The sequence below is a fragment of the Anopheles aquasalis genome, chromosome 2 (assembly GCF_943734665.1).
Source record: "Anopheles aquasalis chromosome 2, idAnoAquaMG_Q_19, whole genome shotgun sequence".
NCBI lineage: Eukaryota > Metazoa > Arthropoda > Insecta > Diptera > Culicidae > Anopheles > Anopheles aquasalis.
In genome coordinates, this window is record NC_064877.1 from 51,187,501 (window position 1) to 51,327,500 (window position 140,000).

General features: G+C 38.9%; 9 protein-coding genes across 24 annotated transcripts in view; 5 read left to right on the forward strand and 4 right to left on the reverse strand.

The window, feature by feature from the left end:
• LOC126571539 (aminopeptidase N-like) overlaps nt 1-2,589 on the forward strand; it is a 4,071-nt gene extending 1,482 nt beyond the window's left edge. Inside the window, exons 3-5 of one of the 3 annotated variants that reach the window (XM_050230129.1) lie at nt 1-341; nt 427-1,675; nt 1,743-2,589. The exon at nt 1-341 is cut by the window's left edge and continues 11 nt beyond it. In XM_050230129.1, coding sequence (XP_050086086.1) covers nt 1-341; nt 427-1,675; nt 1,743-2,286 — 2,134 coding nt within the window. In that variant the 3' untranslated portion in view covers nt 2,287-2,589. Of the gene's footprint in view, nt 358-426; nt 1,676-1,742 lie in introns of those variants that run through there. The other 2 variants (XM_050230131.1, XM_050230132.1) reach the window with 2 other exon arrangements.
• Nucleotides 2,590-3,157: 568 nt separating this feature from the next.
• On the reverse strand, nt 3,158-12,018 carry LOC126571543 (PP2C-like domain-containing protein CG9801). 3 transcript variants are annotated; one of them, XM_050230140.1, is made up of 5 exons: nt 11,801-12,018; nt 11,100-11,743; nt 10,918-11,001; nt 4,365-4,580; nt 3,158-4,296 (listed from the first exon to the last, which is right to left on the reverse strand). In XM_050230140.1, exons 1-5 carry the CDS (start codon nt 11,926-11,928, stop codon nt 3,392-3,394), a joined length of 1,977 nt encoding a protein of 658 aa, XP_050086097.1. In that variant the 5' UTR covers nt 11,929-12,018; the 3' UTR covers nt 3,158-3,391. The 3 variants fall into 3 exon arrangements, with proteins under 3 accessions (XP_050086097.1, XP_050086098.1, XP_050086099.1); XM_050230141.1 differs by lacking the exons at nt 3,158-4,296; nt 4,365-4,580 and adding an exon at nt 4,606-6,069; XM_050230142.1 differs by lacking the exons at nt 3,158-4,296; nt 4,365-4,580 and adding an exon at nt 6,078-8,364.
• An 8,969-nt stretch (nt 12,019-20,987) lies between these two features.
• Nucleotides 20,988-26,322, reverse strand: LOC126571551 (uncharacterized). Its single transcript, XM_050230157.1, has 3 exons — nt 26,182-26,322; nt 23,984-24,131; nt 20,988-22,044 (listed from the first exon to the last, which is right to left on the reverse strand). Exons 2-3 carry the CDS (start codon nt 24,129-24,131, stop codon nt 21,482-21,484), a joined length of 711 nt encoding a protein of 236 aa, XP_050086114.1. The 5' UTR covers nt 26,182-26,322; the 3' UTR covers nt 20,988-21,481.
• Nucleotides 26,323-31,843: 5,521 nt separating this feature from the next.
• LOC126571547 (glucoside xylosyltransferase 2) lies at nt 31,844-33,312 on the reverse strand. 2 transcript variants are annotated; one of them, XM_050230152.1, is made up of 3 exons: nt 33,090-33,312; nt 32,711-33,029; nt 31,844-32,641 (listed from the first exon to the last, which is right to left on the reverse strand). In XM_050230152.1, the coding sequence occupies exons 1-3, from the start codon at nt 33,230-33,232 to the stop codon at nt 31,976-31,978; spliced, it is 1,128 nt and encodes a 375-aa protein (XP_050086109.1). In that variant the 5' UTR covers nt 33,233-33,312; the 3' UTR covers nt 31,844-31,975. The 2 variants fall into 2 exon arrangements, with proteins under 2 accessions (XP_050086109.1, XP_050086108.1); XM_050230151.1 differs by having other exon boundaries at nt 32,711-33,032.
• A 7,848-nt stretch (nt 33,313-41,160) lies between these two features.
• LOC126571542 (arf-GAP domain and FG repeat-containing protein 1) lies at nt 41,161-51,985 on the forward strand. Of its 2 annotated transcripts, XM_050230137.1 has the most exons (10): nt 41,161-41,412; nt 41,457-41,701; nt 42,767-44,175; nt 44,302-44,648; nt 47,347-47,535; nt 47,629-48,341; nt 49,039-49,680; nt 51,054-51,269; nt 51,346-51,740; nt 51,820-51,985. In XM_050230137.1, exons 3-10 carry the CDS (start codon nt 44,161-44,163, stop codon nt 51,856-51,858), a joined length of 2,556 nt encoding a protein of 851 aa, XP_050086094.1. In that variant the 5' UTR covers nt 41,161-41,412; nt 41,457-41,701; nt 42,767-44,160; the 3' UTR covers nt 51,859-51,985. The 2 variants fall into 2 exon arrangements, with proteins under 2 accessions (XP_050086094.1, XP_050086095.1); XM_050230138.1 differs by lacking the exons at nt 41,161-41,412; nt 41,457-41,701; nt 42,767-44,175; nt 49,039-49,680 and having other exon boundaries at nt 44,314-44,648.
• Nucleotides 51,986-56,276: 4,291 nt separating this feature from the next.
• LOC126571548 (stress-induced-phosphoprotein 1) lies at nt 56,277-58,043 on the reverse strand. Its single transcript, XM_050230154.1, has 2 exons — nt 56,909-58,043; nt 56,277-56,828 (listed from the first exon to the last, which is right to left on the reverse strand). Exons 1-2 carry the CDS (start codon nt 57,820-57,822, stop codon nt 56,756-56,758), a joined length of 987 nt encoding a protein of 328 aa, XP_050086111.1. The 5' UTR covers nt 57,823-58,043; the 3' UTR covers nt 56,277-56,755.
• A 2,300-nt stretch (nt 58,044-60,343) lies between these two features.
• On the forward strand, nt 60,344-92,448 carry LOC126571537 (hemicentin-1-like). 9 transcript variants are annotated; one of them, XM_050230121.1, is made up of 10 exons: nt 60,344-60,691; nt 61,137-61,623; nt 85,221-85,410; nt 85,495-85,755; nt 85,866-86,062; nt 86,807-88,960; nt 89,032-89,403; nt 89,471-89,851; nt 89,928-90,436; nt 90,525-92,448. In XM_050230121.1, exons 2-9 carry the CDS (start codon nt 61,572-61,574, stop codon nt 90,116-90,118), a joined length of 3,798 nt encoding a protein of 1,265 aa, XP_050086078.1. In that variant the 5' UTR covers nt 60,344-60,691; nt 61,137-61,571; the 3' UTR covers nt 90,119-90,436; nt 90,525-92,448. The 9 variants fall into 9 exon arrangements, with proteins under 9 accessions (XP_050086078.1, XP_050086082.1, XP_050086080.1 ...); XM_050230125.1 differs by having other exon boundaries at nt 61,349-61,623; XM_050230123.1 differs by having other exon boundaries at nt 60,344-60,611.
• A 1,872-nt stretch (nt 92,449-94,320) lies between these two features.
• Nucleotides 94,321-120,151, forward strand: LOC126571536 (uncharacterized). The gene is made up of 9 exons (XM_050230119.1): nt 94,321-94,493; nt 95,224-95,383; nt 102,350-102,560; nt 108,112-108,369; nt 108,490-108,686; nt 115,391-117,547; nt 117,673-118,035; nt 118,199-118,603; nt 118,667-120,151. Exons 2-9 carry the CDS (start codon nt 95,347-95,349, stop codon nt 118,888-118,890), a joined length of 3,852 nt encoding a protein of 1,283 aa, XP_050086076.1. The 5' UTR covers nt 94,321-94,493; nt 95,224-95,346; the 3' UTR covers nt 118,891-120,151.
• A 6,687-nt stretch (nt 120,152-126,838) lies between these two features.
• LOC126571535 (protein cappuccino) lies at nt 126,839-136,990 on the forward strand. 2 transcript variants are annotated; one of them, XM_050230117.1, is made up of 7 exons: nt 126,839-127,294; nt 131,837-132,478; nt 132,882-133,048; nt 133,335-134,613; nt 135,283-136,314; nt 136,383-136,680; nt 136,751-136,990. In XM_050230117.1, the coding sequence occupies exons 1-7, from the start codon at nt 126,976-126,978 to the stop codon at nt 136,866-136,868; spliced, it is 3,855 nt and encodes a 1,284-aa protein (XP_050086074.1). In that variant the 5' UTR covers nt 126,839-126,975; the 3' UTR covers nt 136,869-136,990. The 2 variants fall into 2 exon arrangements, with proteins under 2 accessions (XP_050086074.1, XP_050086075.1); XM_050230118.1 differs by having other exon boundaries at nt 131,855-132,478.
• Nucleotides 136,991-140,000: the final 3,010 nt, after the last annotated feature.

The following is a 140,000-nucleotide window of genomic DNA, read 5'->3' on the forward strand; positions in this document are numbered from 1 at the left end:
GGAAGAAAATTTCTTCTACGACTACAAGACATCACCAATGAAGCAGAAGAAAAGAATTGCTACGATTGTCGGTCACGAAATTGGACACCATTATTTTGGAAATTATGTTTCTCCAGCATGGTGGAGTTATCTGTGGATGAAAGAAGGTTTCGCTAGGTTTCTCGAATACTACGCATCAAATAAGGCCTTTCCCGAACTCGAAATAGAACAAACGTATACAGTAGATAAAACACATAATGTTTTTGAGATCGATTCTCTAGTTGCGGTACGCCCAATGACATACTATGTCAATACTCAAACTGAAATAGCTAACATTTTCGATGATATTGCGTATGACAAAGGCTAGTACCTTCTAATGTAATTTTTTCTTAAGCTCCATTTCAGTATTTTGATATTATATTTAATATTTCTGATATTTTTTGGCAGGTGGGGCCGTGCTGCGTATGTTCCATCACGCTATTGGGAAAGAGGCTTTCCGACAAGCATTAATCAAATTCCTCCAGACAAATGCATTGCAGGCTGCGAGTCCCGAGCACTTTGCGAACGCCATGCAAAATGCAATGGATTTATTACCAATTCCACACATATCAATGCCAATCGCCAAAGAACTTCTTAAGTCCTGGACTGAACAAGCTGGTTATCCCGTGTTACATGTGTCAAGAACTCAAAACTGTTCAATAGTCATTTCACAAAAACGATATCTTCTTAAGAATAATATCGAAAACACAAACATAACATGGATTCTACCATATAATTTTGCCAACGCACTTGATCCAATGTTCGACGTGACAATTCCTTCGGATTGGCTCTCAAACACAGAAAAAGAGTTAATCCCAGATATTAACCATAATTGGACCTGTGACGATTGGTTAGTTTTTAACAAACAGCAAACGGGATATTATCGAATTAATTATGACGACGACTTGTGGAATCTGATAATTATAACCCTTATAAATAATCATACCATTATTCATAATGTAAATCGAGCACAACTAATAGATGATGCATTGAATAATGCCCGTACTGGACGATTGAGCTACGAAATTGCCTTGGAGTTGTTACGTTATCTATCTAAAGAACTAAACTATGTGCCGTGGGCTGCAGTTAACCGTAATTTACGTACTTTAACTGTTCTGCTCAGTGGCTCATCGCGCTACCATCTATGGATTCAGTACTGTCTTGAATTCCTCCATCCTATTTACGAACATATAGGTATTGTGACTCAAGAAGAGGATTCCTTGATGCAACGCATGGTACGAGAAATTGTTGTTACATGGATGTGTAAACTAGGATCGCTTCACTGTTTAAATGAATCAGCGTCCATCGTTGAGAACGTGGTTGAAAACCGTACATCCTACATAGACCAAGATTTAAGGGAAACAATTATTTGTAACGGATTAAGGAACGCTTCATATGATGCTTTTCATTACTTTTGGCAACAAATGCAAGCTTCACAAAACCAAGCATACCGTTCCGAGTTAATTTCGAGCTTGGGATGCACGCAAAATGAAGATTTTCTCGCAAAACTTCTCAATACCACCATAGAAGAAAACGGAGTATACTATTTCCCACAGGAACGAGAAAGAGTTTTACTTTCTGTTTTAAGTAACGGAATGTTAGGTATGGATATTTCCATATCATTCCTGGATCAATATATGGATCAGATCAATATTATGTAAGTTGTATAGCAATAAATTGTCTAAGCATATTTACCGTCTACTACTAATTCTTTTTCTTTTCAGCTACAATAAAGGAAATTTTGGAGGAAGAGCTATAAGTTCCATCACCAAAAATATGGCAAAACAAACTGCTAGCGAAAACATGCATCTACGTCTTCAAAATCTCATGGAAAAGCTTTTAGAAAAAGGATATTTACGCAACTCAGATATGCTGCAAAGTCTGGAACAATCTAGTGAAAATCTCAATTGGATCAGTGACAAGGGTAATGAAATAGAACGGTGGTTGGAGCAACAATATCAACCAACAACGTATCAACCAGCTACAACATCATCTATACTAACCTCTACATCGTTCAATAATTATACTACACTGCAAACTACACTGCAAATCAATTCAGAATTTACGAGTTCTGTAACATTTAATAACTCTTTCATATCGACATCCATCTTTACCACCAAAAACAGTATTACAAGCATGTTAACGCAATCAATAACGTCTGTAGTCTCCACCGAAAATTATGAAAGTACGGAAAAAAATGTTTCAAATAATGTCCATCCGACTATATTAATCATGTGTCTAGTTATTTTTCACATAACAATATATTAAATTATCCACACCATATCGTAGAGGACACTTAATGCCCATATCTAGCAATGCTTCCAACAGCAGATTTTAATGAAGAAATAGGTGGAAAAGCTAATTACTGTACCCATTGAAACTCAATTATAGTGCAGAAACACACAAATACTACTCCATTAAATAAACACATCTTTTTAAATGCATTAAGTTAGTAATAAGGTATTAAAGAGGCGAAATAATTATTAAATTATTAATTATTATTAAAGATATTAATAATTATTAATGATTATGCAAAACAAATAATATGAAAAAACTGTAATGGAAATCATACCACTTTCGTAGTTTCCTTTTTTTATACATTGATCTGCAAATCTTCGTTATGCATTTCTTTTGGTAGAATACGGGAAAAATAATGTTCGGTTGTTAGAGTGTTTCTACACTGCGCGAAAATTTTCGTTTTCGCAGCGCAATTGTCGGCAAAAGTCAAACTTTATATGGAGTTTTTGACGTTTGCCGACAATTGCGCTCTCGCAGCGCAAATTTTGGCTGTGTGTAGAAACACTCTTATAGAAGAACGATTCTTTCAACATAACAGTAAAATTCAGAAGACGTTTAAAGCAAACCCCGCGACCCATATCCCTTGTAAGCTCCATAGTGAGAAGGCCATTTCAGTAAAGTCTATTTACCAACGGGTAGTCAGCATAAGTAAAACACTTAGAAAACATTTTTAGTGCATTTAAAAATTATGATACAAACAGTGAACGACTTCGTGGGCAAGACTCTTCAAAAGTATAAGACTTTTTAAGTAGAAGTAGTAACTCAATCTACGAAGATGAAAAAATTTCATTATTGTTCTGATTCTTTTAAAATACGTTGGAATAAATACACGTACGTTGGATAAACTTTTTGCACACTATGTTTATTCATAGATTCATATTACAGGCAAAGGAACTCATCTTCCTAAACGATTAAATGAATTAAAACAACTAAGGTTTTTCAAATCCTTCGTTCTAATAATTATCATGCATTGGGTTTTGAAAAGCAATGTGTGAACGCGTTTAAGAAACTGGTACTTGTGCCACACGAACTTTTATAGCAAATTAAATATTTGCTATCAACTGATCAGATATAGTTAAGTAATATGGCTTTCGGAATTACGATTTTTCACCTTGTAAGCAACAATTGACGCATGATCCAACTTGCCAGGTAGAAGAGAAAATGTAGTGCCATCTACCAGTCGTTTTCGTATAACTTTATGCTCTTGTAGCGTATTGCGAATCTCTTTACGAGATCCATCAACACTTGTTACCACCTTATAATAGAGCTCACGCTGTTCTAGAAGCGTTCGTTTTGCTGCAGTGATACAAGAAACAAAATCAATAAGCAGTTGGCACAATTGTTTAGCGGTTGAACAAGGTCGTAACGATCCATTGATACCATATACAAGAAGATCAGCCATTCTTAATAAGGTCAACATATGTCTTTGTGCTGCTGTTACTTTCGGTAATACTAAACTGGACCTATTACTAGTCTTATAAGATTGTCGACATGTTCTTGCTGAATCAATAAATGTTTTCGAGCGAGTTACGTATTTGGATTCTATTGTTTTTTCTTTATCGCTTTGTGGTGGCTTTTTTTTATTAGCTCTTTCGCCCTGGCCAGTTAGAGCTTTACGCTCTGGATGATTTTCTAATACTGCTAACGTCGGTGCACTTTTGTTTTGACGTTTAGGTGCTAACACGGGTACAGTTCTTTTTCTTTCGGCTTGGCGAGGGCTCAATTGTTGCTTTAGTGAAGCATTGTTGTCATACGTTACACTACTGTTACCTCCGTAATTCATTGCTGCTTCTGCAAACCGACCGACGACAGGATCGAAATTATCACTAATCCCATCAGAAGTGAGGAATACAATATCGCCTTCTTCGACAACAGTCATAGATAATGTTAGGTTGGCCATTTCCGGTTTGTCGCCATAGACTGGACCAAGTGCACCAAGAGCGTCCCTCATATCACGTATGAGATTAACGTTGTGCGAGGCTAAAAATTGAACAAATAAATCAGTAAATTCCAAATTGTATGTTATTGTTTCACACTCTGTCTCTTACCTTGGGTTATCTCTCGAACAATATTATTTCTTGAAAATATATAACCTAGGGAATCTCCGACATTACAGCAGCAGACTACGCTGTTGTTAGAGTTTTCAACGGGCAGCACTACAGCAACCGTTAACGTGCTCAAAGCTCCGCCGACTTGCAGTATGTAGTTATGTGCCTCCCAGAAGCTTCGTATTAAACTAACAAATACTTCTTTTGTGGTTGAAACTGTAAATCATCAATGATACAATATGCTATAGCTTATATTATTTAATTATGTAATACTCTTAAAATTAGCTAAATACAGAGATTGGCAATTGTTTAGTCGGACCTTAAGGTTCAGCAGTAAAACTGCAATGTATTAATTCATGGTATTTTGTTGGACACATAGTGTTGGTGCAGATGTGACTAGTATACACGTAAAATATGCTTCAGATATGTCGGTGGTTGAGATGTCTGTGATGCGAAATATGAGTAAAAGTAAAGTAAGAAAATTGTAAAGCAAATTGTGAGAAAACTAAGGTGCTCATTCTCCCAGTCTCTACGCCTGTATTTTCTAGGCGTAATTCATTTGGTTCATGTTTGTGTTCATTTTGGTGTTCATCTACGACTACTTTCGTGTGCATTTTTGTGATCGACAGAAGGCGTTTTGTTACGGTTATAACGTCCTGATTATGCATTAATAATAATAGCTAATCGTACACTATTATTAAAAAGTTTAAGTCGTTTTTGATACAGAAAAAATCAAGTTAATTTACACTGTTTTTTTTCAACTGTCATTTTGGATTGTTGACGGCTCTCTAGGCGTAACGACTAGTAAAATAAAATTAGTAATTTCTTGATGATTCGAATGGATAGCGCTGTTATTGGCATGAATTGATCTATAAGGGACCCACCATACCACATCTTAAGTTAAAGCTTGATTTCGTTTGTGAGGGTTTGATGTCGTGTGTATCTTTCTCATCATGCGTAGCTTTCCATTTGTTTAAGTTTAATTCCATGGTTATTATCGAGATGTACGGCATACATTTCATATTGCAATCAAATAAAAGACTTTTGATTTTGAAGAAAGATGTTTGTTTCAAATATGCAGTGGTAGACATTCGTATAGCCGTAGAAAAAATAGCCGCACCTACATGCTTAGGAGTAAAACGGTAATTAATTACGAACGGATGCATTATTTTACGGTATCAAACTTTTATTGCATTAGTACACATGTCACTATTATAATTGTAAAATTTGGTTTAGATGTAACCGTGGGTAACTGTGAGTGCTATGTGGTAAAATGTGAGTAATCGTCAGATTTCAGCTGTTTTAAGCTAGACATTCGAATAGCCGCAGTGAAAGAAAAAAAAATGTTTCGCCAAATTCATTAAAACGTATTTAATGGTTGTATTTTTTGTTCAATAGTAGAACTGTTCTAGATTATTTGAACCTTTAGAATTGCACATTTTGATAACACCCTGGCTTTGATTATTTTTTTTAAATAATTCACCCAGGGCAATTGATACATACAGTTGGGTTAAAAATAATAGCAGTGCCGAGCCACACACACTAAAGGAATGATTATTATTCTAGTATGCGTTTTCTATTTTATCAATAGATCATGTGGGTGTGTAGTGATGGGATCACTGATAAGACAGACATACCACTTGCACCAACAAAATCGCAATTTGTTGATATTTTTGCCAAAAATTGCAGCAACGTCTGCTTTTCACTGTTCAAAATAATAGCAGTGTAAAAAAACAAAAAATGAACGAAAGGCAAGATCTTTTTATTTTTATAGCAGGAAAATGGGACGCAGCAAACATTGTTCTGTAGGGAATCGGAATTTTATTTTAACCCTCGGTTGGGCACCCGGGTACCCGGGTACCCATTTCAAGTTTCAACGAATAAATGAATGCCTTCCCGTCAATATTTTTTTACGAAACTCCGGATCCCCAAAGTACAACTCATTTCAAGCCGAATTGGCGTTGAAATTGTTTTGATAACTCATATTTAAAGGTAATTATGGCCCGATGAAATTAACACCCGCCCAGTGGCACCCGGGTACCCGGGTACCCCATACGTTGGCTATGCACATGGGCTATGTTTATAAACACAAAACAACACTTTTTATCAACATTTATCCATGTTGACGTGTTTATTAATTGTTAATAAGGTAAACTACAACGTTTTGTTGAAAATTTCATTACGTTTGAGCTTTTCAACGAGCAATAGGAGAAAAATAATCAACATATTTTGAAACCTTTTATGTGCAATTTAAATTATGTATTATTTCTCAAAATGATTAAAAATGGTTCGTATAGTGTAATTTTCTTAACATATTTGTAAATTATACACTAATCTTCATCAAAAAGGGTTTAGGCGACATTTTCGTAGATCACAGAGACCAATATACATGGTGCGTTCAGGAAGTGATGAGACTGGATTTTTCCTTACGAAACGGTTTGAGATAAGGTATTGAACTTTTTACGCCAACGTAGAGGAAGGATTTAGCTATTCAACGCACTTTATTTCATTCGGCTATGACAAACTGAAAGAAAATGGGACGATTTTTCGTGAACCATGTTTTTAGTTGATGTAACATCGTAGAACGCCCTCTTTCTATGGAACACTGGTACAGCCCGGATCATCGCGGACCTCTTTCCTGGCACAGAGCACGCAAACAGAAATGTATGAGGACTTGATGAATTACTGGCACCAACGGAATGTTTTTCTGTAGGTCCGGGTGATCCGCGCCAGATCAATGGTCCATAGACAGGGGACATTCTAAGGTGTTACATCAACTAAAAACATGGTTCACGAAAAATCGTCCCATTTTCTTTCAGTTGGTCATAGCCGAACGAAATAAAGTGCGATTGATAGCCAAAACCTTCCTCTACCTTATTGTCAAAAATTAAACACGTTATCTCAAACTGTTTTGTCAGAAAAAACAATTCTCATTACTTTCTGAACGCACCATTTAGCAACTGGTCTGATCTCGTAGCTCAATTGTGCCCAATTAACTCAATTGTTTATGCCTCAAAAGTGCCTTATGACAATTCAAAACTGATTTATTCGAAGAAATCAATAATTTCAGTAACATATTTGCTGGGAAATTCGATCATTTTTTTATCTTATTGCTTGCTTTACGACGTACGCGGTAGAGAATTACCGTACGAAGGGGTATCAATGCGTTGTGTTCATTATTTTTATTGTTTTTATTGGATTTTGTTGTGGTTTTTAAAGAAAAATAGGTTCCGAAGACTCTTAAATTAGTTCTAGAACACCATTTTTATCATAAAACTGACACAAACGATGATACAAGAATATAACAATGCAATGCACATAAGTGGGGTACCCGGGTACCCGGGTGCCCAACGAAGGGGTAAACGCCGGGTGCCCAACCGAGGGTTAAAAAAATGGTAAAATAAGAAAAGTCGTACCAGCAGGTTGAAGAATTACTGGGGTGCTCTGCCAAAATGAGCAATGATTTAAAATGGAAAGCAGAGGCAACAACTAGTGCCTGAAGCGATGCACATCTCAGAAGACTGACCGAAAGATAGTGAACATATCGAGGAGAGATCCAACAATCACTTCCAACAGGATTAGGATTGCATTGGACTTGCCTGCGAGCACAGTAACAGTCAGGCGACGATTAATAGAATCTAATCTGTACGCACGAAGTCCCCGTAAAGTACCCTTGTTGACGAATCGACATGTTGCAAACCGCCTTAAGTTTGTAAAAATCTATATCAACTGGTACAAGAAAAATGGCGCAATGTTTTGTGATCTGACGAATCTAAAATTATGTTGTTTCGATCAAAATACCGTCGTCAGTACGTAAGACGTCCATTTGCCACAGAATACGGACCACAGTATACGGTAAGGACATTAAAACATGCGGGGGCTAATATAATAGCATGGGGATGTTTTTCCTGCTATATTGCTAGGCCATTTTATCGTATATCAGGCATCATAGACCATCATGCATACATCGGAATCCTTGTCTTGGTCATGCTTCCTTATGCTGAAGAAGAAATGCAATTGAAATTATTATTTCAACAGGATAATGATCCTAAATATACTAGTAAACGCGTAAAAGCGTGGTTTCAGCCGAAGAACATCGAGGTTATGGAGTGGCCAGCGCCGTCTCCTGATCTCAAATCCATTGTGCCATGCATTCTTGTTTTTTTTTTCCTTTTTATAACTACAAAAAAGAAATTTCGAATCGGTATGCCTTTTTTCTAATTTGACACTATAACAAATATTTTCATTACGATTAAAATGGCAAGTTCCGTTCTCAAAAAATGCTCTTTGCCGACATCGTTCGTTTTTTGCCTCTATCTCAAATTCGGCGGCCAAATCGAATCAAATTTTTATTGAAGGTTACAGGTAATGGCCAAGGAGCGCTTCCTTTTGTAACAAAATTTGGAAAAATGGATGGGATTTGAAAATATGGTACAGATTGGTGGTTTTTAGGTTAGGCATCCAAAAATTGTCTAAGATATAGTTGAAATGTGTAGCTAACGATTGTCATAACTTTATTATAATATTTTTTTCTCCATTTTTCAAGAAAAACCGTTTTTTACGCAAATCAAAAAGGTAGGTTTCATATGCATACACCTGGTAAAAGAAATCCATCCCTAATTTCGTACGGAAAATATCCAAAAGGGTGGTTAAGCCTCTATCGAAAACGAGGAAAATCCTAAGGGACAAAAAGTCATGTTAAAACTCATGAATCAGCCAGAAATTGGCAATGTTTTGGGTAAATTAAAATATATGGAAATATGGATGGACCACCAATAACCAGAAGTATTTTATACATAACGGAGCATAAACAAATCATAAAACTGGGAGAAAACTCAAAGCAAAGCCAAAGTTGATTAATACCCACAACGACCTCCGGTTCATTTACCATCAATTTGGTAACGTAGTTAAAATAAAAGCAAAATGAAGTACTTTTCAAAGCAAATAACTTTCTTGATAATTTGGATGGATAGAGCCGTTATTGGTATGATTTGAACCATGAGCGACCCCCCATACCACATTTCCAATTAATAGCACACCAATTAATTTTCGCCAACAATCAAATGCATGGTTTGGAGACAAAAACATCCCTTTAACCAAGATTCCGGCATGAATTTTTTATTGCAATTACATAAAAAACTTTTTGGGTTTGTTATTTGGATTGGTTTTTTCCGTTTAACAAACTAGGTGGAATACTAATGTACGAACCTGAGGAAGCCCTTCAGGAACAGTGTGGGACTCACACCCACTAAACTACTAGCTTGGTTTTCCGTTACCACCCTGCCTGCTGTATGCCTCTTTCGAGATGACTCGCAGCGAGGGTGGCAGTGCCGAAGCACTTGCACCGTGAAAACACAGGTCTGAAGCGACTATATTATATTGGATTGGTTTAACCCTCATCCGCAGCCCTATTTTAAAACCTTAATCCGCAGTCCCGGGTCTGGCCAGACCCGTATGCTTTTACATGTGTTTGCATACAAAATGCATACGAGTTTTCGAGCATACAAGCCGAGACGACAAGATATTGCATACGAGTTTATCCTTAAAAAGTCCTTTTTTCGTCCTTTTGCCAACACTTAAATATAATAACTAAATGATAGTTCGATAGAAAATAAAATTCTAGGACGGTACCCGGAAACTCAGGTCTCTATGTTGATTAGAAATGACTTAAAACAACGACCGAAAACGCTCCGGGTCTGGCCAGACCCGGGACTGCGGATGAGGGTTAACCCTATTTAACCTGGCTATACCAATGTCTACCATTGTATACTAAGTGAAATTTTTCTCATATTTTCTTGAAAAAAAATCCTGCTTTCTCCTGTCAATAAATGTGTAAACCAATAACAAAAACTGATGGTTTAAACAAAAATCAATAAAACAAACTGACGGTTTGGGACTGATAAAAAAAAGGATAGCTACACTATGTTTCATTATGATAGCCTCACCCTGTTTTTTCGATCTCGCGCTCGAATAAAGCGCTAATAAAGCGAAATTTGCTACACCGGTAGATATGAATTTACTCCTGTCAGCGATCTTGCAAAAAAACACAATAGGCCATCCGTAGACAGAAATGGTCATGCCAAATGATTGACATAGAGGCATAGTATAATCCATATATTAGAAGGGAGATAAATTATTCTGCGTCAGCGCCATAGATACTTGGACAAATAAAAACAAATGCTAATTTTCATCGATTTTAAAGGTATATATGACAGCATAGCCATACCAACAATTTATGTAGAGCCTTGTACTGCTTAGGTTTAAATCAATAAATGGTCAAATAAATGGTCAAACGTCCTGTCGCTCCGTTGAAATAATCGAGAGCGTTTCTAAAGCGGCGCAGGGTGATCGAGCGCTGCTCAAATGCTTGTAATCCTCAAAAAGAGCATTAGTATAGTAAGGAGCATAGTAGTTCAAAAGTAAAAGAACTAAGAATTGGCTCAAATATTGCACAAAAATAACACAATTAAAATCCTCGATAACGGAATAACGGCCAAGAACGAAAGTACACTTCTATGTGAATCACACCCACTTAGTCGAAAATTTGACATACCTCGATGGAGGCCGAAAATGGCTGAATTTAGATATTCCATTGATCCTTGGATAGCGGACCTCGCAGCAACTCGTGCTCCTTCACCTTCACGAATGAAATGTAATATATGAAGAACAATAGGTATATTTTTCAACAACAAACTATTACATTTTCCAATATACTTAGGACACTCTCAAACTTACCCCAATTAACGCCGTCGGCCATTGCCATAATACAGGAATTCTCTCGAGTGGCAATCCCAAAGCAATCGGCTATTGGATCACCGACGTTTCCCATGGTGTGTAAATCGGGAATTTTCTTTTCGTACAATGAAATAGACATTCCGTAAGCATCTTCATTTGGACGGTCCCAATCAGTTATGCATGCTATGGGTTCAATCTCGGAACGGGTATGGATATCCGAAATTTTAGCGCCATTCTCTTCCTTAATCGGTGTTTTAGATTTGCATGTCATGCTTGAAAATGATTTCTTCCTTTGAGGTTCACTGAGTTTCCCACTGTCAACATTATTGTCGGGCGGAATGATAGAATCGGAATTTGAAACTTGGTCGCGCTGCTCCAATGGTGGTTTCAGGGTTGCAGAATCTCTTGGCGCCTTGTCAACAACAGACTCATTCAGAACATCAATGTAATCAATATCGTCTGCATTTCCAGCGGTAAGATGGGACTTGGCTCGCTTTACGCCTGTCAGGCCCTCTAATGGGCCCGTATACGCCGCATCAGAAATCGAGTGAGCTACTACATACGGAGCGATTGTTATTTCTGGTAATTCTTCCGGGGATTTACCATTGTGTACCACCGGAATGCAATCTGGAGGTTCCCATACGCTATTCGGGAAAGATATGTTTCTATATGAGATATGAAAAAGAGAGATATGAACTTACCCTTCCAAATACTGAGTTATAAAGCTTCCGGATGGTGGTTGTTGTTCTACTTGATGTCGGGAATCACGCTCGGATGCAAAACTTAATTGCCGCAGATAGGTAGTCACTTTTTGGCGAAATGAAGGCATTGTTGCGCTGTTCTTTATTGCGTAGCATTAATTATCAAGATTCCCCAAATGCCTGAACTAGCCCAAAAGGCCCGCATCAAGATGTGTCAATTAAACAGGTGAAGTCATGAATGAAAAATTTTGACATTTGAGTTTGATGTTTTGGTTTGGTTGCTTTCGCTTTGAGAAACACAAAATCCGTGAAGCAAGTGAGAATTTTTCAAGTTTTAAAGTATTCTGATTCTAAAAGTGCAAAATGTAAGTTTTTCAGTCCCTTCACGAGACAACAACGATGGTTTGGGCGCTACCAGCGGATGATGCTCGGTGGATACGGTATCCAAGGTAGCCCCATGGATCCCCGTAAGTGACGTTTGTTGAAAAGAATAAGTATGAATCATTTAAATGAGCAAAAGCGATACTACATCCGACAAAACCATTGAAAATTTCCTGATTTCTTTCGTATCATCAAACACACACTGCCGGGTGATGAATGTAAACAAGGCTTCTAAACTGTCAAAAATCGGAATGGAAAATGGTGGCGCAAACGGAGGTGCTTATTCTGTAACTTGCGATTACGATGGCCTCAGGCGTTCGATGATTCATGCGAATTTCGAACCTTCAACTCGTTGTTTCGAAACGTTTCGAAAACAATAAACAATTCAAAATGACAGTTTGAAGTAAAAAAACTGTTAATTAACTTGATTTTTCTGTATCAAAAACGACTTAACCTTTGTAATAATAGTATACGACTAGCAGAAAGAAATTATTGAAGCACAATCAGGACGCTATAACTGTTTTTCAGATGCTCGATGCTCGATGTAAACAGAACGCCAGCTGTCGACCACAAAAATGCACTCGACATGCAGGCGATCGTGAACACCAAATGAACACAAAATGAACCAAATGAATCGAACGCCTGAGGCCATCGTAATCGAAAGTTACAGAATAAGCACCTAAGCACCGGAAACTTTTTACCCTGTTCCACCTGTTTAGTTGTTGCTCATTCTCCCAGTCGTTACGCCTGCATTTTCTAGGCGTAATCCACTTGGTTCATGTTTGTGTTCATTTTGGTGTTCATCTACGCCTACTGTCGTGTGCATTTTTGTGATCGCCAGCAGGCGTTTTGTTTAGATCGAACATCGAACTGAAGGGATATAGTACCTATTGTGGTTTTCGAACGTTCGACAAAAGTTTACTCGAACGTCATTTTCACAAGTACCCAATCGAGCTCCCGTTCGACAAATCCTTGAGATAGATAGATGAATTCACTCGAACGTTCGAGTACTGATTGCATTATGGTTTTCGAACGGCGATTCGAATTCGAGAAAAAATATTCCGTCAACTTTTACTTGCGGAAAGAGTCACTGAGGTGGCAATCCAATGGAAAATGAGCAGCAGGTGGCAAATCATCTAGGTAGAAAACACTTGCCGATAAACTGAGATATTTCTTATAACTATCACTACTTTCACTTCACTATCAGTAAGCTGTAATACTACCATGATCAAAAATAAACCGGAATTTTGAATTTATTCCGCGCGGGCTTATCAATTTTGAATTCTGTTTTTTTTATTATGTTGACGGCTCTATTAGTGATGTACATGCCAAGTTTCAGCTTTCCAGCTCTTCATTTACGTTTACAGCAGAGATTTGTTTGCATTAAGTTTTTACGTCATGGCGATTTTTAAAATTGATTCAAAACATGAACAACGTTAAAAATTAAATTGAGTGTTCCGACACATTACAAATGATACAAAAGTGTTATGATGACAATACTCTATCAAAAACACAGGTGTACCAGTGGTATGAACGCTTTAAAAGTGGTCGTGAGGCTGTTGAGGACGATTGTCGTCCTGGAAGGTCATTGACATCCAAAACTGACGAAAACGTCGATAAAATCCGAAAATTGTTGATCGAAAAGGGCAAATTAACGATAAGGGAGATAGCTGAGACCACCAACATATCATTTGAATCAATCCGCAAAAACAAATCTGCCTTGGTGGGGTCACAACTCGTGGATTCTCCATGACGATAATGCGCCATCTCATAATGCGTTGATTTTTCGAGAGTTTCTCGTCAAAAACAACACCAATACCATTCAACAACCGGTCAATTAAGGTGGTCTCGTATCATGTGGCTTCTGGCTATTCAATTGACTCAAAAAATCACTACCAGGAACTTGTTTTGAGAGTGTGGAGACAATAAAGCATAAATCGCCGGAGCCACTAATGGTTATACCAAAAACCGAGTTCCAGAAAAGTTTTGAGGAGTGGATCAAACGCTGGCACAAGTGCATTGCATCCGACGGGGACTACTTTGAAGGGGACAATTTGAATTTTGAAGAAAACACAAGTACTTTTCTTTTTATGACCAAATTCCGGTTTATTTTTGATCATGGTAGTATGCCGAAATCTTGTTTTAAAAAAAGGTTGTTTTTCATCCGCTGGCCGAACGCGCTCTCGACCGCTGTTCATTTCCAACAGCATCACCATAACTACCGGCTGCTGTGATGTTGGGCGTTGTTGACGATGTATGCCTCTCGCTCTCGTTCTTTTAAAAAAATAGTGCTGTCTCATTTACTCTCGATTGAGCTACTCGATCGGAAAGCTGCAATGCCAATTTTTGCTCAAATCGGTTCGAGATATTTCAATCGTGTTGTCGAACGTTCGAAAACCACAATAAGTTCTTATAACGTAACTTATAACTTATAATAAAAATCTCGTGTCACAAACTTTGCGTCACAATTGCTCCGAAACGGCTGAACCGATTCTAACCAAACTTGGTGTGTATCTTCTTTTGGTAATGGCAATTGATATAAACTATCCAACATTACCTTTACTTAAGTCGTCTTTTTTTAAATATTCAAAAACCACTTTTCACAATGTTAGTACCGAAACTCCTCCGAAACGGCTGAACCGATTCTCATTAAACTTTGAGTGTATCTTCAGTTGGTATCAAAATCGATTGTAAACTATATTTCATTCACTTTACTTAAGTTATTCAAAAAATAAGAAAATTATTTTTCGTAACTTAATTGTAAGCTGTACAGTGGCATTTTTTATGGATTTTTCATACAAAAAAACGAATGTTCTCAAATTTTTATTGCCCTAGCTCAAACAGTCATTATTTTATGATTTTTTTAAAATCGACTAAACAGCAGAGATTAGCAGTCAGGATGCTGAACAGCGGAAGCGTTGCTAACGAACCCGAAGAACGAAGAAGGCCGGTGTTAGCTCTGTTGTGGACTGTATTCCAAATTAACAGACGAGATTTCTGATTTCTTTGCTATCTAATAGAATACACCTTTATTCTCTCTTCAACACAAAGAACCACGTGAGCGATCGTCTCTCATGAGTGCTCTTACTAATCCCAATCCAATTACTTAATCCCATCCCATAATACGCTCACACTACTCCATACATCGGTGAGCAGTTGACGCAACAGCCGGTTTAAACATTCATCGAACACTTCTTACTTTACACGTTTTATCCTTCTTACTTTTCTTACTTACACTTACTTTTAAAAAGAGATCCAAGTACACTACGCTTAGCAAATCGCTACGAAAAAGGGGAATTAAGCAGTAGCAAAAGTAAAGCAGCAGTGTACAAATGTATATGTATATACGGTGATCTCAAGCTACTACGGAGTTATTGAAAAGTTTGGTTTTTGGGGTGTGTTCGATCTTCTTCTTCTTCTTCACCTTCGTTGAGGATTTACTCCAGTAAGGCTCTTGAATCCAGCTTCCTGGGCCTTCGCAAGCTAGCCTGGAGATCTGTTATTTTTAGAGGACCGGCTACTGTGGCCACATGTCCCAATTTTCTTTGATACTCTCTGCTGTATTTGGGTGTTCTGTTGTTGTTTTCTTCGTTGAGGAACGGGTTTTTCGGTTGTTTATCTTTGACTTCTTCCTTTTCTTTTGTTGTCTTTCATGCTGTCATTTCTGTCATCTTCTGATCTGTGATGTTGTCCGTCCCAAGACTTGAGCGACCTACCGGTTCATTGTTGCGCTTACCGGACTTTTCTTTCCGGAAGCCGGCGATAGAGCCCGAGCCTTATACCGGGCCGTCTCGGTGTGTGTTCGATCTGATCCTTAATATGTCAGCTAAGCGAAAGGGGTTCAATTTGGACCGTCGAGCTAGGGAAACAACAATTCAACGTAGGCGCAGAGAAATACACTCCTTCCAGTTAGTATAGGACCACCTGTGATTTTCGTAGTTTCTCACTACTGATAACAGTAATAATTTCAACCCGTATCATTATTGATTGGTATTGGTGAGATATGTTTACAGTGTAATTTTCATATTTTTACGTGCATACTACACAGATACACGCATTTTGTTGTTTTCGACCTGTCCAGTTAGTATAAGACCATTTCAATTTTTCTTCAAAATCAATTTTATTTTTGATTGTAAAAAATAGTCGCAGTTTGCAAATAGTACAATTAACCCTCGGTTGGGCACCCGGCGTTTACCCCTTCGTTGGGCACCCGGGTACCCGGGTACCCCACTTATGTGCATTGCATTGTTATGTTCTTGCATCATCGTTTGTAGCAGTTTTATGATAAAAATTGTGTTCTAGAACTAATTTAAGAGTCTTCGGAACCTATTTTTCTTAAAAAACCACAACAAAATCCAATAAAAACAATAAAAATAATGAACACAATGCATTGATACCCCTGCGTACGGTCATTCTCTACCGCGTACGTCGTGAAGCAAGCAATAAGATCGTAAAGTGATCGAATTTTCCAGCAAATATGTTATTGAAATCATTGATTTCTTCGAATAAATCAGTTTTGAATTGTCATAAGGCACTTTTGAGTCATAAACAATTGAGTTAATTGGGCACAATTGAGCTACGAGATCAGACCAGTTGCTACATGGTGCGTTCAGAACGTAATGAGAATTGATTTGTCTGACAAAACGGTTTGAGATAACGTGTTTAATTTTTTACGACAAGGTAGAGGAAGGTTTTAGCTATCAAACGCACTTTATTTCGTTCGGCCATGACCAACTGAAAGAAAATGGGACGATTTTTCGTGAACCATGTTTTTAGTTGATGTAACACCTTAGAATGTCCCCTTTCTATGGGCCATTGGTCTGGCGCGGATCATCCGGACCTTCATCCTGGCGCGGATCATCCGGACCTACAGAAAAACATTCCGTTGGTGCCAGTAATTCATCAAGTCCTCATACATTTCTGTTTGCGTGCTCTGTACCAGGAAGAGGTCCGCGATGGGCTGTACCAGTGGTCCATAGAAAGAGGGCGTTCTGCGATGTTACATCAACTAAAAACATGGTTCACGAAAAATCGTCTAATTTTCTTTCAGTTTGTCATAGCCGAATGAAATAAAGTGTGTTGAATAGCTAAATCCTATCTCTACGTTGGCGTAAAAAGTTCAATACCTTATCTCAAAACGTTTCGACAGGAAAAATCCAGTCTCATTACTGACTGAACGCACCATGTATATTGGTCTCTGTGGTCTACGAAAATGCCGCCTAAACCCTTTTTGTTGAAGATTAGTGTATAATTTACTCATATGTTAAGAAAATTACGCTATTAGAACCATTTTTAATCAGTTTGAGAAATAATATATAATTTAAATTGCACATAAAAGGTTTCAAAATAAGTTGATTATTTTTCTCCTATTGCTCGTTTCTCCTATTGCTCGTAAAAGCTCAAACGTAATGAAATTTTCATCAAAATATTGTAGTTTACCTAATTAATAATTAATAAACACGTCAACATGGATAAATGTTGATAAAAAGTATTGTTTTGTGTTTATAAACATAGCACATGTGCATAGCCAACGTATGGGGTACCCGGGTACCCGGGTGCCACTGGGCGGGTGTTAATTTCATCGGGCCATAATTACCTTTAAATATGAGATATCAAAACAATTCAAAAGCGAATTCGGTGTGAAATGAGTTGTTCTTTGGGGATCCGGAGTTTCGTAAAAAAATATTGACGGGAAGGCATTCATTTTTTCGTTGAAACTGGAAATGGGTACCCGGGTACCCGGGTGCCCAACCGAGGGTTAATAAAGAGTTACTTTCCCGCTGCGATTTGCAACCAGGAGAATGCGATTTGGCCTACTTTTCACCCTTTTTTCAGCGCCTACTGCTTTAAGTCTTCCCTTGCCTTAATAATTGCACTTTTGAGCTCATCAACTGAGGAAAACTGCTTTCCTTAGCGTAAATCTTATCTACAAGGATTCCCCAGATGATTTTAAACTTGATTTAAATCTAAAGAACGAGCAGACCAATCGAGCAAATCAATTTTAAGGTCCTTCATCCTCAGTGTCGCGTGTGGATGGCGGCACTATCCGGTTGGAATATATTTCTTTCGACTGGTTGGTGATCAAAGATGGTACTGAATAGCCTTCCTGAACCTTAATACAATCTTTGCACTTCATTGTGAACGACGTGTAAGCCAGCTTGAGCTTTCCAACAGCGTAAAGTCCTAGCCAATACCAATCAATAATGATACGGGTTGAAATTATTACTGTTATCAGTAGTGAGAAACTACGAAAATCACAGGTGGTCCTATACTAACTGGAAGGCGTGTAAGAACTCCGCACCAAATATAACAAGACAGAGAAAATGCGCGTGCGGAGATGTCACAAATCCGTGCCGTCCATCATTCGTGAAATTGAAGCATGTCTAACATCATCTCCACTGTGGCAACATGTAGAAAAACTTACATTAAATGTAAATATGCGCGTTCAAATGCTACGAGACCCTTCAGCTGATAAATTTGCTAAGCAATTGCTAGCCATCTGTGATGGAAAAGTTAAGATTAATCAATAGTGGCTGCATTGAGTTGCCTTCGGATTTCTGCATCATCGTTGATTCTCAAAAGGTTCTTATTGATAGTGTATTCTGCGATCTAACCACTAACTACTTGAATCATGCATGGCTAGCAGAAAGGGTAATTTTGGCAGCCAAAAATATAGACGTTGATGATTTAAACTTTTCCATACAAGAGGCATTGCCCGGAAATGTGGTACAGCACTGTACAGCAGGAGTTGGACGGGACATGAGGACGGGAAATGTTTTGTTCACACCCACTTTCTGGATCAACTTGCTTAATAAATATTAGTATTATCCTCACTGATCAAACCATACAATTAAAAAAAACTGGCTCAAAACCGTCTTTGCCGAGTATGGTTCACAAATATTCATTGATCACTCCACGAAAAAGTGTACTTTGCACTGTACTGCGGTGCCTGAAAATTAGCATATCACTTGAAGGTTTGAATGTAATCTAATGTTAATCCCTTTGCAAATATGAACAATAGTCGTCATGAACAAAATAGAAACTCAAAGAAAGAGAAAATTTCAGATAACACCTGTCTTCCACCCGTAGCGACGCACGCGGGGTCAAGCTAGTAACTTATAACGTTCTGATTGTACCATCAATAATTTCTTCCTGCTAATCGTATAATATTATGAGAAAGCGTAAGTCCTATGTGATACAGATAAAATAAAGTTAATTTACAGTGTTTTTCTTAAGGTTTGGACAATGCCAAACAAAAAAACAAACCAACGGCAATTTCTGCTGCTTATTGATCTGACGAGTCGGGTAGTTTTTGGGCTAGTCGACTCGTCGATGCAAAGTTCTGCATCACAGAATACGAGCGCGAAACGAGCCAGCTCGCTGCTGTCGAGGACCCGAAGGTCCTCGTCCGAACTGTCAAAGTGGACGAGTTTGTTTTGATTTGAAGCAGGCCAAAAGTTTAATCCAGGCCAAAAGTTTAATTTAAAGTGGAGCCAGTAAAAAATTAATCCACTATTTTCGCTTATGATAATCAGTAATTTGTTACAGCACATCTAGACGGCCCGAGAGAATGGCCCGAGCCTGGCCCGAGAATGGGTTTGCTGTCAAAATAACAGGCAATGACAAATAGTTTGACAGCTTGCTCAGCTGAGCCTCACAGCGCATCTAGACGGTGCTAGAATTTCCCGAGAATGAGAGGAGAATGAGAATTGAGACTGTCAAATCCATACAAATCCGAACCGAGTATGCTTTCGCCCGTGTAGAAACTGAGAAAACAGCGAGCCTGAGGCCCAGCTGAGCTACCTATCAAACTATCTGTCATTGCCTGTTATTTTGACAGCAAACCGATTCTTGGGCCATTCTCGGGCCATTCTCAGCAAAATAGAGCAAACGACTGATTTCTTATGTGCTTATTCTGTACCAGGCGATTTCGATGGCCTCAGGCGTTCGATGATTCATGCGAATTTCGAAACTTCAACTCGTTGTTTCGAAACGTTTCGAAAACAATAAACAATTCAAAATGACAGTTTGAAGTAAAAAAACTGTGAATTAACTTGATTTTTCTGTATCAAAAATGACTTAACCTTTGTAATAATAGTATACGATTAGCAGAAAAAAATTATTGATGCACAATCAGGACGCTATAACTGTTTTTCAGATGCTCGATGTAAACAGAACGCCAGCTGTCGACCACAAAAATGCACTCGACATGCAGGCGATCGTGAACACCAAAATGAACACAAAATGAACCAAATGAATCATCGCCTAGAGGCCATCGTAATCGCAAGTTACAGAATAAGCACCTTATTTATTACCCCTCCTCCCCCCTTCTTAATACCTTAATTTTTAAGCCGAGGATACATGAAGCGTAAACTCAAGCGTAAATATAAAATTAATTTACACTTGAACATGTTTACATGACCGGGTTGAGACGCGTAATCCGAATTACACTGAACTTTTATCGACTTTTGTGGGGAAAATAGGATCTTTTTTCCGAAAAAAAAGATTAAAAACGCTAGTAATGATCACTCACTATTAATGCAAACCACAAACAGGAAATATAGTGGGGCAAATCGCTTGCAAACAGCGTTTACACTAGGATTTATGCTCCGTGGACCTATAATCTTTTTTACACCGTGTAAACGGCAAATGTAAACTTTTTGGAATTACATTCTAAGTTTACGCTAGAGTTTACGCTTCATGTATCCCCGGCTTTAAAGTTTTGGCCCTGTGCCAAAAATCACGCATTCAGTGAGAGGGGTGCTAATAGTGGGTTTTTACCGTAAGAGTGTAAGTACTGATGAAATATTTCTTAAAAAGTCTATTTATTCAATAAATATACATTTTGAAAACATTGACAATGCAATGTAGAGTGTTATTTGCTGTAGTTGCCTTCGTTATGAGCTGTATGACTGGAATTAGAGTATCATGCACCGTGGCACAGAATTGCTATTTCGTCATCTAAATCAACCAATGGACAGATGCCTCAAATGCGATACTAATGAATGAGTCAAATGTTGCATTCTAAACTTGAAATCGAATCATGATTTCTATCTCATTCTTTTTGATTTTCAAATGATAAACTCAAACACATTATTTTTTATGTTGTTACAGAAGACCGTGGTAGCAGAGCACTACTGCTCTGAATGAGGAAAGAGAACATTATTCACGATTAGCAGTATTGGTAGCGGGAGGAATTCATATAAACGTATGTAGCGATGATCATTTCTCTTGCGAGCGAAACTATCGAAATATTCCGGCCAGTATTCTCAAGGCAGTGGTGTTGCAGTGACAATTGCTTCACAAAACGATACCGGGGTTAGTAGCAGCAACATAGTTCAATAGTTCCTCAGAATCTTCGCAAACGACTGGTTTTTCGTGATAGCAGGCAACATCATGCCAACCAATTCCATCGTTGTATACATTGTTCAAGATTGACAAACAGGATTCAGTCGTCTGATTGATATCAAACTCGGCATTGTCTGGCTGTGGAATCTTCTTATGACCCGATTTACTCCATGGGTTGTAACCCCATCCATTCGGGATCTGGTTAGTAGCGTGGATCTTCTCGCGGTTATTCGACCAGAACCAACCGTAAATATTTTTCGGCTCCAGATCCGGGCGTCCTTCGCAACCCTTAAAATCACACAGGCGACCGGCGGTCCAGATATAAGGCACATCGTTTTGTTGTATCAACCGGAAGATGAGATTATTCTCCTCCTGCGTTTCTAATGAAACTAGATCCATACAGTACTCGCGGCAAATGTTACGACCGTCCAACCAATCAACCCGCTTGTCTTTCAGTGCAGGCACGTGTGCGCTGTAGAAGTAGTTATGACCACGATAGTTGAATTCTTTTGGACCTATTGAGAATGTCAAGTAAATAATTGAACAAAAAGGAAAAAGAAAGTAAAAAACAAACAATAAAATCAAACGTAATAGGAACAAGAAATCGACAATCATAGATCATTAGGAATTTTTTTTAAAAAATCCATAAAAAAGGCTAAAGATCACCCAAACCCGTAATATTACGTGTCGCTGTTTTAAATGTCAGCATTGCTGCCACCAGCCACCATTCGTCGCGGCTTGTTGTTTCCTAAAAGCCAATCTTTGTAATCGTCGTGCACGCATGTTCCGCAAGTCACATGTTGCTATACCAAATCTTGTTTATGATACGGCGTTTTTCTTTCTTCTCCTAACCGATAGTAATCCTTGCAATCACTCTCACTCCGATGTTTTTCGAGCGAAGATGCAAAGTTCAAGAGCTTCATTAATTATTAATGAAGCACCATTTCCAGTTTTGCTCTTTGTCAAAAGTTGTTGGGCATCCTTATGTCCTACAGGTTTGGTGGCTTGTGGTTTAGATTTGATGTTTGCTGTTCCAACATCACGGGTGAAGCAACCTTCTCCGGATATCCGCTTCTAACACTTGCCACAATCGTCATATTCATATTCTTCAATAAAGGCCTACATAAAAACGCATGAAATGCTAAATGATCCTTTCCTTTTGTTCGGTTTTGTTGCTGATAAAGTCTTCCGGCTGCAACCAGGTTAAATTTTTAGTATTTAACTAATCACAATTGAAACATACAGCACACCCGCGCTTATTTACAAAAAAATCTTGTTAATTTTCCTCCGTTAGCAGCTTCCTCGTATGTTGATCTCTCTTGTTTGCAATCATAAGCCTTACCTACATTCAAATAATATTATGAGCACTTTCCATTTTCTTCGACAAAACTAGTCTCTGGCGTAATAAATAGGCCACCGATGAAACTTGATGCAATAATGGACACTTTTTCGGTGCCATTATCATCGTTCCCGGTACATATATTTGGTGCAATAAAAACGTACTGTGCCAGATGTAAATGTAGTTCACACAGCTAGGAATTGCCACACCATCGTCAATTATTAGTGCTGGGCACAGTCGGGATGGCGAAACATGGCAAATGTGGCCAAAGCGGGTTCAATATGGGGTCGCAAGTTCCTTTCCAGCGACAGCATTGAGAAATCGTGCTTATTAACACCGATATATAAAGGTCGAAAGGTACCACTGACGCGTGGACAAGTGTGCAATCTGCTGTGAGATCGAAGAAATCCACCAACGGTTGGACAGTTGTTTTCTCTGCTGCACAAATACTTTGAATTTACAGAATGACGATTGATTACACATACAAAATCAAAGGCCAAACTAGTCTGGTCTACGTTTGGCAGAGCTACTGACAAAGCAGATGAACATTTGTAACGAATTTCTTCCCTTGTACAGCGATAATGTATTAATAATTTCATTAATTTCAACTCAAACATGAGATGCCGATGCCTGTTAAATATCTAAAACCACATTTCAGCGTATCACAATTGGTTACAACTACATCAATTTTGGTTTTGGGTTTCTTATTAAATTCGCATCTGCGTACTGTTCTCTGTTCGCTCAAGGTTCTTTCGTTCATGCTCATGCACCAGTACAGAAGAGTGTAAAATTTATGCGTGACTGAAGTTTAAATTTTCCGAATTTACGGGTAACGGGTTTTTCTTCACTTGGCCTAAGTCGATCTAAAGATGCTCTTTAACCTGTGCCACAAAATAACTTCTATGCCTAAGTGAGCTGGTCGATTTAAGCGACGAACCCGAATGATTTAGGCGAGGAACATTACTTTTGCCTTTTAATTTAATATTTTTGGATTTCAGTCACTAATGTTAAATTGTTATTGAAAGAAGGTCTAGATTTGGCTATCAATAATTTAAAATGTTGACATGTAACAGCCTCTCAAAATATACTACTCTCTTTATACTCTTTATACTTACGTGATGCACATTTTTCCGGTACTGGTAGAGACAGAAATCGACCGGGTTTTTGAAGTGGTTGGTTCGACTTTACTTCATTGATGGCAGGTTTTGGTTCGGCAAAACATACGGCGATCAAAGATGCCATCAAAAGTAGCAGGATTTTCATCTAAATAAAAAAGAAGATTATTATCATCCATACCAAGTCATACATCGCCGTAAACATGGTAGAGTTATCATGATTAATTTTATAGGTCTGTGCAACGCAGCTCTTATAGGGCATCTTCAGTACTTGTCGCTGATGGAAACTATTTGAAGGCCGGAATTATATGAAACTTCTTATCCGGTGGTCTACGATAAGTATTGATGTATCAACACTTCATCTCTTTAACCTTTTTAAATGGTAGCCTTTGCGAACAATGAGAATTTATAAAACCATCTTAAAATAAAATAATGTAAAAGGTAAAACATATTTCTACTTATAAAGTACGCCAGTCTTAAACAATCTATGGAGTAAAATTATCAGGATTATCGGTTCATCATAAACATGAGCCATTGTTTCAGCAAATGTTAACTTGATTAACAAGTTAATTAATTAAAATTAATTATTTTAAATTTCGAGCGATCAAATGCAGTGATGCAATGCAGCGATCACGCAGTGTGCACCATTACAATAGACTGTGTGTAGTACAAGCTACAGCTAAAATGGTTAAGAAAAAAAAGGTACAATTCACACAAATTCAAATGGTAAAATTAAATGAATTACATATACAACAACCAGCTATTTTGATGGAAAGACATACTCAAAGTGTTTGTTAAGCTATCAATATCGAGACCCATGGATAACTTTTACTGTGCGCCGTCAAACGCAAAATTGCGAAAATATTCACAGGTGTTAAATCCATCCACCGGATCTCTTGGGAACGTTTCGTGTATCAAATCACAATGTGTATGGAGGGTTACCATACATTCCGAATCTCGTTTTGCATTACATCACTCCACTCCGTTACCACCATCGATCAGTGGTTGGGTTGCATCTATTCCTTTGTCATGCAAACTGTTCAGTAACGTAATTGTATGCTGTTGTCGCAGTATTGTTCTTTGCTGTTGTTTCAACAGATGTACGATCTTCTTTGTAAAGATAGGGATACAACCACATACATGATTGGAGGTGTGCACATCGCTATGAACCTGTAAACCGCACCAAGATCACTTGATGGCTATATCTTTGAAGAATCAATTTGAAACATTTTAAATTTTGCTTAACTTTTACGATCGATGTTACCCAAACAACATTAAGACACCATAGAGTCTAACAATGGTTGTAGTTCCATTATTTTTGCGACCATAAGGAACAATAGCAATTTCTGAAACGACACTGAACTAACAGTGCATCAAGCAGCACAAATAATGGAATAACGATTACATTCAAACATACGGCTCGTCCGTCCTTATATATGTAAAAAAAAAAAAAAAAAAAAACGATTACATTCGAGCGAAGAACCAACCAACAATGTGCGAGTTTACTTCCTAGTTCACCTAAAGTGCTATTGCAAACAGTGATCAGATATTGGGAAGAATGAATGTAAAAATTATAATTAAAAAATCATTAACTGTTGCGATAGATGTCCTCTTTTATGTGTGAAAATTGCTGATTTATACAAGATGATGTCAACATCAATCGAGAATAGAAGTCGAGATTTTTGATATTTTCATATTTCGACGAAATTTGAAACGGGTATCAAGAGACTCAAGTGTAACAAGCATAAGCATACCGCACTAATCCGACAAATCGGTCTTTTTCTTTTCAGGATTATTAAACAGATTATAAAATAATTTTCACATGCTGGCAAGCTTAAATTATGTGTAGCTATTTACGCATATCATATCCATTGTGGCGAAATATCGAAAGATGGACGCTTTATTTATTAGACAGTATAACACATCCTAGTGTCTGGCACACATTGTCCATAGAGAGCCATCGCCAAATTCCATCTCAACCGTTAACACACACTTTCAGTACACAATCGTACAGTAAACCATCCATTGTTGGAATACAGATGAAGCACACAAAATAGCTTTTATCATATTAACCAATTGAACCAGAGCCAATAACGATCACTTTAACTGCACTAAACATAAAGTACAAACTGTTGCTATATCAAACCGAACACTTTCTTTTGCTTGGCGACCAATACGTAACACTTATGCATCCTTACCTTTAACGCACTGCTTCTCTATTCGCTTTGATGTTTGGCTGAAGATGCTCCAAGGCTGTCGACGCGGCGACCAGTTGACTCTTTTTATCTAGATCGCTGAAGCCCCGAACGAAAACAAAAGTTAAGTCCACAGATTGTTGAGATTTTATAGCTGAAAGGCTCATGCGACCGATAAACCAACACTCTATCACGAGTTCGAAACTACACATACGAGCGTAAAGGGTTAATGTTAACGGGTTTAAAGGGGGTTATAGGGGGTTCAGAAGGAGGACGAGAGGGGGGGGGGGGGGTTAAGGGGTGAATTGCTAACCGGTGCTCCAACCGGATGAAAAAGTCGCCATAGTAGTAGTAGTGTAGAGCCATAGTTTGAGCCCGATTTGGGAACCACTTGAGAGTGTGCGAAAAAGGGGGGACTTCGAATCTTACGCACGGTAGATCCGTCATCTTAGCGGCTTCAAAAGCAGTTGGATTTCGACGTGTCTGGAGACCATTCACCCGACCTTACCCCTTCCCTTATATTATGCTTGTTTCAGCGTGTTTGTAACATGCGACATGATCTACCACGTGTGCATAGCTCCCGCTTGTTCACCTTAAAAACAATGTTCCTGTTCGTTGAAGATGAGCATGATCTACTGTAAGGCCGCAAGCCTCTACTGCTTTTCAAAAGCGTTGGTTTGTGCATACTAAGGTGTGCTTTTGTGAAGTTTGTGAATCTTCGCCAACTTATTCGATGATAGCTTCTGGTGCGTTTGAAATTCATCCACGACCCTGCGATGTTTCAGAGAGAAAAAAATTAAGGGCCAACCTGCCGACAGTATGAAAGGACGTTAGAAAATGTTGCGCTTGACAACATGATCCTATCATGAGAACAAAAATTGAGCCCGGGAAATTTGCAACCGGATATGTGTACCGGATGATGAATGAAGTTGCTTTCTGAAATGTAAAGCAATCAAATATTATCTTGTTTCTCGTGCCAGCATCGCGAAGTTTCTCCGTATCGTGTTAATTCACAATTAGCATGCAAAACGCATCACGGACAATTGATAGAAGACGCATGCTCCGGTTCGATAGTGACACATGAAAACCAATCTCATGCACACACCTCACGATTCAGTATTGTTTGCCATTATTATAAGCATTCATTACGTAGCAAGTCGAATGGTTCCAATTCCATACGGAGTTACAGATATAAATTCTTCGATTCGGCATCACTCTGAAATTGATTGAGAACTTCACATTAATCTGACAATTGTAAGGTCCTCTTACTATAATCAATAATTAACACACATTTTAAGCAATTTTTCAGCAATTATTGCTATTCATAATGTCATTTAACTATAATTAGATACACTTAAAATCTCCATTCGACGATTATCGATTGATATTAACCCATCCATGACACTGTTCCAGTCCGCACTATAAAACATCCAAATCCAACGATCATGAAATGGTCTTCACAATGAGCGAAGCACGTTCGATGCGAACAAAGTTATTCATTAGACAGCAAATGACGGTTGTGTGAGTGCGATTCATGGTGCACTCAAAATGGTGTCATCACTACGGTATGCTTTTTGTCGATTAGCTGTTCCTCATTTGTACCGATCGATTTGTTTTTAATTAACGGCGGCCACACTATACGACTGCTTGGAATTCATCACGTGTTCTAAACCAAACCACGATTCTCAAATGCATTACGATGGAAGCGAACACCGCAGTCACGACCTGCATCTATCATAAATTATCACATTTCTAGTAAACTTGGTTTCGGAAGGTAATATTTTGCACAGAAGCATTAACGTTAAAGAGTATTAATATTTTTCATCTTGAATGGGAGCGTATACAAGAAAAGTGATATTGAAGTGATCTTACTTTAACACATTTGTGCTTGGCTGCTGGGTCAGTTGCTAAAATATTAGAAACTAGTGAATCGCCAAACTGGTGTGAAAAGGAAAACAAGCGAAATGAAAGGTTTGTGATATAAGCTAAAAGCGACGATAAAAAGTGGTGACGATCGAGTGGTGACACGGGGTAGCTGTTACCTATCCGATGGTATTGAAGATCCAATGTCATACAGCGACATTTTGCGTAAATGATGCGTCATCCAGTCATGAGAACTGTTTGTATAGAACCGTGTGTTTTTACAACCATCCAATGACTCAATCTGACTGTAAGTCGAAGCCGGTATCATTCTTAATACCAAACCCGTTTGATTGTCAGCTGGCGCGAGGAAAGTGATTCCTTCACTACAAATTCAGTTACAGGCGAAAGGACATTAGCAATTGTCTATAGTCCAATCACTGATTGTAATCTTGAACGCATCTTCCATTTTTTTCCAACATTTAGTAAAATCGTTAATCTAACTTTAACCTTGTGCTACCGAGCAAAATATTACTTATCCATTAAAGGTTAGTAGTGAAACAAGACGAGGACGACCTTAAACATCTTGGCAGACTGTACCCAAAGTTCGTGCGTAATTGCAGTAACATGTCATCAATTATCGGTGAGGTCAATGTTAAAACATGCTAGTGAGAAGAAGGATCTTACTACGAGCGCGTCAAAAGCATGAGCAACATGCTTGTTTATGCTTTTAATAACATGCCGATTCTTCATGCCTCCTGGAAACACTCATTGCTGTTTTCCTCAGGCATCTTCTCTTCTCACATGCAAGCGTTTTATGCTATCCTTTGCAGAGTACGGGATTAAATATCTTTATTTTCTTCTTAATTTGAAACTCTACCCTTCATTCATATGCATACAAAACAAGATACTTTGTGCAGATTATTGTGCGACAGAAAAGGTCAGAAGAATCTTAAATTATGCCGGGTTCAACACTAATCTGATAAAAAAATAAGGAATCGACAAAAAACATACAATAAGATAATCTTCTATTACATTTCCAGAGAACATGTCTAACCGGATTTCACGGCGTGAGATCCTTGTCACTTCTCGCTTGCTGGAGAAACGAACACCTGTCCATGGCATGGTACATGGCAAATAGAATATACGCAGAATGTTTAAAATTTCCATTTTTAATAGCAATGGCGAATTAATATGAAGCTATCCCACATTAGTGAATTGTGAACTAGCATCTACCAGAGGTAAAAGACACAATTATATTAGTGTACACTGATTACTTTTCAAGATTGTTTCTATAGATGGCATACCACAAATGAAAGAGATCATATCAAATTATTATATGATATTAATTTACTATCATTATTTTGTTATTAACAGATTATGTTTTTCTAATAAAGCTTTAACTGTGACCAAGAGCAACAATAGAGGGAAATAGCAGCCAAGGCATGCAAAGATATGAAGCCAAGTTGGTGTTTATTAAATCATCATGATTTATTCGTCGGTAGTTATAAAAAACTTTTTATGGCAGCAATTCGACCACGACGACAAGTGATTGCGTATTTCTACACTCAATAAGCACATGCGCAAGTGTTTCAACCTATGGTGATATGATTTATAATAGGAACCACAAATGCACCCAGACGAACTCACCCACCTTACTATACTGATCCTAAAACGGTGGTGTACCAATCAATCAATCAATAAAGACTTGAGATGTTTGCTGTTAGCCGTGCCTGCCTCTTCTGTACTGGTAATTCTACAAACAACTATTACGCAACCAAAAATACCTGCGTCTCTTGATCGACGCCTAGACGAAAGAGCATGCATATCCGAGGTTCCTTCGCCCTACGCGCAAGCATTTTTAGAGTGTATGAGCACTACGGAAGATCCGTAAACTTGATCCAAGGAGATGCCGTCTGTGTTGAAAGAAGTTGTTGGTATTTGCTTCAACAATAGCATTGGTCACGTTAATCGTGAGATTGAGAGAGTTGACACAATCGGAGAGTGAGGGAACAATTAACGGAACTTTAATTCTCCTAATCAAATTTGGCGAAAGTGAAAAGAGTTCCATAGTATTGTCGCCAATGTTACACGCACTAATTCCACAGGAATGCCAACAAACGTGTACTGAAGAGTTAAAAGACTATGAAACACTTTCAATTTTTGCAATCAAGGCATTTTTAAAAATTGCAGTACTTTTTATATTTTGATGAGAATTGAAATTATAAAAAAGTAGTAAGTTGCGTTAGGGGGAACATTCTTTAGGATGGCCCTGTGATCAATCTTTCCTTTTTGAATATCTTAACCATTTTTATCACATAAAAGACAAATCTTTAATCACTCCAGGAATCGAAATGCCATCGCACGGAAAATCATGAACACAACCTTTGTTGGTCAATAATTTAACCATAAAAAACGTTCCGTGTAGATAAAGGTAGCCATAAAAAAGATAGGCGTCCTAAATGCCGATCGCTCCAAACTTACATTGAAATATGTTTAAACTGGTCAGCACCACACAAATATAAAGGATCGATATCTTTCTTCGCAGCCGACTATACCTTTACCTCAAATGGGGAGGAGTTTGGCGGAGAAGGGTGGCCTAAACTAACCTTGACTCATTTTCGGAACAATCGTCGCTGTGGGCTTCTCTTACGTCGCTTCTCTTACGTTACGATCAATGCGGAGATCCGGAGCCAGATGAGTTGCTGCAGAACCTGTATAACACGGACGCAGACACCAATCGCTAGTTACCATTGCGAGATGAGAGCCATCCTAAGGCTAACAAAGCCCCCCAAAATTGGGATGCCCACCTCGATTTTTTGGAGCTGTTCGACTACGAATTCATTTTCTTATCGGCAGCATTAACCTGCAAGCCGGTTCAACTATGTTAGTGATCAAGCATAATCATGCCATAACCGTATTTATGTTTTTGAAATCGTAATGTTAGCCTATCTTAGGCAAGCCGAGCGTATATAGTAGATAATTGTTTAATCTAAGGTAGGATAGACCTAAACAAAAAAATGTGTATGGAGATAGTATATGTTGTAATGGTGGATGATTTCGTTCAAATCGTTCTACAAAAAGTGTTAAAATATTGTATGCGCTCGGTAACAGCATAAAGTTACTCCCTTACCTCTATCATTAACTGTGTTTCATAAGTCATAATTGGCACTAATCTTGTTTCTTACTTACTTTTGCCATAAATTTACAAAACAAAGACAAATACGACTTAAAAAAAAGTTCGAAGTGGTCGTTCATGGGTCTCTCTTGAAATTGCTACTAATGAAAACGACCGCCAAGTGCAACTTTGCGAAAGCCGTAACTCCATCTTCATTCCTGCCAAAGTGGCGACCTTTACAAAAACGACAACTATTACCCAGTAACTTTAGGAAACCGCACTCTACCCGTCAGATTGAACTTTCCTCTCTTGCCCTTTCCATTTCCCGAACATCTCTTCAAACAGGTTATCGTAACCTCTGGAACGATTTCAGAACAACCAGCCTAACAAGGCGCAGCGTGGGGAATGAGGCGTTGCTGATCACAAGTGGAAAGCATAAATGATGCCTTGTCTGTAGACGATGATCAGCAAGCACGATGCCACAAAAAGTTCAACAAAAAAAAAGTTCATGAAGTTCATTACCATCACCGTATAACTATTTTGGGGATTTCAATGTCAAAATTTTTCAACAATGAAAAATGCTTTAAGAGTTCTCATTTTTCTCATTTCGTTTTCGTGAGGGCTCATATAGTAACTAAAAAAAACATATTTGTGTAACTTTTGAAATAATTTCGTAACTACCATCAATATATCTAACAATGAAACGTTTTACCGATTTATTTACACAAAAGTGTTATGTATGTACAATGTAAAAAAATCACTCAAGGTCTTGAAATAATGTATACATGGTAGGTTTGTCAGCTTCTTCATCGGCTTCCTCTACGTCATCCCGTCGGTTTGCTTCTTCTTGAAGTGTTTTCGTGGGTCGTACAGGAATTTATCCAATAACTTATCACAGTTCGAGTGACTCGGTAGCATTAAAGATTCTTCGATGGTTCGTATAACATTCGAATATACATCAGTCCCGAAATTATATTCTTCGATCGTGGTGTAGATGAGATTAAAGATTGGCTGAGCTTGCTTGTGAAAATATCCACGGTTACCGTGAATTATTTTTACTCCATCGGGCGCATCACATACACTCATATACATGCAATGATCAGCGCGGTAGTTCCATTCGCACGGAAACACGTACAATCGGTCTGGGTGATAGTGGAACAGCACGTTCAATATGTCCTGATCTCCCCAGACTAGCCGGAGACGATACTCGCGATAAATCGGTAGGATATGGTCCTGCCAGTTAAACTGGCGCATCCTCGTGAGATTCATCAACATCACACCAGAATTTACACCCAGATCACCATAGTAGGGATGGCGAGCGAATCGATTGTACCACCCCGCATTCTTATCCTCATGCTCAGGTGCCATACCGGCGAATTGAGTTGCGTTGAATTCCTGAAAAAGACCCCATATCTCTTGTACCGACGACAGGAAGATGGTGTCAGAATCTATGTATATAACTGCATCCAAGTGCAATAATAGAGACTAAAAGAGAAAATGTTACCGAAATTCAACATATAAAAAGCAACTACGACAGACGCCTGCTCTACTTACCGGTAGAAAAAGTCGCTGAGCGGCGCAAGGTTTAAACAGTTTTCTCCATTCATTTTTGTTTGGGCTAGGGAATGTTAAGGAATGGATCTCGTAACTGAATAGCCGGCCGGTAAGCTGCTGCCAATCGTTTAGTTTTTCCATGAAATTGAGTTTCAATTTATCCTCCGCTATCACAACAAACCGCAAAGGTGTTCGATTGTGGTTAAACATTATAGCTGACTTAAACACATTGAGAGCTTCGTTGACACGTTGACGCTCGTTACACGCAACAACAACCAGAGTAATTTCAGTGCTGGTTCCCATCAGGTTTTGTAAAGGTCTACTACAATGATACAAAATTACAGCTCATACACTTTGAAAGCAGATCTGCTTGTCGTACCTGTCGTTGTCTTTGAATTTGTTAACTCCCAGCTGCAAACGATCAGCAGTATCCGGCTCGCCAAAACCCAGCTGGTTTATGTAGTACCAGATTAACAAAAACGATGTTCCCGCAAGTAACAAAAAGAATCCGTGCGTCCTCATGTTTCCTTCCTACGCAAATTCCACTGTGCTACGAACAATAAACATTTTACATTTCACAGAATCCGAGCGAAGCCCTTCAATCTTGCGGCCGGCAAATTAGAGATTGACAGATACGAACCCTATACCCAGTTGACCATAATTCGAGCAAATCAGGGGAAAAAAAATCGATCAAATTGCGAGCCGACCCGTCTGACCAGGCTCCATAGTGAGAAGACGGCTAATGAGCTTGCCGCTATAGTGAGAAGGAAGAAAAACGTCAAACACGAGATTCTCAGTATGGAGCTTGCTGCTGCCCAGTTCGCAGTGAGAAGGTTTTCTCACTATAGAAAAGTTGTTTCTGAGATGGGACTTGGTTGGTTCTGGCATATAAGCGAGTCAATACAAATCGTCTTCCCCAGTCCCAACCGAGAAACAAGGGGCCAAGGCACCCAAGAACCAACTTTCGTGAAACCCGAACGCAGCCCACCTTCGTGTGCTCTCGTGTGCCCCCCCCCCCCCCCCCCCTAATGAACCAAATGAACTACGCTGCGATTGGTCGATGAGCTACCGCCCAATGGCGGTGGCGTTTATTTTTCTATTTCTTTTTGCTGACGTCACACGTATATGACGTCGTCATTTTGTGACGTCATTTTTCTGCGTTGCTGTTGGTGGTGGTGGCGTCGTACTCTTCACTGCTTGAAGGCGTCGTTGTGGTGGCGTGATCCAAGCTGCGATCGAGAACTTTCCTGCTCGGCCTGATGTTGGGTGCGCGTACGCTGATCACAATGCTCGGGTACATGCAGAAAAGGAAGAGAAAAATCCAAAAGTGTTTAACCCTTTTGCAGTGCACCTTACAACGCCAGCTTGGCTTACCTTGCGTGTGGATTATCGTCAACACCTTGGTAACACTTTTCTGCACTTGCACTTTGCCGCCAGCGTAGAGCGTGCGTCCCGGGACTTAGAAAATTTCCGACTGCCCGCGATCGGGACTTAGTCGAATTTTGCTCGAGGTTGCTCCCTCTCTTTTTTTCTATTCCTTTTCCTTTCGCGCTGCCGTACGCATCGCCCTTCTGCCCTTGCCGCCCTTCCCCTTCCGCGTAATTGAAACCCACAAGCTCGCGTTCGTTTTCGTTCGCCCTTCTTCTCTTCCCATTCCGCCCTTCCTCCGCCGCAGCCGCGCTCCACAAGCTCGCGCACGAAACCTTCTCCCCCCGCGGTTTCTTCCGCTCTTTCCCCCGCTGCCTACGAGCGGTTTCATAGTGAGCGTCGCGCTCGCCTCTTCCTCAACCGCGTCACAGGCAGAGGGGGCTTCTTTCTCAGCCGCCGCAGCCTTCATCCCGCTACGTCGCAGGCAGAGGGGTAAGCCGAGCGCTTCAAATTGCTAACTGGGTGGCGGCCTTTCTCTCTGTGTGAGGCCGTTCGCTCCCGCAAAGAACGGTCCTCTCTCAGTATGGAGCTTCGCTGTTTAGCGAAATTCTCAGGGTGTGTGAGTCGCATGCCGCCGTTGATTCCCTGTGTGCCTACGAGCGAGTGTGTGCGCCACTCGCGGCGAACAGCTGTATGCTCTCGTATGGCGTGTATGATCGAGCGAGAGAGGGATATCGCTTGCCTTTTCTCGCATGGGACCGCGGCTTCGGAGACCTTTTCAAACTACTTTAGTTTTTATATGTTTTTCTCTAATAAAAAAAGGAATTTGAATGTAAAATTGTAGCTATTTAAATTGTTAATGATTTAGGTGTGATTTGGTACCAGATAATCGTTGGTTTGGCCTGTAAAAATGCCGCATAAAGCTGCAGAAGTCGACTCAAAATCGTTTTCCAAAGTTCCTTTTTCATACATTTAGGCAAGAATTGTTGAGCCGAATGTTGATTGTTTAGTATTTCTTAATCTTATTTAAACCTGTCCTATGTATGAGAAGAATTGTAGGACAATTTCTTCCTCAATCATATGTTTGCCGTGAAGTGGTTTGTAACTCTTTTACCCTCGTTCCGCAAGCTGATAGTAAAGATCTATACTTCTTGTACGAACGATGAAACAAAGGATAATAAAGCACTCCGATTCTACAAAAGTGTAACTCTTTTTTCTAAATTTGCGGAACTGAATGTCGCAGATTAAAATGCTTTGTTAAGGGGTTTTGTTTCCAAGCAAAAGTAATTGGGAAAGAACGATTCTATAGAGTGCACTACAGAACAACGATGGTGCAAACCCGGTAATAATTTCGGCAATTTTTTTAGCACATTTCTCGAATCAAAACGTTACATTCAATTTTCCCAAATCAACGCACTCTTCACTCTTGGCTTTGCCTTTGAGACCAGCCGGGCTGAAACAAAGGTTGCTTTACAGAATCAAAGAGGAATACGCAAGAGGAACAATAGAGACAACGTAATGCAATATTAGTAGTCTAACGAAACATCGATAGATGTACCTTAGCGGATAGAAACGGCTCATGAAATACTTCGGAACCAGCGCTGTTAGCCTTTCGATTGCGCTCGGTTGTCTCTCCGTCTGGAGTAACATGCATTAAACGGTTTATAATGCATTTGTAATTAATTACAAACACATTTACTTCCAAAGAATCCCAAAGACGAAAGGTTCTATCATGTAGAAGCGTCCGTTTGAATTTGTTCTCGCTTTTTAATAGTGGTATTTGTGTTTTATATCCTGCCTGCTTGCAGACGATCGTACGTAAAACAGTCGGCAACTGCACTTTGTGCGTACCGTTTTGGGGTTGATAGAAACTATTAGATGATATTTCAGAAGGCCAAGGCCAAGACCGCTCGTCGGTTGTATCACCTGATAAGAATATCGTCACCACTGAGACAAACTTGTGCGGCCCTCGTTGATACAGCGGAATATGTCTTTTTCAGAAATCGAGGTTTGTTGAAGCCAGGATTGAATGAACGCCAATAAGTAAGATAACCTTTTACACCACAGACAACTACGTGAGCCACTTAATAACATGGCTGCATCTGGATACTCTTAGCAAAACTGCAAGTGTTTCTTTGCATACCTTGGTTGCCTTTAGAACTAGCAAAATTTAAAACAATTCTGTGACTTGGCGCCGCTATTATGCAATTTGGCACGGACCATTCTTAGTTGAGAAATGCTTTTCACGAGTGCAGAGACTGTTACCAGAAGTAGATAATGTTAGTGCAAAGCAAACTGTTGTTGCAAACATTATTCTAAATAGCTCTGCTAAAGTAAACGTGCCGCCTATGAAGGTTTAAGCACAGCTCGGCGATGAATCGTTTGCTAAACGATCCTATTTCACAAACAGATTCAGACCGTATAACGCTGGATAGATTTGTGCAAGACACTTGATGCGCAATTTTAGGAGACCGAGACAGGAATTTTTACTATAATCATTTGAGTATCATTTGAGTATTTTTACTATAATCAGTTTGAGTGTAACAACGTTTTCCTGCATCCCTAATGGTACTTCTAGTTCTGGCAGCCACCCACGTTTCCGTTGATTATGAGCTACAATCGTTACATGTAATCTTTCAGTGGCCAAGGCGTGCAGCGTGCCTTGCCGTGGTTGAGCCTTGCTGGTGGAGATCGTGCTTTTGATTGATATCATTTACGGTCCTTGAAATGCCATCCATTTGTTTTCAATGCAAGGTGTGACTGCCTTAGCAAAAATGCACTTCAGCTAGTGCACACTTTGCAGTAACAAGGGCAACTTTATGTGCCTCGATTTGCATCCGATCGCGGCTCCGTCTCGGCTACTAAATGCCAGCCTTTCCGCAGCTTTTCCCACTGCCAATTACGCTACTGCTGCGAATAGCAATCGTACCTGATCAGCACGCAGTATCGTTTAACCTTATCATCCTTAGAGCTCGCGCTAAACGGTCCATCCCAACGCGATGGGAAGCATGAAAAACCCCATCTCTATGCGGTGGACACCGTGGAGCGCGAGTTGATGATCGAACAAACATTTGGGAAAAGAGCACAAAGAGCAAAACTATTCATACTGTGTGCACAGCACTCTCCGTTTCGCATATTCTTATTGATATGCATACTTATTGATTTCAAGTTGGTAAAATTGTGCGCCGTGTTATTGTGCGTTTAAAGTGCTCCGCCACAAAGTTTGGTTCCGATCGCATCGACGAAATACAACCACATCGGCAGGTAAGTATGGTTCTCTCAATAAATAATCGCCATGCATTAATCGTTCTCTCGAATAATTCCAGCCGCGAAACACCGATCACGACTACCATCACACAGACACCGACCCACGGCCCCACAGCCATGACCGAAGACGAAGTCGTTCCCTCTACAGAATAACAGCTGTAGCACAGAGCGAGGGAAAAAGGAGAAAGGAACACAGAGAGAAAAGAGAAGCGGGAAGAGAGAGAACCGGCCCGGCGGCGGCCGACCATTCTCTTTTTTTTGCTCTCAACCGCAGCCACGAGCCACCACGAGGCTGCTTCCTTTCTTCGAGCAGCTTCAGAAAAAGGTCGCAAGTTGGTAACAAAAACCTCCAGCCCCTTTGGTGAGAACGGGAATTGCGACCCACTTGCGACCTTTTTCCAAAGCACGTGCTCGGCTCGAATTTTGCTCGATTTTTTTTCCCCTGATTTGCTCGAATTATGGTCGATTGGGGAGCAGTGCTTCGGAAAAAGGTCACACGTTGGTCACATTTCCCGTTCTCACCAAAGGGGCTGGAGGTTTGTGTGACCAACGTGTGACCTTTTTCCGAAGCTGCTCGCAGAAACGAAGCAGCTTCGTGGTGGCTCGTGGCTGCGGTTGAGAGCAAAAAAAAAGAAAATGGTCGGCCGCCGCCGGGCCGGTTCTCTCTCTTCCCGCTTCTCTTTTCTCTCTGTGTTCCTTTCTCCTTTTTCCCTCGCTCTGTGCTACAGCTGTTATTCTGTAGAGGGAACGACTTCGTCTTCGGTCATGGCTGTGGGGCCGTGGGTCGGTTGTCCGTGTGATGGTAGTCGTGATCGGTGTTTCGCGGCTGGAATTATGAACTGGAAGGAACCATACTTATACTTACTTACCTGCCGATGTGGTTGTATTTCGTCGATGCGACCGGAACCAAACTTTATGGCGGAGCACTTTAAACGCACAATAACACGGTGCACAATTTTACCAACTTGAAATCAATAAGTATGCATATCAATAAGAATATGCGAAACGGAGAGTGCTGTGCACACATAATGAATGGTTTTGCACTTTGTGTTCCTTTCGCGAATGTTTGTTCGATCATCAACTCGCACTCTACGGTGATCCCTCATGTAAAGAGATGCGGTTTGCTATGCTTCCCGTTGCGGTGGGATTAGGTTTTACGGTACTGCGTGCTAGTCAGGCACGATATCTAGCCGCAACTGTAGCGTAATTGGCGGTGGGAAAAGCAGAAGAAATACGTCGGCATTTTGGAACCGCGCAGGTGTGCTGCAGCCACAATCAGGATCAAATTGAGGCGCATAAAGATGTCCTTTTTCCTGCAAAGAGACGCAATGTCTGCTTGCTCAATCAGTCACAGTTTACATTGAAATCAAATGCATGCCATGTCAAGGATCGTACATGGCATCAATCAAAACCACGATCTTCACCAGCAAAGCTTGGCCACGCAAGGTACACTGTACGCCTTGGCCTCTGAAATACTACATGGAACGATTGTAACACATAATCAATGGGAACGTGGGTGGCTGCCAGAACTAGAAGTACCATTAGGGATGCAGGAAAACCTTGTTACGCTCAAACTGTTAGCGGCAGCGCAAGTACGATTTATTGGCAGAGAAAAAATATCTGTTCTTCCTTTCCATATCATCATCAGTGTCCGTTTCGGGGTGATTCTTGATGATTATAGTAAAAATTCCTGTCTCGGTTTCCTAAAAATGCGCATCAAGTGTCTTGCACAAATCTATCCAGCTTTATACGGTCTGAATCTGTTTGTGAAATAGGATCGTTTAGCAAACGATTCATCGCCGAGCTGTGCTTAATCCTTCATAGGCGGCACGTTTTCTTTGGCAGAGCTATTTAGAATAATGTTTGCAACAACAGTTTGCTTTGCACTAACGTTATCTACTTCTGGTAACAGTCTCTGCACTCGTAAAAAGCATTTCTCAACTAAGAATGGTCCGTGCCAAATTGCATAATAGCGGCGCCAAGTCACAGAATTGTTTTAAATTTCGCTAGTTCTAAAGGCAACCAAGGTATGCAAAGAAACACTTGCAGTTTTGCTTAGAGTACCCAGATGCAGCCATGTTATTAGGTGGCTCACGTAGTTGTCTGTGGTGTAAAAGGTTATCTTACTTATTGGCGTTCATTCAATCAATTCAAGGGGCTTCAACAAACCTCGATTTCTGAAAAAGACATATTCCGCTGCATCAACGAGGGCCGCACAAGTTTGTCTCAGTGGTGACGATATTCTTATCAGGCGTTACAACCAACGAGCGGTCGTGGTCTTGGAGTCCTCAAATATCATCTAATAGTTTATATCAACCCCCACACTGTTCGTAAAAAGTGTATCTGCCGACTGTTTTACGTACGATCGTCGGCAAACAGGCAGGATATAAAACACAAATACCACTATTAAAAAGCAAGAACAAATTCAAACGAACGCTTCTACATGATAGAACCTTTCGTCTTTGGGATTCTTTGGAAGTAAATGTGTTTGTAATTGATTACAAATGCATTATAAACCGTTTAATGCATGTTACTCCTAGACGGAGACACAACCGAGCGCAATCGAAAGGCTAACAGCGCTGGTTCCGAAGTATTTCATGAGCCGTTTCTATCCGCTAAGGTACATCTATCGACCTTTCGTTAGACTACTAATATTGCATTACGTTGTCTCTATTGTTCCTCTTGCGTATTCCTCTTTGATTCTGTAAAACAACCTTTGTTTCAGCCCGGCTGGTCTCAAAGGAAAAGCCAAGAGTGAAGAGTGCGTTGATTAGGGAAAATTGAATGTACCGTTTTGATTCGAGAAATGTGCTAAAAGAATTGCCGAGATTATTACCGGGTTTGCACCATCGTTGTTCTGTAGTGCACTCGATAGTATCGTTCTTTCCCAATTACTTTTGCTTGCAAACAAAACCCCTTAACAAAGCATTTTAATCTGCGACTGAATGTTCAGCAAATTTAGAAAAAAGAGTTACACTTTTGTAGAATCGGAGTGCTTTATTATCTTTGTTTCATCGTTCGTACAAGAAGTATAGATCTTTACTATCATCTTGCGGAACGAGGGTAAAAGAGTTACAAACCACTTCACGGCCAACATGTGATTGAGGAAGGAATTGTTCCACAATTTTTCTCATACATAGGACAGGTTTAGATAAGATTAAGAAATACTAAACAATCAACATCCGGCTCAACAATTCTTGCCTAAATGTATGAAAAAGGAACATTGGAAAACGATTTTGAGTCGACTTCTTCCAACGATTATCTGGTACCAAATCACACCTAAATCATTAACAATTTAAATAGCTACAATTTTACATTCAAATTCCTTTTTTTATTAGAGAAAAACATATAAAAACTAAAGTAGTTTGAAACGGTCTCCGAAGCCGCGGTCCCATGCGAGAAAAGGCAAGCGATATCCCTCTCTCGCTCGATCATACACGCCATACGAGAGCATACAGCTGTTCGCCGCGAGTGGCGCACACACTCGCTCGCAGGCACACAGGGAATCACCCAGTTAGCAATTTGAAGCGCTCGGCTTACCCCTCTGCCTGCGACGTAGCGGGATGAAGGCTGCGGCGGCTGAGAAAGAAGCCCCCTCTGCCTGCGACGCGGTCGAGGAAGAGGCGAGCGCGACGCTCACTATGAAACCGCTCGTAGGCAGCGGGGAAAAGAGCGGAAGAAACCGCGGGGGGAGGAGATTTCGGGCGCGAGCTTGTGGAGCGCGACTGCGGCGGAGGAAGGGAGGAGTGTGAAGAGAAGAAGGGCGAACGGAAACGAACGCAAGCTTGTTGGTTTCAATTACGCGGAGAGGGAAGGGCGGCAAGGGTAGAAGGGCGATGCGAACGCGAGCGTGTTCAAGACGGACGGCAGCGCGAATGGAAGAGGAATAACAAAAAGAGACGGAGCAACCTCGCGCAAAATTCGGCTAAGTCCCGATCGCGGGCAGTCGGAAATTTTCTAAGTCCCAGGACGCACGCTTTTCGCGGGTGCAGTGCGGTCAAGTGTTTGGTGTATAGTTTTGTGGAAGCTGATAACCATCTTTGTGGCATCATCAGTGTACATACAAGGTAAGATAGATCATTTGCGATGCATTGTAATGTTGCTCTAACAGTTTCGATTCCTCTCCGATTTCATTCTCTTTCTCTCGGACATGTGCCCGAGCATTCTGCATCGAAGGAAAAAACCGTGCCAACGATCGATGCACGCGCATCCAACATCAGCCCGGGGTGATGACGAAGCTAACTGGACATTTGATGAAGCCAGCCACGGCGGATCACGCACGCATCACGGATCACGTGAATGAAAAACGCAGTAAAGTGTCGTGAAAGTGTTAGTGTGCAGAAAACAAAGAATAAGGTGCTTATTCTGTAACTTGCGATTACGATGGCCTCAGGCGTTCGATGATTCATGCGAATTTCGAAACGTTTCGAAAACAATAACAATTCAAAATGACAGTTTGAAGTAAAAAAACTGTTAATTAACTTGTTGTTTTCGGTATAAAAACGACTTAACCTTTGTAACAATAGTATACGATTAGCAGAAAGAAATTATTGATGCACAATCAGGGCGCTATAACTGTTTTTCAGATGCTCGATGCTCGATGTAAACAGAACGCCAGCTGTCGATCACAAAAATGCACTCAACAGTAGGCGATCGTGAACACCAAAATGAACACAAAATGAACCAAATGACTCATCGCCTAGAGGCCATCGTAATCGCAAGTTACAGAATAAGCACCTAAATGCCACCGTATGGGTGGTGTGGCTAACTGAAACGCACACAAATGTTGATTTGAAATGAATGAATGAATGAATTGAAATGAAATTTAATTCGCCATTATGGCGACGGGAGAATAGAAAGAAAAGGGGTGGGGCTTACTGGCACACGAGAGCACACGAATGGGGGTTGCTTTCGGGTTCGCGTTCGGGTTCGCGTTCGGGTTCGGGTTTCACGAAAGTTGATTCTAAGTTGTATGGGCCCTTTGATTCTAACTTCATACTGAATGGCCGATTGCATGGATCTCGCCGTATGCCGAATCAAAAAGAATCAAGTTAGAATCAACTTCGAATCAACTTTTCCATAGTGAGAAAACCTTCTCACTGCGAACTGGGGCTCATTAGCCGTCTTCTCACTATGGAGCCTTGTCAGACGGGAAAACTGTGAATTAACTTGATTTTTCTGTATCAAAAACGACTTAACCTTTGTAATAATAGTATACGATTAGCAGAAAGAAATTATTGATGCACAATCAGGGCGCTATAACTGTTTTTCAGATGCTCGATGCTCGATGTAAACAGAACGCCAGCTGTCGATCACAAAAATGCACTCGACAGTAGGCGATCGTGAACACCAAAATGAACACAAAATGAACCAAATGACTTATCGCCTAGAGGCCATCGTAATCGCAAGTTACAGAATAAGCACCTACATTCGGAGTTTACGCTTAATGTATCCCCGGCTATACACTTTGCTCGGTAGCTATTTATTTACACACCAAGTGAATCCAAGTACCTTCGGTTGTCAAAATTATTCTTTTTATTGTTAGCAAGATGTGTCAATTAACAAGGTGAAGTCATCCCGAACAAAATCGCTGGCGAAGATTAGAAAAATGAATGAAAAAATCTGACAGGTCGTGTAGTCTTCTGAAAGATTGTTTTGGTTGAAATCAGAGATGCTGTTTTCGATTTGAGGAGTAAGAAACCTGTTTCAAAGGTTCAAGTTTTCCAAGTTTTTAAGAATTCTGATTCTAAAAGTGTAAAAGGTCAAGTTTGCTATCCCTTCGCGAGACAGCACTGATGATTTGGGCGCTACCGGCGGATGATGCTCGCTGGAAGCGGTGCCCCACGGATCCGCGGCCAACAGCCCCACGGATCCCCGAAAGTGATCGATCAGTCGCTCGTTTGTTGAAAACAATGAGTATGAATCATTTAAACGAGCAAAAGAGATACTATATCTGACAAAATCATTGAAAATTTCCGGATATCCTTCGTATCACCAAACGCTTTTTGTCGATTTGGTAAACATGTATTTGACAGCTGCTGAAGTTCAATATGGCGGCGAGTGAAGTGCTATGACTTCACCTCTTATAGTTAAAACACTTTGCTCCATACTGAGAATCTCGTGTTTGACGTTTTTCTTCGTTCTCACTATAGCGGCAAGCTCATAAGCCGTCTTCTCACTATAGAGGCTGGTCAGCGGGGCTTCTTTGCAAATATTGCACTTGGATACATCCATGGACCCCTCGATGCAGCACGTTGACAACGCACACCACTGCGATGCCCGTGTCACCAATTTACGAAGTGGAATATGGTGAAGAGTGCGTCTAAAAGGTAAAACAAAAATCCACAATTCACAAGAATTGCGGAAACAGCAAAACAGTAGCGAAATCTGCTGTGTTGTACAGTGGGTGCATTGTGTGATAGCGCGGTGGTCCTTCATAAATCGTCTGATTCAACAACACAATGCTAAATTGAGTGTTGTTTTCGTGTGGAGTTCGCCTTGCCTTGCTCGTACATCCTTCACGGGAATACCATTTCTGTAAATCAATTACTTGGCGCTGTGAAAATAAATGTAATCGTTTATAGAAACACTAGCTACAAGCGTAACGTCTCCGTCCTTTTGGAATCTTTTGAGGATTCAGTTGTTTGTGTTTTTTTCTTGTTGTATTGCGGATTGCTGTGTTTTTAGAAACTGAGCGAAGTTTTCGAGAGAGCAGAGTGAAAAAGAGAAATTCCGGAGTGTTGCCCACACAATAGCGCTCTCTTCTTCTACTGTGTCCTCTTTTTCGCAAGGTTCACAAAAGAAACCAATAGGTGATGTGTTTTAAAGTGGTTAGTTTGATGGGTGATGTGTATGGTTTTGTGATGAGGCAAACATGGATAACATATTAGTTGATAATAGTTGTGCAATCTTAATTAAACAGCCATAGAAAGTGTGTAATTTCAAACTATTTGTAGGTTCAAAGTGTGCGAAGACAAATACTATATACTCAAGACCGACCTAAATTGAATAGGAATATTCCGACAGCTGGAAGCAACACTATCGTTTCTACCCCTTCTAAGCAACCAAGGATCGGAATCGTCTATCGGAAGTGGTCAAGTTGTCGAAACTCCAAGGAATCGAAGAAAAGTGGCAACACGATGGCCCTAGGACGAAAGAAACTCGATGACAAAATATTGAAAACACTGCGGGAGCTGGTCAGCATTGGCGGCAATAAAGAATGCTTCGATTGTGGCCAGAAAGGCCCAACCTACATCAACATGACCATTGGATCTTTTGTATGTACCAGCTGCTCTGGAATACTGTAAGTTTTTGTAAACAGAATATTTTTCTACATCCTATCTGGTACAATCTTCTGTGTGCTTCGCGTTTAGGAAATTTTTCGTTCAATCAACAACGTCTTTTTATATTTTTTAAAATTTCGCAAAGAATGTGTTAAGCCGGCGATACATGAAGCGTAAACTCAAGCGTAAATATAAAATTAATTTACACTTGAACATGTTTACATGACCGGGTTGAGACGTGTAATCCGAATTACACTGACCTTTAATCGACTTTTGTGAGAAAAATAGGATCTTTCTTCCGAAGAAAAAGATTAAAAACGCTAGTAATGATCACTCACTATTAATGCAAACCACGAACAGGAAATGTAGTGGGGCAAATCGCTTGCAAACAGCGTTTACGCTAGGATTTATGCTCCGTGGACCTATAACCTTTTTTACACCGTGTAAACGGCAAATGTAAACTTTTTGGCATTACATTCTGAGTTTATACGAGAGTTTACGCTTCGTGTATTCCGGCCTTTAGTCTGAGATATAGAATAGAATTATCATTTTAGATGTGGCATTTAACTTCTGCAGCAACTCTGAGGAAAAATGTGTTAATTAGCCAAGCGTTGCATCATGAAGAGGCTAGTGTTTAAGGTCGATCGTCTAATGTATTTTTTAAAACATTACAGACATCAGGCTGAAAACGTTCACAAGTATGATTATTGCTACGAACATAATGTGTTCCCGTTGGATTGATTTTTTTACTTAAGTTGGCTGTTAACTCAAAGCGAATTCTTTTTTTAGGGATACCGCTTTTACCTCTTATCAGGTAACTGTAGAATGTCTTACAACTTTAAAAAAAAGTTGATCTTTAATGACGACACGGTCTCTCGATACCTATCTTTCACTCGATACCTCTGCTATGTCAATCCAGCGTTTTACTTCAACGCAAGAAGCTTTTAGTCAGTTGGTATTTTTGTAATCGGATCCAATAATTGCTAATAACTATTATTGTATTTTAACACGATCGTTATCAAGGCAGAGCAATGGGTGCTACCAAAATTAAAATCGTAGTTGTGTGGCGAGATAATCAAAAAGGGTTTCTTTTTTACGCCGTGTTAGATCGAATTTATTTATGATCGATCTTCGTCAATACGGAAACTTTATCGATTTTAGAATTGACAAAAATTAAGCAACTAACAAAGTTATATCGCATGCGAAATTTCTGGTGCGTAGTAGTTTATGGGCTTGCGAGATTGCTAAATCTATCAAGTTTTGTGAAAGTTTATTATGCTTTTTACTTTTGAACTCATGAGGCATAATGGATTAGATTCTAAACTCTCACCGACTGTATACAGTGTATTTTTGTATTGTTCGAAGATGTTTGAATTGTTGTTTTTTAGTATCTCGAATGTCAAATGTTTCGTCGCAGTCATAAAATTTTTAAAAATAACATGAGTGCTAAGCAAAACTATCACGAACTCCACCTACTTACGCAATGGCGAATATAACTTTCTAATTCTGTATTTGGAAAATGGTTGAAAAATGCGCAAACTCCAAAAAGCGGCAGTATAAATATCCTTCCATTTTCAGTAGAGCTCTAGGCCAATGTTTTTTGTATCATTATTTATCACATATATTATAGAAAAAGGATCGGGTTTAAATCCGATGGAGAATGTTTGGCGGATGTTAGTGATGTTTATGGAAATGGTAGGCAATTTGACCGCATAGATCAGGTGGAAGTAGCTAATAAGAGTGCATGGCGATCTTTGTGCACTGCAACATTTTTCATGCTCGGTGTAAGCATGCCAACCCGCATTTCCAGGCAATTAATAGTAACGTAGAGCCGGCGATACATGAAGCGTAAACTCAAGCGTAAATATAAAATTAATTTACACTTGAACATGTTTACATGACCGGGTTGAGACGCGTAATCCGAATTACACTGAACTTTAATCGACTTTTGTGAGAAAAATAGAATCTTTTTTCCAAAGAAAAAGATTAAAAACGCTAGTAATGAACACTCACTATTAATGCAAACCACGAACAGGAAATGTAGTGGGGCAAATCGCTTGCAAACAGCGTTTACGCTAGGATTTATGCTCCGTGGACTTATAATCTCTTTTACATCGTGTAAACGGCAAATGTAAACTTTTTGGCATTACATTCTGAGTTTATACGAGAGTTTACGCTTCATGTATCGCCGGCTTAGGAATTACTGATTGTAAATAAAATAATGTTGATAGCCTAATGAACTGTTATTCATCTCAATTTTATTTTTTGTAGCGTGAGGCTATCATTATGAAACACCTCATTTTTGGATTTTTGGCTTCCAAATACACAATTTTTAATATTTTTTCAAAATTCAAACGGCATACGTCTGTTAACGATGAAAGGAACATTTACAGTATTTTTAATTATTTTTGCGACGTTTTATTCGAGCGCAAGATAGAAAAAACAGTGTGAGGGTATCATTATGAAACATAGTGTAGATGCTTAACGTTCAAATTGAATTTCTCATAGTTTTACAGAACTGTGTTGTTATTTTCAAACTCAAACCACCGCGAAGGATCGCCATCATTTTGCGAGCGTTTACATAAGGAATTTTCTTATGTTTATTATTAGACAATCGAATGTTCTGTTAATGGAGTTCGTTTGAATTATAAAATAATTGGCTGTGGGAACATCAAGTTAGAAGTGTACAGCTGTTCTTCCTGGTTGAATTAATTACAGAAGAGGACTTACGCCACCTCATCGAGTAAAATCAATATCAATGGCCACGTTTACGCAGGAAGAGATAGAATTTTTAAAACGTAATGGCAACGAAAACTGCAGTCGAACTTGGCTTGGCTTGTGGGATGCAAAGCGAACAATCAAACAGGAGCATCGAGACTTCATGATTGATAAATACGAAAGAAAGCGGTAAGCAACAATTAACGAGCTTACTGCATAGCTCGTCATGCCTTAGTTAACACATCATATTCGTTCAATAATATTGTAAATATACCTTTGTAGATACTATTTGGAACCTGCTAGTCCACTTAAATCCTTGCAAACCAACACATCGAGCTCTTTATCGTCATTAACAATGAAGAATGTCAATGAAAACATGGTTCCTCTCAAGACCCCAACACTGACGCCTCCGACAACTTTACGATTGCATCGCAGCAATTCCAGTTCTTGTAATGGTTTGAACAATGCAATTTCATCATCCATGTCAACTGGTTCCGGACATGGGAATGGTCCTGCAGCACAGTTCCAACAGCAGTTCACACCAGATGATAGTGACTTCTTCGGCGTGGGATCACCCAAGATTCTACCTCCTACTCCGAAAAAGCTCTCGAATCTGCATCGTAAAAATGGCATAAAAATTAAAAAACCTGTTATCGATCTACCGCCAACTTTTGAGCGCAATCAGAAAAATGGATTGCTAAACACCTCGATTTCATCCAATGGCAATAGTGCCGGAGAATACTCAGGCAGCACTGGTGACATTAATGCGAACAAGTTTACACCGAATAGTGATTTTGTGGCTGATTTCGGAAGCGCAAGCATCGTTAATAATATTATAAATGACCGAAATCACTATGGAAGTATCAACAGTTTGAAGGACAGCGGAACGGCAGGCGTGGAAAATGCGATCGGACATCCTCATCAGGGAAAATCATCAGATGGTGATGTGGAAAATTTTGCTGATTTCGATCATAATCCAATTTTCAACTCTGCAGGTAAGGACTTACTGGTATGGAATATTTTACAATACAGCAGGAACATTTTTGTATTAAGTTTAGTTAAAAAACATTATATGACTTACCATATTTCAATATATGGTAAAAACCCACTATTAGCACCGCTCTCACTGAGTGCCTGATTTTTTGCGCAGGGCCAAAACTTTGGAACACAAATTAAGATATGAGGAAGGAAGAGGTACGGCGGATAGTGCGAGGGGGGGGGGGGCGTTTGAAAATACTAGAAACAGTATAATTTAAAGTCTAGATCAGAAAAAAACCCCTGCGCTTCCCAAATACCTTTATTTACCAGATTAAAAATTTTAGATCTGTGGAAAAGACAACATAAACCAAGCACTCACATGAGAGGGATGCAAGTAGTGGGTTTTTACCAAATATATAATTAAAAAGCGTCATATGACTTATCACAGCCATAACGGCAAAATTTTGCTTGCGATATCGAATGTTGCGATTTTGCGACATTTATTAACGTTTTTTTAACAATTGCGATTTTTTCGTTTGAATACATTTGTACATTTATACGTTTCATTGCGATATGAAAATTTCGATATCCCAATTAAAATTATCTGTGTATGTGAAAACACCATAAACATGTGAAAATTCCACTTTGACACGTTTCGTGACCTTCTCTGTAATTTCCTTTTTTCCTTTATGCTTACCGGGAAAACCAACGAAGCAGAAAATATGAAATCATACTCCAGCTTCAATAGTATTGATAGCAGCACTACGACAAACAGTATTAGCAGTATGGCTAGTATGCAAAGTTTGTCTGCGCCAAATCCATTTGTCAGCTTCTATTCATTGGACCAGGCAGAGTTCAGTAGAGACAGTTATGCGGCTAAGTACACATGCATGTCGCCAATGGATGACAGTATACAATCGTCTAGAGAAACGATCTATAAATTTGGACAAAAATATAACTTCAATGACGGCTACAATAGTCTACACAGCTACATCAACGATCAAACAGATGGCAAATACCGGGTTATGAACTCTGGCACCAATACCAACAAATTTCACAAGAATAAGAATGATAACAATAATAGTAATAGTGATAATAATAATAATAATAATAATAATAATAATAATAATAATAGTAATAATAATAATAATCATAATCATAATAATAGTGCTGCCACATTCGATAACATCCAATGGAGTATTTGGCAACATTTTCAAAGTAACAGTTCATCGGGATGCAATCGACAAGAAGAGGAGCAGCAGCAACATAATGTGAACAATAATGTTATGACTCAGACGATAACTACGCAACACACCAACAGTCAAATTAACTTTTGTTCAGATCAAAATCGATGGAGTAAGTTTAGTGGAAGTCATGCACATTTGGTTGTTTCTACATTTTCAAGATCAAAGTCTGCAGATATTGCTTCTTCTGTTTTTTGAAACTTAGCAAGGGTTATCTATTAGTCTGTGCATCTCTAATTAGAGTTGGATGATGGATGATTTTACTTGGATATTAGAGATGTTTGCATGGTAAAAAACCAATATCAACATCTCTACCAAATTGCATAATTTGAGGAGTTTTCTCAATAATACTTACGTGGCTAAATAAGCGACTAAATTTGCTAGAAACTTTAAAATATCTTGAAAAGAAAGGAGTTATTACGTAACAAGTACAAGTCTATTAAAAAAATTTAACTTAAAATAGTGTAATTTTATAATGAAAGTCCTATTGAATGTGAATGGGCAATTCCTTTCTGAAACGAACTTTTTCGACAATATCTGTAAATCGTATTATCCTAGTAACTGAAGCGGTTCTCTTTCCCCGTTCTCTCTCAATCTCTCTCTCATTCTTTGCTTTTTGGATCATATTTGGCTCCAATTACCGTAAAAGAATTTAAAACCAAGTGGTTGATTTAATATTACCATCTACCTGCTTTGAATAGGGAGGCATGGAGGAGAGTGGAGGGTGAAAGAATGGAGTAAATTCCGCTTCGATGTAACCAATCAATTTAGAGACCCCAAAAACATTGGAAATGACACCCAGATTGCCCTAGAACTGATTTAAAAAAAACAGAGGTGTATGGAGGCCCCCCTCTCCGTTGTCTGGCAGGCACCAAATATTTTCACATGGTATCTAAAGCAACCAACAACAATTGTGTGAGTTTTGGAGAAATTTGCTTGAAAACTTGTAGAGTTATGCATTTTCCTAATACATTGGTATTGGAGCCGGGTATAAAAGAGGTGATTTCTGGGAAAAGGACCCCCGATGTGATCATCTGGGGTGATAAGCTATCTTTGCGCCAAGTTTGGTGAAGATCGGCCCGGTAGATTTTGCGTGATGCGCGCCTAAGATAGTGTCACATAGTTTGGTTCTTCTAGAGCTTAAATGACGAATTTCATCTCGCTGTTTTGTAATCAGCCTCTAGGTGGTCTTATTTAGGTGTCCATTAGTGCATATAGGTTTCGTGTTTAAGACAATTCCTTCGCGGGAAACATCGATTTTTTTAATGCGCTAGAAGCTCAGTAGGCCCCTTCAATATGCAGGCTTTTAGTTTGTTATCATTTCATCAGTTATTTATTAAACATACGGCTCGTCCGTCCTTATATATGTAAAAAAAATCAGTTATTTATTAGGAAATTACATTACTATAATATAGGATAACAATGGGTTTATGATTGGAACTTACTAATATTTAATAATCTAGAACCACATTCATGCCATTACAGGTCTGCCCGTCCCTGCGCTGTACAACACTAGTTCATCCAGAAGCAATAACAATACTTCGGTTAGCTCCGCACCATCTGTTGATCGATATGCAGCGTTAAAAGATCTTGATGAACAATTCCGGGAGTTTAAGCTTGATGCAGATTCTAGTAACATGGGCACTTTAGCGTCAAATGGATTAAAGAATTTGGACGGCAAAAGCGATCATCATACTCAATGTGTGTTTATTTTACATATACGTGTCTTTTTTATAGCAATCCATACTCAAGTACAACTTTGTCCTTTTCGCCACAGTCAACCCCTTCAAACCGGTCAATCCCTTCCAGCAGCAGGAACAACAGGAGCATCGACAAGGGATGAATTGGCCTATAGCCACTGCTAACGGAACAACAACAGACTTACGTTATCCGTCTACAGCTTCCAGTGAAAACGGATTTTACGCAACTTCGCCGTTTATAGGTCTTGCGCAAGGTGGCGACGTAAACACGTACAACGGGAACATCACAACGGGTGTTACTGGTGTCATACCTGTCGATTACCATACTCTAGCTGCTTATCACAGGAATGGAAATGGCTACTCCGTGGCTATATCTAACGGTACAATGATGAACAGTCCAAATAACGTCAATTCAAGTATGCAGCAGTTTGTGAGCAGTATGCCAGCTCAAACTTTTGGAAATCCTTTCATGGTATGCATTGATTTACAAGTGCAATTGTTCTTTTATAATAATAGCATTTTAAATTGGTTTTCTTTATATTTATTTACAGGTTACTGGTACAGGCAATTCGAACAACCCTTTTTTATGAGTAGTTTCGAATAGTGTAAATAGATAGTAAGTTATCTTGTTTAGTTTAGGGTGGTTTGTCTTAATCCATGTTACATTCAATTTAACGATACGTTTTATATAAAAGGAAACGTTGCTTCTGAATGATATTCAAATGGGTTCCACTAGTATAACCTATGAGATGTATATACATTTTAATATAGGGATAGGGAGTTTTTCATTCAGCACAAAACTGCAGTTTTGTTTTAATAGCTAAATAATTCGATGCCAAACGATTGTCATCTTTTCATTCTTAAGCCGGGGATAGACGAAGCGTAAACTCTAGCGTAAACTCAGAATGTAATGCCAAAAAGATTACGCTTCGTGTGGCAGACATAATCGCATAAAAGTTTATGCCGAAATGGCAACTGCAATTACTTTCGGGCACCTGCAATTACATCATGCAATTTTATTCAATTACATGTGTTTTTAGCCAGAAAAACATAAATCGACGAGATAAGTTTATTTCTGAACATATTTTTATATGTTTTAAAATTTTGTTGCTGTATATTCTTACTGCAACTCTTCATATCGCTACGCATCATGTTGGTGCTAGGTTTACGCTTGCTTTTACGCTCGGTTTTACGCTCCGCGAACCTATAATCTTTTTGACATAAGCATAATCTTTTTGGCATTATACTCTGAGTTTATACTAGAGTTTACGCTTCATGTATCCCCGGCTTTACACCGGAATTGCGATTTTATAACAATAGCACACAAAAAGAACGTTGGTTCAATTCAAACGATGTTGGAAATGATTGATTCAAACGAAATGTAATTACAGCTTTAAATACACAAGAAACTATCTTCCGGGAGGTTTCATCTCAATGGTTAACTCAAAACCCTATTAACTTGAGTATATCAGTGCTACCAATAATTGATAAACATGAAAAGCTTATAATCAAATCTCGACACTAAGAGTACCGGTTTTGAGTCACATTCAAAACCGGATATTCACACGAAAGAAAATGTAACGTGCGTAATTTGGCAATGTTGGGCATGTTGGCCAAGTCGTATTGCCCTGAACAAATCCTAATCACACCAAGCTTTGTATGCTTAGCAAAGAGACGTGGTGCAGAGCCTTTATTTTGGATTAAATGAGGAATTCCGGTTTACAGTATATTCATAAGATCCTGCTGTAAAATGCGTGATAATGGCAATGATAAACTAAAACAAAAATCGCTCAATATGTTGCATCTATGAAAAATCAACATATTTCAGGATTACTCTCATTATTGTCCATGCTTTGTAAAGCTCAGGGCTACGATCAAATCGAAGGCGCTCACAATAATCTATATTTTTGATTAAAAAATTAATCGCCGGTAATTAAAACATCGATGCCTAAATACCGTTTTATTATTAAAATAATCGCAAATAAAACTCAATGAATGTATGGTCGATTCAAATGACGTAGGGCCATATATGGAATAGAAGTATGTGGCGAAAATCAGTAAGCTGCTTTATTATGCGGAACATAAAATTTCCCGTTGCAAAGTTTTCATTCTAGGCACAGCATTTCAGGATATCTAGGCGATGCATAAGAATTGCTTAACAATTGAAAATCTTAAGAGACGTCTGGAAAAATTTTAAGACCTTCAATTACATAGAATAGGGTTCTGTTTTATTAGAGCGAGTATCTTAATCCAAGCTGCCGGAATATCGCCAGTTTTCAAGTAAAATATACTCAATCGGAAAATCATGACCTTTCAAACCATCGTGTATTTTGTTAGTACATCCCCGGGAATACATTATCCCGCATTTTCCGAGATTTTCATAACGATTGCTAGAAAGGAAACGCTTATGTGGCCTTATACCGAACGTGAATTAAATTAAAAAGGTTATAATCAGAAACTTTCAATAAAAACCTGATAGTTATTGCAAAGGAAATAACACCAAACGAAATTCAATGCAGGACTTCAATGTAATTGTTTGTTCAGTAATTGCTCCATCGGGCGTGTTCGAAACTAGAAAACATTCAAAAGAATAATTCAATCGAACTTAACATATTCTAGCAACAGTAGAAAAAGAACTATGTAAAACAAACACTCAAAGATGACTATAAAACCACGTTAAGAACGGCTGTTGTTGCCTTCCTGTAGCTTTGTTAGAAAGTTAGGAAAACGGATGGCCTCGTCTTCCGTTTTCTTTGGAAAAGCCTTGTAAAACCGTACTACTAATTTGATAGTCAAAAAATAGTTAATTGGAACAAAATCGAAGCTCCTTCCGGTATTGTCTGTAACAGAGTGAGCATTTTTATAAGTTTGGTAACACGTTGTACAGCTTATAACACATCGTCCAATAGGTCCCCGATCTGATTTATAGAGAATGCCTCCGACACAAAAAAGCAGTTCAGTGCTGGATAGAACAGACTTCTTTAAGTGTACAGTAATTGTGTTGAGTGAAAAACCGCTGATGGTTGGACAAACATTATGAATCATCTACCCCAAAAAACTACAATTTTCGACTGGTACACTGAGCATACGATAATGGCCTGAAAGACTTTTAAAATTGACATTACACCTAAAAGAGTATGTTCTATCGAATCACGAATGATTTTTATATTAGAGGCTCTTTATAAAACAGACCGGGATTTTTTTACCCGACTTGTTAGCTTGACAGATTATTATATGAATCATTTTGTCAGTTGGCGGTCTAGTGTTTGTTTTACGCACAGTGTGTTTAATTGACATGCGTTACGCCAGTCCGAAATTAGTGAGCAGTATGAAATGCAGACTACCTAGCAGCAGCGTGCAAAATATAGTTCTTTGATAGAACGTCATTAGAAGTAGAGGAAATACACATGCTCGCGCTTAGGTGATTGCGCACTGCACCTATTTTGTGCCTTAATATCCGGAAAATATCTCCGGCACTAATGAACTGGTTGTGTTCCGATCTCTAACCAAAACATTGCTTACTAGTCGCATTCCCGCTAACTCGCAGAACTTTAATACGTTGAAGAATGATCTTTCTAGACAACCAGCTTCCAAGTTTAAAAATACTTTAGTTTACCCTCAGGTTGGTTTAAGTTTCCATTTATATTTCCCTTCCCACTGCTATTTGTCTGTTTGTTTCATCGGAATCTCAAACCAGGAAAGATGCATTGAAATAACACGACTACAAAACTATAAAATAGAAGAGAAAATACAAAAACGCGAGATAAATCGTATACGCTCAACACAATATAAAATTTACACTGAATGTTGTAAAGCATATATTAGAACGCCAGCGTACAGAAGTAGAAAAATGAAATATATGGTGCTTATTCTGTAACTTTCGATTACGATGGCCTCAGGCGTTCGATTCATTTGGTTCATTTTGTGTTCATTTGGTGTTCACGATCGCCTGCATGTCGAGTGCATTTTTGTGGTCGACAGCTGGCGTTCTGTTTACATCGAGCATCGAGCATCTGAAAAACAGTTATAGCGTCCTGATTGTGCATCAATAATTTCTTTCTGCTAATCGTATACTATTATTACAAAGGTTAAGTCGTTTTTATACCGAAAAAAACAAGTTAATTAACAGTTTTTTTACTTCAAACTGTCATTTTGAATTGTTTATTGTTTTCGAAACGTTTCGAAATTCGCATGAATCATCGAACGCCTGAGGCCATCGTAATCGAAAGTTACAGAATAAGCACCTATATGAATCAAACTACATAGGGCATGTTTTCAGTATCAATAGGTAATGTTATACAGTTATAAAACGATTACTACACCTACAAATTCGAGTTTCATGATCGAAAATAAAGAAAATTCATATTTAAAATTAACCAATGGACATTTCATTTATGAAGATCCTTTTATTCTATCCGATTTATCGACAACAATATGATACAGGCAGCTCATATAACAAGTCAACAGAGCTGCTCTCCCGCAAACCTCCAGCAATCTGACCATCATACAAAACGGTGATGGCAGGAGAATTTCGAATTGCAAAACGTCCGCGGGGAGCTTCATCAAATCGCTCGTTCAAATGATCTGGGCAGAGGACAGATTCAGCAGTTCGTTCCTTTCCCTTTTTCTCTAAATCGGTCATCAGAATGTCGTCGTAATGTAGAGCTCAACCATGTTTCAAGTTGAAAAGGAACAACTCCACATGATTATGGTGAGCGCCATCGCGGAAGACCTATGATTCGTCAATGCTCATGTAATTACCAACGTGCGAAGCTAATAATTTACATGATTTTAGAAAAGGACGTGAGACTGGAAGATATAAACCAAGGGATATGCGACATCTAGCAGGTAATGGATGCAGTGAAGAAACGGGTAGGACTTTTCACGCTACGCTAGCTATAGAAAACTATTTCTATAGTTTAGGTTAGTTAGCGCTATAGAAAATGGTTAATCATAAGAAACTTTTCGTTCGATGCATCCAAAATACAAACTGAACAACCGTGCTCTGTAAGTGGTACAAATAGTTTATTTTCGCCGATTTGATCCCTATTCTACTGGCGCTTTCGACTCCATGCTGATCCTTTTTTTAATGCTTTAATTCAGAACTACTTAGTACTCCTTATGTTTTGCTAGATTATCGTTTTCTTAACCAAAATTGTTGTTAGGCAATGACAAGGTGTGTAAGTAGTGCACGCACTGTTTTAAGCGGCGGGGTAGCCGATCTTTCCGTTCAAGTCGAACAACTGACACGCTAATCCTACTATAACAGTCGTAAGCGTGGACAAAAAAAAGTAAAAATGAAGAATAATGAAAATATTTCTGCGCGAACCAAATTGCTCAGCACTTAAATACCGACAAACGCTATCGGCGTAACGAATCCAGCCATTGTTAGAGTGCATTCGTAGTAACTTCGTAGCGGTATAAGATGATCGACAATGGAAACGTTCCGTCTCTTTATCGCACTGATGTGGTAGATAGCGAGCAAGCTTAATAGATCTGGATGATTCCAGATTCTAGAAGTTTTTGAATTTTAGAAGCGACTTGCGGATTCTTCAGATGCCTGTAAATGAAGAGCAAAGATACGATTAGGAATCTCAAAAGATTCAAAAGATACTTAAATATGCAATAATTGACACTTACTCTTGCACAGCTTTTGGATCGTTCTGCATCTGTTCGAGAATAACACGCATTGCAGGGTCCTTGAGGATCTGTTGGACTTCTGGGTCGTTCATTGCCTTTTTCCAAACTTCCTTAGGGTCAGCATGTACAGCCATCGTACATGCCCTGTATCCCTCAAGTGCTTCCGCATTGTTTGGATCGATTTCCAGTGCCTTTTGATAGGCGGTCAGGGCTTCCGAAGATTTTTGCATTACCTGCAGAATTTTCCCTTTGCGGATCCAACCCTTGATAAATCCTTCGTCCAGCCGGCAACAAGCTTCGCAATCCTTAAGCCCGAGATCGAAGGCAGCCAGTTTCGTATAACAGGCCGCACGATTGCTGTATAGTTTTGCGTCATCCGGGTTGCGCTTGATGGCCTCTGAATAATGTTTAACAGCCGTGCTGTAATCACCCTGTTTGAAGAATTCGTTCCCCTTTTCTTTCTCTTCTTCGGCCTTTGCTGGATCGATATATTCTAAGCGTTCAATTTCCTTGATCTTCTTCTCGGTATCGCTTAGCAGGGATTTAACCTCTGGCGTACGGTGCTCGGATAATGATTTTTCAAAATATGTTTTGGCGGATTTGTAGTCCTCCAACCGCCTGTATGCATTCCCCGTACGCGTGAACGCCTTGGCAATGAGCTTATAGTCGGCCCGATTCTCCCGACCAACCTCAACGGCTTTTTCACATTCTTCAATACATTTTCGGAACTCTTTCTGTTCAAAGTAGACCGCAGCGATGTTATTGTGGAATGTTATATCCGTCGGATCGAGCGTCACCGCACTGCGGTAGTGCTGGAGAGCTGTTTCGAAATCTTTTAGTTTGTACGCAGCATTGCCCAGATCTTTTTCTTTCAGCGCCTCCTGCTTATTTTGCGATAAATCTTGAGTTGCCATTTTTGGATACTAACGCAGCCTTCACTGGCACCAACTGTGAACCTTACACAAAGACTTCTCAACGGCACGATACTTCGTAGGGTTTGCACGATCTTTCCTAGTTTCCTTGTGCTATTTGCGGTAAGCTGTGCAGCTGCGGCTTTTCGGTTTGCCTTAATAAAAAGTGTGGAACAATCGAGAATAAAAACATGCGCGAGTTCTTCGGATGACAGTCGTTGTCATTTCTGGAATATTCAAGAATTCCCTCTCTTCAGCAGGGGCTACACAAAGCGTCAAGGGTTTCACATCAAGAGCGTTTTTAGCCGCAAAATCGCGCGGAGCTGTCAAATTCCGTTTGTAGCACATCAAGGTATATGCAAGTGTTCACAGATAAGAGTGTTTCTACATTACGAAAAAACTTTTAATGCCAAGCCCAAAGTGTCTATCGGAAACAGGTGAAGTCATCCCGAACAAAATCGCTCGCGACGATTAGAAAAATGAATGAGAAAAACTGACAGTTCGTGCCTTTGTTTTGGTAGCGTTGGAGACGCTGTATTCGTTTTGAGAAGTAAGAAATGTGTAAAGAAAGTTCAAGGAACTGCTCGTTTGATCTAAAATTAAGAAATGTATTATTTAAACAGGCAAAAGTATATAATATGCCTGATAAAACCATTGAACTTTTCCGGAATCAGACGCACGCTGGTTGGTGATGAAGGTAAACAGCTGTCAGTTATTTGACGTTTGGTGCTTTATGTCAAATTGCTATGACTTCACCAGTTTCCTATAGACACTTTGATCTAGCGTACACACTGCCAAAGTCCCCTCGGGATTTTTGCAAGTTCGAATATTTTCATTCAATGGGCATCATAAGAAAATGATAGACATGAAATATTATGCATAACGTCCCAAATTGGGCTGTTTTGTCGTCTAACGTGTGGCAATAGACTGATCAAGGCCAAATTTACCAATTAGTGAGTTACAGCGCCTCTAGATGGTGCGAGAATTTCCCGAGAATGAGAAGAGACTGAGAATTGAGACTGTCAAATCCATACAAATCCGAACCGAGAATGCTTTCGCCCGTGTAGAAACTTAGAATACAGCGAGCCTGAGGCTCAGCTGAGCTACCTGTCAAACTATCTGTCATTGCATGTTATTTTGACAGCAAACCCATTCATTCTCGGGCCATTCTCAGCAAATTTGAGCAAATTCTTGAACCTGAGAATCGTTTCACCGTCTAGAGGTGCTGTTAGATTTCTCGACGAGCACAGCTGCTGGAGTGATGTTGCAATACTTAGGTTGCTTCCAGACGGTAAACGAATGCATCGCGAAAGATTTTGCTCAGACTGAGCAAAAACTTTCGCGAAAGCGTGTGTTCTTCGACAGACCTCCGCCAGAGGGCTTTTTTTATATGAAATGACAGCTTTGACAGCAGTGTTCGTTCGTTCGCGATGCATTCGCTCCCTACACGGGCATCCATGCTATCGCGATAAAACTTTCGCGCACTTGTATGGGGATGACGTTTATTCGTTTCGTCGTCGCGATACTTTCGCGATTCTTTCGTGCTCGTTTAGACGCAATCTTATATGATGCACCAGTGATTCACAAGGGTTGATAGCCTAATATAAGATATGCTTCTACTGGGCTATGCAAATGCCGAAGAAATAAACAAAAACATAGAAACGGGAGATATTTCGCCTGCCCATCTTAGAATCAAGCCAATACTAGGATTACGAACAAATCCATCGGGCGTAGTCGCAGTATGGCAAAGGCTTCTGGAACCAGTATTCAGCCAACAACGGCAAAACAAAAGCGGAAATGGCTAGGAAAACGGTTGCCAGCCAGATCTTGCACAAAAACCTCTTCTGTGTAATTAACGATTGGCTTTCTCCTTGGAGTTCCCTATCAACCATGAATTCCTTCATTTCAGCAACTGTTGAGCATGGGAAAGATGCTAATGTGGCAAGTAGCGCTTTTAATTTGAAAGATATGCATTGCCGGAGAAAGAAACATGCATTGCCACGGGTGCATTTTTCTGCCCTTATGCTCGTTATATGCATCGAAAACAGCATTTACCTGGCCAAGACACAGCAGGATGGAGTGCTTGCAAATCCTGTTTCATAGCGTTGTGCTATGTGCGTTGTGTTGTGCTGCATATGAACTCTCATGCATTTTTCCATTAGACGCTGCCAAAGATGTAGAAACATTATTTCACTTGCTATGTTGGAACGTTTTTTTCATAACGATTTTCCATGTTTCCTAAATTGGGTCTATAAATTATAAAGCTCTTGCAATACATTGGAAAATAATATATTATTTTCTCCACATTGCATCATTGCACATGGTCGATAGGTAATTTTTATTGAAGAATTTATTCGATTTGGTAAAGAAACAGCCCCGATCTGAATAGTCAAAGACATTTTCTATTCGCAACCTTTCATTTTTCCGTTTCTTAGGCGTACCATTCGAACGCGATGTTGCCGCATTTCGTGAATTATCTGTTGGTGTAGTGGTGTTGCATGCGTAATCGAGTATGCGGACCCACTAGCACCTGCGCATGTCACGTGTAGCTACACGACAAACGATGGGTGTGCGTGCAAAGTAGCTTGCGCCGTTCAGGTTCCGAGAAGTTCCGTTTTTTTCGAACGGGAGAAGGACGGAGCGTTTCGTGAAGTCAAAGCGTTTGGCGTATGGCTTCGCCATTTGTTTCGATATTTCATTCAATGTTTCATTAACAAGTGATATAAAGTGATATTGTGGTTATTCTAATAATCTTTTTTGACGATTAACTGCATGCATTTGGACAAACAACGGTATGAGAAAACGAACCCTGGTGCGAGGACGTGCTCTGCGCTTATGAATTAGAACGGAATCTGTATTCCACAAGTTGCAGGTGAACGCGAAGTGAAACGGTTTTAATTACTAGTTACGGTTTTGATTACGAAGCAAGAAGCGAGTGAGTTCCTAAAATCAAAGCGCAGAATTGACGGTTAGGTTTAGGCCAAAAAAATTTGTGTGAGTTTTGTTTTGTGTTGCGCTTACCTGTTGTTGCAGAGCAGTATTAATCGGGAATAGTTTCACCACCTCGTATATCCATTTCCACCACTGGAGTGTTGAAGGGGAAAGTCGAAGTTAGTCGCGTGTGTTAATATGCCTGTAAGTGGTTTTAAATGTTAAATTGTGGAACGCACAACAGCTTTGCTTCTAGTTAGCAAATTTTAGATAGTAGGTGAAGCAGCGAAATGGTCATTGACAAATGTTTATACCTTCGTCGTCATCACACGACATACCAAACGACATAGAGAAATATCTAATCAAACCTTCATGGATTAATTTAGTAAAAGCGCCAAGCGCGTTTGTTTAGGTGGATATATCAGCTTGGTTTGTATGTGCGTGCGACTTAATGAATATTACTGCAAAATGTGCCTTGTTTCATAGAGGAAAAGGAAAACCTTGAATAAGTGTTCCAGTACGATCAACAAGTTTACAACAATACCTTCATGCTGATGTAGTTAAAATCCCATTCTCCCTACACACGGTGAATCACAAGACAAGTGGCTGTACTGATCATTTGCGCGACTGTGTGAGAAGCAAAAACTAAATCGACTTGCAATAGGTATTCTCACTGCTTTGTGCTGCGCAGAGGATTGTATGTTGATAGAGAGTGGAAACTATTTGGTCTCTTGAAGTAACTGGAATTGGAAGTTATAGCAAGAGCCAAGAGCAAAGGAGAAACGAATCAAATGTTCTGAAATCGGAAAACACGAAACAAAATGAAATCATCACGAGCCAAACAAACGATGTATCTTTACAGGACTCTAATAGGTAAGTAAAGATAAAATTTAAACCAGATAAACTCATAACACGTATGCTGCCCGGCTACGATAGCAGCTTTCACAATATGAAACTTCCATTGGCTCCATTGGCGACTTGCTAAACTGTATTTCAGACGCTCGCCCACGATAGCAGTTCTGTTTTGCAACTCTGAAACACATACCAACGGTACAATCTAACTCTCGAGCCTATAAGGACCGTATTGTGTTGCGCTGGATAAGACCAGTTGGGATATGAAAGAAATACAGGGCTAATATGAAATAAATGAACTGGGCATGGAATTTTGTTGAATGCCGTGACGCAAGCAGAACCTACATATTCGAGCATTGACGGGAAAAATGGGCCATGAATGATGTGGTGGGTTACCATCAACTGAACCATCATGTGCCCCATGTAAAATGAAATTAGTAACAAAGAAAGTTACAGTACGAATTTGTTTTTTACATATAATAAGGACGGACGAGCCGCACAGCACGAATTGATTGGAAAAAAATTTGGTAGTTAGGGATTTTTGGAGTCAATAAGTGCTATATGCTTAGTTAAAATCCTCACCTAAAATGGGAAAGGAAAAAAGGCTCCTTACAAATCCCTTCCACCTTCCAATGCAATGCACACCTATTTTAATGTAATCGGGGATCGCGGGACAAACCATATTTTACCATCATTTGTGCATTACTGGTATGAAATGAAGAAAAATTACAGCTCAAAGTATTGGTTTTTAGATCGTATTTGTTTCTAACAGAACTTTTAATCGTTTTTAATTTATTTTTCTATATTAAACACATCAATTGTGCAATGATCGCTATGTTCATTGATCATCTTATGAATAAAAAGAAATTTGTATGTTTGTTTGTGCGCGCATCACTCCAAATCTACCGGGCCGATCTCCACTAAACTTGAGAGAGAGAGAAACCATCCCGTGCACTCGTGTGAAATCGGGTATATCAGCTAGTTCGTAATACAATCGTAATAATCACGTAAAATATCATGAACATATCAGGATAAAATTATGATACTAAACACAAACACATGACTGAAAACGCAGCGGCTTGAAACGTCGGAATCTCTCTCGACCATCACAAACAATAATTAACTTCCCGTGATCGGTGTTAGTATGTTCCCTTTTTTCAATCACATTGTCACCGTGAAACAGCTCGAAACTTTATGAAAAACCGTTGATCAAATAACAGATACCAAGAGAATAACATGTTTGTCGCACAGGGAGATATGTAGACGTTACTTATGATTATTGTGGTGCATTGAAGTTTTCCAAGTAAACGTCTTGATGGTGTCGCATTCCCACGATTGATGCCTTGCTTTGTGGCGAAACTCCCGAATCCCTTAATTTTCTTGCGAGTAGGCAAGCGTACTATGACACAGCATGATTTGTTTACTCTTGCGCCTGATAATGGAACAAAAGTTCTAAGCTGCTTTACTAAAGAGTGTAACCTATACAACAATATACATAAACATGATTTTCTAGTTGTTTATAATTTTTTGATACGTTAATTTACATATAGTGTACTACACTTAACATGGGGGTGTGGGTCGGTTTTCAGCACGATTCAGCACGGTCGGATTTGGGAAAATTGAAGAGAGGCGCAAATTTGGGAGAGGTGTCTTGGACGACTCATTTTGGCCGATTCCACGTGAGCTAAAAGTTTTGTTTGCGGTGTGGAAATTTTCACTGGTGTGTGTGTAAAGCGACGAGCGTTTCCACGAGAGTAAATTTCCACATAGTGTTCGAAAAATTGAATGAAGAATTATTTTCTCAACATTCTGATGCGGCCGCGGACTGGTTGTAAAGTATCAACTGCGGCTCGCTGACTGGCTGTTATTTTCTTCTGCGAGGCCCGCATGCTATTACAGTCTTACAAATTTCTATAGCTGCACCCACTGTTTTCATGTATCATCTAACCCGTTTTATTAATTCAACTTCTGGTTTTGGGACATTTTAGTGTTGAAAAAATATGAATAAAACCGTTCAGTTGCCTAAGGGGTATAGCTTTTCAGTAATGTCCGATTTATGGACTGTCAAGTTTCTATAGTCACACTTACAAAATAAGTCAATATGTGACTAATTTGTTTAGCTTCTTGAAAATTTTTAAGAGAAAACGTTTAGTTTGCTTTCAAGAACCCTCAGTGACTTGAAAAATCCTTTTAGTTTTTAATTTAGGTGTGTTTTTTCATACATTTTAGGTCCATATCTTTCCACTCATCTAAATCTGATTCCTTATGCTAAATTATGCTACTGCATTGTTTTTATTGGCATAAATCCATCTAATTAAGGTTCCTCAAATGATTTCATTGGATTTAAATTGCGATGGGTTGGACGACCAAGATCGGATCGTCTGAACCGCCCTTAACCCGCCCTCATCGGTTCTTTGTATGCGCGCGCATACAATTTGGTCCGAAAACTTCAAGTTATTCAAAAACGGTTCGATAGAATGGTCTGAATTTCTCCAAAATAGATTTATTTTGATCATAGAATAGAACTATATCACTAAAAAAAAAATAAAAATGTGTAGTATCGCCTGAGCAGAAATAGTTACGAATCGGTTCATGTGGATGCGTACGCATCTGCAATATTCAGAGCAACGACGCCGTTGTAAAACTTCAAGCGATTTCCTGGTTTCATTCGATATGATGATCGAGATAAATTCTGGCCGATCAGATTTTTTTTCTGTCATTTGCAATAATAATTTGAAGACTACCTTCAAACCAGGAAAAAATGTAACAGTCGATGAACAGTCGGTTCCATTTCGTAGGTGATTTCCGTTCCGCAAATATATTGCATCAAAATCTGCCAAATATGGCATGGTAATTTTGATTTATGCGATTCAAAAGATGATATGCATACAATACACAAAATTTATAATGGTCTAGATCGATACACCATTCCCAAAAGCAACATAGGCCGGTTTATTTTTTTGGATTTGACAGAAAAGAATATTCGACCAAAATGTAACATATGATAATTTTTTTGCTCCATATGATTTGGCTGAAGAATTGAATAAAAATCGTATGGCTTTGGGCACGATTACTGGAAATAGAAAAGCAATTCTTATGCCATCAATGGCATTTGATAGCAAATCAAAGGCATTTGATTGATATGTGCACAAAGCTAATATATTCTACCGAAGATGTATGTGACCACAAATTACATGCCATTATGTTGCCGTCACTTGCAATATGTTACTTTGTCGAGCATGTACTACACTCCTTCCAGTTAGTATAAGACCACCTGCGATTTTAGTAGTTTCTCTCTACTGGTAACTGTAATAATTTCAACCCGTATCATTATTGATTGGTATTGGTGAGATATGTTTACAGTGTAATTTTCATATTTTTACGTGCATATACTACACAGATACACGCATTTTGTTATTTTCGACCTGAAGACCATTTCAATTTTTCTTCAAAATCAATTTTATTTTTGATTGTAAAAAATAGTCGCAGTTTGCAAATAGTACAATTAATAAAGAGTTACTTTCCCGCTGCGATTTTAAAGCTGGAGAATGCAATTTGGCCTACTTTTCTCCCTTTTTTTCAGCGCCTACTGCTTTAAGTCTTCCCTTGCCTTAATAATTGCACTTTTGCTTAAATCGCAGCGGGAAAGTAACTCTTTATTAATTGTACTATTTGCAAACTGCGACTATTTTTTACAATCAAAAATAAAATTGATTTTGAAGAAAAATTGAAATGGTCTTATACTAACTGGACAGGTCGAAAACAACAAAATGCGTGTATCTGTGTAGTATGCACGTAAAAATATGAAAATTACACTGTAAACATATCTCACCAATACCAATCAATAATGATACGGGTTGAAATTATTACAGTTACCAGTAGAGAGAAATTACTAAAATCGCAGGTGGTCTTATACTAACTGGAAGGAGTGTAAACTGCTGTGAGTATCAGCAACAATGAAAAAAAGAAAAACCCAAACATATTTGAGAACTTCTAAGAAGACTAAAGGAGGGATTGACACCATGGATCAAATGGAAACCATTACTTGCAAAGGAAAAATATATCGTTGGCAAATGGCTCTGTAGTATGTAATATTCGTCGTCGGTTGTTTATCGAAGCATTGGGAATGCATCTTGTTGATCTACACATAGTAAGACGCAAAACAAGACCGACTGATAGTGATGCTGCTAATGTTTGTCCCATTCGCCATTTGACACCAACAACCAAAATCGGCCATTACCACGTCTGCTCTAACAAAACTAATCAAAATAATTTTGCTGCACGTTGTGAAAGTGTGCCATATATGGTTGTGCTGACTATCTATATGATATTTGCAAGAGATGTGCCAAAAAAATGAAGAAAAACTTGAAAAATGTACTTTTTCACGTTTGTTTGTATTTTTCTAAAAAACCATGATTGCCGGTTTTAAACACAATTTTTAGAACTTTTGACACGTAGTATTTTTTTTCAATAAAGAACATTCCAATGAATAAATAAAAAATGTCAGAAGTGGTTTTTGTTTTGGATTTTTTGGCACAGGTTGGAAAATTTGTGTGTATGCGCGCGCATACTCAAGAATCGATTCGATGCAATTCTGGAGGGACCGATGAAGGTTAAGAAGAATAAATTCGAAAAGCTCTTTGATGCAACCTATCGTTCGCGTTCACTGCATTGAACTCTTGCTACCAATATTTTTGGGAAGATAAATCGTGAACAAGATTTTAATTTGAATAAATTTATATTTTTGTACGATTTTTTTTACAATCAGGAAAAGTATTTAAATAATCAATTAAAGACTTGTTTACACATTGTTGTTTGAAATCTTGAGTTCAAAAACACAAGCCTGATACACAAACTATCGAACCAGGCAACAAATCAATATATTTACACTTAAGCACCATAAGCCCGGTGCAATAATATGCGTCGCAAGCAATATACAGGTTGTACCATAAAAAATGAGAAAGTCCTTTATCGAAGTTAAAACCATTTTTGTAGGTTTTCTACTGTTTTAAAATATCTAAATTGGCTCTATATTTCGTTGTTTATCAAAAACAAACAAAATTAGTGGATTTGTTGGCCTGGTTTCTCAATTAATTTCTCCAAGCGGTTAAGAATTCGAGAACACCCTCGGTAACATAGGTGTCCAACTTAGAAGACCAGGGTTTGGTGATAAACGATTTCAGCGAGCCAACCGCATGGTGTAACGATTCAAAGGCCTTTGCCTGAACAGACGCCCATATAAATAGCCCAACCGATTTAATTCTGGGCCGCTTGGAGGGCGTAAATCTTTCGACCAAAGATTCATGTTCTCCTTCGATCATGTTTGAGTCCGTTTAGACGTATATTAGAGGCCTCCATTTTGCTGAAACTCAACAACTATCGAAGATTGTTTTAATCCATGGTAAAACGTGTTCCTGCAAAAAATTGATATACACATTTTAATATGGGATTTTATGAAAGCTGGAGGTATTTTCAAACCATTAAAGACAACTGCTCTTTATTCCAGCCGGGATCTCGAAAGTCGACTTGAATTTTATGTTCTCTGGACCATCCTTAGTCTTTAGAGACGAAATGAGCATATTCGCGCAGGAATACATGCGGTATCCAAACATCGAGCTTTTTTTTTTGTAGCCACCCTTTTTTAAATGGTTCAAAACAGTTTTATGGTGAAGGTTTAGTTCCTTAGCGATGTAACGTCTGCTTATGTGACGATCCTGGTGTATCCTTTCAATCATTTCATCGACTTTAGCAACGATAGGTCGACCAGAGCAAGGTGCATCTTTCACATCAAAATTTTCAGAACGGAAGCGAGCGAACCATCGTTATGCTACACGAACTGATTCAGCATCGTCCCCGTAAACTTCGCAAATTTCATTCGTGGCTTGCGTGGCATTTTTCCCTTTTTTTTGTAGAAAATTTTCAAAATATAGCGAATTTCTTCATTATTTTCACACATCTTTGAACAGCTATAACTTTTTGTCCACTTCTCCCAATTCTGTTTTGTTTTGATTAAAATATACAATAAATGTCCCTTAACACAACGTGGTATGATATGAGATAATGTGATTAATAACGTTGGAGATAGACGACTCCAAAGCCATCTATTGCCAAAATACGAAAAGACTTAGTCGACTACCTAATATTATGTTGGCCAATAAGTCTTTCCGTATTTTACCAATAGATGGCTTTGGAGTCGTCTATCTACACCGTTATCAATCACATTATCTCATATCATATCACGTTGTTTTAAGGGACATTTGATGTATCATTTAATAAAAACAAAACAGAATTTAGAGCAGTGGGCAAAAAGTTATAGCTGTTCAAAGATGTGTGAAAATAATGAAGAAATTTGCTATATTTTGATTTTTTTCTAAAAAAAAAAGGGAAAAATGCAACGCAAGCCTCCAACTAAATTTGTGATGTTTAGGGGGACGATGCTGAATCAGTTCGTGTAGCATAACGATGGTTCGCTCGCTTCCGTTCTGAAAATTTTGATGTAAAAGATGCACCTTGCTCTGGTCGACCTATCGTTGCTAAAGTCGATGAAATGATTGAAAGCATAGACCAGGATCGTCAAATAAGCAGCCGTGACATCGCTAAGGAACTAAACCTTCACTATAAAACGTTCTTGAACCATTTAAAAAAGGATGGCTGCAAAAAAAGCTCGATGTTTGGATACCGCATGAATTGTCTGTGAAAAATTTAATTCACCGAATTAACATCTGCGATTCTTTGCTGAAACGAAATGAAATCGAACCGTTTCTGAAGCAAATGGTAACAGGAGATGAAAAGTGGATCAAATACGACAATAACGTGCGAAAAAGATCATGGTGCAAGAATGCAGAAGCTACACAAACAGTCCCAAAGCCAGGATTGACGCTGCGGAAGGTTATGTTGTGCGTTTGGTGGGATTGGAGAGGAATCATTCATTATGAGCTACTTCAGCCTGGTCAAACTATTGATTCTAGACTTTACTGTGACCAATTGATGATATTGAAGCAAGCAATCGTAGAAAAACGACCAGAATTGGTCAATAGAAAGGGCATCGGCTTCCACCATGACAACGCTAGACCACACACATCTTTGATGGCTCGGCAAAAACTGGAAGAGCTTGGCTGGTATGTTTTGATGTATCCTTGATGTAGCCCAGACCTTGCACCATCGGATTACCACTTGTTTGGTTCTATGCAAAACTTCCTTAGTGGAGTACGGCTGGCTTCAAGAGAAGCATGTGAAAACATCGTGTCCCAGTTTTTTAACGATAAACCACAGCCGAAAAATGGCAAAAGGTGGTTAACAAAAATGAATAATATTTGGTTGAATAAAGTTGCTTAAAACTAAAAATATATCCCTTTGAAGTTTTACCAAAAATACGAAAAGACTTATTCGACTACCTAATATATTAAGTTGTTTCATACGTAGCTGCGTTTCTTGTAATCAAAAGTAAGTACCGTTTTTGAAATACTTAGATCGAAGATTAAGTTTGGTAAAAAAAGGTTTATATTTCTTTTTGTTCTATGAGTTTTTCATTTCTTTCTGGCATCTTTTGAATTGGCCGGTCATATATCTTTCTCGATTCTATATTCAAAGTCCTGAGTGTTAGATTCCATATTGGTTTCCTCCTCAACTGTTTTACCATACAAGGAGTTCCGCAAAAATCGTAACCAACGGCAGTCACAGCAAGAACTGAATACCTTAAAATTTTCAGTAAGGTGCTTTCAACTTTTGGTTCCTTCAAAGTTACTCAAAAGCTACCTAATCCTTCACTCGGACGCTTTGAACGTTGGTCTACTTTGAGCGAATCAACTCCAGAACGGAATTTTTTCAATCAATTTTGGCACAAACTGTCTTTTAAAGCATTCCCTATCATACTCGTTTATATGTTTTTCTAAGCCGTTTTTTTTAAGGTTCTTTTTGCTCGCTTTTAACCCGCTATTTATGCTATTTTTGAAAGAAACGATCATTTCCAACTGAATAAAAGAAATGCAGTTACATTGTTTTATATGTACTTAATAGTTACTATAACACGTACATATGTTAATATAGTGCCATTAAGCTGGTAGGTTAGGTTGGTATAAGTTAGATAGTAGGTTTAGGTGCAGATTTAAGATTATAGTAATGCTAGTGCTTAACCCAAAATGAATAAAATCAGTTTGAATTAAACGCTACTGAAAGTTAGATATAAAAAATATATGTACCTTCATGTTCTTGTTATGTTATTTTGAATCACATGCATGAGTTGGTAATTATGTAGTAGAAAAATGAGTTGGTCAAAAAACAGCAAAAAAGCGTCAGCTGACGATGGAAAATCGTACACCTGATGGTCCGTAGCGGTCTGGCCAGCAAAATGCTAATGTCCCGAAAGTGTTCGTGAGGTCTTCTTGCCTTGCACCGCAGATGATTTTACCGTACCCTTTGTTGCGACAATCAATACAGAATTGTTAACACCATAAGGCAATGATACAAAAAAAAATCTTTGTATGGCAGTGCCTCAATTAAATTCAAACCTGGTATTGAGGTACGTAAAGGCAAAGAGATCTTTGGATATGAATCAAATATATTTTGTAAGGAATATGAATGGAATTACAAAAAAGGTATGGTTAGTTATTTCCAACTATCTTGAATATGCATTGAATATTTGACGCTTTTTAAAACATATCCAAAACCATGCAATGCTTGCACTTTTTTGGTGTACAAGGGTGCAGAAGTAGCTCGTCGGTCTTATTATATTAACCTGTAAGGAATAAAAGTAATCGAACGAAATTGCAAAGTTTGGAGTGTTTGAAAACCCAGAACAGAAGTTGTTGACTTTCGGTTGGTTTATGAATTATGAAAACGAAATTGTTCACGATAATCATCATTTGATGTCTTGCAAAACATTGTTTATTTGTTTCAGCCGCCCGGCCACAATAGCAACACTGTTTTGCTACTCTGAAAACAATACCAACACGCACCAAATCAAGGGCATGGGTGAAGGGCGCATTTGGACAGTTCTTTACAGCGAATTACCAATCAAGCTGGAAAAGAGTAGCTTCGACCGTTAAGAAAGTTTCTTTCCTATCCTTGCCATGCTCAGTTACAATGACCACTTTATTTCATTTTCTTTTTGACAGTTCTTAACGCAAAGTTTGTATTGTAGTCATGCACCTTTACACTGTCCAATTTGAGCAAACCAAACGCACCAGCATGGACCATGTACGATGCGAGCGGTGAAACGTGAATCTTTAAAACCAGTCATTTGGCGGCCATCTTGGTCAGTCTAGAATACAAAAAAATCATCCCAGGTGGAGCCTCTTCTCGTTTCGTACGATCGGTGTGTTGAAAAGGGACGCAACAGGTCAAAACAAAAACCGGTTTGCAATGGGCTTCTTTATGCTTTGCAGCCTACTATCCGCTTGCTACCGTGGCCTCGCCGGCCGGAGACCATCGGCGAAAGGGTATTCAATAGGTAAAACCGGTTTGTGGGATGTGAGCGTTGAGACGCATAAATGAAATGTTGGCTTGAAGAAAGAAAAGAAGTTATACCTAGGGACAAAAGTGCCGGACCGTTGAGAGCTCTCTTGAAACGAACTTTAGAAATCTTCATTTTGCAGACGAGGTATTAAAGCAGATGACATCGTGATGCTTGGAGATCTAATACAGAGCTCGGTCGTTTAGTTCCAGGATTATTGAATATCTATAGAACAATCTCTTTTTAACTTTTGCACTAGCCTGTTCATGGTCGTGTGATTGCAATTATTAATTTGCTTTATTGTGGGCAATCGCATTGCTCTTCACTGAAGCTAAACCTACAAACCTGGATAAAGCACAGGGTGAGGTCAAACAAAGTCTAACTCACATACATATATCAACAAGCTAATGGGAAAGTTGCATGAATATACCATTTTTGGAAACAGTTGTTTCGTCTGTATAAACTCCCAAAACGATGAACCTCAGGAAAGGAACTTAAAAAGAGGTGGTAATATGAAACAGTGGAATAGATGCAAGGAAGATCCATTCTATTTGATGTTTACTGGTTTTCTATTTTTCTGATTCACGACTCTGCGCACGAATTCAGGGTTCAATATCGTACATCTTTCATGGTTTGTATGAAGCAGTGTTGCACTTTTTATCATTTGTGCGGAAATGTGAGAAAGAGTTCCGTATTTTAACTGTTAAGACTAAGAAATCCATTGGAAATAAAAGAACAGACTAGGACGTAAAAGTACTGACTGAATGTCTTTGAAATGCGCAATTAATGCGCGATGTACCATTCAATCAAAAATATTCACATTAAGGTGACGCCATCAGAAATGTCCCCACTGAAAAAGTCCGCCTTTTTTTGTTACTTTGCGACAGAGTACTATTTTTTATTTTTTTTCTTTTTTAAAAGGTTGACCCGTATTAAAGGAAATACGGCGGATAACGATGCAGAGCAGCATCACAAAGGGACATTCGTTATTCGTTTCATTCGTTAATTTATTATGCAGTGTTGTGTTAAAAAGAAACTATTTCTATTTCTAAAATAGGCCCGAGCGATTGACACACATATAGTGGTAGACATTCGTTTAGCCAAACTAAGTTTTTTCGAGATTTTTCTCAAACTAGCCAAACGAGAAGGATGATTTTTTTAAAAAATATTAGGAAAATATGAAAATTTCACATAGACATTCGTTTAGCCGAACTGCTTGAAAATCACATTTTTTCAATAGGTTTTTTGAAACAATGTGCAAGATGGTATTTTTTATTACAGCCTGCATTTCTAACAAATCCAAAACTATAATTTGCCATGGGTTCCGATTAGATTTAATGGGTTTCCTATTTAATTTCAGTCTAACAGTCGTCAATGGCTCGACATGATCTCGAAATATTTTGAATTTGCCGATCTTTTGCAAAAATCAATCTAAATAACAAACATAAAAGGATTTTTATGTGATTGCAGTAACAAATTCATGCCAAACTTATGCAAAAAGAGACGTTTTTGTCTTCAAACCATGCATTCAATTGTTGGCGAAAATGAATTCATTTGGTCTTACACATCGTTATTTTCAATGAGATAAACTAAAAAGCCTTTTACAAGCTCCTTTTACAAGCTTTTCCACAACTGGGAAACTACGCATGATGAGCAACTCACTTACGACATCAAACCCTTTGTAACGAGATTTAGCTTGGAACTTGCGGTGTTGTTTTCACTTGGTCCCTTATGACTGAAATCATACCAATAACGGTTTTATTCTTCCAAATCGTCAAAAGAATACTTATTTGCTTTGAAAAATATTACATTTTGCCATTCTTTAACTAAATTCATTGTAAAACAGCCGATTGTCTTTATGGGCCACAATAAACTATGGCTTTGCTTCGAATTTTCCACCATTTTCATTATTTTCTGTGGTCCACATCGTATGAAATGTGTCTAATTATTACTGGTTTAACCATATTTCTTGTAATAAGTCCAAATTATCCAAATAGCTGATTGTTCGTTATTTTATGTAAAACCCGATTTTTTACCGTTAGGACACTATTTTGTTCATATTTAATGTAGGTATAGCTTCACCATTTGATATTTTTCATTAGAAATAATATATGTATCTCTTATCTGTGAATATTTGAACCAATGGAACGATTAGAGTAGCAGTAAACCATGCAGAATTTGATTATTTGTGGGATTAAGTCCGTGTGGGATTAAGACCTTCCGTAAGTCACTTAGCTCAAACCCATTTTTTAAAGAAATATTTAAAGATCAGGGTGTTATGAAAATTAGTATGTCTAAAGCTTAAAATAATCTAGATTAGCTCTAGTATTAAGCTTCAAACATAAAAATTGCATTTGTTCCAAAACGATGCGAAATATTATGTTTTTCGTGCACTTCGGCTAAACGAATGTCTAGCTAAACAACCGATGAAATATGACATTTGCTCACATTTTGCCTTACAGAGATCTCAAATACCCACATATCTGAATCATATTTTACGTGTGTACTAGTCACACTATATACCAACACAATAATAGGTTGATACCTTGAATTTATACATCCGTACGAAAGTAATTGCCGATTTACTTCTGAACCTCTAGGTTCGGCTAAACGAATCTCTACCACTGTATTCTCGGTGGAAATTTTAAAAGTAATCATTGATAATCGACTTGGCAGAAGTAAGTGACAGAGTCTAAACGATCGGTTTCCAGTTTGCCGTAAAGTCGAGTATAAAAATATTTTTGCCTCAGTCGGATCTCCTTTATGGATCGTTCAGTATTTGAGGAGGCTAATGATGTTGGCTATCGTTGGAAAGAGAGACCACGAAGAAAATCGTTCACCCTGTTGTGTAAAGTGGTGACGTTGTACCGTCGGATATATTGGCAACAAGGCAGTTGGCACGTACGACTTGCATTTTGTATCCAACCATTGACAACAGTGGACAGCGCGTGAACGCGAGGAGGCGAAGGAAAGAAAAGCAAAGAAGGAAAGAAGCAAATAAGTAAGACAAGCAAGTCGCACGAAATGAGCAGGAAGACAGGAGGATCATAATTTATCGTCATGGATGGCTATTCTTTGTACTATCGTTAGGGAAAGATCCGATAACCGGTTCGGAAAGGGGTTTCTCTTTTAAGTCATGTGGAATTTGCTGCATCGACAAGGGTTTTCTTTAAGAGCATTCAACAAGGTGTGGCACCAGGTGTGGGTTAATGGTAGACACACACGGAGTTTGCATGCAGATCTGTATCAATCTTTTAATTTTTAATTTTTTTCGTCGAAAAAGATTATCGTGTGCCACTTTGTGAGTGTCGGATATGGCCGTTTCATTATCTGTAAGATCTTGGCACTATTGCCCAACAATAAAAGCATCACACACACAGCATGACAACACTGACCGACAAAAAGCTCCAAAGGATGCTGATGACCGAGACCGAGGGAAAAGTGGCTATATCGCTGCGTGCGATTCGCCGTGAGGTCGGTGCGATGGTCCAAATAATTAAGGAGTATCTGGAGGACATGGGCATGCATGTCAGAAAGCGGAAATCCCGGCCACTCATCTCAGAGCAGCAAGTAATGTCACAGCGACAGTGCTTGACCAAGATCGGCATGTTCAATTTTTCGGCGCATCGCGACGTGGCGGTGGTGAATGAACGGGATACCTAAATCATCCTGGATAACAAATTATTAAAGGCCACTTCATATTTTACTTCCCGCACGAAGAAAGAGAGCTCTAAAGTAAAATTCACTCACACACCAAGTTCCTCAAGAAAGCCCTGCTGTGGCTAACAATCAGCTGCACTTTTTAACTCCGAACTGGCCGTGATCGGAAAAGTTTTTATGCAAAGTGGCTGCAGAAGATTGCGTCATTCATCAAGGAACACTAATAGTATGAATACCGGGGAATCTGATCAGAAACGATACTCGAAGCGATCCTTAGACGAAATGGAGCGGTTGAGTACCAATGCGATACCGAAGATTGCGAACCCGCTCAACGTTCCCCAGTTGCTGCCAATCGTTCATTTCTGGGTTAACTTTAAACATAGGATCTATTGTAACATTTTTTGGCAAAAACGGAGGAGGAATTGATTGAAAAGGGGCAGAAATAGTTGAAAAACATGTACACAAACATGTTTTCGACTGTCATGTCAAAATTAACGGCTAACATCCAGAAAAGGAATGACGCCAAATTTTTTTTGCCAATAAACTGATAAACTCTCTTTCTACATCAAATTTACAGAACTCAATTATCTGCTATAGTTTATTTTTTATAACCATTTAAATTTTGTCTCTTTTTTTTAATGCATACGTTAACAGTCCGTAGTATATGCTCTTGACACACTCAACACCATGAGCCTGAAACATATATTATTATATTAGGTAATCGAATAAGTCTTTTCGTATTTTGGCAATAGATGGCTTTGGAGTCGTCTATCTGCACCGTTATCAATCACATTATGTCATATCATACCTCGTTGTTTTAAGGGACATTTGATGTATCTTTTAATCAAAACTAAACACAATTTGGAGAAGTGGGCAAAAAGTTATAGCTGTTCAAAGATGTGTGAAAATAATGAAGAAATTCGCTATATTTTGATTTTTTTTCTATAAAAAAGGCAAAACTGCCACGCAAGCCACCAATGAAATTTGTGAAGTTTATGGGGAAGAGGCTGAATAAGTTCGTGTAGCATAACAATGGTTCGCTCGCTTCCGTTCTGAAAATTTTGATGTGAAAGATGCACCTTGCTCTGGTCGACCTATCGTTGCTAAAGTCGCTGAAATGATTGAAAGCATAGACCAGGATCGTCAAATAAGCAGCCGTGACATCGCTAAGGAACTAAACCTTCACTATAAAACGGTCTTGAACCATTTAAAAAAGGGTGGCTGCAAAAAAAAGCTCGATGTTTGGATACCGCATGAATTGTCTGTGAAAAATTTAATTCACCGAATTAACATCTGCGATTCTTTGCTGAAACGAAATGAAATCGAACCGTTTCTGAAGCAAATGGTAACAGGAGATGAAAAGTGAATCAAATACGACAATAACGTGCGAAAAAGATCATGGTGCAAGAATGCAGAAGCTACACAAACAGTCCCAAAGCCAGGATTGACGCCGCCGTGCGTCCGTTATGCCGTGCGTTTGGTTTAATTGGAGTGGAATCATTCATTATGAGCTACTTCAGCCTGGTCAAACTATTGATTGTAGACTTTACTGTGACCAATTGATGAGATTGAAGCAAGCAATCGTAGAAAAACGACCAGAATTGGTCAATAGAAAGGGCATCGGCTTCCACCATGACAACGCTAGACCACACACATCTTTGATGGCTCGGCAAAAACTGGGAGAGCTTGGCTGGGATGTTTTGATGTATCCTCCATATAGCCCAGACCTTGCACCATCGGATTACCACTTGTTTGGTTCTATGCAAAACTTCCTTAGTGGAGTACCGCTGGCTTCAAGAGAAGCATGTGAAAACATCGTGTCCCAGTTTTTTAACGATAAACCACAGCCGAAAAATGGCAAAAGGTGGTTAACATAAATGAATAATATTTGGTTGAATAAAGTTGCTCAAAACTAAAAATATATCCCTTTGAAGTTTAACTAAAAATACGAAAAGACTTATTCGATTACTTAATATATAACTTGAACCATATATTCTTTTAAACATATATAATGACGGACGTTGAAACATATATCATATAATGGTTTATATATTGATTTAAATTCGGCAAACCGATCATCTAGTTGAGTTCAACAAGTTCATGGTAGCACTGACTCAAAACTCTGACTGTTATGGGACATTCACAATCTGAGAAACAATAAACAAATTTGTCGAAAGTAATAATTTGAGTTGGTCTTCACCCATTGACGTATCGTATCTCTGTTAATTAAAAAAAAAAAAAAACTCTCCACCGATTTCTCCATATTTCTCTGGTTTTCTGGCTGCTATCGACTGTATTCGGTTGAATATTCTCTTCAAGAGTCCAACCATAATTGTATCTTATGTCTCCATCTCTCTGCACGATAAATTCCTTCCATTTCCTGAACGGACCATTTGAACCATTTTTGTTGGCGTTGCGGTTGGTACAATCAGAAAAATAACGGTACTTTATCAGTGACAAGAGAGATGATTTGGAACGAACGATGAATTAGGGAATACCAGGTGTACCAATATGAAATGAGCCGTTTTGGGTGAACATGAAAACAATTTTTTTAATGGAACGGTAAATCATATTTGATTCAAAGTACTGTCCATTGTTGGAGACACATTTCATCTATTTTTCATGTAGTTTGTGGCGAGGTAGTCAAAAAATTGTTGATCTGGTGGCCAAAACCAGTCAGAGACCCAAACTTTTAGCTTCTCGTAGGACTTGAAGTGCTGCTCAGTCAATGCGTGTGCAATCGATGAAAATAAATGATATTTGGAAAGTTCCAAATCTTGTGAATACTGCGGGGAGGATAGCAGCTCCCAACCAAGTTCCTTTACGATATCCTGAATTTTTTGCTCAATGTACTGGTGCATTGTTAAGTTGCAAAATTATGCTCGGGCGATACTACACATGCCTAATTTCTATTCTATGATCAAAATAAATCTATTTTGGAGAAATTCAGACCATTTCATCCTGCCGTTTTTGAATGATTTGATATTTTCCAACCCAATTCTATGCGCGCGCATGCAAAGAACCGATGAGGGTTAAGTAGGCAAGAGTCTCCGTGGCGGTGTTATCTTACTGAAAACATATTTTTTCACGATGGTTGAAATATAGGCTTGAAATATGGCTCTTCCAGCAAGCGAGTTGATTTAGATAAACTGATTTAAATTTCGGTTATGTTGGGGGTCTGATTTTAGTAACCATGAAACAATTACGTGCCTACACTATGTTTCATAATGAAATCCACAATTTTTAATATTTTTTCAAAATTCAAACGGCATACGTCTTTTAACGATGAAAGGAACATTTACAGTATTTTTAATTTTTTTTGGGGAGCTCTATTCGAGCGCGAAATCGAAAAAACAAGGTGAGGCTATCATTATGAAACATAGTGTATGTTATAAAAAAAGATGTTGGATAGCGAGCGTCCAAGTCCTATTTTCAAAACCTTTAAACATCTTGGAATCAAGCGTGATTTTGTATATCGAGCCATTAGAAGATAGCTTAAGACTTCCTCGTTTTATTACAAAAAAAGATCGGGACGAAAGCGGTCGGCTGGTTCTGAAAAAGTGATTAAGACCGTTCGGGAACGTATCCGACGTTATCCTCAACGTTCGATATGAAAAATGGCTACAGATTTGAAAGTTTTGATATCAACTACGTATAACTTTTGTAAATAGGAGCTAGAATGTAATACTTATGGAAAATTGAACGTTCACGTAATTTGGGAAGCTAACCAACAAAAAAAAAAAAAGAAACAGCAACTCTTCGTGAATCGCGGCACGCTGGGCACGACTTGTGTTCTCTGGTGAAAAGCTATATGCTATAGAGCAAATTTGTGACATCCAAAACGATAGATTGTGGTCCAAAAACATTGAGGATGTAACAGATAACCAAAAAAACATCCCCAGGTTTTCAAAATGCGACTAGTGTGATCGTTTAGGGGGTATTTGCCCGCACGCCAAATTTCACCTATTTTTTTATTGGAAAAGGTGGAAAAAATTACTCAACGTATTATAAAAGATATCTTATGAAGAATATGGTGAAATCTAGCATGGAAAGATTATACGGGATCGAAAATTATATGTTCCAGCATGATGGAGCGCTCTTGGAGGAGCATTTTTTGTTTCAAAACTGGTGCAGGGACAATTCAGCAAGATTTTTAAAGAAGAATGAATGGCCTCCCAGTTCACCAGATCTTAACCCATTGGACTTTATCGTTTGTTCATACAATTATTGAACCTTAACAAACTAAAATTGTCTAATTTTATTCAGTTTGAAGCAACGATCCCAAAAAAATGGGAGGAAATGTCTATGAAAGTCGTCCGTGCCACGTGCGTTGGACTTTACAAGCAATTGAAGCTCGTAAACAAGGGTGGGAGGAGGGTAATTCCGAAACATATTTTTTAATTGATTAGTAAAAGTTTTTCTTTAAAAAACTCTGATGATAGACAATGGTCCACCCGTTAAGAAAATATAAATGATTGAATTTGTATGAGAATATATTGGACACGGTGTAAATGCCCCTATTTTTTATGTCAATCAAATCGATCGATCATCGTTCAAAAATCATTTGAATAATATTCTGTGGTTTGGGATTTTTTATGAATGAATTTAAAAATTATCGGCGATAAAAAACGCAATATTATTAATCGATTATGTTATATTTTGTTTCTAAAGTTAATGTAATGATCAATTGAGTGAAAGTGTTAAGCATGGCGGTTAACCATATTTATGCATTTTCACTTCGTTGCAGATGGTCATATCATCTGAACGATTGCTCGGATGTTAATAAGAACGATAACAAGACCTGAAAAATGACTAGGACCGGAAAGAACATTTCGAGATGCCAAATGGCGAAAGATGGTTTAGTGGAAGTGGAATAAGCATCACAACTTGTTCAATCTCATTCGGTGGAAGACAGTTAGTACAGTAATGGAAAATTAATTTTATCCCCGCGGTATACTGGACGAAAACTACTTGTCGACTTGCTATAGTAGCTAATCTGCGCTATTCAATCGAGCACTCCGAGCACCCGGAGCCAAGCGTCTATTGTTTCGCTGTTCGCATACTCAATCCAACGGCATAACCGCCCTCCCCCATCTCCACTCTACACTCCACCCATTCCCATGTTTCGAAAGCATTGGGTTTTAAAACTTTTCGGACAAGAAAGCAAAAGCGTATAAGGGAAAGACAAGGACGGCCTAAATTATTCCCCTAAGACAAAGGATTAATTCAATGTGGTGAGAAACTGTCTGAGAAGTTTTAAGAAGTCTGCTGGATATTGAAGAGTAACAAAAAAAAAACTAAATCCCAGACGTGACTGTAGGGGAGTGCTCTCTGAAACGCACTTGTGAGAGCGTCTGGGAAATGAGTGCGGAAAATTCTCACGCTCAGCAAACAAATCGTTTGCGTTAAAGTAAAAATTAACATTTTCATTTTATTTCTTACGCTTTTGCACCCACGACCATTGCCTTTGTACGCTGTTCAGGGTCAGTAAGCAAGCGCGAGACTTTCTGACGGTTCAGAGCAGTGGGTTCTTGGCTGGGGTCTTCTTAGGCTGGAGAATAAAAAGCTGCACAGTTTTATACATGCATGTTTAAATGTGTATGTGAGTAGGCCCTCATACTTATCTTTCTCTTCTCTTACAATGATAATCTAAAGATTCAGATGTCAGTATACCCGGCGGGCGAAATCATACAGCAGAATAATGCCACTATTCTGCTATGACCTTGTATGAGTATTCCGCTACGATTTGTATGTAATTTTGCTGTAACGTCTGTAAAGTTGCGTCTAAACGAGAGCGAATGCATCGCGAATGCATCGCGAATGGTTCGCGACGAAGTTTATTTTTACGTCATCCCCATACAAGTGCGCGAAAACTTCATCGCGAACACATGAATGCTCGTGTAAGGAGCGAAAGCATCGCGAACGAACAAACACTGCTGTCAAAGCTGTCATTTCATATAAAAGTGTCACTGTTGTAGGCCTTTGAAGTGACTGTTGTAGAGCTCTGAAGAAGAACACAAGTCTTCGCGAAGACTTTTGCTCAGAGTGAAGTTGCTTCCACACGACAAACGAATGCATCGCGACGATTTTTGTTCACTCTGAACAAAAGTCTTCGCGAAGACTCGAGAGACCCGCTACACACGCAGCTTTCGGATGAAGACCAACTGAAACGAAGAATTGGAGAAGATTTAAATAAAGATTGTAAGATGTGGGAAACGAACCTGAGACATCTCGGCGGCGATATGGCAACGAGCAAACGGGACCATCAGACCTTGTTAATTAGAGCGTGTCTAAATGCTTGAAGAATTAGCTCAATTTTACCATGCCCGGCCTGAGTTAGAAACTCGGAAAAGCAACTTTTTTTTTTAATAAGAATATTATTCTGATTTGATAATTTTAAATTACGATTGCATTTGCAGCATTAAATTGGAAAAACCGGCTTAAACCGGAGCGCCGCTTGCGAAGAAAAGGACGCCAAACTTTGGTGAAAATGTAGTGACCCCCGGCGTTCTATATTTAGACGTCACGTTCCCCTCGTTACTCCATTCCGCTCTCCGCGAGTCCATCAACCGGCGCAACTCGATTGCGACGGAATCGGACCTCTCATTCTGTATCATGCTCGCTCTCTTTCACGCGTACATGAAGGATTGGAGGATTGCGTCGTTTTTTCCCTTCTCCCAACTTTTCGCCCGAAAGTCATGAAACAATGCTAAACGAGTTGTCGTGTAGAAGCAACTTTACAGCGTTCGTCGTTCTAGACGGTGAAGCAATTCTCAGTTGCTTAGGTGCTTATTCTGTACCATGCGATTTCGATGGCCTCAGGCGTTCGATGATTCATGCGAATTTCGAAACTTCAACTCGTTGTTTCGAAACGTTTCGAAAACAATAAACAATTCAAAATGACAGTTTGAAGTAAAAAAACTGTGAATTAACTTGTTTTTTTTCGGTATAAAAACGACTTAACCTTTGTAATAATAGTATACGATTAGCAGGAAGAAATTATTAACGCATAATCAGGACGTTATAATCGATTTTCAGATGCTCGATGCTCGATGTAAACAAAACGCCAGCTGTCGATCACAAAAATGCACTCGACAGTAGGCGATCGTGAACACAAAAATGAACACAAAATGAACCAAATGAATCATCGCCTAGAGGCCATCGTAATCGTAAGTTACAGAATAAGCACCTTATTCTGTACCAGGCGATTTCGATGGCCTCTAGGCGATGATTCATTTGGTTCATTTTGTGTTCATTTTTGTGTTCGCGATCGCCTACTGTCGAGTGCATTTTTGTGATCGACAGCTGGCGTTTTGTTTACATCGAGCATCGATCTGAACGGTTGGATCTGAAAAACAGTTATAGCGTCCTGATTGTGCATCAATAATTTCTTTCTGCTAATCGTATACTGTTATTACAAAGGTTAAAGCGGCCCATAGACCGACAACTTTATTTGTCAATGTTTCGGATGCAAGAATTGCGTCGAACTGTCATTTTATTTTTATTGCTCATATGTGGGCATAAATTGGCCTAGTCCTTAATGTTTCATCAATCAGGGCCACAGACGCATCGTGTTCGTTAATGTGACCCACAGACGACGCCATTATTCAGCCTCATCAATATATTTTCAGCTGGCTGAAAATCTTCAACTTTTTTTGACACAAGCTTCAAATAGCCCACACACGATAAATATATTGATGTCAATCGACTTGCATGCAAGAGTTGACAAATAAAGTTGATCGTCTATGGGCCGCTTAAGTCGTTTTTATACCGAAAAAAACAAGTTAATTAACAGTTTTTTTACTTCAAACTGTCATTTTGAATTGTTTATTGTTTTCGAAACGTTTCGAAACAACGAGTTGAAGTTTCGAAATTCGCATGAATCATCGAACGCTTAGAGGCTATCGAAATCGCCTGGTACATAGTAAGCACCTCAGTCTCAAGAATTTGCTCAATTTAGCTGAGAATGGCCCGAGACTCGTTCGAGAATCGCTGTGCTGTCTAAACAACAGGCAATGATAGATACCCCGTTGACAAACCACATTTTCTCTCTCCTGTTAATGGCTTAACAGGAGCGCGCGCCATACAAAGGGGACTATTCCCAGCGTCAGTCTTTTTTCTGAGACAACCGTCAGTCTGGTGTTGGCATTCCTAGCGCTTCATGAGACACCAAATCCAGTCTTTGTTAACAGACTCGCTGTCTGTGACCAAAAGGTACCAGACAGCGAGTCTGTTCCACGAGACTGCTTTGTTTCAAATCCATCGCAGTTAACGTTGCTCATTTGTTGCAGTTCTTAATTAAAGTATTGTTTCTGCAAATATTTGTAATAATCGTAGAATTTAACAGTATTTCTGTTTTTTTGAACCCCCAAATATGTGTAAAATTTAGGTTTGCACTCCGATTGTTTACAAACAAACAAGAGTTTTGACAGCCAAATGAACGGTTGTTCGTGCGAGTGTTCATGAGACTCTGGGAATACGGATTTTAACCAACTGAGACTGGACGGCTTGAGACAGACAGACAGACTGAACCTCAGTCTGTCAAAAAAGACGAACGCTGGGAATACGCCCCAAATTCTCCTCTGTTAGACATTAACAGGAAGGAATTCGAGTCGAGTTCCAGAAGCTCGAATTCGCTTCTGTTAATGTCTAACAGAGGGGAATTTGTATGGCGCGCGCTCCTGTTAAGCCTTAACAGGAGCCTTAACAGGAGAAGATGTGGTTTGTCAACGGGGTAGTTTGATAGCTTGCTCAGCTGAATCTCAGTTTTCGCTTTATTCTCTGTTTCTACACGAGCGAAAGCATTCTCGATTCGGATTTGTATGGATTTGACATTCTCAATTCTCAATTTCTTCTCATTCTCGGCAATTCCCGCTCGTGTGGAGGCGCTGTGAGCAGAATAGTTATACAAAGTCATAGCAGAATAGTGACGCTATTCTGCTGTATGATTTCGCCCGCGGGGTATTTTCATCGCGGTTCGCAACAGTGACTTTGTGTATACGTCCCCAGGCGTATTCTAATTGATTTATGTAAAGAAACATGTGTAAATGGTTACACAAACCGTCAAATCTTTTGTACGCTTTCCTTTGGAAACTTAGCTGAAATCCACTAAGTGTTTCGGGAACTAATAAAAAATAAGTATGTGGATTGAGGGAGTGGTTACAGCTTTCTTGCAAGCGCATGCTTGTGCGATTTTCGCATTGCTCGCTACAGTCCCAGTACCCTGCATAGTAACTGTTTACTGTTTAAATGACCGTTTTACCGCCTGAATTTTCCCGATGATTTTTGGGGCCTCGAATTCCATACTTTGTGAAATGAATTTAGAATACTACAAAATGCCGAGATGAATTGAATGCAACCGAACTGAAACCAACCAACCGGAATCGAAAAACGATCTGTGTTGTTGTTTATTATTAGGTGACCAATTTTTGGTTGGTTTCATAAATCGACCAATTTTAATAGCGTGATATCTTCAAAAATGGAGAAATTAGTTCCAATCGATAGCCAGCTTTAAATAAAATGGCGATCACCATCCCGTAAAAGTAAAAGTATTACTTTCACAAAATTACTAATTTCATACCGTTACACTGGTAACATTTCGAACAATCGTAAAATGACTAATCTTGGGATTTCAAGAACGAAATCTGAAATGAGACAACATGGATAATGTTAGAGTAGCATGGACGAGCATGTTTGTATGTTAGTTGAAAAAGAGAAGAAAAAAAAATAGTAGTTGGCGAATGACTATTCTTGTGTTATGCACTTTATACCTTTCCTTGGAAATGTAAGCAACACAGTTTTTAATCTCCTCGTCGTGAGCTCCAAAGCAGCCTCCATTCCTCAGCATAAAATGGAGTATACAAGAAATGTATGAGCAATGCAACAAAATGTAATTAAACGTAGCATCTCTGTACATATTTTGTACATTATGAACAAATGAGTAGCGCAGAAACGAAAGAAGAGCAAGCCTTTAGTCTCCGGCATTTCATTAGAAAATGAGACGACAAAAAGGACTTTACGATGGTCGATTAACAACTCCATAGAATGGAACAATGAGATATGCAATAGCTAAATGCCCCGCGGGCAGACCATATATTGAATTTGCCCTTTCAGTGTGGTGTTTGCCGAGGTAGTGTTCTATCAAAGCGTTAAAGTATAGGTGTCTATTCCAGTATGGCGGTAACGATCGCCTTGAGACGATTACATACTTTTTGACGATTATTTAAGTCTTATTACATCGTCAATGTGAAGCGATAAGAGCGTCAAAATGAAGAAAAGGGCAGAAGGCATTAGCTATCGCCTCTCCGTAATAAGCGCCTAAATCTTGTTGATGGTAAATCTTGTCGAAATCTTGTACAATTACCTCATACAATCATTATCGTCGTCCAGAAAATTTACTCCTTAATAACAGTATGAAAATAGTTATGAAATCACTTCCAATCCAGCTACTTAACATGAATAACATTTCAATATTCGTCATTTTCTGGTTTTATTATCTCCTTAACAGCTACACTGGTGATCGGATTGGCGATGGCAAATAAAACAATGGACACGCGGGAAGGCGAAGATGTTACACTCAAGTGTCGCTTCAATGAACATTACTCGGACCGTGAATATTCGTATTACTGGGCCCAACAGTCTCCAAATAAGTACGATAATGTCGCAATAAAGGGTGATACTTTCAACCCAAACTACAAGTAAGTTTAATGCATGTGTTAGACTTGAAACTGTGAGTATCATTTTTTTCCGAGTTCATTTTTTTGGTATTATTAACTTTCCAGAATCGATTACCGTCCCAATCAGGGCGTCTACGATCTTCAAATATTTAATGTGTCCTATGTTCGCGATAACGGACGTTTCGAGTGTCGCATCAAACAAATCGGCAGTGATAATGCAATTTACGAAGATTATTATAACCTGACTGTTCTGACGCCTCCTCAGCCTCCCTTAATCTTTCCGGGCAGTGAAACTACTGCTACAGAAGACCAAAAGCTAGAGCTCACTTGCAGCAGTGTTGGTGGGTCACCAGATCCAACAATTTCGTAAGTAGAATTCACATTTCCATAATAATGGTTATTATTTCAAGTACATTCATCATTTCACATTACGTGCGCATAGATTGGATATAACATACACATTTGTCTTACCGTAGTTGGTATCGCGAAGGAAGCACAACACCTTTGGTGGCAAATCAGATCTATGGTGGATCACGAGACATGCAGACGACCAGCACACTGATGATTATTCCACGCCGAGAGGATGATGGGGCGAAATTTATCTGCGTTGTATGGAATCGTGCGCTGCCAGAAGGACAACGATTGGAGACGGTCACGACATTATCAGTAAATTGTGAGTAATGGAATTTTTTTATTGAACTTTTGAGGCGCTACAACCGATGAGAATTCTTGGCACGTGCAACCGTAAATTTGATCTTTGCACTGTTGTAGTTCCAGTTCCAGGCTGCCATACTATCTTCAGCATGGAGTGTAGGCTTGTCATACACCCGATTCAATTACGGTTGATTAGAAGAGGATAGTCATAGATGTCTCAGCTTCAGAGTCGCAAATGACATTCTCTAAATATGCGAATTGAAAAAAATGATCATTTTCATAAGCCAGGGACAGATGAAGCGTAAACTCAGAATTTAATGCCAAAAAGTTTGAGCTTCGTGTGGAAGGCATAAACGCGTAAAAGTTTATACCGAAACGCCAACTGCAATTACATTCGTGTTTTTGGTCGCAAGAAAACATAAATCGGCGAGATAAGCTGATTTCTGAATATCTTTTTTATATTTTACGATGTTGTTGCTGTATTAGCGATTGTAGAACTTCGCGCTGCTCGACTTCGGATGTGTAACACGACTTTTTATCGTATTGAAATAAATGCCATCTACTAAACTATGTTGAATTACTTTTTCGTCAGTCTTATACAAAAAAATTAAAATCGTCAAAAAGCTATTCATTTTTAAACCTTTCGAGATTCTCACTAAAAACTCAGATAAAAAGTATTCATATCTTGAAGCTATATTGATAAAATTGTGTCTGCAATTATGAGGTTATTTTATCGTTTTTCCTTATTTTAAAAAAATTATAGATTATCCACGAGTAGAAATAGGACCTGAAAATCCACTCAGTGTAGAACGAGATCAAACAGCAAAAGTTGAGTGCAATGTGGACGCCAAACCTAAACCCGAAACAATCAAGTGGACTCGGAATGGACGCTTTATTTCATCACATCCTACGCATACGATTCACCGGGTGTCACTGCAAGATGCTGGTCGCTACACTTGTACGGCCGACAATGGATTGGATAAAACAGGCGAGCAGGAGATCACACTGAATGTGTTGTATTCACCAATCGTACAAATCGAAACAAAAGCCAAAACTGCTGAAGAGAAGGAAACAGTGCATATTAAGTGTAACGTTACATCAAACCCACCCCCAGTGACGATCGAATGGCTAAAAGAAGGAGACATTGATTTCAGGCGCAGCGGTGATACCCTAGTATTGCGCGATGTACAAGCAGATAATGCCGGAACGTATGTTTGCCGGGGTATCAACATGATGAAACCGTATGGTGGCAAAACGCTCGAGCGTGAAGGTAATGCATCGGTGGCACTGCTGGTACGTCACCGTCCTGGTCGATCCATAATTACACCGGAAAACCCTGTTGTACACGTCGGCAATAGTGTCAGCTTGATGTGTAAAGCAGATCCGCCGGGCTATCCCGATCCTCAGTACCGTTGGTATCGCGATGAAGGTGGCGAGATCTCGACTACGGTTTTAGCGCAGGGTTCTCAGTACCTGATACCAAAGGCAGGGCTTTCGAGTGAGGGCAAGTATCATTGCCATGCTAGCAATGAACTCGGTAATGGCGGCATGGCAAGTGCGACACTTGAGATTCATCAACCGCCGCAGTTTCTAGCCAAACTTCAATCGAACATGATAAAACGCGCGGGGGAAACAGATTTTTTCGTAACGTGCAGTGCGAAGGGAAAGCCAGAACCTGCGATAATCTGGTTTAAGGACGATGTGGAACTCACTCCCGAGCTACTTCGTTACGAGGTCAAAACAAATGTCGACCGTGGACCTAATGGTATGGTGACAGTTCAGAGTATGCTTAAGTTTGCTGGAAACGCACGTCCTAATAAAAACGATCTGACATCTACTGATCGTGGACAATATACATGTCTGTACGAAAATGAGGTCAATAAGGCCAACTCCACAATGCATCTTAAGATTGAACACGAGCCGATAGTGTTACATCAGTACAACAAAGTAGCAAACGATATCAAAGAGACCGCGGAGGTGCTTTGTAAAGTGCAATCATATCCGAAGCCAGAATTCCTGTGGCAGTTTGGTACGAATTTACTCAGCGCTGGTGGAGCAGGCCATTATGAGATCATTACTACAGCGGACGGCAATGATGTATACACAAGTGTATTGAAAATTGGGAATTTGCGACATCAAGACTACGGCGAGTACCACTGCCGGGTGTCGAACCCGCTCAATAGCATCCAGGTGCCGATACGCTTGCAACCCAAGGGACCACCGGAGAAACCGACAACGTTGAAAGCAGTCGAGCTAGGATCAAACTTTGTTATCCTATCATGGAGTCCTGGATTTGATGGAGGATTATCCAATACAAAGTATTTTGTTTCATACCGTAAAATTGTCATTCCGAACGAAAACCCTATGACGGAAGAGTGCTCGGCTGTAGCGGCAAGTGGTGCCGAATGGATGGAATTTGATTGTCAAAGGGAGATTCCGTGCACTATCAGTCCACTGGATCGCCACCAAAGCTACGTTTTCAAGGTCAAGGCGCTCAACACGAAAGGAGTGTCTGAACACTCTAACGAGGTGACAGCAACGACTAAAGTGGAAAAGGTTCCGATTCCACTGAACGCTGCTTTTGATCCAGAAACTAAGGTCCTAGCATTGAATATCGCGGCCACATGCCTGTCAATGGTAGCTATAGTTGAATCAGTATTGTACGGAGACACACCGATGGCTGCCTGGCACATTATCGAAAAGATCGATCTGTTGGTGGACGGACATGAGCCAACGTATCGCGAAACCGAAATAAAACACTTTGTAGCCAATCGGCGTAGTAATGCACGCTCTCTTGGTATTAACTCCATTGAGGACATTCCGTTACCAATCGAGGATGAATTGAATCCGCGTGTACGCGTCAAATTGTGTCTAAGAATCAACCATGAATATTGCGGTGACTACCTTGAAGCACATAGTAAGTACACAGTCACCGTCAAGCGCAAACTAGTAAGATAATTCAACTTATGTTACTTACACTTTTTACAGTTGGACCATCACATGTTCAAGAAGCATCGTTTGTAGAGGTGCCAACCTTAATTGCTATAATTGTTACGTCTATTGTAGCTGCTTTGTGTGCGGTTTTGTTGGTAATGTTCTGCCGTTGTAAACGGCGCAACCAAATGAAAGAGTCGAGCGCAAAATCGAAGGAATACGACATAGATTCGATACATCCGTCGATTGTAGCCCAACAAAACCAAGCACCTCCTCCCTACTACTCTGCTAGTAGTTTAGAAAATAAGGCTTTGGAACACTCTATGGATCTAGCCATGGATTCTAACACGGCGCTGTACGCCAGTCAACAAACATACGGATATCATCAGCAAAATACAATAGTTCCTCAAATGCCGCAAAATGATTGTAAGTATTGCTATAATATGTTTTCCGAAACAGATTTTATTACAATACCATGTTTCTCGCACCGTAGGGTCTAACATGGGTTACGTTGAGAATTCTTATTCAAATTCAAACAATGGTGGTAGCGTCAACTCTCAGGACTCAATCTGGCAGCTAAAAATGTCAGCCGCTGCTTCCAATTCGGCCAACCTTATTCCTCAGCACAACTATTTGGAGCAGCAGATGCAACCAAATTATGGATACGATCCGATGACGCATGGTGGATATGGTGCTGTCGACGATTATGCCCCTTACCCGCACCTGATGACCACTGCAGGCAATAGCAGCCAACATGGTGGTGACGACTATCATCACAATCTTCGGAATAGCCAAAATCCGTCTCGTCAAGATTATTGCAGCGATCCGTACGCCTCTGTTCACAAACCGAAAAAACGCTTGGATCAACATATGGGTACGCATCGTTGCTAATGACACATGCTTTGTATTGTCCTTTATTGTAATACAATTTGAAATTTTCACTTTACTAGACTATGTTGCCGAATCTCCATATCATGATGTAAGTGGGCTGCCGGATCCGTATATGGAACAGGATGAAGCTAAGTCACCTGTTCAGAATCAGCATCTGTCTCTGAGCTATGATGATGCGCTTGCTATGGAAAGCGGTTACTCTACTCCTAATTCGCGCAACCGACGAGTTATACACGAGATTGTTGTGTAGAGTTGTTATAACTCACACAATACATCAGAGTGAAATATATGAATATGAGCCACGACCACGAATTTTTTATCGAAATGCGATGAAAATAACATACCGGCAACGGAACTGAAATCGTATATACTTATTGTATGACAAATACCGATCTAACACCACGAGGAAAGAGAGGAACCTGCAACAACACACAACCCATCGTACTTAGCGTTTTATATTAAATTGTTAATTTTCAAATTGTCAGACTATCTGGTACCTAGCCATATTTTACAAAGGGATGCACGGAGATGAAGGATGATCTCATAGCCCAAGTCCTTTCTACAAGTGGTAAGTATAATAGCTTTGAGATTCATTCTAATACAAATAAGGAAAACCGTTTTAACCACCCGTAATTGCTTTGCTTTTGGATTTCCAGGCAGACAGAATGTTAATCGATGAGTGAAACAACTGTAAACTGTGATTGTACATATAGTGTTCATACTAATGAAAACAGCAAGCAGAAAAAAAATATAGATTGTCCAAATTTTGCGAGGAACTGATGAATTAGCACAAGCCATCCTGCAAACTGATATCGTCCAATTTGAAGTAAGATATTTAACGCTAGGTTGGACTGGTGTAAAACGCAACGAAATGCACGTTAATGGTACGTTTTCAAAGGTACAACGAAATAACTGAGCAGAATCATAAATGTTGAAGCGAATGGAGAATTAAGTGTTAAATGTGCCATTAGCATGTAGTAGAGAGAGTGAAAGATCCAGAGCGAATGTAATTAAATCCTGCCAATAGTTTTTGATCAGCGTCGTTTCAGTGGGACATCACCCATTATTACATCCTGCAAACCACTGTAGATTGAAACGATTATTTAGCATTAAAAGGTACTATTTGCATCCATGACTTCTAATATATAGGAGGTTAAAGAATTGCGCTATGATTCTACACATTAATCCAGTATTGCAGATTCGAGCAGGTGTATTGAAAAGTTGATGTCTGGCAGTGCCATGTTTCGTTTCGTGCCAATTCTTCCATATTCACAGCAGCTGCCCAAGAAACATTCCCAATTTTTATGTTCTCTCACGGGAGAGTTAAAATTAATTAACATTATCTCTAACACGTTGTTCCTTTGCGAAACATAAAGTGTATGAGGCAATACAGCTACGTATGGTACCATTTTCACAATGTCGTAGAATGTTATTTTTTCGTCTATTTAATGCTATGCTTCAGTATATTGATGTATCCAGAGAAGATAAAATTCTATCATAACTGTATGTTTTTAAATGCAAAGTCTAGATGTACATAATGTTATTTGACCCCAATAATGATTGCCTTTGGTTTTGAAAAGAAAATACTAAGTACCCTTTTTAGACTGTATTGCTATGTGAGATTTTTTTAATATTAAGGGAAACGATCCACTAAACATAAAATCATATTTCATTTATGCGGCACTACTATTGGAGGAATTGTCCTTCATTGGCGTGGGTAAAACGCATGCTTTGCTAAAAATTAAAGTAAAATCAAGAATAATCGAATATAATAAGGTATCGTTATATAAACGTTGTTAATTTAAGTAAGTTTAATGCAAATTGATTGATTTTTTTATCCTAGGAATTATAAAACTATGAAACGCTCTTGTATTGCAATAGTGTAATTTAATGTAATAGTTCCCAACGAATCCTCTAACCTCTATAATTTATGAGGAGCTCGTGTTAGTGGCACAGTATGAGATTATCTGACCAAATGTATGGAGAGCATTCGTGTTTACTGGCGGTTATCTGGCCAATGGTGAAGTGTTGAAGAAGAAAATAATCTTTGCAAAACTTTTCAAAGATTTTTGAGCTCAGGGCAGTGAGACGGTATAGGCGGCATTTGATATGACATAATATAAATGCCATATAAGCAATAGCAAGGGAAAATCGAGCGAAATGCCAATTCTCTTTAGGCCTCCTATTCTGGAACTCCATAAATCGCATATTGTAGACGCTAAAATGATACAGAAACTGGTCCAGATAATCTCATAGTGTGGACAAGTTTTGAAATAGTTGAAAAGAGAGCGAACCAATAGTATACTTCAGGTATCAAAGAAATGCAATGAAGGAATAATGCCTATCTCACCGTTCATTGCCACGAAAAATCTTTGAAGTACTTTGCACACTTTTTCCGTCCACCGAAACAGGAAGATGTATATAACGACTGAGTAATAATTTTAGTGCCTGGACAAGAAAATCTTTTATATTTTTTCCTTATTATTTCTAGAGCCACATTCAAAATAGTTATGTTCATAGTTAATTATGATAAGGCTACTTTCTGGTGAAAAATAAATAAATGATTTTTTTTATTTAGAATCCTTGGTTTCGTGTTCCCTGTGTTCCATACAAATCAGCATGTGTGTTCCATACAAAAAAACGCGAGAGATTCTCTAACCGCTCCTCCAGACGACAGCGCAAGTCGCGAGAGCTGCGTTTTGATAGATTGAGATATGAGTGAATTGTTTGTCCCGTCGGCGCAGATCTCTCGCGTCTATCAAAACGCAGGTCCCTCACGACTTGTACTGTCGTGTGGAAGAGCGGTAAGATAGCTTAAATACTTATCACCTTAACCCTCGGTTGGGCCTTCCCGTCAATATTTTTTTACGAAACTCCGGATCCCCAAAGTACAACTCATTTCACACCGAATTCGCTTTTGAATTGTTTTGATATCTCATATTTAAAGGTAATTATGGGCAGATGAAATTAACACCCGCCCAGTGGCACCCGGGTACCCGGGTACCCCATACGTTGGCTATGCACATGGGCTATGTTTATAAACACAAAACAACACTTTTTTATCAACATTTATCCATGTTGATGTGTTTATTAATCGTTAATTAGGTAAACTACAATATTTTGATGAAAAATTAATAACTTTTGAGTTTTTCCCTGAGCAATAGTAGTAAAGTATCTTACTATCTAACCATTGATGTGTACTTTTAGTTATACTCAAAGTGATTAAAAATGGTTCGTACAATGTAATGTTCATAACGTATTAGAAAAAGATACAGTAATCTTCGCCAAAAAGGCTTAAGGAGATGTTTTTTCGTTGAGCACAGAGACAAATTTAGCAAATGATCTTATCTCCTAGCTCAATCGATCGCTGCTAGAAGTGGATAATAGCACCGTGCTATTTCAGATTAATACCTTCAAATAGTATTCGGGAATATTATTTTACCAAAAATGTTTTAATTGTTAAACTTTTTTAGAAGAGAGTTTCTCAATTTGTGCAATATCCATGCGAATTTCAACGAGACAACTACAAAGCGCTTTGACCCATTGCGGATAACGTTTTGGTCGAACGTGATACTTTTGCACAGCTCTCATGTTGTTTTCTAAAAATTATCAGAATGTGACGAAACAATTGCAGTGCAAGTAGGGAAACCATAACTGCTTAAAAACAATCTGTATCGTCATCCTTGCATTTTCACATCTACATCAATTCGTACGTATGAAATGGTATTATATTGCCAAAATGTTTGCTTTGCAGGTCCCTATGGTCACTATCACTAGTTAAAACTGCGTGGGTAGTGCAAGGGATAGCGTGGGTGGATTTTGTTGTGATTTTGAAACAAAAACACGTTATCAATACTTTTAAATTAGTTCTAGTACACTATTTTTGGTATAAAACTGATAAAAACAGCGGAACAATAACTGAACTATGCAATACACATAAGTGGGGTACCCGGGTACCCGAGTGCCCAACCGAGGGTTAAATTGGTTTTTTACTTAATTTACACTTCGTGCATGTTGCTGCATGTTCGTTTGTTTTAAATTCGAATGTTCAAAACCAATTCGCCCTTTTTAGCAGCGTTGCCAAAGCGGAGCGGAGCGTTGATTTTTTTTCGAGCAAATTTGGCGGCAAAGTTCGAGCCCAATTACCGTTTTAACCCTCAACCCACCGTTCAGGTCAATTTTCCAAATTTCCAATTCCAGTTTGTTTTAATTGTTCTACGTCGGCTTAACATCTGCTCGTCTGAACTGGGAAAATTTTCGTTAGTAATCTACGGAACGATTTATTCTGAACTTGAATAAAAATTGCCACGATTTTAATTTAAACAACGAAAGTTGAGTGAAACGGTGCTGTTGCGATATTCGGGTTTGAGTTTCCTTATATATATTATATAAGGTTATAAGATTAGTTTTGGCCAGGAGACAACTAAAAAATCACATACCAACAGCATACAATCGGTTTGCTGATGTAAGAATACATGGCTTTCGCGTGAAAAGTGATTTCCATTTGCTGAACCGTAATCAGCGCAGCGATTGAACGCGGATTCCGTGAATGCCACCAACGTCCCACAAGAAGGATTAAAATGTTTAAAGTGTAAAGGGAAACACCGAAAGAAAACTTCCAGCATGTAATGCGAAACCTGATAGCTTAGTGATGCTAAAGCGTTCATGAAATATGGGAGCCATACAACATAAAAGTCGGTCCCGTGCAATGAAATTGCTGTATCTGTGAAAGCGTTCGGTGTCGTTGGCGGTAAAATGTATTTAAGTAATATTGTGCCGGCTATACGATATTATTCGGTGCACAGTTGGAATGGATTGCATAAAATCTTTTTGATACGCAATGTGGCAAAGTGAAGCGATAATTATATTGATCGTATAAAAACAATGATTATCGCCGCTTGTCCAGGATCGGAAGTAGTATTTCTTTTATATGCACTAAATTGAGCGGCTTGCATTGTGCATCAATAGCTTATGCAATTTGATGTTCGACATAGCATTTCGGTTTATTGTTGATAAATACATACTTTCCGGTGTTCTGCTAAAGTGAAACGATAGTGAGCAGTGGTCTTTTTTAGTAAACAGTCCCGTTCTTTTTAGTGTATGTGGTTATTTGGCGGAACTGTTTAGGAATTCGATTGTTTATATTATGATAGAAATTCATATGCAAAAAAGTTAAGTTAGTTTATGAGTGGTCATGAATATAGTGTGGGAGAGTATTTCTGAGCTAATATGTATTTCTGGTTGATTGCCGCTTTTTGTGGAATATAATTCGCCATTTGTTGCGTAAATAGTTATAAAGGGGCAATGACAATTTTATACAACATTTATGATATCACTAGTTTTTATTCAAAAAAGGCAACAATACCGCGGAAGTATCTTGTCCAGTTTTGGAAGACGTGATTGGCAGTAGTGCAACAGTGAATAGCAATAGCGAAATTTTTTCGTTCATGATACTATTCCATCCCTTCAAATTTAACAATGAAAAGGCGTTTCTGGAATATTGCGATAGTAAAAGGTGAGTTTTTTTCTGTATAGCTAAATCTTCATTTTTAATTATTGTGTATTCTCATGGTGCATGCTGAAAATTCAATTGGATTCAATCATTCGATCATGTGTCGCGTCTTTTTAAGTGAAAATTGGCATGCAGAATGCTTGACTTGAACGCTTGGGAGTAATACGATGCATCGATTCGGTCTATTATTCTTGGAACTCTAACTTATTAATTACATAGAAGTATCGCGATTAACGCTGTTGAAATCATGCAGATCTGTCTATCGTTTTTTGTCCATGGAAACCTGAACTATCCGAAACAGAAAGTTTACCAAATATCATTTTCCTGGTATTAAGTTATAGTAGAGGTACCATAGATGATTAGATCGTATTGGTTTTCATTCAATTCTGCAGAATTATGTTGATTTACATTTTAAATCCTTAGTCAGTCGATCATTTTGAAACATATTCTAACTTTCTTATTTTTCGGTTTGACTCTCTACGGCAAAACAGTTTTCATTTAAGCGAATCTAATAGTTTTTCTCTTAATAGTTAATAGTTTTTCTCTTGCAAAATTGTTCTTGCTAAATGTATGGTGATTTATGTAAAGTTTATGGTATTTTCGGGCCAAAAAAAGGCCCGTTTTTAACGATTTTTTGTGACGTAACCATTAAACTGTATTTTTGCAAGTAAATGACATAACAGTCTACAACTTTTGAAGAATATTTGATATAGTTTATAGCAACATTCATGAACAAACTATTCCATGGCATCAAATTGTGGTAGGCGTGTCGACGAAAAGTTACTTTTTACGGTGTCCATCGTAGCGACATGACGGATCATCTGAAACATACAAATCGATATTCGTTAGAAAGGTTATAAGTTTATCTAGGTAACCTCGGAGAGTTTTTGGTGATATTTTAATTTTTCGATTTTTGGCAGATTTTTTAAGTTGAAAAAGTGATGCTTTTTGCGATTCTGCCATAAAAAAACGAACTTTACAGAATTGTTTAAAAAAAGGTATAAACAATTTTAACAATCTCTCGACGAGGCTACCTGGCAAAAAGTGTGCAAATTATGTGTTAAAAATTTCAAATCGATCGGCCTAGTAGTTTTTACGGTACGATGGACACCGATTTTGAAAACGTTGGTTTTGGGAAACGCTCTTCAAAGTAGCGTGCTGCATGGAGCCTTGTATGAAACGCGGATTGTCAAAAATCTGTATCTTTGTCAGTTTTTCCTCGATTGATCCAAAACTTTTACACAATACTCTTGAAAGGAGCAGCTTTCAGGGAAAAATGTTAAAAACATGTGTCATAAATAAAAATTAAATACCGAAGTCCCCGCTTGAACCTCATCCTGAAATAACGAGTAAAGTAAACGAAAGGAGTTAGAAATAAATGTAATAACCCCGTAATAACCGCTCGATCCACGTACGGCAAACATTTGTAGTTTTGCATTTCTGCTGTGAAATGTAAGGGAAAACTAGAGAAATGCAGTTTCTTTCTGGCGCTCACATTGTGGAACTCCAGATAACGCATAGTGTCGACTCTAGCTTCCAGATAGCGACATAAAACTTTCTTACCTCTTACACTCTTCCTTTATATGGTCATAGGTCATAGTCTTGAAATAGCAACCGTTTTATTCGCGCAGGCAGAATGGAAATAGCATATTATTCTGTATGAACTGTTTACTGAAAATTATAGTATGGTAATCAATATTCAAACATTGTATATCATGTCTTTGTGTACTCTCATAAAACTTAATTTGTTTCTTGTATTGTACTCCTCATGTAGTATGGTCTGATTTCTGAGTTCGTACCATTATACAGGGTGATTCAATTTGGGTGCACGATGTTAATTGCCAACCATTCGAAAACCGTGGGACTTAGAAACGATTTGTTTGTACATTTTACTAGTTGAATGTTTGACAAATCATAGAGCAACATTTGGCGGAACAGTAAGTTTAAGTGGTGGAAATCTTTTTTGAAAATGGACGTTCAAATGTTCCCTACTATGAGTGGTGTTCGCTATCGTGAGATGCTAAAACACTTCTTATGGCCTGAAATCGATGGTATGAACCTGTATGATATGTGGTTTCAACAAAATGGCGCCACTTTCCACACAAGCCATGAAACCATTGCCCTTTGACGCGAAAAATTTGAAGGCCGGGTAATCTCACGTTTTGGCGACGTGAACTGACCGCCTCGATCGTGCGATTAACGCCATTCGATTTTTTTCTTTGGGGTTACATTAAAGAGAGAGTTTATGCGAACAAACCGCGAATGATTAACGAACTGAAAAATGAAATTATTCGACAGATCCGGGACATGGACCCAATACTATGTCGTCGAGCTATTGAAAATATGGAGCAAAGAATTGCGATGTGCCACAAAAGTTGTGGAGAACATATGGGTGATATATTGTTCCATACATAATTGTAAGACGTGTACGTGTTTCTTCTAATAAAAAAAATCTACAACGGTATTGTCCAAAAACTTTGTTTTTTTATAAGCAATCATCATCGTGCACCCAAATTGAATCACCCTGTGGAAACCATTAGCGTGTTGATAACTAAGGGAAAAATAATATTATATCTCCTAGCTTATTCGACGTGAGTGTTAGGTTTACCGCTAGCGTTTCAAGGATGGACGAGGATGTCCAAACCAGACATCTCACTTGACAATCCTAACGCTTAAGGATCATATTGCTATGTCTTGTCTATAACTGCCACAATGTAGCATATTAAAGAACATGTGCGAACCATCTGGTTACAAACATGTGCGAACCAAACGTACACATATGTGTTACTTTTCAGGGACAGTTACGGAATCAGCCCATAGATTCTATAACTTGATATCCAACAGATTCTATAACTTGATTGGTCAACAAAATTGGAATCTTGTGTGATTTTCGCGTTCTGGATGTGTCTCTCAGTTTAGTAATATGTGTGTTTCACTTTTATATCAATATGTATCAGATTTGGTTAGGAAATAAGTTTCTTCCAGAAAGGCGCCTGCAAAGTACGCAAGGTCACCAACCATGGAATTGCTATTCTTTGTATCAGCAGTAAGATCTTTGGCTTCTTCGTTCTCTAGTAAAATGTTCTGTAGTTTCATTTTCTCGATCTTCCTCAGGCCGCTGGGGCTGATTAGATTCAGGCGTGTAATTCTCTTAATTCTCCGTTCAATCACAATCTCCACCGTTATCATTCACATTATGTCATATCATACCTCGTTGTTTTAAGGGACATTTGATCTATCATTTAATCGAAACAAAACAGAATTTGGAGAAGTAGACAAAAAAGTTATAACTGTTCAAAGATGTGTGAAAATAGTGAAGAAATTTGCTATATTTTGAAAATTTTCTAAAAAAAAGAGAAAAATGCCACACAAGCCACCAATGAAATTTGTGAAGTTTTCGGGGACGATGCTGTATCAGTTCGTGTGGCACAACGATGGTTCGCTCGCTTCCGTTCTGGAAATTTTGATGTGAAAGATGCACCTTGCTCTGGTCGACCTATCGTTGCTAAAGTCGATGAAATGATTGAAAGGATAGACCACATGGATCATCATATAAGCAGCCGTGACATCGCTAAGGAACTAAACCTTCACCATAAAACCGTTTTGAACCATTTAAAAAAGGGTGGCTACAAAAAAAGCTTGGATGCCGCATGTCTGTGAAAAATTCGTTGGACCGAATTAACATCTGCGATTCCTTGCTGAAACGAAATGAAATCGAACTGTTTCTGAACAACAGTCTCAAAGCCAGAATTGACGCTGCGGAAGGTTATGTTGTGCGTTTGGTGGGATTGGAGAGGAATCATTCATTATGAACTAATCCAACCTGGTCAAACTATTGATTCTACAATTGACTGTGACCAATTGATGAGATTGAAGCAAGCAATCGAGGAAAAACGGCCAGAATTGGTCAACAGAAAGGGCATCGGCTTCCACCATGACAACGCTAGACCACACACATCTTTGATGGCTCGGCAAAAACTGGGAGAGCTTGGCTGGGAAGTTTTGATGTATCCTCCATATAGCCCAGACCTTGCATCATCGGATTACCACTTGTTTGGTTCTATGCAAAACTTCCTTAGTGGAGTACCGCTGGCTTCAAGAGAAGCATGTGAAAACATCGTGTCACAGTTTTTTAACGATAAACCACGGAGTTTTTACACTAAAGGAATTATGTCTTCAGCTGAAAAATGGCAAAAGGTGGTTAACCAAAATGAACCATATTTGGTTGAATAAAATTGCTCGAAACAAAAAATATATCCCTTTGAAGTTTAAATAAAAATACGAAAAGACTTATTTGATTACCTAATATGATTCCATTTTTTCAGTGACTATGATAGCTATTCTATGCTCTGTATAACCTTTTTAAAACTAACCGTGCGGGGTGCACGTGAAGATTGCAAACACGAAAAGATATTTTTACACACCTTTTAAAATTCAGGAAAAAGTCACTTTTCCGGCACATATACTCGCAAACAATGACTTTAATCAACAATCAACCATTTTTACAATTAATAACACAAGAAAATTCAACAGCATAATAAGCGAGAAGTAGATCAATTGATAAATAACAATTTAAGAACTGATTTTGGTCTGGTGGTGGCTAAACTGGTCATTCAAACTTAAAATTCAATTAACTGATTTATGCTGCATGCAAATTAAAAAAAAACATATGACGAAATAAGCTACAGGTTTTATTCTACAAGATAAAAATATACACATAATTTTTACATGCGGAAACATAACCGTTTCGGAGCAATGTAGATGATCGTCGTGAGTGGATTTTTATTTGTGGCGGGCACTGTAACACTTTTGAGTAAACTATCACCAAGAGGGCTGATAAATTACGTAAACTAATGTATGTAAGTACAGTTTAAGGATGGTGAACATTGCGGGTGCAGTTTTTAGAGTAGCTCAAATTATACCAGGTTCACACAATTGCCTATTTTATTGACCACCAGTGTATATGGGGCTGCAAACTTTAAAAAAATATCACAATCGTTTATCAGAATTTGATAAATAAACTTATAATCTCAAATGTTAAAAGGCCTAGCTAAAACATTTATTTTTACGATTTTTTGTCTACTAAATGTACTAAATCATCCAGTTTTGCAGTCGGAATTAGTTGCGGAAATGACCAGAGCGAAAATTAACTTAATTGATGAAAATTTTATTGAAGAACTTATCAGGTGTACCAATATGAAATGAGCCGTTTTGGGTGAACATGAAAACAATTTTTTTTAATGGAACGGTAAATCATATTTGATTCAAAGTACTGTCCATTGTTGGAGACACATTTCATCTATTTTTCATGTAGTTTGTGGCGAGGTAGTCAAAAAAATGTTGATCTGGTGGCCAAAACCAGTGAGAGACCCAAACTTTTAGCTTCTCGTAGGACTTGAGGTGCTGCTCAGCCATCGCGTGTGCAATGGATGAAAATAAATGATAATCGAAAAGTTCCAAATCTAGTGAATGCTGCGAGGGGGATAGCAGCTCCCAACCAAGTTCCTTTGCGAATCATGGCTTTGGGACTATTTGTGTAGCTTCTCTATTCTTGCACCATGATATTTTTCGCACGTTATTGTCGTATTTGATCCACTTTTCATCTCCTGCTACCATTAGCTTCAGAAACGGTTCGATTTCATTTTGTTTCAGCAAAAAATCGCAGATGTTAATTCGGTCCAATAATTTTTTCGCAGACAATTCATGCGGTATCCAAAAATCAAGCTTTTTTTTGTAGTCACACTTTTTTAAATGGTTCAAACCCGTTTTATGGTGAAGGTTTAGTTCCTTAGCGATGTCACGGCTGCTTATGTGACGATCCTGGTGTATCCTTTCAATAATTTAATCGACTTTCGAACAGAGCGAGGTGCATCTTTAACATCAAAATTTCCAGAACGGAAGCGAGCGAACCATTGTTGTGCCACACGAACTGATACAGCATCGTCCCCGTAAACATCAAAAATTTCATTGGCATTGGCAAAAAATTCTTGCGTGGCATTCTTCCCTTTCTAATAGAAACATTTCAAAATATAGCGAATTTCTTCATTATTTTCACACATCTTTGAACAGCTATAACCTTTTGTCCACTTCTCCAAATTCTGTTTGGTTTTGATTAAATGATACATCAAATGTCACTTCAAACAACGTGGTATGACAATACTTATTGGTCAACCTAATATTTCTGACTGCCTGTTTCTTTGTACTGAATGTTCTGCAATTCCGAATCAGCTGCACGTGCACGTGCATGTGATAATTGCTGTACATTTTATTCCATCAAATTTATTTTATTCCATTTTTTCATGAATGCCGAGACTTTCAAGAGTATTTTGTATTTTTTTGGATAGCAATAAGTTGAACGGTTTATTGAAAAAGAAAATCGGTAAAAACCTAGTGTTAATTCGAGTAAAAAAATTGGCTAATATTTGATTTTTTGGTGAAAACACAATACATACACCTCTATCGAATTGCATACATTCCAGCGGTTAAATATTTTTATTGTCTGGGAGGGGGAGGGGGTAGAAGGGATGTATTTGGTTATTTGGGCTTTGGGATTTGGTTTGGGCTTCTTTTCCTTCCCCCTTCCCCTCCTCGAGATATTTATAAGTTTCTGGCACGTCTCATTGGTTATTTAGCCATTTAAATTTCTGCTACAAAACGCCGAAAATATGCAATTCGATAGAGGTGTATGTATTGTGTTTTCACCAAAAAATCAAATATTAGCCAATTTTTTTACTCGAATTAACGCTAGGTCCCTCAAGGGACGGGCATTTCTGCTGACACTTCCATTTTGGGTCAACCTGTTCAAGTATTAACATCTTCTTAAGTGCTGATGATAATTTAGTTATTCACCACGTTATTAAAAAAATAAGGATAAAAAGCATGGTTTGAGCAAATAGCAACCAGAAGTATTTACATTAAAATATGTATTGTTATATAACCGTTTTATATGTTATTTTTGACTCTTTGAAGTGCTACCATGGCCTCTGACGTTTATTACGCTCTTCGTTTTATCTGCTGGGGACGAGATTCGTGATACTCGGGAAGGTGAAACAGTGACGCTCAAGTGCCGATTCGGCGCGCAATCTGCATCGGGTGATTTTTCCTACTACTGGGCGCAATCTACTGGTAACAAATTTGACAATGTTGCCATCAAAGGTGTACAGCTTAACATGAACTACAGGTATGTACAGCGGTCCATATAAATTAATTAATATATTAAATTATGAATAAACATTTCAATATACTAAACGGCCCGATTACAGAGCCATGCACTAAAGTACTACTGTGTCACGAAAGTAAGATGAATGAGTTCCCTATGTAGCGAGTGAGCGAATATTTAATTCTCTTATTTTTTGTAGGTTGTTTTTTGTGGTTTAAATGACACATTTCCTAATTTTAGATCAAACGAGCAGCCACTTGAACTTTCTTTACGGATTTCTTACTTCTCAAAGCGAATACAGCGTCTCCAGTAAACCAAAATATTCGACACAGCTGTCAGTTTCTTTCATTCATTTTTCTAATCGTCGCGGGCGATTTTGTTCGGGATGATATCACCTGTTTCCTTAATACACTTTGGTCAGTACTTTGATCGACATTCATGCCAAGTTTCATGTCAAAATAATGGGACCTATTCCCAGCGTCTGTCTTTTTTCTGAGACAATCGTCACAGCGCATGTAGACGACAGCGAGAATTGCCCGAGAATGAGCCAAGAATTGAGAATTATGTCAAATTAAGGTGCTTATTCTGTAACTTGCGTTTACGATGGCCTATAGGCGATGATTCATTTGGGTCATTTTGTGTTCATTTGGCGTTCACGATCGCCTGCATGTCGAGTGCATTTTTGTGGTCGACAGCATGCGTTCTTTTTACATCGAGCATCGAGCATCTGAAAAACAGTTATAGCGTCCTGATTGTGCATCAATAATTTCTTTCTGCTAATCGTATACTATTATTACAAAGGTTAAGTCGTTTTTATACCGAAAAAAACAAGTTAATTAACAGTTTTTTTACTTCAAACTGTCATTTTGAATTGTTTATTGTTTTCGAAACGTTTCGAAATTCGCATGAATCATTGAACGCCTGAGGCCATCGTAATCGCAAGTTACAGAATAAGCACCTAAATGTCAAATCCATACAAATTTTGACATTTGTCATTCTCATTCTCTATTCTCGGGAAATTTTCGCTGTCGTCCAGATGCGCTATAACTCTGCGTACACAAAGTCCAGAATCTGGAGATAATGTATGTACTTACTTTACTTACTTATCCGGCGCTATAACCGACGAGCGGTCTCGGCCTGCCACAGAAGATTCCTCCACCGCTCGCGATCGAGTGCCGTCGTCCTCCATGCCGGTAGTCCAGCTATTCTGGCGTCAATGTCGATACCGTCGCTCCACCTCGATTTGGGTCTACCACGCTTTCTCTGTCCATCCGGAAGGCCTAAGAAGACTTTACGGGCTGGGTCGTCGTCTGCCATTCTCATGGCATGCCCAGTCCACCGAAGTCTCACGCGCTGCGAGTTTCATGCGCTGCGCGACATTGAGATCGCCATACAACGCATACAACTGTTTTCTCAGGCTGAAGTATGACCGGTTGGCTGCTAACACCCTAGCGCGAATCTCTTGGTTTATGTCATTGTCGGTGCTAACTCTTGACCCTAAGTAGGTGAAGTTCTCGACGACTTCGAACTTTTTGTCACCTATTAGTACATTACCCCCAAGCATATTGAACTCAATAGCTTGTCGGGCCGCTGATGGTGCCACCATAAACTTGGTCTTGGCTTTGTTGACCTGCAATCCGAGGTCTTTTGCCGCCTGCTCTAATTTGATCATCGTCGTCTACTGTGAGACTTTCTACAGTGATCACAAAATCAGTTTTTAAATTTTTACTTCCATCAGACCAAAGAGCGAGGGTTTTGAGCAAACCAACGATGATTCGTCAAGTGATTTAAGTTTGGTGATTATTGTGGTTTGAATAAAAACTACGGCGAGTACATCCAGAACAATTTATGGTAAAAACAAAATTATCTGATTGTAGTTGAGTCATTTCAAGACAGATAAAAATGCCTTCAGTCAAAAGATCAAGTAAGAGGTGCTCAGTCGAAATTCAAAAGGACTTGCACTAATCCGTAGAAACCAGACCTCTGAGCATCGGGAGCATGTTTTCAGCTCAATTGCGTATGTCTGAAAGTCGAAATCAAGATCTCAAGAACAACGAGAAAGGATTAATGATAGCGAAAGACGAAGGCAACAATAAAATCAGGATCAGGGTCGTATATGTGGAACAAATGCGAATCCTCCCGTGGTTCATTTACATCGTGCCGCATTGGTATATGGTTCTACGATCCCCTAAAAATGGTTGTTCGATTATTTTGGAGTAAAAACTGTATAACACCATACAATAAAATACATGAGGGTGGATAAACTTTTTTTGCGTGCTTTTCGTACCTTGCTCCACTGTTTCTGTAATATCTTTGTTTCTCGGAGGTATTTTTCAGATCTGTAAAAAGCAAAGTAAAGAAGAATAGAAAACAAAACTATTGATATGTGATACGCATTTTTAGGCTGAGGGTTTTCATGAAAAATCAGTCAAAATGTAAATTGTTTGCAAGGGGTGGATAAACTTTTTTTGCATACTGTATCTACAGGGTAACTGACATGAAGTGTTACCGATTCAAAACACTACAACTTTTTTGTTTGAAATGATTTTGTATTGATTTCAAGGACAAAATTGTTTTAAAATAATCAAATTTTCAGAAACTATTCGCTTTAGCTCAATGTGACCACATTTGACTCGACTATAGCCTTCTAACGGCCCGAAAAAAATTGATGCTGCACGAATGTGATCTTGCGGTATTTTGGCTCGTACAATTATCGTACAATCGATTTCATTGTCGCATCCATACTGGCTTATTTTTTAGTCCTTACCTTGCTCCCTAACTTGGACCAGATGGAATGGTCCATCGGATTTGCATCTGGCGAAATCGAAATCCAATGTGTGGACGAAATGAAGTGTGGAACATGATTTTTTAACCATTCTTGGTTCGCACGAGCTTTATGAGACGATTCCGAGTCTTGTAGGAACGTCCATGGTCTGCGACTGAAATGATTACGTGTCCACGGCTCTAAAGCACCTTCTGAAACATATTATCAATAACGTGTTGCTTTTTTTTTGACTCCAGGATCGATAAAAACAGTTGAAGAGCGCCCATCAGCGGTCACAACGGTCCAAAACATTTATTGCGATGGGAAATTGCTACGAGTGGCCGTACTTAGGCTCAAATTCAAGTGTGAACCATCGATCAAGTAATCACGATCCTTTTTAAAGGTTATGGATAGATTAATTTGATTTTTTTTTCATCGGAGAACACAATGTTTGAAAATTCGCCACGTTCGTGCAAGCGCAAAAACTCCTTTGCTCGTTCGCACCGAATTGATGTTTGCTGCGGTGTAAGATTGTGTCCTTTTTTGAAGTTGTAAGGCTTATCCTTGAGATCATTTTTCATTATGTGTTGCATAGGATCGAGCGAAATTTTAATATCTTTTGCGAGGTTTTTATGGACTGCGACGCGGATTTCGTGGAATTCTGGCCTTCACTTTCCGAATCATTTCTGGCGATGTTGCGGTTTGTTTTGGTCCACTTCCATAGCGTTTGGTAATTCTATAAGTACCATTGTATCGATTTATGGAGCGATACACAAACATTTTGATCATTTTAAGGTGACTGAGCTCACGAATTATAGCTTTTTTTTAACATATATGAGGACGGACGAGCCGTATGTTTAAATGCCAGGATCTGGGTTGACTTGAAGAAGATAGTCCCGGAGGTCTCCACTTCAGAGTCGCGAATGACCCTCTCTAGCGTCAAGACGAAGAGCAGGCAAGCCACCCCATCCCCCGACGCAGTCCCTTGTTGGTAGCGAAGGGGCTTGAGAGTTTTCCATTCACCTTCACTTGGCATGTAACGTTGGTCATGGTCATTCTTACTAGCCTGATTAGTTTCGACGGTATCTCAATGGCTCTCATGGCATCGTACAATTTTACCTTGGCTATGCTATCATAGGCAGCCTAGAAATCGATGAAGAGATGCTGTGTACTTCTCTTAAACTCAATCAACTTTTCTAGGACTTGCCTGATGATGAATATCTGATCAGCGGTGGAACTCCCTCGGCGGAATCCTCTCATACCAACTATCTCGGCGTATGGGTCAAGTCGGTCCTGAAGGACAAGGGAGAATATCTTGTAGGCAGTATTCAACACCGTAATACCCCTGTAGTAATTGCGTTCTAACTCATCTCCCTTCTTGAATATGGGATAGATTACGCATGTACACCACTCCTCCGGCATAACCTCGCTATCCCAAACCCCAGCGATCACTTGATGAATCTCCTTTTCTAGGGCTGCACCTCTATATTTGACCAGCCCGGCCTCTATTCCGTCCGTTCCGGGTGCCTTATTATTTTTCAGAACAGAATCTGGAGAACATGTATTAGGTCTATGCGTTGAAATCCGCGGTGTTTGTACCAAATTTAATCGGTCATTTCTCAATAAATCTTAACAATCTGCTTATTAAACATATTGACTTTCGCTAGCCACTACTTTTTACTATATTTTAGGCAAATTTCGAATTTCATGTCGAAAGAACTGCTCATCTTTTGAAGCAGTTTAGGCAACTGCCCTCTTTTCAATACTTTCATAAAGTATGAGGTGCTGTGCTTCAAACAATTTTTTAATCAACCAAACAAGAAGTATTTAGAAAGAACAATGTCTGGGGAATACTGCGGGGAGGGTAACATTTGGTCTTCGAAATTTTCAAAAAAGTTTTCATCGGTTTTGCAGCATGCGGCCTAGCGCTAGCATGTTTAAAAAAAAGTTTATTACGTCATTTTTCCCATTTTTACCGTTTTTTAAGTCAGAGCTTGCTTCAAATGGATCAATTATTGTTGATAACGTTCTCTATCAATAATTTCATGAGTTTCCGATAGTTCTTAGTGCAAGACACATGTGAAAACTGGATTTTCTCATTATTTTGGTGTACCCGAACCTTCTGTGTCTTTAAAGACAAAATATCCGCTTCTAAACCTTTGAAGCTAGCTTTCACTTTTTTTTTGTATCGTAACATGTTCAACATAAGCTTAAACCAACACATGATAATTTTCAGCAGCTGTTTTCTTGAAGTGAAAAAAGGTTTTTAAATCTCCCCGCAAAATGGACTTTTCAGGCACCAAACTTGACATTTTCAACTGGAGAAAAAACTATGTTGTAGTCAATATTATGAACGGTGCCTTATAGCGTTTTAAAGGTATTTAGTTATACTTTAAAACGACATAACAAATGAGGATGTAAACCATCCCCAAACAAAATGGCGCCATGTATTAGCAAAACCACGGATTTCAATACATACACCTAATATGTAGCCCCAGAAAATTTCTGGGCGGAAATATTTGTCATATTCGACTTGAGGTTCTAATCGGGTTCAGACCGGTTCTGTCAAACTGTCTGTTGATGTATGCGAATTGACAGATGAATCTTTCTTCGCGTAGATTTTATACAGTGCACGCTAGGCAAATAAAAGAACCGGTAGATTCTACGCGTAGATTCTACGCTATTTTGAATTAATTTATTTAATTAATTTATTTGAATTTTTTTAAATTAATTTATTTGGAGGAATTTGACTGAATAATTTGAATTCTATTAAGTAATAGTTGTTTTGCTTTCCACATGCATTTCTAGAATCGACTTTCGGCCTGAACAAGGCATATACGATCTTAGGATATTGAATACCACCTATAGCCAAGATAATGGTCGCTTTGAGTGTCGCGTGAAGGCTAGTGGAACAGGTGCTGACGTACACCAGGAATACTACAATCTAACCGTACTGACTCCACCTCAGCCTCCAATTGTTGAACCACTCGATCTTAATACCACCGAGGATGAAAAGTTTGATCTAACATGTAGCAGTGTTGGAGGATCGCCAGATCCAAGCATAATGTAAGTTTTTGTGCACTAAAATATTTTCCAAGACTTTGGAATCGAAAAATTTAGATGTGAAATAAAACGATCCTCTATAATCTGTGCTTTTTGTTTTAATCGTGTTTGTGTCACGCAAAGGTGGTATCGGATGGGTTCTGAAGAGCCTCTTGAAGCGACTATTACAAAGACAGGGTCAAAGGAATTTCGTACTTCCATCACACTGGAAATAGTGCCGCGACGCGAGGACGATGGAGCAAAGTACCGTTGCGTCGTTTGGAATCGTGCCATGTCGGAGATAGATGTCTTGGAAACGACAGTCACTCTTTCCGTAAACTGTAAGTACTTCATTGGCAAATATCAATATTATTAACTTCACCAATAAGTGGTTTAATCCTCCGAAAGATCGGCTCATGTAACGATCTGTCATTAGCCCTCGTGTTGATTGGATTCCAATGTAGAGGTCGAGGGGCGCACTCGACACTCTAATTTAAAGCCAGTCAGGAATGGCGTCCTTAAACGATTATTTTTAAACTGTGCGCAGGAATTATATTCATTAAAAGTTTTTGAGCTAAGACTATAACCACCTCTTAGCTTAACGTGATCTAACACAGTGGTCTGAAACTCGCGGCCCGCCAAACTATTTTATGCGGCCCGCGGCCTCATCCTCGGAACATATGTATTTTAAGTTGGATCATTAATTGTATGTTCTTTGTAATTTTATTCTATGCATATGTTAGAATTGAAGATTGTTGATATATTTGCAATGACAATAGCGTTAAAAAATTGAAGGAAGAAACATTTTTTCAACATTTCAACATTCAACACATAGAGTAAAGTGGGGCAAGAGTGCGCACCAGCCATTTCTAGAAAACGGTAGCTCTGAAACTAACAACAATATACTTGTTTGAAAGGTCATGTAGTGGCTTGTTCATACGTGTTTTTTTCTTTTTGATTGGATAAATAACAACAAAGAAATGTAGCAAGTTGTAGTTTTCGCCATTTGCATATTATTTAATGTTTTTTTGAAAACACTCTCATTTCGTTTACATTTTCTCATGCTAGGCTACATAAGTCACAAAGACTCCTTAATTAATGTAGAGTCAAATGGTGAAAACTTCATTCCGGAATACGGACTGATATTTTGGTATTTTACCATTTTTCTTAAAACGGCACTATGGGGCAAGAGTGCGCAGTGCGCAAGAGTGTTGTGGTTGTTCTTTTGCCTAAAAAATGCCGAGAATGCTTTCAAAGTGTGCTGAATTTGCCCCACCATTGGGGCAAGAGTGCGCATTTTTTATGTTTGCTTAATATGCATTTATAACAAGATGTATGAGTACGATCAAAAAATTTTGTTCCTCAATTTTAAGCTATAGACCCATACTTTGTGTGTAGCTAACAGGACGAACACTTCATTCCTTAGAGAAATACAGCGAGTTAAAAGTTAAGTGCGCACTCTTACCCTACTTTACTCTACTATATACGCTGCAAAACAATCCCAGCTTCATCCTTCTCGACACGTTTTCGAGTGGGTTAGTTTCCTCAGGCTAATATGGCTGGTTGATAACTGTTCTGTGTGAACCGTGAAGATAGCGATGACTTTAAACTTATCCTGCAATTACTAAATCGGTTATACATATGGTCTTGGTCTCCTTGTCCTTAAAATTATAGATTATTGGCATACTTTTATGGTTACGTTTATGAAAATGAAAGCTGTTTTTAAAGGTTTAGAAGCGGAGCGTTTAAAGCGAAGCAGACATACAGTTTTGCATTTTAAGTGTGCTTTGGCTAGAAAACGACAAAAAACGGGATAACCGATTTGATAAAGTGATTTTTCAACATGATAACATTCGACCACGTGTTGCAAAATTGATCAGAAACAATTTTCAAAATTTGGTATGGGAAGTGACACGATTGCCGTTGTATACACCAGGCATTGTTCTTTCTGAATCCTACTTGTTTGGTTGCAAAAAAATTTTTTGGCAGGACAGCACCTCACTCTTTATGACCGTAGCGTAAAATGGACCGTTGCCTGAATTGCCTCAAAAGATACGTTCTTTCGACACGGAATTTGAAAATGGCCTAAAAGATGGTAAAAAATAATAACTAGCAATGGGTAATATTTTGATTGATGTAATTGTTCTTTTAGTGTTGAAAATAAATGGTTTTTGCCATGCCAAAAAATCGAAATAACTAAGCTATAGACAATGTGAGGAGTCGTTACTTATCTGCCGTGCATCCGTTTATCATCACGGTTTATCCAACTTACAACAGCACCGTGCCATACTCTAAAAAAGAGCCGTGTTCTTATAAGCACAAACTGGTTCTACATCATGTGATCAGTTTTGAAGAAATTGCCCAACACGCATCGTCATGTTCCTAACGAACAATTGAGAACGACAAAAATAAATCGAACCCTTTCTAAAAATGGAAAAAAATCCTTTGCGCAGAAGCGAGTTATTTAAACGGTATTTCCGTCGATGGCATTTAAATTGATCGCAAAGGCCGAGGAATGCTACCTACTATGTATCTTAGTTTCTAGATCTCATACTCATATACACGGTTCCATTCCGTAAACAAAACCGAAGAGCTGTAACCGAAAAGATTTAATATGGTGGGGTTAGTACGTGCGGTGACCCGGATAAACTCACTAGCAACCCGATGTAAGTCTAATTTGTTCTTGCATTCCCGTAAGGTGTTGAAGTAAAGGCACGAAACCTGGATGATTATTTACGCTACAATTCGTGTTTGAAAAGCTGTTTACGTTCACTCGCTGCAGTCGCAAACAGCTTCTCGTGCGTTGTCTATGATTATTTTTCATTCTCATTCATTCTCAACTCGTGACCCAACCGGATATTAAATCTAGTTCACTGTTGGCCTACGGTAGTCCGAGTTTCTTGGACGTGCATGTGTCATGTGAAAATAGCCTTTGAGAGACTCGAAAGATGCTAACGAAAAAACCTATAAATTACAATCTCAAGTAAACCATCACACAATCTGATGCAGGAACAACGGTAGAAGAAGCAACCGTGCCGCTTCTCGAACAATACACGCCACATTGACAAGATCCGTGGAAACAGTGATGTAGAGTAGATTCAAGGGATCAATACAGAATGGATTGATTTTTTCACCGCCCCATTCCTTTCATATGCCGATTAAAGTAATATATCACAATCATATCGTTCTGGTACGTATCTATTCACATTTTTAATCTTCCTTCAACCATTTAACTTTTAGGAATCTTCCGCATCCCAGTTAGATTCATCCCACAGTAATAGATGGTGGGATTTTCTGTGTGGTACTTCTGGGTTTTTCGATAAGTGAACGACATTTGTTGTATCATTATGAAAAGCTACCGACTTACAGTGCCCGGCACTAATAAAAATCCACTATCGACTATGACTTATATTCGAAACGGTTATGTTTCCGCATATAACAATTATGTGTATATTTTTATCTTGTAGAAGAAAGCCTGTAGTTTATTTTGGCATATGATTTTATGAATTTGCATTCAGCATAAATCAGTAAATTGAATTTCAAGTTAGAATCTCCAGTTTAGGGTATGACACAAAAAAAAACCACATCATGGTTTTAATGCATAGCTTAAAGAAAAGTTATTGTAATAAGACATTTGTTAGTTATATGCCCTCCTCTCTCCTTGAATAGTGATTGGAGACATTTTAGGATGCTTACTATCGTTTTTCTTGGGTAATGTGAACCCAAACTGTACCATACATCATTAACCGCATCATATGAAATTATTGCTTGTAGGTTACACTCAATATTTACAGCTGAACGTCTAACATAGTTCAGATGCATTGTAGAGTATGAAATGAGGCTCTGGTCAGGCCATTTCATTAGTCTAAATTGGTTCTCTGTGTGGTGTTCTAATGTGGCTCAATTTCAACACTTATTCTTCCAAAAGCGATCCAAAAACATCAAAATACTCATCTGTGATCGTAGTTCTTTTAATTTTAGTATACTACCATGATCAAAAATAAACCGGAATTTTGAATTTATTCCGCGCGGGCTTATCAATTTTGAATTCTGTTTTTTTTATTACGTTGACGGCTCTATTAGTGATGTACATGCCAAGTTTCAGCTTGCCAGCTCTTCATTTACGTTTACAGCAGAGAATTGTTTGCATTAAGTTTTTACGTCATGGCGATTTTTAAAATTGATTCAAAACATGAACAAACTTTAAAAATTAAATTAAGTGTTCCGACACATTAAAAATGATACAAAAGTGTTATGGTGACAATACTCTATCAAAAACACAGGTGTACCAGTGGTATGAACGCTTTAAAAGTGGTCGTGAGGCTGTTGAGGACGATTGTCGTCCTGGAAGGCCATTGACATCCAAAACTGACGAAAATGTCGATGAAATCCGAAAATTGTTGATCGAAAAGCGCAAATTGACGATAAGGGAGATAGCTGAGACCACCAACATATCATTTGAATCAATCCGCAAAAACAAATCTGCCTTGGTGGGGTTACAACTCGTGGATTCTCCATGAAGATAATGCGCCATCTCATAATGCGTTGATTTTTCGAGAGTTTCTCGTCAAAAACAATACCAATACCATTCAACAACCGGTCAATTCAACTGATTTCGTATTATGTGACATTTTCCTATTAAATTTATTCAAAAAACCACTACGAGGAACTCGTTTTGAGAGTGTGGAGGCAATAAAGCTAAAATCGCCGGTGGCACTAATGATTATACTAAAAATCGACTCCAGAAAAGTTTTGAGGAGTGGATCTAACGCTGGCACAAGTGCATTGCATCCGACGGGGACTACTTTGAAGGGGACAATTTGAATTTTGAAGAAAAAACAAGTACTTTTCTTTTTATGACCAAATTCCGGTTTATTTTTTATCATGGTAGTATATGCAAAGCATGACATTTCCATTTTTGCATGGTTGTGCGTAGCGTAGCCTCACCGCTTTCAAGCACTGTTTTTAGCCGTTAGTTTTGGCCCAACTCCTCAAATATCTATCTATATATATAAATTACAAACTCGTACTTTCGAACGCACATCACTTGAGAACGGATGGGCCGATTTCACTCTTTCTTCGTTCTCCGTTCTCATTAAAAAACTACGGTGAGTACATCAAGAACTATTTGTGGCAAAAAGAAAATTATCTGATTTTAGTTGAGTCATTTCAAGACATATAGAAATACCTTCAATCAAAAGATCATGTAAAGGAGTGCGCAGTCGAAATTCAAAAAGACTGGCACTAATCCGTAGAAACCAGACCTCTGAGCAATGGAATCAAGCATGTTATCAGCTTCAATTGCATATGTCTGAAAATCGAAATCAAGATCGCAAGAACAACGAGAAAGCATTAATGATAGCGAAAGACGAAGGCAGTAATGCAATCAAGATCAGGATCTTATATGTGGAACTATTGCAAATCCTCCCGTAGCTCATTTACTTCGTGCCGCATTGCTATATGGTTCTACGATCCCCTACAATGAAATGTTGTGTGTTGAAAAGGGGAAGATGGATGAGGAGTGTTAACATTGCCCAAACATATCGTTTCGAAACTCCCCGATTGTGATGGCAATTATTGGATGTTGGTCATCAGTATCATTAGAAGCATCAGTACAGTCTAAAACGTTTCCATTTTTATGTTGCATTAAAAACTATACATCTAACATCTTAAATATAAGCCTCAAGAATTGAATGGTAGAACGAAGTTTGCCGGGAACACTAGTAGATTAATAAAACCAAACAATTCATTTCTAAACGAGAAGCAACTTGAAAGATTTTGTTTCCGTGAAGTTTGTCTCGTTTTTCTGTTCTGCTTGGTAGATAAGGTTTTTTTTCTTAGTGATATAGTTTGTAACCCATGGTTAGAAATGCCACAATTTTTTTTTACGGTTAGAAATCGATACTTATAGCATTTCTTGAAGAAGGCACCTTGCACCTTCTAGCACTTCTTGAAGAAGGCACCAGGTGAAGGGTGTTTTCATTTTTCATAGATACCATGAGTGAATGTGGTTGCCGCTTGGCTCCTCTACCACATCCATTACCACCACTTCCAAAATTTAAACAATTTTATACAATTCTCAGTAAGACTTATCGACTATTCCCATGCTTTATAGCTATTCTATACTCTGTATAACCTTTTTAAAACTAACCGTGCGGGGTGCACGTGAAGATTGCAAACACGAAAAGATATTTTTACACTCCTTTTAAGATTCAGAAAAAAAAGTCACTTTTCCGGCACATATACTCGCAAACAATGACTTCAATCAACAATCAACCATTTTTACAATTAATAACACAGGAAAACTCAACAGCATAATAAGCGAGAAGTAGATCAATTGATAAATAACAATTTAAGAACTGATTTTGGTCTGATGGTTGCTAAACTGGTCATTCAAACTTAAAATTCAATTTACTGATTTATGCTGCATGCAAATTAAAAAAAAGATATGACGAAATAAGCTACAGGTTTTATTCTACAAGATAAAAATATACACATAATTTTTACATACGGAAACTTAACCGTTTAGGAGCAATGTAGATGATCGTCTTGAGTGCATTTTTATTTGTGCCGGGCACTGTATGGACATTTCTTATGAAGACTTCAAATAACATACTAATGTTTATAACCATAACTTCATTGAACGTTCTGGTTTACAGGCACAACCCATGCGTTTTTTGGGTCACACAATAACTCACTGTAAGTGGTGGGGGCTTATAATTTGTTTTTACCCTTTATTTTTACCCTTGAATCAAAATAAAATTCGACATTCTTCGGCAGATTTGAGGAACTTTACATCGCGCATTTTGTTAAGAATGTTTGTCTTTTAGTATAAAATGAAAGGGGGCGCTTCATTCAGTAACGACAGCAATCTCATTCGTATATTTCGAAGAGAGAAAAAATCGAATAGAGCGAAAAAATTAACAAATGCACAGTACAATATATTTCACTATATGAAGTAATGTAAAATGCCGAGTAGGTGCTGAACTTTTTAATTAATGTTACGTGTTTTTGTTTATTTGCTCATTCAATTTCTCCAATTTAGACTACCCAAGAGTAAAGGTTGGCCCAGAAAATCCGTTGCGAGTGGAACATGATAGTACGGTTGTATTAGAATGTGCTGTTGATTCGAAACCCAAAGTTGCGAATGTCAGGTGGACGCGTAATGGAAGACTTATAGGCACATTGCTGTCGCATACGATACAGCGTGTATCAGTGCAGGATGCAGGCAGCTACTCCTGTTCAGCAGATAATGGGCTTGGTAAAATGGGCGAACAAACCATCACACTGGACGTTCTATATGCTCCGATTGTAGTGATCGAGTCAAAAATCTGGGAGGCGGAGGAGCGATCGATTGTATCAATACGTTGCAATGTGACGTCCAATCCACCGCCTGTCACCATCGAATGGTTGAAGGAAGGTAATCCCGATTTTCGGTATACTGGTGATATGCTGCAACTGCAGAATGTTAATGCAGAACACGCTGGACGTTACATTTGCCGCGCAGTCAATATGATGAAACCATATAATGGAAATATCGTGGAACGTATAGGTCATTCAACGGTGGCTTTGTTGGTGCGTCATCGTCCTGGTCAGGCGTTCATCAATCCAAACAATCCAATTGTACATGTCGGCGCGATGCTGACGCTGAGATGTTCCGTGAACCCTCCCGGCTGGCCAGTACCTAAATTCCGGTGGTTTAAGGATGCTGCTGGCGAAGTATCCAATAGCAAAACGATCCTTGCGCAAGGGCCGCAATACGTGATACCACGTGCGCATCTTGGTAGTGAGGGAAGCTATCATTGCCATGCCGTGAACGAGTTAGGCCATGGTCCAATGGCTACAATCAGGCTGGAGGTTCATCAACCTCCTCAATTCATCGGGAAAATGCAACAACACGTGACGAAGCGCGTTGGTGATATGGACTTCTCAGCTACTTGTAATGTAAAGAGTAAGCCACGGCCGATAGTAAAATGGTTTAAAGATGCTCGAGACATCACGTCGGATGCCAATATGTATCGCATCAGTACAAACAACAACGATGGTTTAATTGGTATAGTCAATGTCCAGAGCACTCTACTATTCCAAGGTAAGGCTCGAACGCTCAAGAACCAGCTCCTTCCCAGTGATAGGGGTACGTACACGTGTCTGTTTGAGAACGACGTCAGTGCTACGAATGCTAGTATGAACCTGCGCATTGAACACGGACCAATTGTTCTACATCAGTATAATAAGGTTGCCTATGAGATCAACGAGAAGGCGGCCATCTTGTGTCGCGTGCAGGCGTATCCAAAACCTGAGTTCCAATGGCTACTCGGTAGCAACACTTCTGTGTTGTCGTCCGATGGGCGCTACGCAATAAATACTACTATTGACAACAATGATATCTACACAAGTGTTTTGCATATTAACCGTGTTAAACATGAAGATTACGGAGACTATAACTGTCGCGTAGGGAACGCCATCGAAACGATTCGAGCACCGGTACGTCTAGAGCCGAAAGGCCCCCCGGAAAAACCAACAAATCTCGCTGTAGCCGACGTTGGCTCAAATTATGTATCGTTAATATGGAATCCTGGCTTTGACGGAGGCATCATAAATACGAAATTCTTTGTGTCTTTCCGAAAGGTGGCCATTTCGCAGCACAACCAAGTAAGAGATGATTGTACAATTATGCAGCAGGTGAGCTCAGAATGGATTGAATACGACTGCCAACGGGATGAGCCATGCAGCGTGACACCACTCGATCAGTATCAGAGCTACGTATTCAAGGTGAAAGCCGTTAACGGAAAAGGGATCTCGGAACCTTCCAACGAGGTAGCAACGACGACCAAAATCAGTAAAATACCCACTCCACTACATGTTGGTTTTGACCCAGATACCAAACGGATAGGCATAAGAGTTGGAGCCACCTGTTTACCACTGATAGCGGTCGTCGAGACAATTGGAAGTCAGAAAAGTCTGATAGCGTCTTGGCAGGTTGTGCAATCTATCCCTCTTACCGTGTCTGGTAATGGTCCAATGTTTATGGAACAAGTCCTCGCGACCATGTACTCTGAACGCCATTCAAGCAGCGATCGTTCAATGACTAACGATGACGAATTTCCTATGTCACTCGAGGAGGAAATTGGCTGCAAAATTCGTGTCAAGCTATGTCTCAATCCGAGCCACGAATACTGCGGTGCTTACATGGATGCTGAAAGTAAGTACCTTCAAATCCTAATAACTATTCATTTTAATTTCGTAATTCTGAGTTTACGCTAGAGTTTACGCCTCGTGTATCCCTGGCTTATTATCTGTTCATAATGTTCTTCCTATTTGCTGCAGTTGGTCCAGCATTGGTACAAGACTCTGGGATCATTCCCATGCCAACGCAAATCGCAATTGCCGTCTTGTGCGCAGTGTTTGCGTTGTTTTTCGGACTCATGTTATTTTTTTTGCGGTGTAAACGAAGCCAAATGAAAACATCGAATCAATCAAAGGACTATGAAATGGATACCGTGCGACCATCGAACCTGACACAACCAAGTCAAGCACCTCCTCCTTACTGTCGCATAACGCCAGGTTTGGGCAATAAGGCGCTAGAACACTCAATAGATCTTGCATCGATATACGCTTCTCACAATGGATATGGATATAATACTGGAACTAGCAGGCAGGTAGTTAATTGCCCCCTGTCACCGAACCAATGTGAGTATATTGAATAGCCCGTGTAACTTCAAGTCATGAAGGTCTAGTTCTTCATTGCATGCGCGGCAGTGACAGCATGTCTCAATGTAGGATAATATTTAATAATTTACGATGCAATTAACATTAACATTGTTCTTTTTTATGCAATATTCATCGATTCAAGGGGTCACGTTAGGCTACATAGAAAACAGTTGCACACACTCGTACAATGATGGGAGTGTCAACTCGCAGGATTTCATTTTGCAACTCCAACACAGTTCGGCTTATGCTCCCCTGACAGTCCCTGTAGCGAGTATACCCAGTACAACCTATGCATGTCAACCACTAGCTTCAAACTCGGGCGGGTTTGGTGGAGCTAGATTAGCAGATGAGTACATTCAATATCCAAACCAGACAACTCCCAGTCAAATGGCCAGTGAAGACGATTACTTACATCATCACCAACAGCAAGAGTATCATGCGATAACTTCGCACCAAAGCGAAAATCTCTCTCGTCAGGAATACTACAATGATTCTTATGCATCTACGCATAAGACAAAAAAGCTGTTTGAGCGTTCTTCCCAATTAAGTAAGCCATGATATCACATCCTCGAGAATTATTTCATAACCGCTCTTTATCAATTTACTTCAGATTCATCATGTCATGACGTCAACGGTTTACCAGATCCCATCAAATTGACCAAGAGGCATCAGATTGACCAAGAGGAGAGCAAATCGCTACAGCTAAATTTTTCACAAGACCATAAAAACTCACAGCAACAAAAATCGCAGCCGATGTACGATGAAAGCCAGGGAAGCGGATACTCGACACCAAATTCACGAAATCGTCGCGTCATTCGAGAGATAATTGTTTGAAAGCAACCCAGGATACGATTTGTGGATGGCAAACAACCTACCGCGCTAGATCACATCACTTGGTAGTCGTACGTGCCTTTGGATTTCTTCCTGCAGTAGTTATCTGATGATTTACCTTAACGCAAGAGGTTTAATAATCAAATCGACGACTTTTCTCGTCGCCTGTAGCCACTAAATATTTAAATATTTATTTCAAAGCGAAAAACACGAGAGGCATGATTTTGTAGCAAAGTAGCGAAATTTCAAATGTATCTCCTCTTTGATCGTTATCGAGCTATGAGAAAACTATGAAGGTGGCAATCATGTAACGACATTGGAAGCTAAAATTAAAAACTCCGGACAAAAGAGAAACGTCTAAGTCTGATCTATTTGATACCTCGATGATGAAATTTTATAAGCAGTTTGTAAAAGCAGTTTTATGCGAATACTATTAACAGATCTAGTTGATGTAGCCTTGTTGGTTGTTAGTCCATCTTCAGCATTTGATATACCAATGATAAGAATTAAATAATTATTATGTAAACTTTTCATTGCCAACTCGACATGCCATTGCTCAAATTACTTTCTCGATTGGAAAAATGAAAACTCAAAAAATATGCATTACGGAAGAATCATTAGGACAGGGTACCTCTGCGAAAAGCATTGAATATAAGGTACCTTTTACACGTTTTTACACGTAATAGGATACCTTGTTTTTAACCTCGTCTTTGTGAAGGTAATTTATTATGTACAGCGGGTAGAAAATCTCATTGCGCGTAGACATCGTATAGTACGTAAAAAATATCCTTGACGAATCGAATTTGTAGATTTGATTTAAGACGAAAAGTGAATCAAAGTCATTCTTGGACACCAGAACAATGCAAACAAAAAGCCATTTTTTTTCTATTTACATAATCTTTATCCGCATATCATTTATTCGAAATTTAATTATTTCGCAATCTTAAGATAAAATTCTAAGAATATTCTGTTTAAGATCTAATATCACTGCATCACAACTAGGCTAATGTTCTACTATTTTCAGTGACAATAAAAAAGCGCATCAGAAAAACTGCCACAGCAAACGACGAAGGTGTGGCAGTTATATGTTGTGTAATGATAATCACGAATTTATCAGCGTAATCGAGACCTATTGAACTTGTTGAGCGTTGTTGCCAAATGTATGTCTTTTTATATACAAACTATTTGCGAGTTTTATTGTCGAAAAGACAGTGCAAGAAGGGAAAGCAGATACTTTTTTTAAATAAAAATTATGTAATGAAAAGAAGGAAAACTTTTACCTTCAATCTGTCGTGAGACTTTCCGTATTATAGTTGAATTACAAACAAAAATCCACATCTTTGAGTAATGGATGTATTAAAGTTGTATCCTAAGTTCAACAACCTTTAGAAATCCATGAAACTGCAAGTACGAGTAAAAATACATTCACATAAATCATATAAAGAGAGACATTATATCACAATGCTGTTAGAATGGTACAAACCTAATATGACTTATGATGAAGTGTATTAATAGAATCATGTAAATAGCGACTTACGCTATAGTATGCAAACTGTACATATTTATTAACAATAAACGATCACAAAAGAAAAAAAGAAGAACGGATTAGACAATCATGTAATATTGTATAATTATACGTCTGGTTCCAAATGGTTTAAATTAATAAAATAATGTAAAAATTACGAATATACAATTATTGATAATTGATTTTGTATACGAGTTACGAATATACAAAATAATTAATTGATATTGCTGAGTTATGATGAAACAGCAGTCAGTCCACGGTTGATTCGCAACAAATCCCCCCATTTGGGCAATACGCTAGTAATGAATGTAATCTTCGTTAAAAATAACTATGAAATGGTCACGCTGGATTCGATATCATGTGTTATATACCGATGCCAATTGAATTCTTGTTGCTAACTGGAAAGCTATGCTCTCCACTTCTAAACTCAGCATTGCCGAAAACACAAATGGTACTCGATTTTTTTCCTCGATATGTAAAATGGTATTTATATTTTGTAAAATGGTATTATTATATTTTGAGTATCTCTAAACTTTAAAATTCATGGTTCATTCCGTGGAGAACGACCAACTTGGACTGCAAAACCAAATAGATCCAAAATGGAAATGCTGTGACTGGATTCCGAAAGGTATGGAGTACCATCAGCTCCTAAACCAACCCGAAACCCTTAATGAACTTCTCTCTTCCCATAACAATTGATCAGTTTGAACCATGAATTGACCAAAAATGGTCAAGATTTGCCAGGAAACACAATAAACAAAGCTTGTTAAATTAAAATGCTCCAACATAAAAAAAACAAAACCGGCACAGGACTCAGGTAGAGCACAATTAATCAAAAACGCTTATTTCATTGCGGTACAGCTGGTACAACGGAAACATTTTGAGCAAACGTAAAACTGTTGATCTCGGGATTTAAGGACAGAAATCAGAAAGTACAGAAAATTTATGGAATATATTGAAATACAGCTTAAACTCGAGTTGTAATATTCTTAAGATCATTCGCTTTAAATATTTTTTAAAAGAAAAAAGTGTAATTTCATAATGAAAATCCTATTTAAGGGGGGACTTCGGTCTTTTCGGGCCAAAAAAGGCCCGTTTTTAACGATTTTTTGTGACGCAACAATTCAACTGTATTTTTTCAAGTAAATGACATAACAGTCTACAACTTTTGAAGAATATTTGATATAGTTTTGAGCAACATTCATGAACAAACTATTCCATGGCATCAAATTTTAGTAGGCGTGTCGACGAAAAGTTACTTTTTACTGTGTCCAGCGTAGCGACATGACGGATCATCTGAAACATACAAATCGATATTCGTTAGAAAGGTTATAAGTTTATCTAGGTAACCCCGGAGAGTTTTTTTGATATTTAAATGTTTCGATTTTTGGCACATTTTTTAAGTTGAAAAAATGATGCTTTTTGCGATTCTTCCAACAAAATCGAGATTTACAGAATTGTTTAAAAAAAGGTATAAACAATTTTAACGATCTCTCGACGAGGCTACCTGGCAAAAAGTGTATAGATTATGTGTTAAAAATTTCAAATCGATCGGCCCAGTAGTTTTTACGGTACAATGGACACCGACTTTGAAAACGTTGGTTTTGGGAAACGCTCTTCAAAGTAGCGAGGTGCATGGAGCCTTGTATGAAACGCGGATTGTCAAAAATCTGTATCTTTGTCAGTTTTTCCTCGATTGATCCAAAACTTTTACACAATACTCTTGAAAGGAGCAGCTTTCAGGGAAAAATGTTAAAAACATGTGTCACAAATAAAAATTAAATACCGAAGTCCCCCCTTAATGTGAATGGGCAATTCCTTTCTGAAATGAACTTTTTCGACAATATCTCTAAATCGTATTATCTTAGCAACTGAAGCGGTTCTGAAATAAAAAAAAACGCGCGAGAGCAGAGCGTGCTGTGGTGGAGAGCGAATGGCTCAAGCAGCTTGGTTTTTCAAAAACGTGCGCGAGAAATGGAAAAGCAAAAAAATGCATCCAATCATTATTTTATCGATATATTGCCGATCGATATCGATATGTTGCCACTGGCCTGTAAGGCCTAATGGAACAAGCAAACAATCAAGAGACTCGGTGTATGCGCCAGAATGGAATCGCGGTAGAAATGGTTTACTGTCCTTTCCTTATGCTCGATTGCTGATTGATCAGATTTATCAGCATTTAGGGATCGATCTATTTCGATGCACGTGACTCGAGAGATTTGGGGAAACAATGCAAATGTAATGGCTCGAATCTCCCAACTTACTCAAATCTTGAAATACATCTCGATTCATCTCGATATGCAGAACCGAACCCGACATACTAAGGCCACTATATTAACGCGGCACCGATCCTGTACCATTAAGTCGCTGGTCATCAAGGTATAATGCCACAGGCAAACGCGCACTGCACTCGCTGCATGCGACAAAATACAATCGCGGTAGGAGGAATGGTTCACTCTCCGTCTGCGATTGCTTCTATGCTATCAGAACGATCCTGCCCGCCTCGATGGGCCAGATATTACACCTGGACCTGATAGAAGCTCCTGTTGCTAAAAAGTCATCTTTGCATTCCTTGCATTAGAATCCGAAGCCAATCGAAGATTGTTCTGGCTCTGGTGTTGTCTCACGTGCTTTTGCCATGGGCAATGCATGCCACTGCAAAATATTATCGGCAGGTTTCGGCTGTTCGGTGGATATGCTGTAGGGCTGTTTGATTATCGCCAGATCGTACCGAAGACAACGGCTAATCAAATGATGAAACAAACCATTACAGCATGTGTTAGGATCAAGGGTAAAATTATGTTCTTCAAAATTCAAACAGATGGCCCAGACAGCCATCAACGGTAGCATTGTGGAGTGGCTACCGATTAGGAAAGCGATTAGGAAATGGTTCATCTTTCCGGTAGCGAGGTGCACTGAAAGCGGCAAAGCTGAACGGGAGCTGGGCAATGGGACGCGCCTGCTTTACTGTTCCATACGGTGACAACTTGCAGGACCTGGACCTGAACCGGGAGGCAATGACAATCAACCTGGTGCAAGGTCAATCGCTGCACCACGAGAGCCCTTCCTCCGGTGACATCGCGAGCAAACGCTCGGAATTGTAAGAAATCAATTTGAAAATGAGTCAACATGGAAATGGTTAAAATGGAATGAAAGGACATGTTTGATTGTTTGGTGAGAAATGGAAAAGGAATAATTTCAAACAATCCTTTTTTCAAACGAGGCTCTGTAACCGGGCGGTTTAGCTATCAGAGTACATCGCTGCGAGTTGGCTTATCAACCGCTGCATTCGCCAGCAGCAATGTTCATGCCGTGAAGATAAAAAAAATGTGTAGCTATCGAGCCTCTTTGATAAAGTAGAGATGGGTAACATTAGAATAACATGGAAGAGCATTTTTGTATGCTAGGGAAAGAGAAAAATAATTCAAAATATAGATGGCTTTGGAGTCTTCTATCTCCACCGTTATCAATCACATTATGTCATATCATACCACGTTGTTTTAAGTAACATTTAATGTATCTTTTAATCGAAACAAACCAGAATTTGGAGAAGTGGGCAAAAAGTTATAGCTGTTCAAATATATGTGAAAATAGTGAAGAAATTCGCTGTATTTTGAAATTTATCTATAAAAAAGGGAAAAATGCCACGCAAGCCACCAGCAAAATTTTTGAAGATTACGGAGACGATGCTGTATCAGATCGCGAGGCAAAATGATGGTTCACTCGCTTCCGTTCTGGAAATTTTGATGTGAAAGATGCACCTCGCTCTGGTCGACCTATCGTTGCTAAAGTCGATGAAATTATTGAAAGGATAGACCAGGATCGTCAAATAAGCAGCCGTGACATCGCTAAGGAACTAAACATTCACTAAAAAATGGTTTTGAACCATTTAAAAAAGGGTGGCTACAAAAAACAGCTCAATGTTTGGATACCGCATGAATTGTCTGTGAAAAATTTGTTAGACCGAATTAACATCTGCGATTCCTTGCTGAAACGAAATGTAATCGAACCGTTTCTGAAGCAAATGGTAACAGGAGATGAAAAGTGGATCAAATACGACAATAACGTGCGAAAAAGATCATGGTGCAAGAATGCAGAAGCTACACAAACAGTCCCAAAGCCAGGATTGACGCCGCGGAAGGTTATGCCTTGCGTTTGGTGTAATTGGCGAGGAAGCATTCATTATTAGCTACTCCAGCCTGGTCAAACTATTGATTCTAGACTTTACTGTGACCAATTGATGAGATTGAAGCAAGCAATCGTAGAAAAACGGCCAGAATTGGCCAACAGAAAGGGCATCGGCTTCCACCATGACAACGCTAGACAACACACATCTTTGATGACTCGGAAAAAACTGGGAGTGCTTGGCCGGGAAGTTTTGATACATCCTCCATATAGCCCAGACCTTGCACCATCGGATTACCACTTGTTTGGTTCTATGCAAAACTCCCTTAGTGGAGTGCCGCTATCTTCAAGAGAAGCATGTGAAAACATCGTGTCACAGTTTTTTAACGATAAATCACGGAGTTTTTACACTAAAGGAATTATGTCTTTAGCTGAAAAATGGCAAAAGGTGGTTAACCAAAATGAACCATATTTGGTTGAATAAAGTTGCTCGAAACAAAAAATACATCCCTTTGAAGTTTTACCAAAAATACGGAAAGACTTATTGGCCAACCTAATACAAACACTATGCAAAAAATGTATACATCTCTTCATGTTTGTCTCATTTTGTTATATTTTTTATACATATATAAGAACGGATGAGAATAATGCCAAATTAATTTTTTTTTTACTCTGATCGCATCATGATCGTTCTTTCTAATCAGTAGCAATTCCTTACCACATTCACTTACTTCTATGTCAATGAAACGTTCTTTCAAAATCGATCAGGGTTTTCGATTCGATTGAGATTAGGACAGTTGTCAAGATATCTTTAAGGTGTTGTTGGTGAATTGGAATTGGATAGGAATTTTATTTTTAACTTTGTCAGCTCCTTAAGGGGGGACTTCAGTATTTAATTTTTATTTGTGACACATGTTTTTAACATTTTTCCCTGAATAGTGATCCTTTCAAGAGTATTGTGTAAAAGTTTTGGATCAATCGAGGAAAAACTGACAAAGTTACAGATTTTTGACAATCCGCGTTTCATACAAGGCTCCATGCACCTCGCTACTTTGAAGAGCGTTTCCCACCAACGGTTTCAAAGTCGGTGTCCATCGTACTGTAAAAACTACTGGACAGATCAATTTGAAATTTTTAACACATACTCTGTACACTTTTTGCCAGGTAGCCCCGTGGAGATGTCATTAAATTTGTTGATAGTTTTTTTAAAATAATTATGTAAAGTTCGGTTTTTTGGGCCACGCAATCGCAAAAAGCATCACTTTTTCATCTTCAAAAATTTGCCAAAAATTGAAAAGTTGGAATATCAACCCAAAAACAATATCAAAAAAACTCTCCGGGGCTACCTAGATAAACTCATAATCTTTCTAACGAATATCGATTTTTATATTTAGTATGACCCGGCATGTCGCTACGATGGGCAACGGAAAAAGTATCTTTTCGCAGACGCACCATCAGAAATTTGATGCCTATATTCTTCAAAAGTTGTAGTCTACTATTGCATTAACTTGAAAGAGTAAGTTGAATGGTTACATCAGAAAAATCGTTCAAAAATGAGCCTGTTTTGGCTAGAAAATACCAAACCCCCCCTTAATGCACGTTTCGTACTACTGGAACATGGTATTGCTCAAATCATTGTCTATGAGCAAAGATTGTCATAAGATTTTTACCATTTTGTGAACAATAATAGTTTAAGCGTATTTCGAATTTTGCGGGAATTTAAAAAAAAGTTATTTCTAGGGATTGCGTAAAAACTAAAATAAAACAAGCACTGTTACAGTGTACTGTTAAGAGGTTTCCAATACAAACTACACTCCCGGGCTAGGCTTACGTGAAGAAAGTCGCAACCCATGCGGTTGCGATCCGTTGCCTTCGACCTGAACAACTCTACGGCAACATCAGTTTCATTTTACCACTCATCGTAAACGGTGCCTACGGTGGAAAATACAATTACTACGTGCCCTCTTGCATACACATTCCCAGATGCTTGGAAAAAGCGCGCCAATGATTCAGGAAAACTCTTAATACGCATGCCTGGGAAAGTGAGTTTAATTTCGAACAACAACAATAACACTGAGCAAGCGGAAAGTGTAAATTTACTGCCTCAACTTAGTCAAATCGTACAACGTGCTACACGAACCCACATGTGATGTTATTTTAAAAATCAGTGCCAACTAATTTTTCGCGATGAGTTACTGTAAAGTTGATTGTGAAGGCTAATAACCGTTCACCTCGGCGCTTCTAGCGTAATAAGAGTGTCGTAATCCGTGAAGCATTGTTTGGCCCTGGTACAAGAGCGAATAGGCAGGACGCCAGAGTTTTTTCGGCTAATTGGACTCCGATGTCCAAGGATTATTGGTGTTTCCGTTTGATGAAGGGTGCAACAAAATATGGTGACATTTATGTAACGTGTGCTAGAAATTCGTTTAAGCGCAGGCATGGGAAACACACACGCTTCACAACAGCCTCACCAGTCGCCGCCGGTGGAGCGGAAAAATCATCCGACCAAGACATCGTCTCTGTCGAAAGGGAGAAGTTTTATCAAATTTGGTAAACGAAAGGTCGTCGTGGACCATGATGATAGCACCAACATTCAAGAGAGGCACAGATCTAACCTAAGCGGTTCTGATTCAGAGGTGGAAGCAAATATACTCCAGGCGAAGCATTTCAGGAGCAACAACCATCCTTCAGAAACAGCTGATTGTCATGAGTCAAAGGAAATACAAGATTTCCTCGATATGGGAGTGCCGCAAAATGGTACGTATCATTGGGAATATACGGATGCAGCTGAATCTTATGTCAATCGTATTTGACTATTCAGGCGAAATATTAATAATGATAATCTTATCTTATCATGTCATGCGAATACTAGCGAAGTTAAGGCAAGAACGATCAATTGATAAACAACGATGCGTTGAATTTCTACTAAGAATGATTTTATTTTACACAAAATAATTGATTTTTTTACAATTTTGTATATTATATGTCTTATGCACTCGGAAAGTTACGTTAGGAAGTTACCAGAATCATTTTAGAGGTGCTTATTCTCCCAGTCGTTACGCATCTAGTCGTGACGCCTCTAGGGTTCGTCGATTGTTTGCTCAATTTTCGAAACTTCAACTCGTTGTTTCGAAACGTTTCGAAATCAATAAACAATCCAAAATGACGGATGGCCTTTACTGGAGCCTGGCTCGTAGTGCCCCGTCGCTAAATCTTTGTTGATTCGCATCAGATCAATAAGCAGCTGAAATTGCCGTTGGTTTGTTTTTTTTTTTGGGCATTGTCCAAACCTTAAGAAAAACACTGTAAATTAACTTTATTTTATCTGTATCACATAGCACCCTTTCTCATAATATTATACGATTAGCAGGAAGAAATTATTGATGGTACAATCAGAACGTTATAAGTTATAAGTTACGTTATAAGAACTTATTGTAGTTTTCGAACGTTCGACAACTCGATTGAAATATCTCGAACCGATTTGAGCAAAAATTGGCATTGCAGCTTTCCGTTCGAGTAGCTCAATCGAGAGTAAATGAGACAGCACAATTTTTTTAAAAGAACGAGAGCGAGAGGCATACATCGTCAACAACGCCCAACATCACAGCAGCCGGTAGTTATGGTGATGCTGTTGGAAATGAACAGCGGTCGAGAGCGCGTTCGGCCAGCGGATGAAAAACAACCTTTTTTTAAAACAAGATTTCGGCATATTACAGCTTACTGATAGTGAAATGAAAGTAGAGATAGCTATAAGAAATATCTCAGTTTATCGGCAAGTGTTTTCTACCCAGATGATTTGCCACCTGCTGCTCATTTTCCATTGGGTTGCCACCTCAGTGACTCTTTCCGCAAGTAAAAGTTGACGGAATATTTTTTCTCGAATTCGAGTCGCCGTTCGAAAACCATAATGCAATCAGTACTCGAACGTTCGAGTGAATTCATCTATCTATCTCAAGGATTTGTCGAACGGGAGCTCGATTGGGTACTTGTGAAAATGACGTTCGAGTGAACTTTTGTCAAACGTTCGAAAACCACAATAGGTACTATGGTGCTTATTCTGTAACTTGCGATTACGATGGCCTCAGGCGTTCAATGATTCATGCGAATTTCGAAACGTTTCGAAAACAATAAACAATTCAAAATGACAGTTTGAAGTAAAAAAACTGTTAATTAACTTGTTTTTTTCGGTATAAAAACGACTTAACCTTTGTAATAATAGTATACGATTAGCAGAAAGAAATTATTGATGCACAATCAGGACGCTATAACTGTTTTTCAGATGCTGGATGCTCGATGTAAACAGAACGCCAGCTGTCGACCACAAAAATGCACTCGACATGCAGGCGATCGTGAACACCAAATGAACACAAAATGAACCAAATGAATCATCGCCTATAGGCCATCGTAAACGCAAGTTACAGAATAAGCACCTATATCCCTTCAGTTCGATGTTCGATCTAAACAAAACGCCTGCTGGCGATCACAAAAATGCACACGACTGTAGGCGTAGATGAACACAAACATGAACCAAATGAATCATCACCTAGAGGCCATCGAAATCGCCTGTTCAGAATACGCACCAAAATCACACTGCTGCAACTGCGCAACAAAAGCACATCTGAACAATCACGTTGGATACCGTGACAAGCAACTGCCGCAAGTACCGCACGTACCGCAAGCACCTAAAAATGCACATGGTCAAGATTTAGGTGCTTAGGTGCTTATTCTGTAACTTTCGATTACGATGGCCTCAGGCGTTCGATTCATTTGGTTCATTTTGTGTTCATTTGGTGTTCACGATCGCCTGCATGTCGAGTGCATTTTTGTGGTCGACAGCTGGCGTTCTGTTTACATCGAGCATCGAGCATCTGAAAAACAGTTATAGCGTCCTGATTAGGCATCAATAATTTCTTTCTGCTAATCGTATACTATTATTACAAAGGTTAAGTCGTTTTTATACCGAAAAAATCAAGTTAATTAACAGTTTTTTTACTTCAAACTGTCATTTTGAATTGTTTATTGTTTTCGAAACGTTTCGAAATTCGCATGAATCATCGAACGCCTGAGGCCATCGTAATCGAAAGTTACAGAATAAGCACCTTATTAATAAGCACCTTATTCTGTAACTTTCGATTACGATGGCCTCAGGCGTTCGATGATTCATGCGAATTTCGAAACGTTTCGAAAACAATAAACAATTCAAAATGACAGTTTGAAGTAAAAAAACTGTTAATTAACTTGTTTTTTTCGGTATAAAAACGACTTAACCTTTGTAATAATAGTATACGATTAGCAGAAAGAAATTATTGATGCACAATCAGGACGCTATAACTGTTTTTCAGATGCTCGATGCTCGATATAAACAGAACGCCAGCTGTCGACCACAAAAATGCACTCGACATGCAGGCGATCGTGAACACCAAATGAATCGAACGCCTGAGGCCATCGTAATCGAAAGTTACAGAATAAGCACCTCAAAGTTAAATGTTAGGTTTACGCGTGGTGGTGGGTTTCTGGGTTATATGTAATTATACTTAAGTACTAAAGGGGGGATGTTAGACAGTTTCTACACACAGCCAAAATTTGGCGGCTAAAGTCAAAAAAAGAGAACTTCATTTTTCCAACATTTTGGAAAAAATAATGGCAGATGGAGACAAATTTACATCTACGGTACGGCCTACACTGGAGTGCAGCATTATGTGTCTGCCGATCAGCTTAAAGCATATTATATTTTTAAAAAAGCTGTTTGCAGGTGTGTTAAAGTTATTTCGCGATGATTCTGTAGTTTTTCTGAAGTTCTTCTTTTCAAGCGTCCCTACACACACCATTATTTTTTTTATATGGAGCTTTTGACTTTTGCCGACAATTTTGACTTTAGCCGCCAAATTTTGGCTGTGTGTAGAAACTGTCTAAGGTGCTTATTCTGTAACTTTCGATTACGATGGCCTCAGGCGTTCGATGATTCATGCGAATTTCGAAACGTTTCGAAAACAATAAACAATTCAAAATGACAGTTTGAAGTAAAAAAACTGTTAATTAACTTGTTTTTTTCGGTATAAAAACGACTTAACCTTTGTAATAATAGTATACGATTAGCAGAAAGAAATTATTGATGCACAATCAGGACGCTATAACTGTTTTTCAGATGCTCGATGCTCGATGTAAACAGAACGCCAGCTGTCGACCACAAAAATGCACTCGACATGCAGGCGATCGTGAACACCAAATGAACACAAAATGAACCAAATGAATCGAACGCCTGAGGCCATCGTAATCGAAAGTTACAGAATAAGCACCTTATGCGTGGCACTGTAACTTTGACAGATCTACAGTTTTAGCACCTGTTTTTTTGTTTTCCTTTTTTTCTTGTCCAGCCGGGGATACATGAAGCGTACTCTCTCGTATAAACTCAGACCGTTTCTACACACAGCCAAAATTTGGCGGCTAAAGTCAAAATTGTCGGCAAAAGTCAAAAGCTCCATATAAAAAAAATAATGGTGTTTGTAGGGACGCTTGAAAAGAAGAACTTCAGAAAAACTACAGAATCATCGCGAAATAACTTTAACACACCTGCAAACAGCTTTTTTAAAAATGTAATATGCTTTAAGCTGATCGGCAGACACATAATGCTGCACTCCAGTGTAGGCCGTACCGTAGATGTAAATTTGTCTCCATCTGCCATTATTTTTTCCAAAATGTTGGAAAAATGAAGTTCTCTTTTTTTGACTTTAGCCGCCAAATTTTGGCTGTGTGTAGAAACGGTCTAATGCCACAACGTTTACATTTGCCGTTTACACGGTGTAAAAAAGATTATAGGGCCACGGAGCATAAATCCTAGCGTAAACGCTGTTTGCAAGCGATTTGCCTCGCTATATTTCCTGTTTGTGGTTTGCATTAATAGTGAGTGATCATTACTAGCGTTTTTAATCTTTTTCTTTGGAAAAAAGATTCTATTTTTCTCACAAAAGTCGATAAAAGTTCAGTGTAATTCGGATTACGCGTCTCAACCCGGTCATGTAAACATTTTCAAGTGTAAATTAATTTTATATTTACGCTTGAGTTTACGCTTCATGTATCCCCGGCTTTATATTTACGCTTGAGTTTACGCTTCATGTATCCCCGGCTTTCCGTTCCGAAAACGAGCAAGAGGGCATACATCCTCAGGGTAGCTTGCGAAGGCCCAGAAAGCTGGATTTAAGAGCCGTACTGGGGTAAATCCTCATTGCAGATTTTTTTCGTGCGCGTTAAGAACAATCTAAGTGTCGTGAAAGACAATAAGGTTTCTTTCCGTTTCATAAGTCCAACATTTTTTTCTAGAGAGGCGGCCTACTTCATCCTGCTCTGATTCGATCTTCGCGGATTTACGACCACTTAGGTTCTCTGAGAAGAGTTCAGAAATCAACGTAGTTTACTATTCCGAGGAAAATGTTAGCAATAGTAACTATGGTACAAACCCTTCGATTTTCCGTGTTTGTCACAATGCGCCACTAAAGCCTGAATCGCGAGGACACTTTGATCGAGAAACGATCCTGTCTAATACACCACTGAGTGAGAATGTATCAAACATCGATCTGCCGCGCATCGAAGATCGATGTCTATCTAACAGCTACTTGCCCGATAAGTTGCAAACTGAAATACCGCCGGCACAAGACGATATGGAACGCAAGCGCATACCAATATCCCAACGGAAATCACAGCAAGTGTGTACCGGTAGCAGAACAGCAACAAATGAAACGGTAGCACGTAGCACAGAAAATGGGAAAATTACAGCAAGATTGCCCACGAAATCCAGCTTTTACGCAGGTACTAAGTTACCAGTTTTGACTGATCGGAAGATAGCTGCAGGCAGCAGCTTTGCTAGTATAACACCGAACAATAAAGTGTTTCGACCTTCGTACGTGCCGGAGAAGTTGAACTTTATTTCGTACGAAAAGTTTGAAGGTAAAAGTAGTTGATCTGTATTCAATAATTTTATCTGGTATTCTGCTCTATTCTTTTGTATAAAAAAGTGTAGCAATTGTTTTTATTAATTTTTAGGCATATGCATATTATTTTCCAAATTTGTATTTAATCTGGATTAAGCTTTATATCATCTACGTTATCAACATTTTCAGCTCAGTGTTAGGTTCGATTAGCTCTTTCCATAGCACTGCTCACTGCTTAGCCAGAATTTACAAATGTGTAGAACGGTAAAAACGGAATGCCACCAAATGATTCGGAATTCTTGCTCTTTTGTAACTTTTCAAGAAAAGAAATCGTTTCCCTCTATTTTTATTCTATTGCAACCGTATTCAATTTATTATACTATCAGAACAAATGCAGCAAGTATTTTTTCAATTTTCAGGACACATGCTCATCAACTGGCTTTCTTCATCGCTCAATTCGAATGTAACCGGTATCAATGAACATGATCTGCAAGCCCTGCTGTTTCAGTATTGCACAAATCTACTTGTAGCAGGAGTTATGAAACAAATTCCCGATAAACATGCTCCTCCGCAGGATACATTCCGTGTAAGTACTAAGCAAGCGAAGGATGTAAGTGATCTGTTCACAATAACGATGACGGAATATATTTATCAAAATCTAATTCCAATGACACTAATTGCCCCAAGGAATCAGTACCTGTCAAATCAGTACCTGGTTTTTGTTTCTGGTTAAAACCACTTAACCTATCAGTAGCCGCGTGTGCCGCTATCTACATTAGTGTATGATTAGTTCGATCTTTTTTTTTCAAATGACAATAACTGAATGTATCTCGATTATTTTCTCTTAATTTATCCCTGTGATTCTTCGTTAGGCAAATCTCATGTATCAATGGACTCATACAGAGCCACCAACACCGGTACCTGTGACACCCGGTAAGCTGGAACCACACGTCGTCTGGCCGCACGTAACATCGTCATCTTCTGCGAAAGTCCTTTGCCATCAATCAACCAGTACTAGCACCAACACCCTTTCCATCAAATCGACCAGTAAAGAAGCAGCAGATCAAAGAGAAATGAGCACCGAACTGGAACAAAATAAGCATGGAAACTATTTCAGGCACTTGCTGAATCGTATTGCTGGATGCAAAACGATCACTGAACTGGAACACATTCTTCTCGAGTTATCGAATGATTCCACTTCTGTCAACGCCGTATATACAAATGATCGCCATCGACTAGAACAGGACATACTTAATGAAACGGAGTGTACTATCTATGATACACAAGAGCAAGATTTTTTCAGTGAAACTGAAATTACGATTTACGAACCAGTTACGAAACAATCACGCGGCGAGGCAAATGAAACTACATCCTCTCTTCTTGATACATCATTGAACATTCCTAGCGAAGAAACTGAGCTGCGTGCTAATGATTCAGATTATGCGCCAAAAGTTGTGCCTTTCGTTGATCCATCAAAAGAGAGCGCTATCTTGCGTCTAATTACGGTGGAAAATGACGATAAAACGGTATCTAAATCATCAAATCAAAATTTCTCCACAACCGGTATTACCTTCGCCGCTCAAAGGATTAAATGCGAGAAGGAACAAAATGATGTTAATATAAACCAAACTGGCAAACCGAAAAGGAGTATAGTTTGTGGCTGTCCAGTAAACAGATTTTTATGTTCCAGTTGTGCTAAACCTATAACTGACGCTGAAATCATTCCAATCATTTTCAAAACATTAAGCAACAAAGTTTGTACGACGGAAGAATATGTAAAGCCGTTTCTAGTAACAAGAGAAACTCAAACCTATGAAAATAGTGGTAAAAATATCCTGCCACCGCCGTCGCCACCACAACCACCGCCACCACCTCCCCCTCCTCCTCCTCCTCCTCCTCCTACTCCTCCTCCTCCTCCTCCTCCTCCTCCTCCTCCTCCTCCTTCTATGCCTGCGCCACCACCTCCACCGCCACCTTTACCGATGGGTGGTAAACCACCATTAGGACCACCACTACTACTTGCCGGGCTTGCGAATGATCCACCAATGTATGGACCAGGTAAATTAGCGTCGACTAGCCCTTCGATCTGCAGTGGCCCTCCGCCACTTCCGCTTCCCATACCAGTACCCGGAGGATGGTATGCGGCAAATAGTAAGCGTTTCTTTTTCTTCTTACTCTTTTTCCGTACACCCTCCCTTGTCCTCTCGGGTTTTTTTTGCTATGATCGTTTGTGTGTTTCATGAGTGTAGATGAGTGTAAATACTTTCATTCCCAAATGCCTTCCCGAATTATGTCCTCTCTCCTGTCACATGGGTACTGTTTATTCATCTCACAACAAATTTGGATGTTTTGAATTACACACCGAACCACTTGCAAGTAACAGTAGTAACTTAAAACTTCCCTTTCTTAGACTAATAAACTCACTCTTTTTTAATTTTAATTCTATGGTAACATTGTTATTAATTTAAAGTATTGCCCTTCTCTCATCGCATCAGTTCCTATAATCGTCCCATTCCGATGCCCGTTCAAACACAATGTAACGGATCAATCTTATGCACAAAATTTCTCTGGGACATTAAATCGTAGTCGACGGAAAGTGTTTGTAGTGCGGAAACATAAAATGAATTGTTTTCATCTGTGCTGCTATCATAGTCTTTAGTTACATTCACATCAATATTTTATTACTTATTTATGTGTCTGCTTCCTTGTTTTGGTTTAGTTAAAACTAAAGTGTAGTATCTGCGGCCGAGGCTCATAAATATAAAACTTGGAATCAAAACTAACCTGTTTACATTATCTCTTTGTTTTAATTTCATCTAGTGGTACGGAAACAACCGGTCAATCCGCCAAAACCAATGAAACCACTGTATTGGACTCGTATTTTAGCGCCAAAGAGCGTCACCACAAAAGCCGCTTCGTCGACTGAACAAGTTGATGGTAACATTACAAGCGTTGCTGCATCGGATGTAACAGTACCAACTTCTACGATGCATGAGCTACCGTCATTAGTGGAAAGAAATGAGACACAAGAAGGTTTGTGGCAAGTTCTAGAAGAAACGAGTCTAGATAATTTGGATGAATTTACGGAACTGTTTTCGCGCCAAGTGATAGCCCCGAAACTACGCGAGAAAGTAGAAAAACCTGAAAAAACGGTCGCATTGCTCGACAGCAAGCGTTCACAAAATGTTGGTATATTCGCTAAAAGCCTTCATGTAGATTGGGACGAAATCGAATGTGCTATCTATCACTGTGATACATCGATTGTTAGTCTAGAAGCCATGCAAAAGATTCTCGAGATTAAAGCAACCGACGAGGAACTGATGCTAATCCGTGAGCACGTTGAAAGTGTAGCTAACAATAATAATGCGATTCCACTCGACCAACCAGAACAGTTTCTGTTACGCATCTCGGGTATATCATTTTTCTCTGAGCGCATCTCATGCATCGTCTTCCAGGCTGAGTTCGAAGAACACTATAAGTGCGTCTCACGCAAACTAAAAACAGTTAAACAAACCTGTGAATTTCTCTTAGAAAGCGAGGAACTGAGACAGCTTTTCTCCATTATACTGACGCTTGGAAATTTCATGAACGGTGGCAACCGAACACGCGGTCAAGCGGATGGTTTTGGGTTGGAGATATTAAGCAAACTGAAGGACGTCAAGTCGGCCGACAGTAACACTACACTACTACATTTCATCATCCGTACGTACATAAGCCAGAAACGTAAAAATGGCACCATACTTCAGGACATCACGTTGCCTATACCAGACCCTAGCGATTTGGATAAGGCTGCTATAGTTGACTACGATGACTGCCGTTCGCAGCTCATTATGTTGCGTTCAAAAACGGAAGGTGGGTAGTATTTTTAATACGTTAGACAGGTTAACTCTACATACATTTGTACATTTTTCTTTATTCAGAGTGCGGCAGGACGGCAGAGAAAGTGATTCAAGAGTCCACAGAAGAATACCTGGAACCGTTTAAAAAGATAATGGAAGAGTTTTTGGAAAAAGCAACGGCTCGTATCGAAAAACAGTTTTGTAAGATGGAAGAATGTCGGGAGTGGTTTGTACGTACAATGCGCTTTTATCATTTTGCGCCCAAATCGGGAACACTGGAAGAAAGCAAACCGGAAGCATTTTTCGAACTGTGGGTACCGTTTGCTCAAGATTTTCGCACCATTTTCAAAAAAGAAGTTCAAAATCTTTTAAATGAACTGTAAGCCTACTTCACTACCAAAGCACTGAGTCTCTTCATGAGAATGATAATAAAATAAACTTAATTTCAGGTTGAAGAAGACTAAACGAACGTCTTCAAATACGGCCTCATCCACTGCATCGAAACAGACAGTAAAAGCAAAACCTGGTTCTCTAAAGGAACGTATGCGACGACTAATGCAGAACTAAACTTCAAGGAGCCAATCCGGTTCTGCCAACAGAACCGTAAGAACTGTAATGTTATTATCAACAATACTTTGATTGGATTTAATTTGAATCGATTAATAAAATTAAAATATGACAGTCCACTAGTCCCTATCCGTCCATCTTTGAAATCATTTATCTTATCAATAGCTGAAGTGTTACTGAAAGTGTTACTTCAATCTGATCTTACCTGGTCAATAGACAATGATGTCACAGAAAGGGTGAGAAATAATGTTTTAAAAAGTCATATTGAGCCATTTTTATGAATAGAAATATTAATGCATATCATGAAACATTTGTCAGTAAATTTGGTATAAGAAAATTCAAAAGCATACGTTATACTAAACTCATGTAATTGTCATTATTAAACCGTGGCGTGAATGACCTTTTGCGCATCCAAGCTCTGTGCTTTCACATTACAGGTCAATATCTTCAGGGGTTTTCAAGGCTATAACTTCCGCTCGCATATCCTTTATGCATTCATCACATCACGAGATCATCAGTATTTACATATTTGATTCATCTAAAATTAATCCATCCGGTTGGAGTTCAATTGCGTTGTAATTACGATTTCATATTCATTGGATAATTACATTATTCACGCAACATACCAATACCAAGTATCCTCTCGAGTATAAAACGCCAAAGCTCTATGGTCTCGAAATGGTACCGGTACGGGTTCCGTTCTTACTTTCTCGGAGGTGGTTGCTTACATACTGTATTGCCTCAATAAATTTGAAAAACGGTCTTGTCATCCTGAAGAATATCCCTCCACCGCTCATGATTGACATCTTCGTCTTCCAATTCTTCAGTCCTATTCTTTCAAAATCGACTTTGATACTGCCTTTCCATTTGTAGGTGTACTATATACATAGATGATATACACGTTAAAAAATAGCCAACCTAAAAACACAAAAGAATCCAAATCGAATGATGGAAACTTTAGTTTTCCTGTTTAGGCACAAACATTGCAGAATTTTATCATACAAAAGATTTTTCCGTGATCAATGAGTATGATGTGACAATGTATGAAATTCTGCAATATTGATTCAACTTAGAAAGTCTGTCACATAAGTCACATAAATATCATGTTTTCTGTTCTAATTTATTCAGAGTATATGTAATTCCCTTCATTGTTAGTATGAATCTTCCACTATGAATCTCCACAACTTCAATTAAACTCCAAATCTTCAAGAACATCGTACTCTGCCTAAGAACTTTCATGAAAATGCCTACTGACTTATTTATGGTTATAGCGAATGCAGGACGGATCGCCCTGCCTCCCTCCCTTAAAAAGTCCCTTAAATTCAAATGGCATATTAGTTGGTATCATTCTCGATTCGTTGGTGGATTCTAGGTATAATGATTTTCCTCCCGTTCGAATTTTCCTTTGACTATAGTTCAGTATAAGTGACGTAAGTAAATGGTAAGTTATTCATCGACAGAACTTGACCATTATCGATCAATAAACATTAGTCGGAGAAATCCTCAATGACCGTTTCATGCAATGCCACTCTCATGCACAATCGTTGTAACGATCCAATTCGGTGGCAAATCTGTTGTATTTTATAAATTAAATAAAAAACCAAAGTCGATATAACCGATTTATAAACACTTTCAACAATAATTCGCAAACATAGAACGTAAAAATAAGCATTGTAAATTATTATTGTAACATTAAAATATAAAAAAAGGTTCAAAATCTTGAATATTGGATTAAATTCTCTTTGTTTGATCATGTTTGCTACGGATGAAGTCAATTAAAAACTTCTTCTTCTTCAATGAGGATTTACCCCAGTACGGCACTTTAATCCAGCTTCCTGGGCCTTCCCAAATTAGACTGAGGATTTATAGCCCTAGGCTGTTTTAAGACTATATGACGCATTTAAAAACAGCCCTTGTATTGTTGACGGTTCGTAAAAAAGGGCGTTATTCGGGTGTTGTTTAACAATGAATGTTTCACTTTGCCATTCAGACAAAAACAATTTTTGCGTTTCACCGGAAAACTTCAATACACGCTAACCTGGCTGGCTACTATAAATACTGGCTAACCGAGCCGTTTCACGCATTGACTCGCTTTGAACACGTGACTCAGTCATCTCTGATCTGATCATCTGTGTCTGTCTAATCTGATCATCATAGTAAAGTATGATTTTCCCCCGATGCGTTGGATTGCAAAAGCTACATCTAAGTAGGCTTTGAAAGATGGTACACATTTGTACGGTGAGCACTCTTTCGCGAACGGTGACGGTGTTCTAACCAGGAGTGAGGGGGTGGGGGTGAGCCGTTCTTGATTTATAAGCGACCAAGGAACAGAAACTTTCTTTTATGTACATAGAGAAAGAGAAGAAGATGATTTTCATTCTGTATTATTGGGAAAATGCGTTTGGAAAATCCAATATACAACATTATAATATTATATTTGGTTACTTATAAACCAATAATGAATTTCGAACAATAAAAGTGTATATATATTGGCAATGGTATATACATGGATATCATATAAAACAAGAAACAGCGCTTGACTATGTTATTACGCATTGGTACCGTCGTCCAGCGCAACACGTCATGTTCGACACTGTTTTTTCCAAACTATAATACTTCTGCGGGCATTGTGCGTGTTAGGAGGAACGTGGACATGCATGAGCACATTCGCCCATGTTGATTCGGACGGCTAATGACGACACCTACAGGTGTAACTAGCAATGTTAAAGGAAGTTCGTTGGATGCTACTTGTTTTTGCAGGAATTCATTCCACATAGCTCTCAATAGTATATGCCCCTTACATTAACTTTGGACAAGTCATGGAGGCATGGTTTTCCATATAGCATTGCTAAACACCTAGCTCATGTAAATGAATCTGAACTAAAATAGGGCCGCGGTTGTATAGGTATTTTGAAATTAATTCTTGCTCAAAGGAATAATCCCAAAACACATTAATTTAAAAATGAATCAAAAGTTTTTTTTTAACATATATAAGGACGGACGAGCCGTATGTTTAAATCAAAAGTTCAATTACATATATAATATGAGGAAATGTTAAATATAATTATGTACCTTTGTAAATTAAGGACATTCAACATGAAATTTGTAAGAAATAATATACATCTGAAATGC

What these genes read in the sequence shown, in the direction of transcription:
- LOC126571537 (XM_050230121.1), top strand. Translation starts at nt 61,572, where the DNA reads ATGAAATCATCACGAGCCAAACAAACGATGTATCTTTACAGGACTCTA. An exon ending in ACTTTCAACCCAAACTACAA is followed by an intron (nt 85,411 to 85,494) that starts GTAAGTTTAATG and finishes TTAACTTTCCAG; the next exon opens with AATCGATTACCGTCCCAATC. An exon ending in TCACCAGATCCAACAATTTC is followed by an intron (nt 85,756 to 85,865) that starts GTAAGTAGAATT and finishes GTCTTACCGTAG; the next exon opens with TTGGTATCGCGAAGGAAGCA.
- LOC126571548 (XM_050230154.1), bottom strand. Translation starts at nt 57,822, where the DNA reads ATGGCAACTCAAGATTTATCGCAAAATAAGCAGGAGGCGCTGAAAGAA. An exon ending in GATCCAAAAGCTGTGCAAGA is followed by an intron (nt 56,829 to 56,908) that starts GTAAGTGTCAAT and finishes CTTCATTTACAG; the next exon opens with GCATCTGAAGAATCCGCAAG.
- LOC126571543 (XM_050230140.1), bottom strand. Translation starts at nt 11,928, where the DNA reads ATGCCTTCATTTCGCCAAAAAGTGACTACCTATCTGCGGCAATTAAGT. An exon ending in GGCCGACGGCGTTAATTGGG is followed by an intron (nt 11,002 to 11,099) that starts GTAAGTTTGAGA and finishes TCATTCGTGAAG; the next exon opens with GTGAAGGAGCACGAGTTGCT. An exon ending in CATTTTCGGCCTCCATCGAG is followed by an intron (nt 4,581 to 10,917) that starts GTATGTCAAATT and finishes GATGATTTACAG; the next exon opens with TTTCAACCACAAAAGAAGTA.
- LOC126571547 (XM_050230151.1), bottom strand. Translation starts at nt 33,232, where the DNA reads ATGAGGACGCACGGATTCTTTTTGTTACTTGCGGGAACATCGTTTTTG. An exon ending in AAATTCAAAGACAACGACAG is followed by an intron (nt 33,033 to 33,089) that starts GTACGACAAGCA and finishes GTATCATTGTAG; the next exon opens with TAGACCTTTACAAAACCTGA. An exon ending in CTCAGCGACTTTTTCTACCG is followed by an intron (nt 32,642 to 32,710) that starts GTAAGTAGAGCA and finishes TTTCTCTTTTAG; the next exon opens with TCTCTATTATTGCACTTGGA.
- LOC126571542 (XM_050230137.1), top strand. An exon ending in ACCAGCTGCTCTGGAATACT is followed by an intron (nt 44,649 to 47,346) that starts GTAAGTTTTTGT and finishes AATTAATTACAG; the next exon opens with AAGAGGACTTACGCCACCTC. An exon ending in TTCAGATCAAAATCGATGGA is followed by an intron (nt 49,681 to 51,053) that starts GTAAGTTTAGTG and finishes ATGCCATTACAG; the next exon opens with GTCTGCCCGTCCCTGCGCTG.
- LOC126571551 (XM_050230157.1), bottom strand. Translation starts at nt 24,131, where the DNA reads ATGAAAATCCTGCTACTTTTGATGGCATCTTTGATCGCCGTATGTTTT. An exon ending in ACCGGAAAAATGTGCATCAC is followed by an intron (nt 22,045 to 23,983) that starts GTAAGTATAAAG and finishes CATTCTCAATAG; the next exon opens with GTCCAAAAGAATTCAACTAT.
- LOC126571536 (XM_050230119.1), top strand. Translation starts at nt 95,347, where the DNA reads ATGAAAAGGCGTTTCTGGAATATTGCGATAGTAAAAG. An exon ending in GAATATTGCGATAGTAAAAG is followed by an intron (nt 95,384 to 102,349) that starts GTGAGTTTTTTT and finishes GACTCTTTGAAG; the next exon opens with TGCTACCATGGCCTCTGACG. An exon ending in CAGCTTAACATGAACTACAG is followed by an intron (nt 102,561 to 108,111) that starts GTATGTACAGCG and finishes ATGCATTTCTAG; the next exon opens with AATCGACTTTCGGCCTGAAC.
- LOC126571535 (XM_050230117.1), top strand. Translation starts at nt 126,976, where the DNA reads ATGGGAAACACACACGCTTCACAACAGCCTCACCAGTCGCCGCCGGTG. An exon ending in TTCGTACGAAAAGTTTGAAG is followed by an intron (nt 132,479 to 132,881) that starts GTAAAAGTAGTT and finishes TTCAATTTTCAG; the next exon opens with GACACATGCTCATCAACTGG. An exon ending in AGGATGGTATGCGGCAAATA is followed by an intron (nt 134,614 to 135,282) that starts GTAAGCGTTTCT and finishes AATTTCATCTAG; the next exon opens with TGGTACGGAAACAACCGGTC.